At 34.5% G+C, this 140,978-nt stretch overlaps 4 protein-coding genes and 2 long non-coding RNA genes across 11 annotated transcripts; 4 read left to right on the top strand and 2 right to left on the bottom strand.

The window, feature by feature from the left end:
* The first annotated feature begins 7,435 nt into the window (after positions 1-7,435).
* LOC135153160 (uncharacterized) lies at positions 7,436-13,800 on the top strand. The gene is made up of 5 exons (XR_010292667.1): positions 7,436-7,754; positions 8,258-8,296; positions 9,119-9,195; positions 10,660-10,676; positions 12,526-13,800. It is a non-coding gene; the product is annotated as an uncharacterized LOC135153160 (long non-coding RNA).
* An 8,391-nt stretch (positions 13,801-22,191) lies between these two features.
* On the top strand, positions 22,192-56,164 carry LOC129253925 (kinesin-like protein KIF28). Of its 5 annotated transcripts, none has more exons than XM_064095228.1 (21): positions 22,192-23,883; positions 25,031-25,109; positions 26,145-26,208; positions 27,290-27,476; positions 29,727-29,879; positions 30,573-30,670; positions 31,294-31,391; positions 31,948-32,177; positions 32,894-32,988; positions 34,238-34,443; positions 35,104-35,246; positions 35,919-36,210; positions 37,489-37,576; positions 38,031-38,204; positions 39,533-39,655; positions 39,867-40,136; positions 40,654-40,812; positions 41,512-41,640; positions 45,767-45,964; positions 47,425-47,494; positions 52,465-56,164. In XM_064095228.1, exons 2-20 carry the CDS (start codon positions 25,087-25,089, stop codon positions 47,488-47,490), a joined length of 2,796 nt encoding a protein of 931 aa, XP_063951298.1. In that variant the 5' UTR covers positions 22,192-23,883; positions 25,031-25,086; the 3' UTR covers positions 47,491-47,494; positions 52,465-56,164. The 5 variants fall into 5 exon arrangements, with proteins under 5 accessions (XP_063951298.1, XP_054748336.2, XP_054748338.2 ...); XM_054892361.2 differs by lacking the exon at positions 45,767-45,964 and adding an exon at positions 44,073-44,132; XM_054892363.2 differs by lacking the exon at positions 45,767-45,964.
* A 1,610-nt stretch (positions 56,165-57,774) lies between these two features.
* LOC129277295 (transcription factor E2F4-like) lies at positions 57,775-84,867 on the top strand. The gene is made up of 9 exons (XM_064095701.1): positions 57,775-57,891; positions 68,086-68,195; positions 69,674-69,835; positions 72,917-73,025; positions 73,573-73,765; positions 74,098-74,274; positions 74,541-74,627; positions 78,263-78,346; positions 82,620-84,867. Exons 1-9 carry the CDS (start codon positions 57,775-57,777, stop codon positions 82,727-82,729), a joined length of 1,149 nt encoding a protein of 382 aa, XP_063951771.1. The 3' UTR covers positions 82,730-84,867.
* Positions 84,868-89,730: 4,863 nt separating this feature from the next.
* On the top strand, positions 89,731-110,910 carry LOC129253926 (polyadenylate-binding protein 2-like). The gene is made up of 7 exons (XM_064095227.1): positions 89,731-89,857; positions 97,643-97,805; positions 98,185-98,367; positions 98,808-98,914; positions 99,587-99,674; positions 100,062-100,240; positions 108,366-110,910. The coding sequence occupies exons 2-7, from the start codon at positions 97,662-97,664 to the stop codon at positions 108,397-108,399; spliced, it is 735 nt and encodes a 244-aa protein (XP_063951297.1). The 5' UTR covers positions 89,731-89,857; positions 97,643-97,661; the 3' UTR covers positions 108,400-110,910.
* A 2,470-nt stretch (positions 110,911-113,380) lies between these two features.
* LOC129277314 (trafficking protein particle complex subunit 2-like protein) lies at positions 113,381-126,645 on the bottom strand. 2 transcript variants are annotated; one of them, XR_010292665.1, is made up of 5 exons: positions 126,443-126,566; positions 118,314-118,574; positions 117,657-117,736; positions 114,871-116,777; positions 113,381-114,783 (listed from the first exon to the last, which is right to left on the bottom strand). XR_010292665.1 is itself a non-coding variant. In XM_054913514.2 (4 exons), the coding sequence occupies exons 1-4, from the start codon at positions 126,521-126,523 to the stop codon at positions 116,735-116,737; spliced, it is 465 nt and encodes a 154-aa protein (XP_054769489.2). In that variant the 5' UTR covers positions 126,524-126,645; the 3' UTR covers positions 113,381-116,734. The 2 variants fall into 2 exon arrangements, 1 of the variants encoding a protein (XP_054769489.2); XM_054913514.2 differs by having other exon boundaries at positions 113,381-116,777; positions 126,443-126,645.
* Positions 126,646-128,419: 1,774 nt separating this feature from the next.
* On the bottom strand, positions 128,420-136,183 carry LOC135153159 (uncharacterized). The gene is made up of 4 exons (XR_010292666.1): positions 136,055-136,183; positions 134,521-134,696; positions 132,580-132,676; positions 128,420-131,948 (listed from the first exon to the last, which is right to left on the bottom strand). It is a non-coding gene; the product is annotated as an uncharacterized LOC135153159 (long non-coding RNA).
* Positions 136,184-140,978: the final 4,795 nt, after the last annotated feature.

Here is a 140,978-nt window from a genome sequence, read left to right as displayed (position 1 = left end):
ACTATAATATACGAACCTTAAAATTGTTGTTTAAACGTTTGAAACAAGTGTTTAAATCTTAAACAGTTAAGTTGGATTTTTTTTTATTTAATTCTCAATCAGTTATTCTTGTAAATCAACTATTGTAACAGGTTCATATAGTAAACATCGTTTTTACTGTGTCGGGCATGTTGGCGAAGACAAATATAAACCTTACCCCTTTCGTTAGTCAGCCTCCTACGCCGCTGTGATATGCTCTTTGTTTTGATGTTTTTAATGTTCGCTTCTGCGCTATGCATTCGAATGCGAATGAAAATGTCAGCATCAACTTAATTCCCCCCATCACCAAAACTAACAGTAGGCTATACACAGAAAACATCACACAGGAACTTCTCCCAGGTACGTGATTGGGTTTCAGTGTGTTTGACCCCTTTGATCTTCACCATGTCAACGTCAAGCAGGGAGATTAAACCCCTGCCAAGTTCACGATCGTCTTCAATGTAAAACACGTTTGATGTTATGTTATTGATCCTCTTCTCCATGTTAACGCGTTTTCGTGTACTGTCAATCTTCCTATATCTCTCATCGAACAGCAACAAATCAATCCATGCCTTTTCACGACTTGTGCATTATAGATTCTAATCCTTTTATCTTTGCAAACGAATCAATATTTGATGAGGGACATGATTCGACGAGAGAACCGGGTCAAGCTCACGGTGGTATTTTGCAGTGGAGATGGAAGGGAGAAGGTTATGTCGACATGGATCGGAACGCTTATGTTCATGATGATGGGGGCAAATCACTCTGATTTATCATGGATATTTCTCTGAAATAACTTTACCTCTGAATCTGTGCAATATTTATAACGACATGTCAAACAAAGGGGAAGGGTAAGTAAACGTCAAAATCTATAGATTTCTTCTTGTATCTTGTATATTTTCTTGTATCCCCCAAATCCCAATTCTCCTCACAATCCACTTCTGTTTCCATCTTTGCTTATCAAACTGATGAAATTAACTTCTTTACACTACTGTCAACAAGTCTTTTCAACAGGGACAGTTGCGGAATATCTAAAATGCTTAACCGATTACAGAAAATCATAATGACTTGTATTCTTCTTTTGGGGTGAACGCGCATGATGCTCTTTATTTCCAAATTATCAAGTTATATCATTTTGCAAGTGGATTTCTTACTCGTTTTTTTTCTGACACCCAATATTGATACGGGCAGTGGCGGATGTACGGGGGGGGGGGGTTAGGAAGTGTACCCCACCCCCTTGGGTTGCTAAGTAAAAAGAAAGAAATGACCTCCTTTTTGGAGCCAGCCCCAAATTACCTTCATTTTATAGTGAACCCCCTTTTCAACGGGCTTGTAAAAAAAATTATCGGTACCAAAATGACCTTCACTTGAGTGAACCCCCTTTTTTAGCTTGTCAAATGTTCTCGGTCAAACCCCTCTATGGAACAAAAAAAGCTAGATCCGCCCCTGATGGGAAAGTTAATCACGTTAATGCAAATGTATTCGGGCTTTATATACTTATCTACTCGAATTTAGTGGTGAAGATGCATATATGTACATGTACTTTTGCCCAATACTCTCTAAATTTCATTAAATTTCATTCATTTAGAATTATTCCGAACTGTTATATCATTAGGATGATTAAAATTTAGAGCGTATCCTCGTGACCCATCGAATGTTACGCTGAAAATGGCCTCCGTATTTTTGTTGTATTTAAATGATGTTTTATTGATCACTTCAAGGTACATTCAGTTCAATACAGTTGAACAAATACAAATGATGCATTATAAGAAATTACATAACAGTTACATAACATAAGTGGATAACCACTGTTACATTGTAACATCATAATACAGAAGCTTTCAATGATCAAGTTGATGTTTTATAAAATTTTTGATTAATTATGGATAAAAATATTCGAAGCCAATTTTACAATAATACATCTATGTTTACGAAATTTGTAAAGAAAACAATTCTGTCATGACAATCATGTACTTGTACAAAATTGTGATAAAAACGTTTAAGTATAAGAGAGATAGAAATCATTAGAAAAAGTCTGTCAAAGACTGTCCAATATTCACCAACATGCCTACTTTCTATATACATGTAGCTATTTTTTTATAACTAATATGATGCCTCTGCTCGAGTTGACTTTTAATTTATGTAGTTTAGAAATCACCCATAATTTGGTTAAATTTGAGTGTTGACGGTATGTTGCCCATTTTTATTACAGTGTAGTTGTTACAAGCGCTAGGTGACGATCTACACAAGACTCGAGTTTAGTTATTTTGTCGAGCCCGATTTATACATAATTATTTTCATTCACCGTATTGTGTAATTCAGAATTAAAAAAACTACATAATATGCAAAACCAATTTGGCAGATATCCATTTATAACAGTGTAACATAACATAACATAACATGGGGTAACCATTTGGCCCATAAGAGTGCAACAGGCCGCACTGTAAAAACGCTGTGACAAAATGTTAAGCAACGCTGTGTAAGCCAGTCACTCTAACAAAATATTGCTTAAACAAGTGATTGTTAAAACTTTTTAAAACAACTTTTTTAAAAGTTTAAACAATAGTTGTTAGAGTGACGGGCTTAAACAGAGTTGCTTAACATTTTTAACAGCATTTCTACAGTGTAACCATTAAGTTAATTTGGTGATATACAATTCATACTTCATTTATAATAAGGGCTAAAATCATGTATGATTCCCAAAATAATATGAAACCATTTGTGTTTTTGAACAAATCACTATCACATGGGTGAACACCCCCCCCCCCTTTGCTCGCTTACCAGAATATATAGCTCAAGCCACTGGCGGATCCAGGGGGCGAACCCCTTTTGAGAGGCATAATTAAAGTTTGTAATGTAAAAATGCTGTTTGCTTTTCACATTTTTTTTCGTGGACGAAATACCCTTAGTTTTGGGTTAAAAACTTTTTTTTGGCTTGTCAAATTTTTCCTCGGGAAAATGTGCCCCCCCCCCCTTTGGGAAATCTTGGATCCGCCCCTGGCTCAAGCCTTCATCCAGTCCCTTTTCACGGAACTGCTAAAAACCCAATTTTAAGCGTAAAAATAAGCAACAGGTCAGTTGTCTAAACACACATTCCACGTTTTAATGTAAACTATTATGCACGGCAAACATCCTTATTTAGTGATTGAGAACAATGGTTAAAATGATTTTATTTGGAATCGCTAAATAATGTTAACAGACATCGACGAAAAGAAGAGCTTTGGAGATTAATTGTTTATCTTTATCTTGTATAAATACAATGACCAAGGACTTAATCAAGCAATTGATATTTCTGCCTCGCCAAAAGTTTATATAGTAAATGACGTGGTCATAGTTAGCTCTTCTATGGGGGATGGGACAGAGACAGGTTTTACCGGCGACACTTTGAGAGGGGGAAAAATAATAAATGTAGATAGTTTTGTGCATTGGAGGCATTAAAGTGCAATATTAGCAGAATTAATAAAGATTGATCAATAAAGGTCAAGTCTCCCTCAACGAAAAAGTTGATTTGAATATAAAAAGAGAAAAACCAAAAAAGCATAACCGTAATGTCATCAAAATTGGGTGTAAAATAAGAAAGTTATGACATTTTAAACCATCTTTTATTTTTCACAAAACAGTAAGGCCTAGATCTATATTATGTACAACTCAGTGATATGTAAATGAGGGAGTCGATGATGTCCCCACTCACTATCTCTTTTGTTTTTTATTGTTTGAATTATAGTAAATTTCAATTTTTGCACATTTGATAAGAAGGACTTTCTTGTTTAAACCACAACATTTTAAAACAACGGATAAACATAATAATTCACGGAGGAAAAATTTCGTTTCATATTTGACAATGAGGAGAAAATTAGAATATTTCATATTCCATGTAATGTAATACAAAAGAAATAGTGAGTTGATGTTGTTGTTGGTCTCCTCATTTGCATACCGACCAGGATGTGAATATAACTATTTGTTTTAATTAAGCGAAACTTTAAAATGTCATAACTTTCTTATTTTACATCCGATTTTGATAAAATTTTCACAATTATGTTTGTCTGACTTTTGTCTTTTTATTCAAACCAACTTTATGTTGGGGTGGACTTGTCTTTATGTATGCCAGAGCAGAACTTTGAATGACGCAGAAACGCAAAAAAAAAAAGAGGTAAAGGCGGAAATGAAGATATACCCCAATCTTTACAATACGTATTGCACCAGAAAAGAAGCTTCCGATGTTTAAAATACGATAATTTTCTGGAGCTCGCTTTGCTTTTTTGCAATTATATTTTGTTTGAGGTTAAGTTTTGGGGCATGAACGCATGAATGCAATTAAGCCCCCCACTTTTTTCCAAAACCATGTACATTTAATTGTACAAAAACGTAAAAATGACCATATGATTGTGATTTTTTGCATGGTCAGTCCCCCCCCCACTTTTGGCTCAGCCCCCCCACTTTGAAAACCGTTCCGCGGCCCCTGGATGGGAACAGGGATCCTTATTGGTTGATAAATTAAACCATAATAACGTACAACAAAATTCGCAGCCCAGAGAAGAGAGAGGTGATCTCTGTGTAGGCAACAGTCAGACCGCAGGTCCCTATGCTAATGAGCAAAAAGGCCAGATTCATCCAAATCATCTCATGGCTGAATCCTCCTCCTTGCAAAATCTCGTGATTCGTGAGATTTTCTTTCTCTAAGAATTTACCTGTTTTAACCTCAAGTTAAATGAAATATTATTACACGATCAGATAGAGTAAAAGTTACTCTTTCATATTGGTCATTTACTTTGTATACAATATTTTGTTAAATAAGTAAATTTTTGGCCTGAAAATGTGCCTAAAAACTGAATCTTCTTCCTCTGTTTTCTTTTGCAAATTGTGCAAAACTTTTTATTTTGAGCCTCAATGATATCTATATCACCATAAAGCTGAACATCTGTACTTTCTCACAATGCCACTCTTGATATGCGGCACCTTTTAATCGGGTCAAGATCACACTTTTCCCACCAAGGTACAAGACGAGATTTCTGAAATTTTGTACTTGCATGAAATCCAGAGTGCTGATTGGCTGGATAAGGTTCACAGAACAACAGGCGCGGGGTATTTGAGGAGATTACCACATGGGAAGTGTGACCTTCCCACAAACCCAGGCACTGGAACCGTTGGAATTTGCCATTGTGTGGTCTCTTTGACCAATCAGAGTGCAGTATTCTTGTTTTCAAGCTGCTTTATGTACTTTGCAAATGAAAAGTGTGATCTTGACCCGATTAAACCAATTCTTATTTTGAAACCTATATCATTTCAAAGCATACATATTCAGCTTTATCATGATATAAAAATCATTTGGGCTCAAACAAAAATAAAGTGTGAAAATAGCAGCTTTTGTCAGGTGAAAATATTTATTTTGTAGCATATTTTAGATCAAAATTTTAACCTATATTACAAAATCTTTGAATAAATTCAAACACATGACCTGAAAGAATGATTCTTCTTCTTTAAAATGGTACCAAATTCATGAAATTCGATGCACAATTAGAGCAGCAATGACCGAATAAAAAGAGGTGTTTTGGTCCGCATCAAGCTCATTAAATATATAAAACATCTCAAGTCATGAATATCACTTGGATGAAAGAAGCCACTTTCAGGACCTGCAGTCTGACTGGGCAAAGACTGTAAAGAGCGCCATCTCCGTCTATAGTCAGCATGATTTTGGCTTTGGTTGCATCGAGATGAGAGCCATATCTCTATGATGAGAGCTCTCAAACTTATCACCCGCTTCTCCCTCTCACACCCTCACGCCTGCGCCTCCTCCCCCTCTCTCACTCTATTTGCATATTTAAACCTCATTGTTCGTTTCAACAAATGTCTAGCCATTAAAATTTATTTGGTTGTCTGTCATCAATGATTACAAATGATGGGTCAATGGCACCATCCTCTGACAGCACCTAGCAACAAGCTGGTGGGAAATGTCTGTCAAACGTCAGTTATATGGAAACTATTCGGTAACAATAATTTTTTTCTCGCCTGCATAGCAGAGCGAGACTGTACCTAAGGGTAATCAAGTATAAATTATTGTTTTGCACATGTCTTATGTCACATGATCATGGTCAAAGGTCATGTTGGGTCAGTGGACATAGTATTTTATTATCATACCAAATGAGTATGCAAAGGAAAGAATATCCGGGAGAATGTCAGTAAAAAGAAGGCCATGCATTGAACATGTTGAAGAACTTGAACTACAAAATAATTACAGGCTCTTTATAGTGTTGATTGAAGCGAAGATGTGAAAAGTATATTGGAATAATTTTAGATTTTTGAAGTGGCAAGAAAATAATACAACGGTATACCAGTAATCTTTAGGCAAATATAGTATATATAATTACATGGATATCAATGTCATTCTTTCTATACTGTTCATTATGTTAAAATATTATTATTTTTGACTTAAGACTTTCTCCTCCAATAACTCGTCTTCTTAACATTTTTTCATAACATGATATCCACTCGTCAATGTAAGTGAAAATACCAAAAAATAATGGCCTCCAAACTTCCAAGAATTATTGGTTGCGACCCGTATACTTTCACCGTTGGCTATACCCCTTTTGTTTCATGCTCTGCTACTCCCTGACCCTATATACTCTGGTTAAAAATCAATGCATGTATTGTATTGATTAGCATGGTTAGAAAAGATTGACGTCAAAGAATTATTTTAACACCAATTTGAACTCTGTCGAATAGCTCAAGTCATGTTAATCCAAATTTCCAACTGGTCTCATTCCTTTTTTTCTTTTTCTCTTTTTTTCTCTTTTATGGTCATTAACACAAAAAGTCGAAATCGTTGTGTTTGAATGACCATAATCTTAGTATCACCAATTTTCATCACAATCGACGATGTAATATAGGCATAAAAGATTGAAATGGACGTTGTCAAAGGTTTGCCGGAAACAATCATGTATAGGCCTATAATTTTCCTTTAATTGTCTTATTTAGTTTGGAGATATATGTATTCGCTCGACTGATCAACCATGCGTTATTTTCTCTATTTCCTTCTTCCATTATTTTTCATCCCGATGACAAGAAGCCAACACTTGCCGTTTGCCTACAACATATTACGTAATCCATTTATCTCACAAACGTGGAAAAAATAATCACCTGTTGTCCCATTGTACGGTTGATCCGTAATTTATTGGGCGAGTTCACTATCTAAATAGGGTACCAGTAAAATGAGTCTGGAAATCATGTAATAAAGTTAACCATATAAAACCATATTCTATATTTTCACATTTCAATACATAATTAATATTATAGAAATATTAATAATATACGGGGGAAACAAAAACAAAAGAATCTAGTATTCAGAATGATTTTACAAACACCCCTTTGGTATTTGAATGGAGCCAAAAAGTTACGTCAATTCTTATCCAGTTGCCTTGGTGCACACACGCTCATGCCTGGCGAAGCCGGAGCGCAGTGCTTGCTCTCGAGATTTTCATTCACATGCACAGGGAAAATCCGTGTACCGTTCTAAACATTGATTGGGCATAGCAATTAGTATACATGTGTGACGTGATGTCCAGTGGAAAGAGGATGGCAAAAATTACATAATATATTGGATTCTTGAATTATTGGTCATATCTCGTGAAATTGGTTGGACTTTCATTGGAATATACACCCTAACATCAGTAACTGAAATAAAAAGCATCAACTGGCCGACTGTGAGCTCAAAGGGCCAAAATGTCGGGAGGAGGAGAATCGTGAGTATTATATTAACCCATTGCCCGCGTGTGATGAGAGAAATCCGCTAGGGCAGACGGGAAGCAGACCAGGGAGCTCGGAGAAAGGGCCAGGCGCAGGCGGTGCTGGAGATGGAGATGATCATGATGATGATCAGATAGAGAACAGTTGGTCATAAAGGGAGAAGTTCCTTTTGCGACATGCGACAGCCACCCACCCAAAGCGATAAAAACAAATTTGAAAATATGCTCAATACATGCAGACACAATACTATAGTGCGTGATCTTTAAAAGATTTGAAATGAGACAAAAAAAAAACAGTGGTGCATGCTAAATTATGCAGTTTTATGTTTTATTAACATGAAAGTAGACTTACTATGTGAAGGTATAGTTCATACACTTATGAAAAATCTTCACACAATGTCGCATTTTAAATGATATTCTTCAGTGAATAAGCCCTTATGTATTTTATCATGAAGAAGTTTGTAAGTAATGTTATAATATTATTCTTCTCCCTTTTCCAGAGTAAAAGTAGCCGTGCGGGTGCGGCCTTTCAACTCGAGGTAAGTGATCTTGCATATCATTTAAATTAATGGAATGTACTGTAGTCTTGAACATAAAGCGAATGGTATACTCTACTTGTTTTTAATTATTTTTTTTCTAATAATTTATTTATTTATTATTCTTATTGTCATTGTTACTGTTATTATTATCATTATTATTATTACTATTGTTTATTTATTCAATGTTCATATTAATATATATATATATATATATATTTTTTTTGGGGGGGTGTCAATTCTCAGAAGTTTCTTTATCAAGAATTGTGCTAGCTTTGTTGAACATCCTATTTCCTCATATAATTAAGATGGGTTATCAGTCTATGGTTTGTGGGCATCAGGCCAGATTCCCAGGCCAAATTCTATTCTTGCTACATTTATGTTGCTTAATTTGTGTCTATATAATTTATAATATAAATCCCTTGTGCCTCATATTGCCATCGGCTTCAGATATGTAGGCCTATAGTATTGAAATACAGGGATGTCGATAGAGGTGTACACAGTGCACACCCCCTAAGAGAAAAATAATTTAACTAGGGTGTGTTTCAACATTAAGGTCCTTGATAAATGGTGAGCATTGAGTTTTGAATTTCAAGAAAGCATCCATAAAGATATTTCAGTATAGAACTCTAGATAATTTAAATTATTGAAGAATTAGTCAGGTGAAAATGAATAAATTCATGCAGGACAAGAATTTGTTGAAGTAAATCATGTTTATTTATCTTAATGTTGTATCAATCTGTGGTTGAATGTTTTATCTCATCAATTATTTCAATTAAACTTATTTAATGATTGCATCTTGCTTCCTCCTGTTTTATTTTTCAGAGAAAAGGATAGGGGGGCAAAATGTGTGGTGGAGATGTCGGGAGCCACAACGAAGATGCACAATCCTGAAGCCCCAAGTAAGTCTGGTTTCTTGAGATTTCATTCAAGCAATTTGTCTGATTTTTCACTGACGTTGATTCTGTAACCTACTTAAATCCTAGCATTTGGTAGATAGTGAGAAAATTTGTCAGGATTATTATTTTTACCAACACCAAAATAGATTCTTCTGATTTTTTCAACCAATTGTACAGGGTATAGTGAGCGGCCAGTGGTAAATGAAAACTTAAAAATTAAAAAGATGTTTTTGACATCTATTCAGAAATTAACTTAGAAATTGTGAGCTAGGTTCTATTGCACCAAAAAAAAAAAAAAAACTCAGCAAAAGCAGTAAGCATAAATGTGTCTCACTCAACATCATTTGAAATTGGCACCATAGTCAAGGACGAAAGAATGGCAATTTTTTAACTTCTAAGTAAAGAAATGTTGATATATATTTAAGCCAGTACTTGAGCTTTATTTGTTCAATTTGATAACTAATATGATTTTTATTTAAGAGCATGAAGTCAAAAGTCCATATTTTGCTGCAAAAATTCTTATTTATACCAGTAGAGAAAAGGTTGCATGGGGGTGGCCGCTCACTGGAGCCATTTTTCTAGCTTGTCCAGTGGGCGGCCACCCTATGTAAAACGTGTACAAAATGCAGGTATTTGTAGGAGGTTGTACTCTTCCTTCATTTTTTGACATGGCATTTGATAAAGATAATTTACTTTTGACAGAATTTATGGATTTCTACAGAATATTATTTTTCATGAAGTATGTAGTGTGAATTGTGAATTATGAAATTCGATATTGATTTGGTCTACTTTAGTCACGTATATAGTGCTAAATGATCGCCAAGTGATAGGCGGCTGCCCACAGGGATAGGGGCGGCAGCACACTGGACCCCTAACACCGTTATGATAAATGGACCCTACTGACCACATAATTGGTCAAAAATTTAAAGTTTGCCTTCTGTTTAATAAGTTCATATTTGGATACTGCATTGATGGTATTGAAGTTTGTGTGAATCTTTCATTGATAAATATAATCAGCAAATTTCCTTTAAAAGCAGCCGCACACTGGAGCCTATACTCAAGCTATATTTTCTGATGCAGTTTTATTTGAAGCACCCAAAATAATGGTAATTAATGCATGTTTCTGTTACAGTGCTAAACATAGGCCTTACTCTATGACATTATGCACATATTATGAGAAGAGTAAAAGGCAAATAAGATTCATTTTAGAAGCATTAAGATGCATAACATGTTTCTCTGCTTTTGTTTATTATTAAAAAGTGTTCTATAGCAGTAAACCAATTTGAATGAGCAGGGTTTTTTTACGTGTATAGTATAAAAGATTTTATAAAATAGCAGCTTTAAAACTTCAAAGCAATCTTAAATTATTTCCAAGGACTGGAATTAATGTGAGTACCATTCAGAGGAATACTTACACATTAAGTAATATAACATTTTGTATCTACTTTCTTTTATCTCCTATTACAGAGGATGAACCTAGATCTGTAAGTAGTTATTTATTTTTTAAATATTTATTGATCTGAGCATTGGTGCTGTTGATGTATGAGGCATTTAGAGCTAGTTTCTTTCAAGATGATGAAGACAATATAATTTGTAGTTTTTATATTACATACATACATGTAACTTGGAATTGACAAGTCTTAGGGCTGTCTCATGAAGATTACGTGTGACTAAATTTTGAACTTATATTCCCTGTTCCGTTTGGTAAATGATGCATTTTTAATAACATTGGTCAAATAATGCTCATGGTCAGGGGACAGGCTCTCCATCATATTATTCATAAGATTGCCTCTTAAATATAATATGCGTAGTGGCAATGTGAGTTTTAGTCAGAACTTAAAGGGGAATGAAACCTTTGGAACAAGTTGGCTTTTGTGGAAACAGAAACATAAAAAAATGAGATCAAAGCAAGTTTTAGAAAAATTGGACAAACATTGAGAAAGTTATGATCATTTGAATATTGTGATATGGAAATCCTCCCATTGGCATATGAACAACTTTCCCTTTAATGGACCCTGAAAATGTCTGTTTTTGCTCTTTCTTAGGGTGATACAAACTCTTTATCCATAATGTATTCTTTGAAAATCTGCATTACATGTTCTCCTATATATCTAAAAGAATACATGATCTACTGATGGATATGTGAAAAAATTTTGAGTGAAATATGTAGAAAAGTAATATTGTTCACATGTGACATCACACATCTTTGTCGCATCAATTGGCAATAGGAGATCTACATTACAATAATGATCTAAACTTCAAATGTTCATACACGTAACTGTCTTATTATTCATTAAATTTTTCTCAATCTTTCGTTTATCTGTTTCTTTGATTTTTCTGTTTTTGCACAAGCTGTCCTGTTTCAAGGGTTTCATTTTCCTTTAAATCTTGCTGAAACACCCATTTCTGATTTAAATTATTGTAATGTTCACATATATAAATAGAGGCAGAGTAAAGAGAAAATGCCCATTTTCTATCCTTATGCAAATGAAAACTTTTATGTCATTTGTAGAAGGTAGTTAGCAAGGGAAAATTAATTTAGTTATATTCTTGGAATAGAAATAAACCAAGTGTTACGAGTCATCCTATCTTCTCCCTCCTTCAGGATGTGTGCATAAGATTGCCGACCTGATAATATTTGGACTTTGTTTAGTGGTTTTTGACAATTTGTGCAAAGAGTACTGTCAGAAAGCGCACCAATGGCTGCCAAATGTTGATACTGAATCTATAAAATTGTAGAATCTTCGGTCAGTTTCATTTGATAGTTTGTCTTTTTGTTCTCGACATTGATATTGACACAACGAATATCTCTGACATCGGAGTCTGTCTTTACTTTTATGATGCATTGTGCTCTTAATTGTGGATAGCTTGTGTTGTCATCTATATTGATGTACACTGACTTTCTTTCACAAATGTCCCTTATTTCTACAAACCCTAAATACCAGACAAACAATGGTCTGGATGTAAATTTTCTTATTTACCCCCCCCCCTCCTCCCCAAATCAGAGTATTGTCTCGGAAATATAGCCCTAAGTCATATTTGTCGCATTTGGTTGCTATGATAGTGATATAACTTTGATATTTGGACATCCAAGCCTATAATTTTGAAAGATTTTGAACTTTGTTCAAGTAATAAACTAAAACAAATATAGTTCAATAAATTTGTTCCTAGTTACAGAGTAAACATTTGACTGAATTTAGAAGCGGTCACTTTGATATGAAGTGACAGTCATAGACCAGACTAATTAAAAATTTTAGGAGATGATTTAAGATAAAATTTATTCTGTTTGAAATATTTTATAATTTTGTTTATTTTTTCTTTCCTTTTTTGCAGTTCACATTTGATTACTCATATTGGTAAGTCATAATTAATTAATTTTTAAGGAACTTAGGGACATGGAGGACTTTATCAATTGGAATCTGTACAGTAGCCTTAACATTGATACCTTTTGTTAAAACAGTTGAAAATACATTTTTTTTCACTGTGTTATGAATGATGGTGATTTTATTCATTTCTATCGGTAAACAGTAATATTCAGAAAAGTGAAGTAATGTAATTCATTTGTTAATCTTGGCAATATACTTATATGAAATTTGTGTGAAAATAAGGTAATTTTTTTCTTGCTTGGAACATGAGAGACTACATTATTCACAGACATGGACTGACTGGTATAGGTAACCCTAACTGGCAAGCAAAAAGCAGGGAAATGGGGCAGATAGAGCCTACTTTCCATTGCTGAAAATAATGCTGTCAGTTATGAAAACAACGAAAACACACATTCACTTGAATGCCTTATTACCATGTTTTAAGTTCAAAATGCTACTCATAGTGAAAAGAAAAGCAGAAATTGTCTTGCTTGGTTGTTGTATGTTTGCGCCCTTACACAATCTCTACTTCACTGGAATGTCTTTCAAAGGACAAGTCCACGCCAACAAAATGTTGATATGAATAAAAAGAGAAAAATCAAACAAGCATAACACTGAAAATTTCATCAAAATCGGATGTAAAATAAGAAAGTTATTACATTTTAAAATTTCGCCTAATTTCACCAAATAGTTAGATTCACATCCTGGTTGGTATGCAAATGAGAAGACTGATGACATCATCAACTCACTATTTCTTCTGTATTTCATTCCATGGAATATGAAATATTATATTTTTGTTTCTCCTTGTCATATGAAACAAAGATTTATTCCTCCGTGAACATATGTATAATCATCATTGTTTTAACATTTTGTGGTCTAAACAAGCCCTTATTGTAAAATCTCTAAAATTACAAGGTGGATACCACACTTAATCATACACAATCTTAAGCACAATAAAAAGGGTTGTTTTTTATGACAGTCAATCTGTATAATTATATGCTTTTATAGTGAAAAGTATATCAATATTGCTATGAATATCAATATTTAATGAATAAAGTCTAATTTGATTTCAGTCTTCTCCTTGTAAAAGGTTTTAATGTCATCCTATCATGAAAATTGAATATTTGAGGCATTTGTTGAGGTGGGGAATAGATAACCAAGTACTTGTCAAGAGTATTCTGAGATTGAATAGGCCCACATGGAGTTTTTAAGCACTTTACGTACATTAATAAATTGAACATTTAACAAACAAGAAAGGAAATGAACTGCGTAAAGCAGGTATTGTCATACTACAAATTTTGACACACTAAACAATTCACATGTGCATTCACCAAATATTGTCTGACATACAGCACTTCTATCAGGACTTCTGATGATACCAGTACTAAAAACTAATAATATTAATAATCAGATGTATTAATTGGGACATAAAAGTGGAACATTATCGAAATTATCCTTGCTAGGTGCCCAACTTCCACCCTTATCCCACAATCAATATTTGCACTTACAAACATATTTATAAATTATGTGTATTATGTCATTTATGATATTATAATTGTTATAAGATGATGATGATGATTATTATTATTAGTATGTATATTATTATTATTATTATTGTTATTGTTGTTATTGTTTGTATATCATCATCATCATCATTATATTATTATTATTATTATTATTATTATTATTATTATTATTATTATTTACTATTATTATTTTTATTATCATGGTTATGTATTGTGTGAGTTGTATTACAAACCCAAAATTTTGCGCTGTATTAGCGTTCGTCTTTCAGTGGGGTTTGTCTGGTTACTGTATATCATTTCCCTGTTGCTGGGACAATTAATGATTGTATTCATAATCAATTGATCATTCTTCCCTGACAATCCATCCTAATCACCCATGAAATTAGGAACTGAATAAAAGCCTATTCACACTCAGGGCAAAATGTATATAAATGATTAAAACCATTCAGTGCAAACTCATGATGATATTGGATTTGACTGCATAGAGAAAAGGGATGGTAATAAAATAATTTTAAAAGAAAAAAAAATCAAGGAGTTAATGAGAATAATGATTTTTTAAATAATTATTTGTGTGACCATTCAGACTATGATCAGTGTTTTTATCTGTGTTAAGTTATTTAAGATTATATTTGAACTGTATTCATTGTATGTGTAGGAACAATATGTTCCATTAATAGATAATTATATTATTTAACTAATAGAAATAAAAATTAGTAATAATATTGCAGAATAGGAGACACAGTGAATTGTTAATAATAAAAACCCAAAAGTTCAGAGTGGAATTCATTCTAATTCTTTAAAACTGTTCATGGTATTTGTGCTGTTGTATGATGAATAGTTATTTACATTTGAAAATAATTATGTAAAAGACTTTCAGACTGGAAAATAATATGAGGTTGGCTTGCTAGGTGTTCTGGTAATCTGGGAGTAGGATATTGAGGAGCACTATTATTGGTATCATTCAGTATTATAGGGAAATGTGATTATTTGTTCTTATAATTATTATTATTCATCTGATAAATTTGAAAATATAGTAGGCCTGATAACACTGCATCATTCAATCTAGATGAGCCCCATCAGTAGCCTTTCTTTCCTTCAGTACCTGTTGGAAGTTTAAATCTATGTCATGATTCATTGCTTGAGATATTAAAGAAAATGATTTTACCTTCTTGATCCCATTTTGTTTTAGTCCAAAAACTGTCCAATATCCTGTTACATGATAATGGAAACCCCAATTAAAAGTCAAACGTTTATTTTCATGTAGGCCGATTACTATGCGTATTACTCCTTTTTTCTTTGTACCCCTCTAATTTCTGAATTTATTAGAGTAAATGAATAAAGCATACATAAAATCAAATCAGGTTAGCCCAACAAGCTACAATTCTGCAACCTTCACTGAAATTAAAATTATTCAACAACGTGTAATTAGCTTGATTAGATAATAATAAGATTGTTTTGATGCTATCTTTGATATTAAAAGGATGACTTTATCAAATCATCTCTCAAATGATGCATTGAGCCGGTCTGATTTTAGAAGATGCCCATATTTTGAGCTACCATCTTTAATAATAAAGATAGTGCACAATAGATGACACATTGCTGACACACTCAGTCAAATAGATGATAATTAATGAGCTTCTTCACTGTCTTCAGCATTTTCTATAGCTCTATGTATGTTTATATCTGAATAAACTCAGATAGCAGTATCATACAGTATCTATATAGCCTTGAGAGGACTATCAAAATAACTTCTACTGGGACAATGCTATCTTTAAACAGCAATTGCAAAGACTTTAAAATCAAATTTTAAAGTATTAACCTTCAGTTGTCAGTCAAAGAAGAACATTGATTGGTTGATCTGTATAGTTCACACTAACTAAATTATTAGACAGCTGACCATATTCCCATACTGAAGGCTAAAGACAACTAGAAGATGAAAAAATGTCATGCCCGCCCATTGTAACCATTTAAACAGCATAGGCCTACATGTTTAACCTGTTACCTGTAAGACCTTGTTTGCTATTTTTGTAATATATTTTCTATTGTATCATAGATTTAGATATGCTGAATAGTAACTGCGTAAATGTTGATTCATGCTTCATATATCTGGCACATGCAGAAGGCATACAGTGTACACCATTGTTTAGAGTATCCGTAGCAACTACCCACATTGTGCCTCAACCCAATAGCTGTGCAAACAATAGCGGTCTGTAGAAGAGACCCAATCATGCGTACATTCTTTATGGTAGGGGAGAGATTCTCATTAGCACCGAGATGTTCCTTCATTCCTTTTCTTCAGATCAAAAGCAACTTTGTCCAGACTATAAATAAACCGTGATTATTTGCCTCCAGTTCAATAGTTTACAGAGTTGCCATGCTATAAATGTATATTTGTTTGAGAGATTGATAATTGGTTCCCATGGTGGGTTAACTTCTGAGGAAAATTTGAGATAGGCCTAATCTACGCTTTATCATGATGATCTTTTCATTTTGATTCTGTTTATTTGTTGTACATTGTGGTTATATTATCATTATGTTTTGAGTGATAACTACACCTTGATTGGGAAACAATCCTTGGATTTGTCTCATGTCACTCTGCAACCGATCATATGAATAGATTGGGATGTAGGCATAAATGTAGGCCTACAGTCAACCCAGCATCGTGTTATAATACACTAATTCTAAACTGATACATTGTATTGTCTTTGACAAAAATTTGCCTTGGGTTAGTCAGTTTAGTCAATATCAATTCCATAAATATAATAAAATGTGTGAATTTTCATGTCATTGTGGAATTGATCAGTATTCGGCTATTTTCCTGTCCAATTGCTGTAAAATATGGAAATTATTATTGTTCACAATATAAAGGGTAGGGGGAATGATAAAAAAGTTGAATATGGCCTTATATTTCTCAGTCTATAACAGACAAAAAGAGAAATGGATAAAGTTTTGTCTGAATGACATAAATTTGAAGTGTAATTATGCACTAAAATTTGTAGGGGCATCGTTGTCTAGTGGTTACGACTCTCGTCTTTCAGTCAGAGGGTCGTAAGTTTGAATCCCAACCATGGCATGTATCTTTCAGCAAGAAATTTACCCACATTGTGCTACACTCAACCCAGGTGAGGAGAATGGGTACTCGGCAGGATTAATTCCTTGAATGCACAAAGCGCCTTTAGCAGCTGGAGCTACAGCAGGGGTAATATATAGTGCGCCATTGAATAGGCAACTAGATCATCGGTGCCTCATAAATGCTATCTATTATTATTAAAAGTTAGCTATCCATCATCTTGTGAGTTATTATACGATATCCTTCAATTATTGATAAAGGACATAGATCTCTATTTCAGTACATTTATCACTTGATATGATGCAGGTGTATTTGACAGTGCATTCACAGCAATGAAGAGGCACGTTAAAGCTTTTTGCCTGATATCGATGTTTTCTATAAAGGGAAACCTATCTTAATCAAAAGCCAGAGAAAAAAACATTAACTGAAGCTGAGAATTGAAAATTAATTCTGGAACATTCATGATATGTCAGATTGCTCAATGAAATTGTGTGATGGGCAATAATGTGGCTAAATTAAAAAACCTTTAATTTCCCCCAAAAGTAACAATTTTATGAGACTGCTGCAGAATTATTTGCTATACTTCTTAATTTCTGAAATTTCAATTTGATCGGTAAAGACCCTACTTCCACGAAGATACCATAATATTACAAGTTAATTAGAATTCCTCCGTGATTTCCAGTGCAAGGACGTACCAGTATCAATTATAAATCGATCTACAGCGCTTAGTTGTTGATATTCCATCAGTGTTATGGAGACCATTGTCTGCTGTTGCACTATGTAGGCCAGTGCACTTTATTTTCATCCATGGATGTATCCTGTATGGTGAAATATTGCTGTCTCTCCATCTTGACGGGAGATGCATTAGGGAGTTATGGTATGATGATTTACTAGGATGCTTTCAATAATGTCCATCTGAAAGATAGTATGGCATCGTAATTTTCATTTTATTTTGTCGTTATTTGTATTTTTATGTTTATATGTGACCAAAGAGAGTGCATCATAATTTGCAATGTTATTTATGCAATGTACATCATTTTTGTATGTCAAGGAGGGTTGATCTTTAGATATTTGTTACCTAGATTGCTCATACAAAGGGGGTCATCATTTACAAGTCAAACCTATTGTATATTAATTATATATAAATATATATGTATATTTGTTCCAGCACACAATGTGATATTTGTTATGGATTTTAACAAAGAAATTCAAAATTTTATCCCGACTCTTTAAAAAAAAAAACAATAGGGGCAGTCTACTTTTTATAAGTTCAGATAACCTTATACAGCTGCGGGCCATATTATTTGCCTCTCAGTTTTTTGGTTTAGGTGTTTGTTAAGAGCTGGAATACATAGCTGGATAATTTCTTAAATTTTTTTTCCTTCTAAATTTGACCTCCTGTAAACAAATGTGATGAAACTGCAGAAATAATTTGTGATACATTGCTCTTTATGTAAACACTAGATATTGCATAACCAAGGGTAATATGATAACATTACATGTCTATCATAATGTTCTGCATACCCAGACATGATCTAAATTGTTATGGAATCGTCTATGATGAGCTGAATTGCGTAGACATACTTGTAATACTCTGATATCTTTGGCTAAGCTGGATTACACAGAAAGCCCTCTTGCCAAAAAGCAAGAAACTTCCCTTGACAGAACAACCTTTGAATAAACAGTTACCATGTGCCCAGAGACACAATACATACATAACAAGACCCCCTCCGACTGGTTACCTCTATTCACAAAAACATGGATTTGCATTCGGTGAATAGAACGATAGGCTTCACTAAAAACTGTGATTCGATCTGCCTGCCCTACATTCCTGTAAACCACAGTCATGTGCCTCCCCTCTTTGCCAAACGCAATGCCCATCCAAATACCAATGACAGGTCATCATAAAAATGTCATAATTTGGCAGCCAGGGTTGATGAAAATTCTATAATCAATAATCTAATACATGCAGGAACTTGGCAGTAATAATCAAATTAAAAAAAAATTTGACTTGGTAAACTTTGAAGATGAATGTAGAAAAGGTATTGTGCCAGATAAATTACCATATAATGCCAGGTATATATCCAAGTTTGACATATTGTCAAAAAAGTGAAAGCTTGTGATACATGTATGTTCTTATTAAAGGAGAATGAAACCCTTGAAACCAGCTGAATCCATATCGAAGAGAAAAATCAAAGAAACATATTGTTGAAAGTTTGAGGAAGATTGAATGAATAATAAGAAAGTTATGAGCATTTGAATATTGAGATCACTATAATGCCATGTAGATCCTCCCATTGGCAATGCGACCAAGATCTGTGATGTCACACACGTACAACTCCCTCATTACTTTAGTACTTATTTCACTTATATTCTCATTTTTATAGAGTCTATCACAAGGTGAGGTGTTCTCTTTATGAGAGGACAAGTACAGAGGTTTCACAACATTATATCATTGATGAATCGTTTGTCATATGATTATAGAATGAGCAAAAAGAGATGTTTTGGGGTATATTTTCAGTGTCCAAAAGGGGAGAGTTGTTCATCTGTGACATCATAGATCTTGGTTGCATTGCCAATGGGAGGATCTCCATAGCATTAGTGATCTCGACATTCAAATGCTCATAACTCTTCTATTGCTAGTCCTATTTTACTCAAACTTTTGTTGATCTTATTCTTTGATTTTTCTGCTTTCACAAAAGCTAACTTGCTCCAAGAGTTTCATTCTCCTTTAATGTCTTCAAATCCCACAAACAAATCATAATGTGTGGTTGGCAAGTTTATTTTATTTTGATTCAGTCACAATAACATTATCAATCAGTCAGACTGCAGGTCCGAAGAAAGTGGCTTCTTTCATCCAAGTGATATTCATGACTTGAGATGTTTTGCATATATAATGAGCTTGATGCGGACCAAACCACCTCTTTTCATTCGGTCATTGCTGCTCTAATTGTGCATCGAATTTCATGAATTTGGTACCATTGTAAAGAAAAAGAATCATTCTTTCAGGTCATGTGTTTGGATTTATTCAAAGATTTTGTAATATAGGTTAAAATTTTGATCTAAAATATGCTACAAAATAAATATTTTCACCTGACAAAAGCTGCTATTTTCACACTTTATTTTTGATTGAGCCCAAATGATTTTTATATCATGATAAAGCTGAATATGTATGCTTTGAAATGATATAGGTTTCAAAATAAGAATTGGTTTAATCGGGTCAAGATCACACTTTTCATTTGCCAAGTACATAAAGCAGTTTGAAAACAAGAATACTGCACTCTGATTGGTGAAAGAGACCACACAATGGCAAATTCCAACGGTCCCAGTGCCTGGGTTCGTGGGAAGGTCGCACTTCCCATGTGTTAATCTCCTCAAATACCCCGCGCCTGTAGTTTTGTGAACCTTATCCAGCCAATCAGAACTCTGGATTTCATGCAAGTACAAAATTTCAGAAATCTCGTCTTGTACCTTGGTGGGAAAAGTGTGATCTTGACCCGATTAAAAGGTGCCGCATATCAAGAGTGGCATTGTGAGAAAGTACAGAAATTCAGCTTTATGGTGATAGAGATATTATTGAGGCTCAAAATAAAAAGTTTTGCACAATTTGCAAAAGAAAACAGGGGAAGAAAATTCAGTTTTGAGGCACATTTTCGGGCCAGAAATTTACTTATTTAACAAAATATTGTATACAAAATAAATGACCAATATGAAAAAGTAACTTTTACTCTATCTGATAGTGCAATAATATTTCATTTAACTTGAGGTTAAAACAGGTAAATTCTTAGAGAAAGAAAATCTCACGAATCACGAGATTTTGCAAGGAGGAGGATTCAGCCACGAGATGATTTGGATGAATCTGGCCTTTTTGCTCATTAGCATAGGGACCTGCGGTCAGACTGCAATACCCTTTTTGACTCTCAAATGGAAAACTCACCTTGACAATAAGTTGGTTTAAAGGAAAATGAAACCCAAATTCTAATACCACATAATATCACTGATAAATGCTGGATAATCAAAATGAATCCACTAATACCCCAATCGGTAATTTGATTTTCTAGTATTGATCATTCCCACAAATTTTGATCGTAATCAAAGTTAGATAGCAGAATAGATGAGGATATTTCTCGAAATATATATAATTTTGTTTCTGAATATAGCAGAATAAAGGATATTTATTACAATATATTTCTTTCTGAAAGCCAGACATTCAATAGGCCTACTATATTTTCTTCCGATCAGAATATAAAGTCTTTTTGTTTGCTCTTTGAATCTTTTGAGAGACACAGTGGTAGTTCTTAATATATTTGCTCTGCAGCACATAATTATCAAGATAATTGCTTGATCAGTCGGCTTATGTGTCGTGTTTATGGTGTTACCATGGCAATGCTTGTCAAATTCCCAAGAGCCCTAATTTATATTTAATTATGGTGCTGGATGTTCAATAAATCTGTATTGATCAAAAAGCTTTGTAATGGAGGTTTATTACACATTTCCTTTGAAAACTTGATGCTGACAATTTCATTAAGATATTCAATAGTTGCTTACAGTGCTTAACATTTCTACTAAACTGTTGATAAGAAAAGTTTTAGTTATTAATGGTAGTTTAATGAGTTTTAATAATTTTTTTTTATTGTCAAATTGTTATTTTTATTTAAATGTGCTTGATATTCTAGAGAACTGTATGTACAGTGGATTTCACCCTATAATTTTTTAATGATCCCTGCAGTCACTATTAAAGGTCAAGTCCACCCCAGGAAAATTCTGACTTTAATAAATAGAGAAAAATCAAACTAGCATAGTGTTTAAAATTTCATCAAAATCGGATGTAAAATAAGAAAGTTATGACATTTTAAAGTTTCGCTTATTTTTCACAAAACAGCTTATGATGTCCATCACTTACTATTTCTTTTATTTTTTTATTGTTTGAATTATACAATATTTCATTTTTTTAAATAGATTTGACAATAAGGACCAACTTGACTGAACCATATAGTATTAAACAATGCTAATTCTACATGTTCAGGGGGAATTAATCGTTGTATCACTTGACAATGAGAAGAAAATTAGAATATTTCATATAATAAAATACAAAAGAAATAGTGAGTGGATGACATAGTCTCCTCATCTGCATACCAGCCAGGATGTGCATATAACTGTTTTGTGAAGTTAAGCGAAACTTTAAAATGTCATAACTTTTTTATTTTACATCCGATTTTGATGAAATTTTCAGTGTTATGCTTGTTGGATTTTTCTGTTTTTATTCAAATCAACTTTTTGTTGGGGTGGACTTGTCCTTTAAGATATTCAGTAGTTGCTTACAGTGCTTAACATTTCCACAAAACTTGATAAGAAATGTTTGAGTTATTAATGGTAGTTTAATTTGTTTGAATAAATTGTTCTTTTTATGGTCAAATTTTTATTTTTATTTAAATGTGCTTTATATTCTAGAGAACTTTATGTACATTGTATTTAACCCTATATTTTTTATTAATGATCCCTGCAGTCACTATTAAAGACATCTAGAGAAATTAAACATTTCACTGTATATTCACTGTAAATCAAATCACCCTTTGGTTCGAATCACTTTTTGATGAGCAAATACAAGTATTTTAAATAGTTTTTCACCTTCTTTTGCTTGGGAGTGGTCTAAGAATGGCACAAGAAAAATACTGGGGCTATTTCATATGTGTTGCTTTAGTAAGATAATCAAACCTATACTGCTTGATAAATCTGCATTTATTAATCAATTCATACAATCCATTCATTCTTCCGTCCGTCTGTCCGTCCATCCATCCATCCATTGGCATCCATCCATCCATCGGCATCCATCCATCCATCGGCATCCACCCATCTATCCCAACAATACATCCATCTATCCATCCATCCACTTATTCATCCACTAATACCCACCAATGAATTTCCAATCTTTAATTAGGGCTGACTCTTAGAGCCTAAGTGGTGATATAGCGTTAATTAATTATGAAATCATATATACTCTCACTCCCTCTGTGATATTAAGATAATCTTTACCGCACTAGTGATTGGTAGCTGGAAAGAAGACTTGTTTAGGGACTGGAGCCTGGCAGTAATGTATGGACCATGACTTATGAAATAAATTAGAAAATGGTCATGTACTCTTACTCCCTCAGTGAATTTAAGATAATCTTTACCCACTAGCAATTAGTAGCTGACAAGAAGACTTTTTAGGGATCTAGAGCCTGGCAGTTGAAAAAAGTAATGGTTTTCCTATATATGCACTCTGGCATTCTGGCTCATATACATGTATGTCGTCATTCGGAATAATATAAAGCCATACACTCAACCATGTTAAGATTCTTAGAGGTCCTACATTTATATCAGATATTGCTGGTATTGCTGCTATACAAGAAAATGCTATGCAAAATACAATGCTGAATTATCAGTTGAGAAAAAAACTATTTGTACCGTTTTCTCTGTACTGCTACCAGAGTAATAATAACAGCTTCTTTTTCTTCTTTCTGTTTAGGGACTTTTCTTCTTTTAACTGTGGAAATAAATTTGAATTTGAATTTGAATTTGAATTTAAAATGTAGCATTCAGTTTGTTGTTGATTTCATCAATAGGTCACATGACGGTTTTGAAGAAGACGCTGATGGTATTCTTCATGGTGTACCTGGTAGCAACTATGCATCACAACAGAACGTATTTGATGACCTGGGACAAGGTGTCTTAGACAACGCTTTCAAAGGTAAGTTACCCATTTTATGATTAAAAAGATGGAAGTGACATAATTTTTTAGGATAGGATTTTCTTCTTACAATAAGTATTACGATTGTCATTTTTTATATATTTTCATGATTACTTGCTTTGTAGATATGGAATAAGATTGAAGATGCTAATGATTGAAAACTTTTATTCCTATTCCTTATTACAGATTTAGCTTCACTATTTCAATAAGTCACTTCTTTTAACCTAACTAGTGTAGATTTTTATACATGTATGTACATGTATATGTGACAGAAATCAAAAATTTTTAATCTATGATAACTGCACTGAGTAAAACATAAATTGTGATGAAAACATGAAATTTTTTAAGATAAACGATTTGTTATCCTTAATGCTGCTGTTGTAGCAAAAGAGGAAATTTTAACAATTAAAAAAAAAAATCAATTTTATGAATCAATTCCGGCTTCATTGATAGCAATCAAATGAGAAGCAATGCCGAAAGTTTTATTTCTCAATAATTTACATGCATGATTGAATGTAAAAAGGTACTAATATGTTTGATCTTTTATGAGAGGTTGTAAATTTGCTAATAACTCTTCCGCTTTTAAAGTGACTAGTACATGTAAGTAAGTAAGCATGGTTCTGGTAATTGTTAAAATCCTCCTCCAACAAACCAAGCCCCTTGGCTCTGTAAGGGTTAAAATGTCTGTTCACTTTCATGTGAATTACTTACAATGAATGAATTCAATACTTGTCATCAGAGCTTGGTGAAATGAATTGATTTATCAGTCAATTTCACTTCACTTCAATTCAATTCGTTTATTCTTTCCATTAAAAACCCCAACATATATACATTCATGATGATATAGACAGCTGAATTATACATGTATATAAAAAAAATGAATCAAATACATAAACATAGCAAATTAACATTATGAGTAAAAACAAATAATGGAAAATGAAACACCTGTAGGAACCTTTTTTAATAAAGCTTGTAAATGACAGGAGTCCAAAAGTTAACAAAATGCAGAATGTGTAATAATAATAGATGGCGCATATATTTGAATTCAACGTCTTGCCCCTCACCCTATCCCGGACTCTCCACCCCCAACCCCCAACCCAGGAGAAGGTATAATCTCATGAATTTGTGTCACCTTTTCATTTTCAAGGCTTCAACTGTTCATTATTTGCCTATGGGCAGACAGGGGCTGGTAAATCATATTCCATGGTTGGATATGGTCAAAACAAGTGAGTTTATAATTTCTACCATTACCCTCCTTTTCCACTGTTTGAATTCATTATTCATGTATCTGTAAAAAAATATCCAGACATTTTCTTCTTTTTACTATGATGTATTTGTAAGCTAATCATCGCTTAAGTCTGATGTAGATTCCATAAAAGCTTTAGTATATAATCAGTATTAATGTGACAGAATTTTCTGTTACAGGAACATGACAAATTATTTTGTAATTATAGTCGGTCTAAACCCACTTTATGATCTATATACGTGTATTGCAATTGTGATGATGCCCCGGGGGGGCCACTTCCATTCACGAGTGGATACCATGCGCGACCATGGGGTCTCGAAAAGCACCCTAAACACGTAATTTCCATATTCGGAAAATGCGCCCCTTAACAAGTATTGGCGTGTGAAACCCTACCCTTAACAAGTATTGGTAACAAAACGATACTCTTGGCAAATGTTCCCTGAAATGAACCCCTAAACAAGTACAGGAATGTTTTATTGATACGGGTCCTTCGGTCGTCGGCTTTACCTTATTTGGTTTAGTACGACCCCACCTTCTACACCTCGCGCAAATCGGACTCTAAACACGAAGTGTTGGGGCAAAAAGGACATCCTTTATAAAACATTTTAATCTTGTTTTATCATCCCCGCGAATTTGACCCTAAACACGTAATTTTCCTAGCGAAATAGATACCCTTTTTTCATTATTTTTGTGTTTTTGACACCCTTATCACGTTACGTACGTAACGTGCCCTATCGTGAAAAAGACATCCTTTTTACGTGTTTTTTTGGTCGCGCATGGTATCCACTCGTCAATGTAAGTGGCCCCCCCGGGGATGATGCTCAATAATGCAAAAAATATCAATAGTGCATTTAAGATTTGAAAATTCAATCAATAAAAGACACTCTCTTGCATTTACTACATCAGAAATGTAATTGGTATAATACAGTGACATAAAAGTACAATGTATTTATAGAGGACTTATACTTTACCTAAATCATTGTTTAATTTCTTGTATTTTGTTTCATTATTTCAGAGGTATTGTACCTATCACATGTGATGCTCTCTTCAAGACGATAGAAAGTTCCTCAACAGAAACAGTGAGTACACTTATCAGATCCACGTTGAAGAGGCTTAAAGTGTGTGGGGATGTGTTTTATTCTCTTAAGTATATTCATCCATTCACTTCAAAAATTTTTTTAGCTGGTTTGAAAAAAAAAGAAAATCCATATTTTATTGTTTGAAATAGACATGAATTGAAATTCTCTGAAAATTTGCTTTGCCCAATTGATCGTGGGCCCGGCAGTGCCAGATCGACGAGGCTCTATCCCTTTAATTGATTGACGCCAAACATGGTAGCAGCAACACCCATCTTTTAATGTCTTTTGGTCTGATGCGGCCGGGGTTTGAACTCCCGACCTCCAGGTTGTGAGACGGATGCTCTACAAACTGAGCCAACACACCGGTGTGCTTGGAAGATCCCCTTTTGGGCATACTGGAAAAGTTTTCTGGATATGATATGGGGTTCGAAAGTAGTTAGCAATGTTGGGAAAAATTCATGAAATGATATGTCCGTTATTGTCAACGATAATTTATAAAAGCTACTGGAATCCTTGCATTTGATTGGCTGAGTACACTTTGGCAGCAACGAATGACAGAGAAGTCCTTCAGTGAAACACTACCCAAGTTTTTACCTGGTATGTTTTTCCAACCCCAACCCTATGCACAAATGAGGATAAATTTTTTCTAGCAGCCATTGTCATAGAATGGCCAGTCTCAGGGATTTTTTTACACCCATTTTGAAAAGTTAAAGCCCCGAGGAATGAACTTATCATAGGAGAATCAGTTGAAAGCAGTTAGAGTGACTTAAAACAAGGAATTCACCAATGATATTGAAATTCATTTAATAACTTTACATTATGCTATATTTTGTCAAGGTTTTTGGTTGTTCATATTTAAAAACTTTTAGCTGGCAACTGACAATGATTTGCTCTATTCTGTTATCCCTCATGGCACTTTGCTGCTGTTGCTGTCATAAATTTTAATCTTTAATGTTTGTCTTGCCAGGAACTGTAAAGTGGGTAGTTGCTTTCTGTTTAGAGAGATGAGTAGATTGAAAAAGATTTTTTTATATAGAATTATGTAATAAATAATGAGGATCCATTTCCCCTTTTTTTTCAGAAATATGAAGTCACATTCTCCATGTTGGAGATCTACAATGAACAGGTCCGTGACTTGTTACAGAAGAACAACCCAAAGGGAGGTCTGGCTGTTAGACAGAACCCTAAGGAAGGTCTCTTCTATGTTCAGAATCTTAAGAAGGCTGCCGTAGGGAGCTACAAGGAGATTGAGAGGAAGGTCGATGAAGGTAATATATCAGAGATGGTCTCAGCAGAATGCTAGAAAAACTTTTTTCTGTATATTTTGCAAAGATAGATTTTCGATAATTTCATTACCTTTGTACTTCTTTCAAAGTGCATTTTGGTATGTTATGGCTTTACTCAATCATCCAAATTCATTCTGATTTGTTGAAAATTCTGTTGCACTGTAAACAATAAAATGCAAATCTTTGTGCAATGCAGCACATGGCTTGAAATTTTGGGCAGAGATCTGCAGTCGATTTAATGTCTTCTCTAACTTCCTTTTTGCCATGTAGAGACAATATCTTTCTTATTTTTACCATGAGCCTTTCATATACTGGATAGTATCCCCCTCTTTTGAGAACTTTGTTTAGATGGTTTCTAAGGACAAATCGCCTTAGAGTAAGCAAAGGGAAAAGCAGGGGAAAATTCCCCTTTCTAATTCTGATCTATTATCAGCATACATGCTCTTAATGCTTAGGGAATTTTTTTTCTTGGAGATTAGATTCAAACAGAAACATTGATCTATGTAATATAATCTCTGTAGGTGGTGTCAGCCCTCCTGCGTTGTAATTTGAAAAGCTTTTTAACAATATTCTCTTCTGAAATGATGATTACCCCCAGCAAAGCCATTGAACTCTCGAAGCAACCCCTTTACAAACCATGAAAATAGGAACAGTTTTGGAAGTTGCTGTGGGTGATAGAATCACCAGTGTTTCTTCATTCTATGGAGACCTTCAAATGCCATTGCAGCTTGTCTTAAATTCTCCGATACCAACATTCACATTACTTAGGATGATGGTGCCAAAATGTGGCTCCTCATCGTATATCCTCTCCCATGATGACATGAACTCCTTACTTTGTGACAGAGCTGGTCGATTCTTTACTTTGTGAACATTTATGATTGACTATCAAATTGATTATTTTTAGATCGACATTGAACCTAAATGAAATGAAACACAAAATTATTGTCGATTGAGAAACAGTTGCTGTCAGTTGAAAGGGTTAGTAGGTAACCATGCGATAGATTAGTAACGAACAAACATCATTAATCATTTACACTTTTTGTCTCGTACCAGATATAATTAGTCTGTCTATTGTTCTCTCTCTGTCTATATCTCTCCCACATTTACCTGTTAATATAAACCCATTCTGAATGTTGTAATGTGATCATGACTCCACTTCTGTTTGACAACAATGGAATGCTCAACTTCAATAATTTCTGCCAATTAGACTTTGGGTTTGTGTATGGGTTACCATAGAGATATCGCTAGTATCAAAGTAGATGGATAAGTTGCTTAGAAAGAAATTGATCTGCACTGTTGAGGTCAAGGGCATTTGGTTATGTAAAATGAGCTTGTGACAGAAATCTAATTAAAGAAGATCATGAAACAAAATGATGGTGGAAATTTCCAAACTAAGCATATTTATTCCAAGATTCTAAGTTGCTTAGGTGATAATGAAAAACTGCCAATTTGAGAGTTATATAGTCTTAGTGATCTCATTATTCCTTTTATAATTTCTTTCAAATGTTTAACTGTTTTAATATGTTTTTCCTTATTGCACTGCTTTTACCTAAATGAATTAATCAACTAAATATTGGATTCATCTTTATAATATTTTGATTCAAAGCACTCTCAGTTCAGTTATCTTATACAGTATAGATGAAAGCTACAATATAACCATTTACACTCCCTTCATATAGAATCATTTATTGGAAAAAAATATGTGAGAATAAGTATCTACTCAACTAAACATTATGATACAAATGAAAATGTAATCTATTGTGTTACTGATTTAAGTAATGAATTTATAAGTGTTCTTTCTTCAGACGAGCAAGATGTTGATGATGCATGTATGATTTTCGCCATTTTTTCCCCAAATTTATTTGCTTCTCCACATAGCTAATTAAATTCTAGCAGTTCCCCGTCTTACAAAGAGTTACGATTGATCCGATCAATCGTAACTCTATGGAAATCCATCAGTGTCATAATTTTTTTCTATGAAAAATTTGCACAATGTTCTTTGTATGCAAAGAGAAGCGCAATGAATTTTCACGAAAACAATGAATGCATGAATATACACGATAGCTAGAAAATATTTTGAACAAACAGGCATAATAGATGTTGACGTTGCTGGCCGCCCATAGTTGCGATTGATCGGATCAATCGTAACTCTTTGTAAGACGGGCCCCTGCCATATACCTATAGGTATTAAAAACTATATATCTATTTTTTGTTCTTTTTTTTAACTAACAGGCACCGCCAACAGAACAGTAGCAGCCACACAGATGAATGCTACGAGTAGTAGAGCACATACTGTTATCACAATCACATTCAATCAGATTAGTAAGAATGATGTTGGGCAGGAGACTAAGAAAACTAGTGTTATCAACCTGGTTGATTTGGCTGGTAAGTTTAGAGGCTGAATTAGATATGATTGATTGAACAATTGTCACCTTGATAACTTTGTAGGACTACTGAGAAATAAAAGGCACTGCATGCTAAATCAAGGGTCAAACTGGAATAAAATCTTGCTCTATGATAAACAGTAATTACTTATAGGTACATCCAGGGTGTTACCTTGGTGTACCCAGGCAACATGCAATGTAAAATGATATTGAAGCTAACATCAGGATGATTTTCTGACCAAATAATGGTGGAAGTCAAGTCGTGACAAGAAATGAGAACTGCTATTCCCACTTTTTGTCTTTCTTGATGTTACCATATAAGATTTTGTGATAATCATCTGAGGATTAGTCAGACAAGAGGAAATCACTTGGACTTCACTCACTAATGTGAAAAGCAGGTAGATGTAACCTGGATCATCACTGTGCATTGGGTATCAGATGCCACCAGAATGACCTGAGCATTCCACCGCTGCCACCAGTAAATAGAAAAAGCACAAGATGACTTAGCTATAGCGTCGTGACATTGTTACTAGTAACTGACTCACATTTATTTCAGAAGAAAAGCAATGAAAACAAATATAACCAATATTTACCTATTTTCCCCATGTATCATAATTTGATATTATTTTCTATTTAATTTTGTTTTCATTTTCAGTCATTTACATCATTGCATTATTTTCCCTTTAATGTACAGGTAGTGAAAGGGCAGACTCCACTGGTGCTACAGGAGACAGGTTAAAAGAAGGTGCAAATATCAACAAATCTCTATCAGCTCTTGGCAATGTCATATCTGTAAGTCTAGTCATCATTCTTATCAATACATACAAAAAAATGTGAAGATGTTCAGCTCAACATTCCTATTATAGGCTAGGGTCCATGGGTTAATGACACTAGTATTTTTTTATGGAGATGACATTTAAAGATAAACTCTTACAAAATGAATCATAAAAACACTGAAATAATCTTCAATGGATTTATGATGTAGGCAATCTAATTTATGATAAATAGGCCAGTTGCCTAATACTAGTATTAAAGATAATTAACAAAATTAATCATAAAAACATGAATTTCATTTTGTTTTCATGCTACAATTATAATTATATACACCTTCATTTTACAAGTAAGTTTGCTGACTTCATAATAGTAGAAGATATTCTAGAACAAAAAATGTAATAGACATGGTTCAATACGGAACAGCCTATGGGCCCTGTGACATAAAAATTTAAAAGTAATTGTAACTATTATCAACAGCATCTACCTTTGCAACATGTGTTAATAGCCAATCAAAATCATGATTTTCATTGTGTTTGCTAACTTTACCATCAATGGTAAATTTAATACAAATGGATGAGTTAAGAAATTGAAGAATTCTTTTGTCTGGATTGTTTTCACACATTTTATAATTCTTTTTACAGGCCTTAGCAGATCTATCTATGGGTAAGAAGAAGACAATGGTTCCGTATCGTGATTCTGTCCTCACGAAGTTGCTTCAGAATGCTTTGGGTGGTAACAGGTAAGAGTACTAGAAACATGATATTCATCTTGCAGTAGGAATGAATAAAGAAATATTCAAATATACTGGTTTTATATTTTCCCTTTTCATGTCATGATACTGTACTGATGAATGCAGCATAATGAATAACTGATTGGAAGCAATATATTAGCCTGATCATTTTGTCAGCAAAAAGTACTGAATTCCTCCTATATTATTTGCTATATAATAAAAAAAAGCATATCTCTAAGAAGTCTTTAAATTCACCTGTGGCAATCCCAATTTCAATTCCATTTTCATTGTAAATTGACTTTTATTTTACTTTTGTCTTTTCTGTAATGTATTTATTTTGTATGGGATTTTGTGATCGCATGGACTTGTAGAAAAATAGCTCTTGGCTGAACGAGTTTGCCAAGTAGGAATGTTGTAAATGAAATTGAATATAGCAGACACCTTTCATGAGAACATATTCTACTACTATTGAACTTTGCCTCTCCATACAATAGCTCGTAACAGAAACCTGTTACTTGAAATGATAATCATGGCCCGATCAACACCCTAATTTCCCTATATACAGCAAAACCATTATGATTGCTGCCCTGTCTCCGGCTGATATCAATTATGATGAGACCCTCGGTACCCTGAGATATGCTGACCGTGCCAAGAAGATCAAGAACAAAGCCGTTGTGAATGAAAACCCAGTGGAGAAGCTCATCAGAGAGCTGAGAGAGGAGAATGAAAGACTCAAGAAGTCTCTTGGTGGAGGGGTGATGCCCATGGAGGGGTCGGCCGGAATGAACCCAGAAGGTAAGTACCCGTACCGGAAAGGAGGGGGGGGCAGTGCTGCCACCAGGGTAATAATGACAGTTACTTCCTTGAGCACTAGGATGGAGTGTTTTATAAGCTACATTATGATCATATCTATCAAGTCTTTGGTAACTATTATTGGCTGTTATTTAGGCTAAAATGTAGTGTTGATTGCTAATATTGGCTATTATTTTCTGCTTCAAAAAATGGATTTGATGGCTGTTATTGGCTATCAATTTGGCTGAAAATATGACTGATGCATGCAGACTGTAATTAAACGACATAGATGTCTCGCTTATCCATGCTATAATTCTTCACAATAAATCAATCGGTATTTTAAAAGAAATTCTGTAAATCATTTTCCAACTTTACTCTGTCCCAATCTGCAATGATTTGATAGCAGAGAGGATTTGAAGTGCCTCAAGTTCAAATCTACTTTATGTATGTAGGCCTGTATACCTTACTTTGGCTTGAATCATGTTGTATTCCCAATTTGACCCATTTTGAATAAGATTAATCTGATAAATGACTCAATAAGACTATGCTTTTTTTTTTTCATTATAAAGAAAATTATGTTGTACATTATTCAGTACATTCACCTCCAACTGGTGGGTTTAGAATTCATTTAGACTCTTTACTAGTTGAGCCACGATCTTGGTATATCTATTTTGTATGTATCACATCTCTATCAACCTGTTTTTGATGGTTTTTATCAGAAATTGAAGCAATGAAGAAGCAGATGGAGGAAGAAATCAGGGCACAGCTGATGGCTAACCAAGAAGCAATGTCAGATATGGATTGGGATACAAGGGTAAGAAGGAATTATGTGGTTGCTATGGTTTCCTCCTAGCAGATGATATGATTCTGCTTTTAAAGGTCAAGTCCACCTCAGAAAAATATTGATTTGAATCATTAGAGAAAAATCAGACAAGCACAATGCTGAAAATTTCATCAAAATCGGATGTAAAATAAGAAATTTATTTACATTTCAAAGTTTCGCTTATTTTTTAACAAAATAGTGATATGAACGAGCCAGTTACATCCAAATGAGAGAGTCGATGATGTCACTCACTCACTATTTCTTTTGTTTTTTATTGTTTGAATTATACAATATTTCAATTTTTACGAATTTGACGATTAGGACCTCCTTGCCTGAAGCACAAAATGTTAAAATAAGGGAATTCCACGTGTTCAGGGAGGAATGAAACTTTATTTCACATGACAATGACGAGAAAATCGAAATATTTCATATTTCATATAATAAAATACAAAAGAAATAGTGAGTGAGTGATGTCATCAGTTCCCTCATTTACATACCGACCGAGATGTGCATATAACTGTTTTGTGAAATGAAGCGAAACTGTAAAATGTCATAACTTTCTTATTTTACATCCGATTTTGATGAAATTTTCAGTGTTATGCTTGTTGAATTTTTCTCTTTTTATTCAAGTCAAGTTTTTGTTTGGGTGGACTTGTCCTTTAAATAGTGCTTATACGTGAGCAATGTCAAAATTTCAAATATATCATTACCTTGGTCAAATCATTTGCCTGCTGACCAGGGTGTGCATATAACCGTTTTGTGAAATTACGGGAGACTCTAAAGTGATACAACTTTCTTATTTTACATCCAATTTTGATTAAGTTTTCGGAAATGATCTTGTTTGGCGTTTCTTTTTTTTTTAATATAAAAAACAACTTTTTGTTAGGATGTAAAAGAATTAACTTAAGGTAAACTCTAGAATGATATACCTTTCTAACTTAACATTCAATTTTGATGAAATTTTCAGCATTAATCTTGTTTGATTTTTTTAAAATTAAAATCAACTTTTTGTTAGGGTGTTAAAGCATTAACTCATGGAAAACTCTAAAATGAAATACTTTTCTTACATTACATCCAATTCTGATGAAATTTTCAGCATTAATCTTGTTTGATGTTTCTTTCTTTGAATTAAAATCAACTTTTTGCCGGGGTGTACAACATTAACAAAAGTTAACAATATGAGATGAAATGAAATATTTTATCATAATATTACTTGTTCTTGCTTTATATCACCATGCAGTTACAACAAGCAAGAACAGAGCAAGCAGATGACGATGGAGATCGTGACATGCAGGAACAAAGAAAGAACAAAGAACCTCACTTTACAAATCTCAATGAGGATAATGTACTTAGTGGTGTCATCCTTCACTTCTTGAGTGCCAGTGAGACAACGATCGGTAGGAAAGATGCCAGCCCGGCGCCAACTATACCGCTCAGCGGTCTCAGGTAACGATTGCATTTGAAATTCAGGAGTAGAAATTTGAACTGGAATAAGCATAAGATTATAAAATTCACAATTTGAAAAAAATATTTGTTCTTTTAAAATTGGGGTCGATTAAGTATGAGGTATTTCTTGAAAGGGTTACAATAATAAGTTATTTTTGTCTGGGAGAAAAGATGCCATGTGAATATAGTATTTCAAATGAAAAAATATATATATGTACCATATTGAGATCCATGTTTTGGTCTGCTAAACAAGGATTCTTTGTGATGCAAGGGAATCAAATTTCTCACTTTTTGCTCATCTTTTCTGATTACCTGTAAAATTTGATCACTTTTTCTTGATTTGTACCATTTTGGAAAGCTAGTGTATGTGCTTTGTGCAGAAAGAGTACCCTTGTAAACCTTATTCAGCTGTGAAGTTGTGATGGTTACTTGGCCCGTCCTAATGTCATGAATCTGCATTAGAAAACCAAAACCCGAATGCCTTTGTCAGTGCTTGCAAAGCACAGTCTTTGTAGTCGGTGTAATGCAAGCTGTTAGAATATGACACATGTAGTTATTTTCTATTATGTATCCATACAATATGAGCATTAAGTCAATAATTGATTTTTTTTGTTTAATCCATCTTTGATTTCTTTGTATTTACTTTTTACTTCAAAATAGTATTCAGAAACAGCATGCGCTGGTGAAGAATGAAAATGGCGATATTTCCATCAAACCAGCCACAGCGGGGGCAAAGGTCAAAATCAATGGTGCTCCTCTTGTCGGGGAAAGGATCTTGTCTCATCTTGACAGAGTCATGTTCGGTAAGTAATCCCTAAACTTTGTTTTGATGTTATGTATTGGATTAATTGTAACTAATTCAGAGCACTGCATTTATGTAAGTCATCTATGATGAAAATATATGTGATAATCTTCATGTGTTAATATTAGAAAAAAATATATTGTTTTCGACCATCATATTCCTATTTCTGCATATAGATAGATATTATTTGGCTAGTACTTAACATGATTTGAATTCCTTGCATTAATACTAATACTAATAATGAATATTTATGAGTGGAGTGGACAGAATACTTCGTGAGGTGAGACATTCATCTTTCACAGAATGAAGTGTATATATATTTAAAAAAAACAAGTCCACACATACTTACAAAGATTGCATATATCATTTCCATTTATTTGAATATAGGAATAAATAGCATTGTTGATAAAATTGCGTTGCTCACAGGCAATAGTGCCATGGCCGGAATCAAACCCGTAGTTTCACGTGTCTAGCAGGCGCCTTAATCCACTCGGCCACGGCACCTCCACGATTGCACGATTGCAAAAACATTCATTATTTGTTTCATATACTTTAGGGTTAGCTTTTTTATATGTTTCATAGCCATCTGAATTAATGTTATATATTGAGGATATACATAAAGCAGGTTTTGTGTGGAATATCTTATCATTGCCTCTATTTTCTGTCTACTTAGGTTCAAATCATCTGTATATCTTCAAGAATCCTTTAAAACCTCAGTCTGCTGAGGGCACTCCAGCGAGCATCGATTGGGAGTTTGCTCAGAAAGAACTTGCTCAGGCTAAGGGATTTAATACCAGTACATCTGGACTAACAAAAGATCAACAGAAGGCCCAGGACCAGATCCTGGAACTGCTTCCCATGGTGAATGAAGTCAATGCCGTTAGTGAAGAACTCAACAAACACAAAAACTTTGAGATAATACTCATCAGCGGGGCTGCACAAGATGGCCCTAACAAAGAAACAAAGTAAGTCCAGTGCCCGGTGTCACAAAGACTCGTGATAATGGTAACTACCCTGGCAACCTTGATATTGATTGGTAGCTGACGATTTTTTAACCATGGTAATTATCGTGAATGGAAAGTTACCATAATCATGATTTTCTTTATAGGGCTAAGAGAATCTCTCTTTACTGTGCATGGTTCCCACTTCCAGGTGAACCGTTGAAGAATGCCAGGACTGGCTACTTGGAGCTCATGAAGACTTTTATTCCTGATGCCATTAGACTGGAATATTCTTCCATTCTGCCATTACAGTTAACTGCACTTCAGTAGCCAGCTTCTGAGGTTGAGGTGCAGAAAATCCAACTGCACTAAGACTGCGTTGATTCTTTTTAACAGCATGTAGAATAGATTTTCCACAGCACTGTACATACTCCTGCACAATTCTACAAGTATGACGATACACCAACCCGGTGGACTGTACTTTCAGGGATGATGATGATGATTATATGTGTTAAAGTTATGTATTCATGGGGTTGCATTTTTTAAACGCACCAGACCTGTGGCTAAAATACTGCTTCCCTCAGCCCATTTTCTTCAGCCTGATCATTGCAAGACCATTGATCATTCCTTCACTCTCCATATGATCAGATATACCCCCCCCCCTTATAATGGTAGATGACCGCAAGCACATTCAATCTTTTATAATGTGGGTAAGGGGATGACCTATATAATAGTGTTTTCATTAAATGAGTGTGATGAGATCACCATGAATAACTTATGATTCAAATGAATCGTGATTGGTGGAACCTAACATTAACGAATCAAGAAGATGGGGTGCTATATTTTGACAGAGATTGATACCAATAGAGATTGCTTTGTATCGTGCATTGTTGGTGGTTACAAGTAGCTTTTTGCATATTTCACAAAAATACAGTCCTTGTTTGTGGCAATCCAGGGGCCTGTTGCAGAAAAGTTTGTTTAAACGTAATTCAAAATATCAAGTGCAAGTCCTGAATACGAGTGCTTCATTGGCTGAAAATCAAGTTGTGCAAGATTTTTTGAGTTGCGTTCGATTGCAACTCTTTCTGCAACGGGCCCCTGATCTACAAATTCACTTCAGTGTATTTGAAATTTGGAATTACTAGATAATTAGGAATTCAGGTATACTAGTATCCTTGATTGTATCATCGATGATACGTCTGGTTCTGATTATTGAAAAGGTTTGACTGATTGTTTGGATCATGACATGATTGTGAAATGAATGTTTTGTATGTTGATGTATTCTGTTTGTTTTGTTTCCAGGGTGACAGTCAAGATGACCAGTCTTCTGAATGGTAATGAATGGCTATGGGAAAGGGGCAAGTTCATCAACAGGAGATACGTTGTCCAGGTAAGTAGTCACGAAGGAAAAATATGAATATGTTTGATATGGAGTGGATTTTGATTCAAATGTCCACTGTCAGGGGCATTATATTTGCATGGTGGATTTAATGAGAATGATTTGAGTTCAGTAAGTTGAAGATCTCATTTGTCAAAGTGGAATGTCTCTTAAAAGTATCTTGAGGTCAGTTGAAACATCATGTATGAATGCACATTTAACCTCAAATGCATGATCAGTTTAAAATATTGAGAATATTTTTGAAAACTTTCCCACCACTACATAAAATGCTATATGATGGTATGATGAGTGGTAGAATTCAGTAATAGGTGTCATTATATATTTGAAAACCTCTTTTTATTTTGCTGATATCTATAAAAATCAAGAGCTTTGTTTTTTACACTCCTTCATCCAATTTCTCTACTGCGGTATATCAACCTTTCACCTCAATTCCTTTTTTTTCTAGGACTTGTATCAGCGATACCTTGATGGTGATGATGATGTCCTCAGCCTTCCAAAAGAAGAAGATCCATTCTGGGAACCTCCTGAGGATGTCCTGATTGGTAGCGCTAATGTCTTCCTCCAGAGTCTCTCTTATGCTTTAGATTTTGATGATAAAGTTACCATCACTGATTTCAAGGTACGTCATAATCAGTCAATAATGATAATGATGACATGTATCTAGAAATGCTAGAAACAAATAGCACCATAGCATGTACATCACATGAATATGAGAACAATGAGTTGTTCCAGTGAAAATAGAGAAAAGAACGATGATCAGATGACGTATGGAAAAGCAAGTTTTAAGGCAGTTTTGAGGCAAGACTACTGGAAGCCATTCTTATTGAAAGAGGGATAGCATTCTAGGTCTTGGAAGCTGCTACAGGAGAACAGTTTCTTGTTGATGAGACTTTTGACAGGGGAATGCAAAGTCTGCCTGTGTCAGTGATTGGATGAAGATTACAAGATGACGTGTATATTTTTGATGGTATTTGTAAGATACTCAGGTGCCAAGTGATTAAGAATATTGGAGACATAAATTTGGAATAGGGGTTACCAGTCATTGGGAGGTTTAAATCAAGATCCATGAATAATTTTGAAGTCATGAATGTTTGCACTTAGTGTGATTTCTCTGATAACAAATGTCATATATCAAAGAATATTTGTCATATATCTCAGATGACCATCTGACAAGAATTATATCATATATAATATTTTGGATCCTCGTTTGACATATTTCTATATTATTATTGCTTCCTTTTTGGGAGACCAGGAAATCTGTATGGGACACTTTTTTTATCACTAAGAATCTTTGTAACCTTTTAGATATTTTGTCAAGCTTGGTCATAATCATATGTACTATAGATACTGAAAATTATAATGTAGTATTTGGTGATACCATATCATTGTGTGATTTTGTATAATTCATGATTTTAGAAAAAGTTAAATTTGGGCTAACATTGCACACTTTGAGGTGAAATGGGACATCAAGAAATCATGAAATTTGAATTGCACAAGTAGAACTTAAACATGCTGAGAAGAAATGTGTACAATTTCTCCCCCTTGACCAAAAAAAATGACTGCCCCTATATTTAACCTGTCCGTTATCAAGCAATTTTGTTGTCAGAAGTTTGCACACTTACTAAGATACCAGCTAGCATAATAGAGGATCTACAACATCTGTGTAGTGTACTTGCAATTTTAAACAACATAGTATAAAAAGGGTTTTTAAATGTTAGTTTTAACTTATCTATAGGGCTTTTAAGTTCTAAGAGTGTCCCATTTCTCCCCGTGTCCTCTCGCCATCTCCTATTTGGTACTGTTATACAGAGCTTGGAAATCTTGTTAGAATATACGTACAATGCTTATAATTGTTATTGTTAGTGTTATTAATTTTCAGATGGTATAAGTGGTGAAAATAACAAACATGTATTGTGAACATTATCATAATTTTATCTCAATTTGCAGGGTGCTGAACAGGGATACCTGATTGTGAATGTTTCCCCTTGTAATCAAACAGGGAAAACCCTCCCTGATGATGAGTTTGTCGATGATCCTTCAGAACTTCTTGGAAAGCCATACCATTTCAAGGTAGGTGTTTTTTATTTCTATTCAGTGGGTTGTCCAGATGCAATGGAATTTTTCCTATGAGGTTTAACTTTGTACTCCAAAGATTTGGTAATGTGCATATATTTCTTCTTAAAAGAGTTTCATTCCAATTGCTTGCTCATGCATTTTGAGAATTCTCAATGACTGTTACTTTCCACATCAGAGTGATTTTCATGTCTTGTTTAATCATCAGGTCACAATCCGATCTGGAGAGATCAACAAATCCCGCTTCTCTCGAGGCCTCCATGTCACCTACCGATTCATGGATGATCCCGACCTCACTGTCACCCCCGTCATCAAGGACACACTGTCACCGGAGTGGAAGCACAGTCGGGTCATCTCTATTGCTTCTGTTGATCAGAAACACTTGGATTTCTTTGATTCTGGTCTCATCTCCTTCCAAGTGTATGGGAAACAGGTGGACTCGGATCCTGACCCCAATCTCACTAAACTTACCACAAAGGTTAGATATTCCCTTTCCGTGTTTGGACAAGAGTTCTGGTTTGTGATATTCTCTCCAGAAAGTTGATTTCAGAGAATATGTTACATTGAGCCAAACATAGAACATAGTCTCAAGCCCAACTTTAAACTTGATTCCTTATTGTCACATTGTGTTGATTAATATCCTTAGACTGTTGCAACTAAGCCCATTTATCTTTAGGGAATTCAGTGTAGGAGCAATGCTACAGAAACAACTGTCATATCATCAACACACTGCAAGATTATCATGTTATGTTCTGTCAGTATATATTTGTTTACCTAATGTAGTTGCTTCATTGCTTTATATTATTTTGTCATGAGGTATTGAAAAAAATTCCTTGTATTTGATTGGCCGAGGGCAGATATTGGGTATTTGTCTATATCTCTTTACATACTAAAATTATCATTTGACTCTATTACGCATCACTCTTTAATACTGTAGTCACAATTATTATGGCATGTTTATAAGAATGGTCATGCTTCCTTCTTCCATTTTACAGGAACTACGTCAAATGAAGAATATGAATGACGGTGGGAGCGCAGGACTTAACCGTTCCATATCAGTGGTAGAGAAAGATGAGCTTGCTCAGATCAAGAGTGAATTAGTACTACTCAAGAAGAAACACGAGAGATTAGAGAAGAAAGAAAGAAGATTACAGGTGAATGCACATATAATAATGATAATAATATTCCACTTTTACATAACACAAAAGATATCAGGGGCCTGTCTTATAAAGAGTTACGATTGATCAGATCAACCACAACTGTATGGAAATCCATCAATGTCATAATTTTTTTCTACAAAAACTTTGCACAATGTCCTTTGTAAAGAAAAAGAAGCACATTGAATTTTCAAGGAAATGATGAATTTATGAATATTCATATCATCTAAAAAATATTTTGCACAAACATGCATTTTAGAAGTTGACGTTGCTGGCTTTCCATAGGTGTTGATTGGATCAATCGCAATTCTTTGTAAGAAGGGGCCCAGAACTACGTCGCTTTACATATATATTTTTACCCTGGTCATCGGATCCTGGCTTGCCTGCACACAATGTTCTCCACTCCCTGGGGAGCATTTCAACAAGGGCTGGATACTGTGCAAATTGGATCAGAATTTCTATGTATTTCATTAATATGAGTCTTGCACAACAACAACAAAAAAGAACTTTCAGCTTAGCATATTTCTAGTTTCATGAATTTGATATTACTTCTACAAAGGGAAATTATGATATATTCCCATTTTCTTCCTACTTTAAAATTGGTCTGGATGATTATATGGAAGCATCATTGGAAGCCCTAATTGGTAAATTTGCAAGTCTATAACCTTTTGAATGTTTATTTATTTGATTTTAAAGGAAATTTGCAAGGAATGGGAGGAAAAAACCCCAGAAGAGCAACAGTTTGCCCCTTTCTTCCGATCTGTCTCAGCAGTAGCTAACTCTACTGGTACAAAACTCAAAACAAGAGTACAGATGCTCAATAAGGTAAGATGCTTAAAGGAAATAAAATATGCTGAAGTATTATTTTGCTGTGATAGGTTTTTAAAAACTGAATGTCAGATATCATAACCCATTGATATTTTTGTGATGTGTAACAAAAATCGACTGCAAATTAAAGAACTGTTTGGTAATCATAATTGCAAATTGGGCATGTTTCAAAAGAGTGAAACCAAGCACAGGTCATAATTAATCAAATTTCCCTTGAATCAGCCAATCAGAAAAGTCCTTTCAAGAAATTGAAATATATCTTGTTTCGGATTGGTTGATGCAGGAAATGCATCATCTTCTGAGCCAACCAGGGTCTGCCTTACTAAATTGTTGAATAATTTTGGTACAAGAAATGTGATTTTGACTTCCTTTTTTGGCAAAACTGAGCATCACTAAAACATATTGACAAGCACTAGTTTGTTGTTTGATATAGTATAGTGCAGTGTGTCTCTAATAGAGCACCACATTAGGTTTAGTATGCGATTTTTAACCTTGATTGCTTTATTTTATAGACATATACATGTTCAATGTTCTTGTTTAAATGAAATCTGATACTCTATGAACTTGTTTTCTCCTTGGAATTAATTTATTTGTCCAGGCAGTGAAAGGGATTGCATGCTGAAATATCTAATCTTCTCTATCAAACATTTAGATGATATTATCTAATAGTTGTAACAGGTAGAATGTGTACCAATTAAGGGATGTGTGTGGATGTATTAAATAAATATATTCCTAAGTTACGCTGTACCTGTTCAAATGAGACAGTACGCAAATTGTGATAAAATTTTATTCCGTGTGAACTATGTCATCTTTTATGCATCAGTCAGCTAAATGTGACTATGTAAATGTGATGAATGATTAACTACCCCTCAAAGTTGTCAAGATATGCATGTCTAGTGCAAGATCAATGATAGGAGGATTAAAAAGTAATTTGTAAGATGGTAAGGTATTAGTATGGAGGAACAAACAATGTGTTAAGATTATACATATTTGTTGTCACTCTCACAGAACAATTTTTAAGAGCTTTAAAAGATACAAGATCAATAATATTGTAAACAGATATCAGAAAAAAATACAATAATAAAAGATGTCTTGATATTTATTATAAAGGAAAAATCTGGGATATGTAGCAAAAACGTAGTTAACTGATTATGATAATGTAGGTTTGATTTTCTGGTAGAAAATAATTTCCATGTCGATTGTATTACCAGTAATTTTATTTGGTGAACTACATCTTTCTAACTCTTTTTCTGTCCATGTATTAAAAACTTGATACCGAGTTAAGCTTTTATCAAGCATATTTTGGACTCTTGTTAGAGATTGCTCAAACAAATGTTCTGTGACAGAAATACTTCTTTTCCTTTTAATATGGGAAATATATACACAAGATTTGTTGAAGGCTTTGCAGCAAGTACTTTTCTGTTGCAAAGGGCTGCATTTTTTGGCATTTATCATGATTTTGATGGCTGAGTTTGAAGAATGCATTTTTTTCTCTGCATAGAAACAGTAGATAATTAGTCTGTCTCGTGTTAAAATTTGAAAATACTCTGGTAGTTAAATTATATATTGGGATGTCTGTTAGATTGTTATTGGAATTCACTCAGAGAATAGTTGTTCTTCTCAGAATAGGTTTTCATTCGTTGACATGTATACTGTGTAAAAGAATATAATTCAAAAGTGATCTGCTGATCCATCATGATGGAATTAATTGCAATTTAAAAAAATTGTCGCAAAATGGGAAGCTACAGTTAAAGTAAAAAATAAAATATCAAAGATGATTCAACACAACAAATTATTTTCACAAGCACACTCTACTTCTAATAGAAATTAATTGTTTTGATTATTACAGCATAAAAAATGATAATTTATAGAAATATTCACAAAATACAACCTGGCATTTCCTTAACAAAATATAATTATTTCACACTGTTTAGTATCACAGTATTTCTTGTGGTTATTGTAAATGTAGGGTAAGTCTTTCAATTTTTTTTTGATGTAAAGTATCCCTTTAAATTATTTGTAAAAATCATTATAATCAATAATCTGTTTTAAAGTGATTGTTTTGACACGTGACAAATAACACATACTTTACAAATTGTTTTATGAGACATGATTTGGAATCTGTCCAACTTCCCTTTAAATAGATACATTTTAATATTCCAAATCAGTCTGACATACAGAACTCTTATAAGAGCTTGCATGCAATGATATTTTTCCCTTTCCTGTTATTAATTTATAATTTCCTGAATAGAGTTTGTCTATAGCTATAAACTTTCCCTAATTATCCTTAAATGACCAGAATTGGAGTATCATTGTATCTTTCTCTATATGATGCTCTCCATGACTTTTCTGTATTCAGCTTCATTTTCTCAACCTGTTTTCAAGTTTTATTCCAAAATCTCTATAATCACGATATTTTCCTCACCTAGATGATGTCGGCACATAATTATGTTCGCAACAAGGCTGCAAACGGAGGCTCTAATAACAATGTAAGCCTACGATGTGGGCCAGTCATCGCAGGGAATTTTGGAAGGGCAGTTCTTGATTCCATTGAGTGTCTAATATATCATATGCTCTTCATTTGTCTGTTTTCATCATGGCCATCTAATATACACCATGATCTGATTGTAATCATAGCTCAGCATCTCCTAACACACATTGATATAATAATTTACAAAGTCGTGTTTACATAGGCCTAGGAAATTGATTTAAAAAAGTAGTATTGACACACTTGATTGAGCATTCAGAGGACCTCTTTTTTGCCCTTCCCATGTTTGTTTTTTTGATGGTTTTCTTCTATTGCTCTCAAATGGATAAGCCCAAGTTTGCTCAGTATGTTTATTTAGTCAGTTTCATTAAATTATGATGTCATAAAACCACACAAGACTAACATGTGCTCTTTTAAGGAAAGGCGCAAAAGATGTTTTTTCAAGACAAAGAAAACGATTTTACATTCTTTACTGCAACAACTTCACCAATTAAATTCAAATGAAGTGTCTGACATTGATTTAAAGTGTCCATGTAAATTTCACATCACATTCATGTAGTCATAGATGTTAATAATATAATGACTATGAAAGCAAAGCTATGTAAAACTTCATCATGTTCACATGTAAATGATGGAATCTCATTGCAAATGTATAGGGCTCGAATCTAATAAAATATTACACTTAAGTGAGATTATTCATCCGTTTTATACCCAGAATAGTATGCTTCTTTACCTCTTAAGATATAAGTTTGTATTTAAAGAAGATTGTACTCTAGTAATTTTCAACTCTTTGCTTCATACCCCCTCTTATCTTTCTTCTCTCTCTCTTATTTTCTCTCTCTGTATCTCTCAAATCATTTCTTCGTATCAGTTACAACAATAAGCTTAGATTTAAGTTTCTGAGTTGAAGCATGTATAAATAAATGGTGATTTTGATGCAGATATAGATGTAGACTATAGCATTATTAATTGCTTGCCTGTTCACTATGATTATTCATGTATTCCTTAATATTTTAAGATTACAAATACTGCTCTGTTATAAATTTCTCTCTTAATTGCATTTAGTATATTTAATTTTAGCAATTATCTATAGGTCTGATATTACAGGAATTTTCTTTCCTCATGTAATCCAACTGTTTATATATTTTAATGTTGAAATTCAATTTTTTTTCCTTCTCTAGAATTATATGTATGTAGAGTATAGAAGAAAGATATTTTGGTATTCATCTGTCTCTTATCAATTTCATTTAAATCTCCCCTTCTAGCCAATCCACAATATCTATAAAGAAGTAATATCTTTCTAAATGGTCTTTGTAGTCAAAGACTTGAGACTATTTGTAGTTGACATCAATGTTAGAACTTAGGAGATCATTCTGATGTGGTTTTCAAATTGCTATTTTAGAATGCTTGATCCATGGGTGATGTCATTGGTAAAATGGAGTTTTTATTCACTAGACAGACTTGGACAAACTGGAACGTACAAAACATCCTGGACTATCCTCCTCAAGCTAGGATACATGTAGTTTAGCTTTATCTTTGCATCATAATATCGCTTTAATGAGTGGGATTTACTGTAAAACAAAAACCATTTTGCAGTGTGCACTATGTTTCCAATTTCCATCATTTTGCAAACAGGAGGACAGCGTAAGCATTTACAGTTTTGAGCTAGACCCCGACCAAAAAATGCAGCCTTCATCAAACAATTCTCCACAAGCCGCCAACGGGCCTCCGAGGCCTCCATCGGCCAAAGTCAAGGCTCCTACATCGCCAGCAGGCACGAATGGCACCACCAAATTACCACCACAAAACAATGGAAGCGACAAAAAAGCTGATGTAAGGGATTGCCTTAATCCAGCTGCCAGTGTTGTAGTTCACCCCCTTGTTCTATATTTCGTTATTTCTGTGGATATAATTTTACCTAACCCAATCAAGCAACAAATTGTCTGCATTCCTGCAATATCTTGTCTGTCTATTATCATGCATTGTAATGAGCATCAAGCAGCTGGCGCACTGGGCAAATTGATTTGCAAGAACACTAACCACTACCGCAATAACACAGGATAAATTAACACCACTGCCTGTATTAAAGTTCATCCTGCAAATCGGCAACTAAACACTCTGCTGTTGTAACATCACGCATGTAACTTAATTGTTTCTCATCTTAGCACTCTTTACTAATGATTCCATCTAAATTCTGTCTGTGCGAAGCTCTTTCTATGTCTGATTTGCTTGCTGTTAATGATTTGATAATGTAATTGCTTGTATTGGCTGACACTAAAGCTGTTCATTTTAGACATTATACTTGTGATAGCATTTTCTCCATTTAAACTTAGATTTATTACTGTATTGTCTTTAGGAGGGGTGGAGCATGGCTTTAGAAGATTCCTGTTCATTGAAATATGAATCGTTATTGTTTCATAAATTAATGTTTTGGTTTGATTCTCTTTTTCAAGCAAGTTAGGAGATATTTCATCATACTCATAATTTTTTGTTTAGATACATCTCTTCTCCTTGTATGTTACTTCGGAATATTGCATGTTTTTGTTGATGATTCATGCTTTCCCATCCCTCTCTCATTTCTAGCTCTCGCTGTTCTTTTGTTTTCTTTATAAGTTTTGCTACTTTTTGTTATATCTGGATATGTTTTGTCTGTTTGTCGATAGGTCATATTTTTAATTTGTAGGGTGAGAAGACATTTAAGATTTGTATTCTGAAATGCTAAAATTATTTTATTATGATTATAGGTGAATAGATTATGAAGTAATTAATGTCATATTCTCTCTCATTTTTGTTTTGGGGGGAGGCCATTTCTCTCTTTTTCTTTTAATGTGAAATAGTATTTTGCCGAAAAATGAATTGTACAGAACTTTTCATGTCAATCTACTTTCACAATTCTTCGATATATACACACAGTGTGATTCACATTTTGCATACCAGCTAATTCAAGTGATTATTGAAGCATTTCCATTTTTATAAACAAAATTGATGTTTGAAATATGCAATCTTTAGCACAGAACTCCTGCTGTGTGCACTTCTGTTTAAAACATAGGAAACTTTAAGTTCCTGCATTATTCAGTTTAATTTATTTATTTGATTTACTCACCTCACCGGAATTAAACCCAAAATTATTTTTTCACAATCATGTATGTGTCACAATTGACCCCAAAGATGTCATTTATATTAGTTTCTGTTGAGTGTCGGTCAGTTGCGACCAAGCCCCAATGATTTCACATGGGACCTGTCCACCCACCTTCTTCTCAACCAGAATGTCTGTTTAATTTTGATATTTGTAGATGAATCAAGTCCATGAAGCAGCTACTGGCAAGAAACCACAGTCAGGTGTCTGCGTATGCATGTAGTCATGTGAGAAGACTTGTGATATTGAAGATACTCATTCTATGTTGCCTATAATGTGCTTCCGTTCAAGTGTGCTATCTCTCCTTGTAAAATATGCTTCTGTAACGTTCTTGTTGAACTGCATGAGAATGATAAGAACAAGTGTACAAATTGGATGTCTTGAAAATTATTCTAGATATTTGAAATGAAAATGCACTGACAATTTCCTGTTTTAACAGAATTCAGGATAATAACTTCCATTTTAAAAGTTCTATAAGTACTTCATGATAATTGTCTTATAAAGAAGTAGCTACATTTTAACTGAGAAACTGAGAAAGTCCATTTGTTTACCTCTTATAAAATGCACATTACTTTGTTCCAGAATGCAAAAGATTTCTCAAAATCTTATATTGTCTCTGCATTTGGTGCATTTTGATAATAATACCATTATTAAGTCATGAGATGAAAAAGTGAAACATTGAGTTATTTAGGGTGGAGGCTAGATTTGTTTGTTTACTTTTTTAAAGTATAAATTAAAGTGTGTGAAAGAAAAGTTCATAGACATACATTTTGTACATTCCAAGTTCACATTCATATATTTGTTTCATAATATGATTTTATTGTCTAGTTTCAACATTCTTCCCAGCTTTACAAATATTCTGGTTTCATTTTGGTGAACACCATGCCTCTTTCGGTGATTGTTTCTGTGGCCTATCTCTGTTGAAATCTCTTCACAACATTCCTTGTTCATCGACTATATCAATTACGTCTTTTCTTCTGTGAGATTAGGAATAGTTTGTATTTTCTCTCCATTCATTATCTGCAGATGACACTGATATTATTAGCTTTTTCTTTTGCATGTTGCATGATTACACCATAACTTTTTAATTTTGATTTTTTAAATTAATTCAGTGATAAAGATTGCTTCATATTCTTTTCTTGTCAATATTATTTGTTGATGCCCTTGTGGTGTCAGATTGTCTTCTACAATGTTGCATAATCTCTTCCCCTAATTACTCTTTTACTATCTTTCTAATTTGTAGAGCTTGGTTCAACAAGTGAGCTCCTTGACTTCAAAATAAACTAGTTTACATTATTTTGTACATGTAGGCATTTGTGGAAAAGTTATTATTCAAGAGTTGCTCCTGTTTGGTTAAAACTTTTGTTCAAAGACAGGAATCAACCTTAATCTCAATTTTTACCAAAAGTTGAAGTAATACCCTTTTGAATCAAGCTCCTCATTTATGTCATTGATATAGTGAGATAAAGATCTCTGTTACATTCTCCTTTTGTTCATAATATCTACTGGCATTTACCCATCTTTAAAATTGTATTCATTTTATATATATTGGTATGTAATCATCTGACCATTTTATGGGAAAACATATCTACATTTTGTCCCCTGATGGATCCTTTGATGCTATTGATGCAAAAGAATAAATTCACCTTGTTTTTAATTTATTTTCCAAATCTACATTCATGTATTTTCTTTGTATACTTTATTCAAAACTTACAAGACATAGAGATGATCAAATCCTGTAAACCCAATTACTCCAAAGATAACCGTGTATTGGCCCAGAATTTAAAGGCTTATGAATATTCCTGATCCAATTGCAGAGCATGGAAAAATAAAGGAATTTAACCTGATATTAGATTTTGCTCCCCATTCTTAATCTTCTTCCATTTTGGTGTGGTACACTCAATTGATAACTGACTGCACGTATTATCAGCAAGTTCACTTTTGAATATTATACAGTGCGTCCCACAAAAAAGGAAACCCATTTTCAGAGATAGACTTCACAATTATTAAATATGTTTTTTACTAAAAATTTGATACTCATGGCAAGAGTGGAATCCCTCTTGAAATTGAAATCAACAGCTAAGCAAATCGTTCATGCATGGCAGATTACAAACAATAAATATTGAGGCATATCAGGAACAATTTTTGCAGAAACTCACATGTGAATCTGAATCCTTTCTCACTTCAGGGATCAGTGAGTGAAACTCAACAAAGAATTAAAAAAGAAATGCTAATGAGCCTATCGTCAAATAAGCAAGGTCGTCATATCTCGAACTAATCAAGTCCCCCTTTATCCGACAGTTACCATAGTAACAGTACCTCTCAGCCAATCAACATCAGAGAAAGATGTCAGATCTGACAACTTGTCGGATGAAAATGTTAATGAAACACTCCCCTGGTTTTGACATTGAAATTTCAAATTTGTCTCGCTTATTATATAATGCATGTGTTTGTCTCATGTTAGGTATCAAAGTTAAGAGGAATAATTGAATTATATGACTATGTAAATGAAATATCATAATTTATTTCCCTTTGGAACGCACTGTATATAATAGAAAGGACTGTGTCCTAGATACCACCTTAATTACTACCACATAGGCTTGGCACTCCCTCATTGACACACCCTCACCCCCTCCCCCCCTCCTACACACTCACCCTCCCTGTTGCTTCTATTTATCTAATATCCATCTAAATTCTGGCAGGCTGGCAGCTGGATATGATTTATACTTGCATCAGCAGAAGCTCTATTATCTTAATGCAAAGTTTAAAAAAAAGTGTAATTATTTTGCTTTGTAAAGTTTATATATGTGTCTGTATCCCTTGCTGAATTTCAGTATTTCTTTTCATTGCTTGTGGATTCCTTTTCCTTGTATTTTTTTTCTTTTTTCTAAGTTATTGATCTATGTGAAGTGAGCTGATCTAAAGAAATAGGCTCTTGATTTAGAATAGTATTTTAATTTTGTTTTAGAGTTAACTGGAGCAATTATGTCTTTAGATATTAGAGTTTGTGTCAGACATTCCTGCTAGCTCTCTTAAGATTAAGTTTACTTAATACATATTTCACATAAAGTATCTAATGTCATGACTACACTCAATAAAAATTTAGTGTAAGATCACTGTATATTTTGATATACTGTACAGGTTTATATCTATATTTTTAAATGAACATTTGAAATCATATTTACTTGCTCACATCATTCATGTTCCATGTAATTTTCAATTGATCATTGCATTCTGATAGTTTCATTTCACCTCAAATTTATTTCTTATGTATTGATTTCATTAAATTTACATTTCGTTTCAATATTTGTTTTTACATTGCTTTATATCTAGAGAAATGGCCTTCCGTTAATTGTTAACAATTTGCTTTAAATCATATTTCTTTCAGCAGAGTAAATTAATTGCATTAATCATTATTAAATACAGTCAGACTTTTGATTAAATGTCAGTTTAACTTTAAGTTAAAAAAGGTACTAAATTGGGTGCCCCCAAATGCTGAACGATGGATTTAATGTACTTTCTCTTCAAACATATTCTATTACACCAATTACAAAAGCAACCTCTATTGAAAAGCAATAATGTGAGATCATTGAATTTGATGGGGTTTTTAAAAAAAAATCAAATTATTTTTCAAATGGGCATGTTTTTCAACCAAATTTTGTCAAAATTATATTTCATATGACATGTACAATGTTATAAGAGAAGCCTTTCATCCATTCTAACTGAAAAGTTGACACACATCAATATGCTTCTCCCGAACAATGTACACTTCCATATGAATTTTAAATAATAGGCATATAATTGAAATTACTTCACCAAAGTCAATGATCTTGATATCGTTTTCTTTATATTGGATGATAACCTACAATCCAAACAGAAACAAAGCATTTTGTAAGCAAAAATACTGACAAATAACTATTCTGCTTTTTAGCATGTCTGATTGTATAAAGACTTTATTTTGATAGCATCTCATTGGCCCAAATTCACAAAGGTGGTTTTTAAAAACATCAGTTGAACCCATGGTTTGTGCAGAATTCCTGTATAAATTACACTTATTTACCTCGTATATTAAATAATTTCCAATGCTGATGCATGCTTTTGTCACAGTGCGCCAAGTTGGCATCTGTTGCCGTGGTTATCCATGCTATTGTATTCATGAGTGCACTCTTCAAACAGTGTACTCATGAATAAAATAGCATACTTAACCATGGCAACAAGCATTAATTTGGCGCACTGTGACAAAAGCGCGTATCAGCATTGGACACTTTTTAATATACGCGGTACATAAAGCATAATTTATACAGGAAATCTTCATAAACCATGGGTTCAACGTTTAATCGATGGTTTTCAAAACCACCTTTGTGAATTCGGGCCATTGAGTGTGTAAAGGCAACCAAATAATTTAGGTAGCTTTATTTGGAGGCTCTTCCCACAAGTTTGACTGTATTCAAGTTCATTGATATTGCATTGAATAACCCATCATTGACAATGCATGTAATCGCACAGTCATGCAAGCTATTTGTAACACATTGTTGTCGTTCCATTTTGTATATGTATGGGGGTATTTGTTGCTATTGATGTTTGTTAATGGAAGGTGATCGGTATTACTAATGCTAGTTCTTAAATTGTATGATTCAGGTAGAACGAAATGATAAGTAGCTTTAATAAAAATGTATTGTTAGTTGATTTATTCATTCATTGAAATGTCTGTCATCCAAAGGATGGAAATAAAGTCAATTTTTAAAAGAAAGTTCCGGAGAAAAGTTTAAAGATCTATTATGAGATATGAAAATATACATTATACAAGACATTAATTTTTTCCGGTAAATTTTGTGATTTTTATAAATAGCGCACTCTCTTTCATGGATGATTATTCTTTGAAGCATATTTATATACGATTAAAAGTTTATTTCCGCATGTTGCATGAAGACTTTGAAAGGAAATGTGGGTTTGATCATGGTATAATATCAGCTATGCAAGCAATATTCATGATGATAACGATAATAAAGCTCATATAATGAACCATCAATCTAATATGATTGTTCTGAGAAGCAGGAGGGTAAAGAAGTTAAAGGAGTACCGGGGGGGGGGGGGGGCTAATTACAAATAATGGAAATAGCTGATTTAAGATTTGTGAAATTTGTTCTTATCACGAGATTTCATTTTTCATCATGTTTATTAAATGTCATTTCCACAGCTTATGAAACTGCAGAATGGAGCAGGATCAGGACAAGGGAATTCTGGGACAGTCGTCAGAACGAACAAACAGGGAGAGAAGGTAGAGGGAGGTAGTAAGGCGTGCATCGTTATGTGACCTCTGTCGGCTCACAGGAGATATCATGGGATAGTATCATTCTGGAGGCAATAGCTGTGCCGTCATTCATATGTCATTGAAGTTGACATTGCCTATATTTTTAAGAGACATTCTAAGTACTATATGATGAAGGTTGGTAACATGGAAATTATCACTCCTGTTGCTTTGTAATTGTGAAATGTTGTCAACAGTTCTCGGCCGTGAGAGATGAAGATTAGAATTAGATTAAATTGTTGATACAGTCAATTAAAGTTCTTATTGATTAGGAAGTATTTACATGCATGGCAAGCCACCTTGAAACCCACATAAAGTTGCCAAATTGGTCATTTTAGCTTCAGAAATCAAAATTGAGAAAAATCGGTGATCTGAAAGAGTAAACCACCCTCGGCCTACAACCGAAATATGAAATGTTCTCAAGCAAGGTACAAGTGTTTCTAAATGAACATTTCTCACAGGTGGACTGCTCATAATTCTGACAGATCTTTCACAAAATTTATGTCACGTTTCAGTGAACCTAAAAACTTTCAAGTTCATATTGGTTTGGCAGAATATTGGTGGGTTTACATGTAAACTGGGTGGTCACTTATTTCTTAAACTTTTTCATTACATAAGAGTCAATTGCTGAGGCATTCAATGATTAGGTTATCATTATTGTAGTTGTGTCTTTTACAGAGTTAACAAATATGATATATGAGTCTTTTCTTTCAAGAAAGACTGCATTCATAGTATCAAAACTTATCTATACGTTGATAACATTTTGTATAAATTCATGGTATTTTTTATATAAAATGACTTAATTTGATGTTCATTTCCAGTACTGTAGCTTAGTGGTATTTTGTCATCATTTTTGTTTTCTATTACAATCTTGCATTGGTCCTATTTAGACACAGCTAAATTGCTGCATTTCAAGTGGTGATATTAAAAATAAGAATCCAAAAGTCTGGTATTTTTTTAGAAATCCACATGGACGTGATCCTCATTTCCAATATTTGTGTGTGCTATGAACTAAATCCATATCATTAAAACATTATGATGATGACAATTATTGTTACCATTATCAGTAGAAGTAGTCTTAGTATTGTCATCATCATCATGATTAGGATATTTTTGTATTTGTTTCAGGTGAATTCATAGTTTAACATGCTACAATGACAACCCATAGAAATTTGGTTATGTAATGTTGCTTCTTTTAAAATCTAGTAAATATTTCATTTGAAAAAAAAAAAATTACTCAAAGTTATGTGTAGTTTGAAGGAAATTATGCTGTAAATAAATATGATTTTTGTTCTTCTTGTGCTAAATATTTTGGGAAATGTTGCTAACTATGTTGGTAGAGCAATTCGTTTTGCATTGTAATGAGAATATTGTATGTATATTTGGTTGTTACAGCATTATTATTTATGACATTTGTATTTCATTGGAAGCGAAATCAATATACGCAAATCACATACCAGTTGATGATTAATTGACTTCTCAAATGTGCTATTAGGGGAATCGAAGATGGAGCCTAGGTTATATTCTACAAAATTAAAGCCATGTATATTTATTAGAACTTGTGATATTTGGTGGGTAGTTTAATTTTGAGCAGAGCTTTGCGCTTTTCTAATCTCGGTTCTTCTTGAGTGTGAAATGCAACCTATCATGTGGGAAAAGATATTATTATGATCAAATGATATTAATTATATCAATCGTTTGATATTTGATTTCATAAGTCGATTTCAGCTATGCAAATATGCAATATGAGATATATTACCAGGAAATGTACAATATTTCTCTGTGCTACAGAATATAGAAAGTAGAACCTATGCTGTAAATTTTTATATAAATATATTTGATATGACAAAATTATGGCACACAATTCTGTACTACATGGATATGTTACACCATTTTTTAATTGAAAAACATAAATGTTGCTGTAAATAACTCAAAGTTCATGGCGTTTTAGTCGAGAACTGCCATGCATGGTTTGCTGGAATGGTAGAAGCACATTTTTCACTGGTGAACATAAAAAAGCATATGACGCAACCATAAATGTTCTTACCATATGTGTATCATGTATGTGAAATAAAAATGAGAAAATGTTATTATAGCATATAGGTCTCAGTTTGTATGTGAAAGAAAATGATATCGTGAAAGATGAAACACATGAATAATCCAAAATGTAGATGCCACAACTCCTTTGTCATTCAGAATCATTGTTATTGGTTCATTTCACAGGCTAGTCTATTAAGAATGAAGAATGAATTATTTGTAATGATTATCAGATCATTTTGTGAGTGTTCAGGTATGCTATACCGTCTTTCAATTGATTACATTTTTAGTATATACTCAGCTCCTCAGGTGATAATGGCTTGATGCTAGATAAACCGTTGAATAAATTGATGATTAAGAGGGGTTGCTGGTGAAATTAAACATTTTGATCCTGTGAAAAATGCCAACAAAATTATGGGGAAACAGATTCAGGGGGGAAAATGGTTTCCTACAGGTTATTCCTAATATAGGCTTAACTGTAAATTGCTCAAATTATTTATAGTTTCTGATTTGTTTTCTTTCAAATTCAAATCTAAAGAACTTTAGAAGTATGTTATTTCAGATGTTCTGATCCCTTTTTCACAAGACAAAGAACATTCTTCTAGATTATGAGATGCGAGTTAATCCAGTAGAGTCATCAAGTGCCTCCGATATTTAAAATATAAATTTGACTTTTCTGTAAAAAATAAATTCATAATGTTTGCATATGAATATAATATATTGATTTACTTATTATAAAAAAAAGATGTTGAGCTATAGTATTTTGTGTTCTTGATGATCATTTGTTTATATTTTTGTATTTTTTTCTCACATCAACATACGTAATTTCTACCGTACATACATGTGTGTATTACTATGTAGTCCTGCGGAATATTCATGTGGAATGAATAGACCCTTGTTTACATGACCCCTTAGGAAACTGCCGTCCTCTTAGATATGTAATTCTGTGTGATCAACAGACACCAGATTACCTGACCCCTTAAAAAGAACTGCCGTCCTCATGTAGATGATATTATTTTACCATTATCTTTACGTTTCTTTTTCAAAATCTTAAAATGTTTTAACAAATTTTGTAGGTCGTGATGAATTTCAGATCAATTTATACTACATCAGATATATCCGTCCATTTAATATTTGTAATACATTTTGTATATACATGTATATCATGGTTGAAAGGACAATATTGTAAATAGAATGGTCCAATCATTAAAAAGAGAAAAAAATCAGATATTTAGAAGGATAATGATCTTGATGTCTATGAATTATATGTAAAAAGTGAGAGGGGATGAGCTGTCTTTCAAATACATGTATAAAAAGAGTAAATATCTCCATACTATTTGAATGAAAAATGAGTGATTGGTAGATAATTTACGGATAACCTATTTATCAATGTAGTCTTTCATCTGTACATAATTGTGTGGTTATTACTGATTTCTTTGAGACATCTCCGTACTTCCATTTCCTCTCACAGATTTCTTGTGACTGAACAACCTTGAATTCATGTTGATTAATCATGTGGCACATTTAATAAATAATATCATGTACACAGAAAGTGATTGTTCTCCTGGTTGCTGCTGCATTCTTTGCTTTGTTGTCTGCAGGGGTTTCTTATTATTCCTGGCAAATTTTCATAAATGCATTCACATCACAGATGTTTTATTAAACTTTATCAAACTCCAAACTTAAGCAAAATTTTTGTGACTTGAAAGTTGAATACTGATGTGTGTTTTCTATGGGAAAAATTAGATAATTAACACAATCAATGATCAGTTATTTGATGGTGTTTTGTTATATCTGAGAAGATAAAGTCACTACAAATGTGGTTTTGGCACTTTTTGTCATTTTTCTTTTGAAACTCCTTTTTGAAAAAGGTTTCATAATTTGAAAGTTTCTTCAATTATTCTGATGCACTAATGTGCATGTTCTGTAATGCACTACCTATATGTGGCAAGTTATTTGAAAATGTGAATGGGGGGGGGGGGGTGTGGTACAAATTGGCTTTCAGAATCTTGATATTGTATTCAATATGATACAAAGTCAAATGAATTATATATTCTCATAGTATTGCATTTAATACATCAATTTCAAGGAAGACCTACCAGGAAACCTAGACAAAATGTAAGAAGCCCTTTTCAGCCATGGTTTAAAATATTTTTTCAAGGGATAAAACACCCTTGGCCAATGACAGTTTGTCATTAAAACTCGCTTAAACATATGCGAAGTGAGAATAGGTTGCATAGAAGAAAAAATAGTAGAGATTGGGAGGATGGGACAGGGAAATGAGGAGAAGAAGAATAAGAAGAAAAGAGGAGAAAGAAGTGGAAGGGAAAAAAAAGAGAAGTGATGAAGATAAAAGGAGAGGAAGAAAAGAAAAGATGAAGAGGAAAAATAAGGAGGGGAGTAAAGAGAAGTGGATATAAAGGGGGTGATAATGCTATGAATGATTCCTAAGTGTAATCATGTTGATATTATTAGCTAGGTCTTGTATACATGTGCTGACAATAGAAAATATTCCTTTAATTGGCAATATTTAACAAATGGTGTGAAGTAGCAATTCAAAGTATTGATTGGCAGCTTTCCAATTGTGAATCAAATGAAGGCAAAATTAGTTGACACTTCTGGCACACTTAGTATTTCCATCGAGAAACCCTTGAAATGCTATATATAAAAACTCAAATATATTAAAGTGTAGATCCATCACTTTATCCCTGGAATATGTTATACCACTTTTTCCATGTTACTTGTGAAATATAACCAAATTAGAATGCATTGAAACATATTTGGCATTAAAAAGGCATATACCTTAACAGATTTGCTGTGGCACTTTGTTAAAACATGGTGAAATTAAACATATATCATATTAAGAGGAACTAGTCTGAAAACAAGATAAGTAATTGATAGGATACTTAGAAGATAAGCTACCACTTTATCGGGATGTGACTCCCTCAGAGCACCTCGGAAAGCAAGAAAACAGGGAAAGAAATGTAAGATGAGAACTTCTAGTTCGTCACCTCGTCACCCTGCTCCGCCGTCACCCTGACGACACATGACGCTCCCGTGGCCGAATTTATTTTCTATATTGCCCTCTACTGTTCCGTAATGAGACAACGTCGTACAATAGCCACGATCTTCGAATAATAATAACGGTCCTCGCGAGAAAGCATGGCTACCCTTGTTGAAACGCCACTAAGTAGACATGAAAAAAGCCTTGGTTTGCTCACTACGAAATTCGTTGGCCTACTTCAAGAAGCACCAGATGGAGTATTAGATCTTAAACAAGTAAGAAAATGACTGTCAGTGTTACTAGTGTTTGTGAAGGGTTCCATTTTAGCTCCGTTTCAGACCATAATAATTCGGGAGGGGAGTCGAAATAGTTCGCGATCGTGCTGTAGCTGTCCATTTCCCGTGATTGAGTGAATGAGAGTGTGGATAGATAGACACGCAGCTCAGCGCACACTGCATGCTGCATGCATTGACACTGTCAATCAATGGCGTGAAAATGTTGAATTAATGAATAGGGATAATGAGTCAGGAATTATTGACATTGATCAATGAAAGCAGAATGAAAAATATAGATACTCTAGTCAATGCAATGGAAGGTTAAGCAAAATTCGTTTCCGGGTCCTGGAATTTGGAAAGTGGAATTCACGGCCTGGACAGTAACGCCAACGACACGTTAGATGCGCTGGTCAGAAAATTGGGATTAACGTTAGACTATCCCAGTTTGCAGGGACTGTCTCACTCTCAGTCTCAGTTTACAAAGATTTCTCCACACAAGAAATCTAGGAAAGTTTATTCACCTGTCAAGTGCGCTAGTCAATGTCAGGTTTCATAACAAGAATACAACTTAATACAAGATTATTCGAAGACGGCAAGTCATGCAAAATGGAGGTGAATTGAGGTCACTGAATCTATTTTTTTAGCATGCTGTATCCCCATAATTGTTGTCTATGTCCCGCAGGGGTAAGTGAAAAATAAACTGTCCCCATATAAAAATACTTTCAGTGCCAGAGTTGTAAATGACTGGAACTCCTTGCCGGCAGAGATAGTTACTACATCAACGTTGAACAGATTCAAGTCACAGTTAGACAAGTTTTGGTCTGCAGTGCAATATACTCACCCTTGGGAATAGTAACTCTGGCACAGCACACAGGCACACGTTATTTTAATAGTTAGATGGAGATAGCAACAGTGATAGACCTGGAAACACGACTGCATAAGTAATTGCATTTTTCCAGTAGATCCGGTAATAAAAGGTAATAAAGGTAATAAAGGACAATCTCAATTTATCAAGACATGATTTGTCTTGGTTTATTCTCGAGGTCGGACATCCGGGGATTTTCACTCGCTAAAGTAATTTCCGCATAGCAACCAATCGCGAAGGTGCAAACAAAGCTGGAACAATCCGGGCGCGCACACAAAAGTCCATTGACTCAGCTAGCTTGAGATATACGTTGAAACACCACCCCTCTTATTTTGATAACAATTGTCACCCCCACTTTAAAAATGAAACGATCGTGAGCATTTTTTATAATCTATATTTTGATACCAAATATTGGTAACTTGAGGGGGCAGCTTTGGAAACATCGATTGCTTAGTGTGGGCGTCTCAAATCGTCGCCCAAGAAAAATGGCAGCTAAAATTTGCACCGTACGGACCAAGTTTGCAAGTCCGATTTTGACTGCGCTAAACTCCTTTTCCTTTAGCTGGATCTTTTAACCAAACGTTGCGGCATTTCAGGGAATTACTGAGGATTAATGTCAGATGCCACAAGACACTTTTCAACATTGCAAATGATTTCTAGAACCATTTTGGTCATGCAGTGACAGGTGAGTGGCGCAACAGTAAAAAAATTGCACATGGCGACTCATTGCGCATGGACGTTAAAACTTAGATTAAGCTGGCCATCTTGCCTTGTTCTTGGAACACCCGTACAGACAACATATTTTCACCATTGTCCAGCAATTAAAATCAAAATGCAGTACAAAACGTGATGAAAATATAATGGAGAAACAGCTCAAATCAACGAGTTCCAAAAAACGTCAAGGAAACTGCACAGCCAACACGCTCTCACCCTTTGTTTGCACCTTTGCGATAGCGTTGTTAGGGAAATCACGTGACTGTGACGTCATGCCGACCTCGAGAATGACTTCAATATGAGGATATCCTTGTTTTCTGGGACAATCCCAATTTTTGGACCAGCGTCTCTACTAATGGAACTTGGACTTGGAGCTTGGGTCTGTTGTGTTGGGAGCCAGCGCACATTGTCAGTGAGTCACTGCCACTGACTTTAGCGCCTGGCAAAGCTTTGAATCTATTTAGCATGCTGTATCCAAGTAATTGCTATCTATGTCCTGCAGGGGTGAGTGAAAAAAAATGTCCCCATAATAGGCATAAACAAGGATCATCTCAATTTATCAAGACATGATTTGTCTTGGATGAGGATATCCTTTTTTTCTGGGACAATCCCAATTTTTGGACCAGCGCCTCTACTGCCGGTACTCGGACTTGGAGCTTTGGTCTGTTGTATTGGGAGCCACCGCACAGTGTCAGTGAGTCACTGCCACTGTATTTAGCGCCTGGCAAAGCTTAACCTCATTTGGTTCATGCTAGCGCTAGTGTGGGAAAGTCCAAGATATCGTGCACCTCATATATGGGACATTTTCTGTGGTAATATAGGCAAGGCTCCACATTAACTTGTTTGGGTGGTGGCCCGTTCGGGCAACCAAACCTTCATATAATATTTTTTGGCGGCCCGATATTAAAATTTGGTGGCCCGAAAAATATAAAGAAAAACATTAAAAATAGATAAAACAACTTCTAAAATATTAATTCTGCAGCCACAACCACTAAGTTACTTGTACTTTCATTTTGTGTATCTTGTATGTAGATCTAAACCTTGTTTGCTGTTATTATATTTTGCAAATTGTGGTAAAATATAATTTGTTTTATCATCTTAAATATGAAATGATTGAAAGAGAATAAATGAATTGTATTGTTCCCAGGTTGTGTGGACTTTTTTCTTGATCTACACATAATATAGACACACACTCATATTGGTAAAGTAAATAAATTATTAGGGACAGTGATTTTCCGTTTAAAAAAATTGCCTTTTCCGTTTCAGAAAATCTCAAATTCCGTTTCAGCATGACAGAAAACGGAAATTCCGTTTCCCCATAGACTTTGTACACACGGAAAAGTGACAATTCCGTTTACACATTGAATAGCAAAATCACAACACGTACACTCGCACTGGTCAAAATTTGTATCTGCTACTGTACCAACAACAATAGAATCCGTTCTAATCGGATCTATGCGGGTGCATAAAATATTTTTACAAACCCATTTAGCATGCATACATCCACACCTTTCACATTATTAGCATTATTTCACGGTGAAATGATATTTCATCGATAATTTTGGGTTTTTTTGGACATCGTTATCATCAGTCAACGGCTTTTGCCAATCCGCCATCTTGGATTTTAAGACCACGATATCGTGCTGTTACATCTTCAAACGTAGAGGGCAGCAACACACGACCGTGTAGTTGAACGATATGTGTGCATGTGAAGCCCAACCTGGCCGGCCGGGTATGGGTGCGGGGTACAATCGAGTGTGCTGATGTCGAGTGCAGTCACGATGTGTGAATTGTCATGATAGTAGCGAAGTGAGATCGTGTTTTCTGGGGTTTTGTGGCCATTTAATATTCTCATTTTGTTGTGATTTTAGAGTAATTTCTGTTGCTATTCTGTGTATTTTGAGGGAAAATACGTTTTCCGTGATTTTCCGTTTGAAATGCCACTTTCCGTTTCAAAAGGCCCTTTCCGTGAATTCCGTCCGTTTTCCGCGATCGCGGAAAATCACTGTCCCTAAATTATGCATAACAAACTTTAATACAAAACAATAATTTTCCCTTTCTTCCTCTTTGAATCCCAAAACTAACTTACCCAAAACTAGAGTACAGTGCGTCCCACAAAAAACGAAACCAAGATTTATCGATGATTTATCATAAATTAATCACAAATACAATAAACAAATGACCTACCATTGTAAAGCTTAGAATCTCCTCTTTCATCTGAAATTACTTAGATTATTTCTCATTTCACAAGCTAGCGTTCAAACTCACTCGACACTCCGTGTTGTTGACGATCAGGCATGCATGTTAACCGTGCGATAGCTTCTGTGGGGAAACTGGTGAAAACACGTTTATTTAATGAAATTATGGAAATACAAGCATTGTTTCGAGGGAACATAACTTTTCTACTTCTTGACCATTTTTTGTGATTAAGGTATCAAATAAAAGAGCAGATATTGAACTTTTTAGGCATGTGATTTTCTTTTTGAAATGAGTTTTTGGTATCCTTTCTTCAAATTGTTTTTGCTCACTCATGCGTGAATGAGGAATAATCTAAGTAATATCAGATGAAAGAGGTGATTCTTAGCTTTACATTGGTAGGTCATTTGTCTATTGAATTTGTGATCAAGTTATGATAAATCATCGCTTAATCTCGGTTTCGTTTTTTCTGGGACGCACTGTATAAGGCCCAAATCCAGTTTATTTTTGTTTTCTCTGTCTTGCAGCATAATAGCAGGAGAAAATCACAGAAAAATATGCTGCAAAATTAGAAAAGTGCATAAAAGTGGGAGACAGACAAAAATAATTTTCAAAAAAATATAATACAAAAAGAAAACAAAAATAATTAAGGAAAGAAATGAAATAAAACGAAAGAAAAAAGAAATGAAGAAAGATAAAAACGAAGAACAGGGAAAAAGAAAGAAAAAAAAAAAAAAAAAAAAAAAGAAACAAAAACATGAAAGAAAAATAACAAAACAGAATGAAAACAAAAATGGGAGAAACGGGAAAAATTAAGAAGCCACTACAAATATTTATTATCAGCTTAAAAGTCTATTCTGACTGGAATACAATTAAAAGCAAAGCAAATAATTTTCACTTGCCTTTTGGGAATGGGGCATTTATATTTTCATATTCTTAAGTTTGTATTATTTTTTGTCAGTAGCAACATATTCTTTAATCAGGCAAAGTCAATGGGAAGGGGTATAAAAAACAGCTTAAAAACTGTTAAAAATTTGGAAAAACAATAATGATAAGGGAATGGCAAAAGTAAAAATCAGGAAAAAAAAGTGTGAGAAAATTCCTTCCCTATATTTGCCAAAATGTCGGAAAATCACATTTCATGTCAACGAAATGCCTTCCCAAAGTATTTACTTTCTCAAGAGTGGTTTAAGAAGTCATTTATAAACAATAAAGAAAGAAATTATCTGTTAAATTTTTGCTAGAAAAGAGACAGCTTCGAAAGAAACTAAGTATCAACACACATACAAGTGCACACATGGGACTGTAATGTACTCACCTATGGGTTTTTGTGTGTATTAATTCTTTTAAAATTCAGTCTTTTTAAATCAAAGAGAGGTCATAATTCCTCTTTTTAATGCTTGCAAATAATCAGTTTACACCAGATTTTAGCAATATGGACTGTTGGAGGGCATTTCATTGGTGTTAAATGTGACTTTAACTTAGATTTCAAAGTTCTGTGGAAGATGTCTTAGCAGCAACATTTCGTACTGCAGCTCCCCTAGTCTGTAAGCTGCTATATAGTTGCAAAAAAAACTTGCAATGGCTTCATTCAGCTAGTGATATGCCGTGTCGAACACCGATTTTTAAATTGATTCGACTCAGGCTTACACAGAACACATAGATGAGTACATTACAGTCCCACATGTGCATTTGTGTGTGTGTGTTGATACTTGGTTTCTTTTAAAGCTCTGTCTTTTCTAGCCAAAAATAAATAGATAATTTCTTTCTTTATTGTTTGTTTCACTTCTTAAACCACTTTTGAGAAAGTTGATACATTGGGAGGGCATTTCATTGGTATGAAACGTTGATTTTTGTCAGATTTGGGGAAGGAATTTTCTTACAATATTTTTTTACAAATCTAACTTTTACACTGTTTCCTACTTTTTTAAAGGGGGTGGACAGTGGTTAAACCATATATACCCCTTCCCTTTGACTTTGCCTGATTAAAAATATGTTTCTACTGAAAAAAATAATTATTAATAAAGACCAAAGATCAAAGAATATTAAACAAATATATCAGGCTTTGAGAAAGTATAGTGGAATTATTTATCCGAGGTTGGTCTGGCAATTTCTATTTTTCCCGAGGGGCGAAGCCCGAGGAAAAATATAGTAGTTTTGCCAGTCCAACCGAGGATTAATAATTTCCACTATGCTTTCGAATGAAACGCCTGATATATTTGTTTTATATCCTACTTTTGATAATTTATAACCAAAATCTATGCGCTGAGCTTGGAAAGTCCGGTTACTTGCGTTGAATTACGTACTTTTCATCGAGCCACCGCACTCAGCGCAGATTAGTGCCTGCGCCGGCGCATCACGGGACTTGCCAGGGAGAGAGGGCTCGTTGGCTGGTGCGCCCGTGAGTTTAGCTTAATATCCAGTTTTCCGAAATAATGACGTCAGAATATTGATATAGCGAAAAATATATCGAGGTCTGACGTCATGCAACATCATAGTTGAAATATATTTGGTCACATGATGATATTTGAACCAATCACTATACAGGATTCAATCTATGTAGGATATAATAAAAAATAGAAACACCCTGCATTCCCAAAAGGCAAGTGAAAAGTTCTTTGCTTGGATTTTAAGTATATTCCAGTCAGAATAGACTACTTTTGCCACAGCTGTAAAAAAATATATATATGAAATAACATCATGAGAGTTTTTTTCTTTTCTCCCCCCCTAATTCTATTTTTCTTTGTTTCTTCTGTTTCATCTCTTTTTTTTTTCTTTTCTTCCTTTTTTCTATCCTTTAAATTTTTTTTTCTTGTTCTTTGTATTTTTTCCCCTTTTCCTTTTCTTTTTTTCTTTTAATATTTCCTTCCTTTATTATTTTTTTCTTTTTGTATCATATTTTCAAATTTCATTATTTGTTCCCCCCTTTCATGCATTGTTCTAATTTTTCTGTCATTTTATCCTGCTGCAGTATGTTGTAATGTTCAACAATGTTCAGAGAGAGAAAAAAACAACTAGATTTGAGGCCTGCATACTCTAGGTTTCGGGATTCAAGGGGGAAAAAGGGAGAATAGTTGTTTTGTGTCCGAGTTTGTTACAACTTACAAGCATAATTTGTTTCCTGTACAATTATTTATGTAGGTCAGTATGTAGATCACAGAAAAATGTCGACACAGCATGTGAACAATGCAATTCATTTATTCTATTTCAATCATTTCATGTTTGCAATGATAGAACACTTTATATTTTACCACATACATGTACATGTACAGCATATAAATCAGTTTGCAAAATATAACAGCAACAAGGTCTATACAAGTTGTACAAACTTAGTGGTATTGCGCTTTTGTGAATTCAGTAGCTGTTTTCAAAGTCAGCACCGCTGCTATATTGAATCACGTAATGCAGACGAGACTGCCAGGGGCGTTCCACTTGTTTTCAGGCCCAGTCAGAAAAAACTAACTGGCATCCCTGTAATTTTATTGCAGGGTGAGTTTTGCAGTCAGTGACATAATGTAAAGGCAGTTTGAACTTTGGGTATCTTGTGAAATATGAGTAGAAGAAATAAAATCACAATGAGTTAGCTTAGGCCGACATGTATGTGCCACTAGTTATTGTGTACAATGTAGAGTACATTCATTAAGCAGTGGCACTGTATTTGTATACATAGCTGACATGATTGTATGTCTCCATTCAAACAAAGATCAGCAAATATGCTAGCCAAATACAAGCTTGACAGTAGCATTGCCTTCATTAAAGTTTGTCCAATGATCAATTGATGAATTGATCCATGGACAGTTTATGCACAATCCAAGTTTAGTATCCGGTTTCACTTATGACCGAAACTAAATACGTAAGTGCCTAGAGGTTAAAAAAGTGCACAGGCTTAGATTTTCCGTGTTTCTTTTTTTAGCCCAATTTTTTTTTCATTTTTATTAAATTGTTAAAAAATGATTTTATTTGTTTATTTTTGTAATTTGTTATTAAATATTATGATCATTTATTTATTCAAATATTTATTTCCTATTTTGTTTGTGTATTTATTTTTCTTGGGGGTGAAATCCTGCTTTACAAAGAAAAATGGTGTAATTCATGAGCAGGGTGGAATGAAAGACCTGGACACAATGCCATGGCACAAGACGATTTGTTTTACATTTTTTACTGGATCAATTTCTTTTCAACCTTGTACTCTATGTGTAAAAGCTCATTCAGACAATAGTACATTGAAGCTGAGCTAAATATTGTGTTACAGAGTCAAAGGGGTATGAGGCGTCAATGCATATTTTTTATTGCAATTTGTCAGTAAGCTATTATCCAATCAGATTCTTTAAAAAATGGTGCAATGTAAACTCAAAATTTGCACAGGTTTCACTAACACACTTATTACATCTTATACTGTAGCAAGGCTCATGACATTATTAAATCATTGTGATGTCATTAGTTTTCTGGGCAACTTCAGACAATTTTAAAGACTTGAAGCATGTCACATACTATGTGCATTGATTAAAATTGTAATTGGGGATGATTTGTGTCACCATTTCTGAACAAGGCTAACATCTTGTCTCATAGATCTCCAAATTCTACCGGGTATGAGAGTAGTGCTTCACAAATGTGTTCTACATAGTCATTTATCTACCTTAATTGTTGAAATAATTTCTGAATTGTCGCAATAAAGCAAAATTAAATCACAAAAAGGGGTGCATGTAATATGTGACAATTCACCCTTCACCGAATATTATCTGACCTGTACGGCATTCTTTTTCGTACATGGACAAATCTTTTGTCCATCAAGCTGTGCTATATTGTCACCAAAGAGTGGCCATGGTGTTTGTATATTAAGTACAGAAAAGGTCCTGTATGTTTTCACTGAGCTGTGTGATAATAAGATTTATAAAGAACTTTGAATTGTTTCATTTCACATTCACACATAATTCAGTAATCTCTTTATTTTTGTGAAAATGAAAAATACCCGTAGAAATGTATGTCTTTCAACTTACATTACCTCCAGCCCTCATTTTTGTGCAACATTTTATATGACGGTGAAACGTTTTAGAATTTCACTAAGTTTTTTTTTTTAATTCTAATTTTATCAGATGCCCTATCAAAATATGTTTTCCTTATGTATAAAACCACTTTTAAGCATGGAGTGGAATTTAATTTTCAGTATATACACAAATATGTTATCTTTATAGCTTTTCAATTTCCAAATCCAATTACCGAATTTATCAATTTGGGGGGGGGGGGTTACTTGCAAAAATGGATTGGCAAAAAGAATGATGCCAGTCAATTTGTATCAAGAATTAATTTTAGGAATAAAGTTGAAGAGGTTAACACTTTAATGCAAACTGCATCTGAAGTATAAGTTTACCCAATGGCTGTATTGCACTCAAGTACATAAATAATTTACACAGCTTTCAAACTTTGCTCCGGTATGCATGTATCAACAAATGGCAATGTTTTGCCCTTAATCTTTGTTTTATTGGTAATTCATATGTTGCAAAAATACTTGGATTTGATTCCATACACTGTTCAAAACATATTTCATGCTTGACTGAATACTGACTTTTTTTGTCCAGGATATGCTTTGAAAAATGACTTGCACCAAAATGGAAATGAATACTCTTTCATCTGTTCATGATTGTTTGAATCCTACATTATGTAGGCCTACAATATAAATGCTTAAATTGCTCAGCAGAAGGTTAGTATTGTGTAATTACCCTTGAGAGGGTTGAGGTCTTGCTGGGCATACGTGAAATAGAAAACAGACTGAAAATATCCATGGATTTGTGACCACAGTATCAGCCTTTTCATTGGTAGTCTTTTTTAATTGTGTATGACTCTGAATAATAGTAAAGAAGAATGAGGAAATATGAATATTCAGGAAAAAAAAAGCTCTTTGGGCAGCTACATTGTATTATTAAAATGATAAAGTGTCCAATGCAAACTCCTTTTGGTTACATGGCTGGCATGTTTATTTGATTATTTCTTCTTTTTTTGTACTTCAAGTAAAACACCTCTTCAAGTTTTCACTTAGAATTTTTTTTTACATATTCCCTTAATTCAATCATAATCACAGAATTTAAATATTTAACTTTTGTACATGTTTGCAAAGAGCAATTCATGTTGATAGGGAGTACTCAATTCAGACTGCTACTTATATGTCGATTTCTTTCATTTTTGGCACAACCCACATTTACACCCTGGAGAAGAAAGATCGATGAACAAAACTGTGGCCTTTAGGTGTCATCTGGCAGAACTTTATAGAGCATTATCTCCTTGACTCCTTCATAACTGAAACATAATTTTGACAGATTAAAAAAAATCAATATGCATTTTAAAAACATTGTTTTCTCAGAGTTTAACTATTCCCTTTTCAGCATTCAGTAATGCTTCCATTGATTTTGTTTTCATACACTCAGGCGGCTGACACATTAGCAGTTCGACAGAAGAGGAGAATATATGACATCACAAATGTGCTTGAAGGAATTGGATTAATAGAGAAGAAATCAAAGAACAGTATTCAATGGAAGTAAGTCAGTTATATTTGTTTTTATTTTGGTTGAGATGGATATCTTTTTTTTTCATGTACACAACCTGAAATGAAAAGCTATTATTTCCTAATGGCAATAATCCTGTTTGTTTTAAATTCAAATTATTATTTTTTTATTCTGGTTGGCCTCCGACATTTAGTTGAGATGTTTACAAATTAACACAGTGCATATCATATGATTTTTTTTAAATGTGTGACTCTGTGATTTAATTGGAAACAAATCACATCATTTTATATGATGATTTTTTTAAAATGAGAAGTAGTGAGAAATAGGCTCCTGGGGTGGCAGTATGGAAAACTGTAGTAAATATTGTCATAAATTTGTAATTTCTCTCCGAGATGTGACACCGCTATGATTGTTACAAATCGGTATTCAAACCAATCAAAATCACCCTTAGTTCTGAGTTGGAGCCCTCCTAACCCAAAACGAAGACTCGGGTAAACATGGGGCGTATCCTCAATGCAACAACTGTGTGCATATTAATGCTTTTATTTTACAGAGAGACAGAAATCTGAGAAGGATTTTTAGGAGAGAGAGAGAGAGATGAAAAATGAAAAACAGAAAAAATGGAAGTACAATGTCAGGCCTAACTACATGTAGCATGAAAAAAAATATTTTGCAAATAGTCATGAATGATAAATGAAACTTAACAATCTACATGTAATCTAATCAGTATCATTGTATGCATGATATGATACAGTCGGCATGGTATTGGGATATTATGGTACTAAAAGAAATGACAAAATTTATGACTGCTAGACCCTGTCATAAGTTTTATCATAATTTTGCTTGGAATGGGATTATGCACGTTTATGAAATTATGTATTATTGTGTTTGCGCTATAGAGAAGAGACAAAAATGACAACTTTAATGACAAAAATTTTGACATCCACCAGGATACCAATTCTGTCATATCTCTAAGAAGAGATAAAATATAGAGAAAAGACAATGTTCAGAATAACCGCCCCAGAATAAACCTTGTGATTTTGCTCAATTATGGTAATAATGATAATTCAAATTTCTTATTTATCCCCTCAATATCAGTCCACCCCTCTTTTTATTGATATACTTCAAAAGGAAAATTGTTCTAAGTTACATTATTAAAATAAGTACTGCAGGAAGTCTAGTACCGTCTTTTTGAGAAGATTGATAATACTCAACCGGTGTGTTGGCTCAGTTGGAAGAGCGTCCGTCTCACAACTGGGAGGTCGGGAGTTCAAACCCCGGCCGCGTAAGACCAAAAGACATTAAAAGATGGGAGTTGCTGCTACCCTGTTTGGCATTCAACGATTAAAGGGATAGAGCCTCATCGATCTGGCGCTGCACAGCGGCTGCCGGGCCCATGATTAATTGGGCAAAGAAAATTTTCAGATTATTTCATTTCATGTCTATTTCGAACAATAAAATATGGATTTTCTTTTCTTTCATCTTTCAATGTTTTCATTTCTTTGTGCAGGGGAGGTGGACCAGGTAGCAATACAAAGGAAGCCACAGAAAGGGTAGAAGAATTGAAATCAGAACTTGTTCAGTTAGACCAAATTGAGCAGGAGCTGGACCAGCAGAGGTCGAGGGTCCAACAGAGTATCAGGAATGTGACGGATGATGTAGAAAATAGCAGATATCCTTTGCTGGTTTGATGACTTGTGTGTTCAATGGGGGCTTGGTGTGATCCAACGAAAGTGGCTATGTACGGGCCATGTCCATTTCAAATGTATGAAATTAAAAGTTATTTGAAAAGTATGGAAAAAAATTAAGTATACAGTTCTGACAAGAAGATCAGGTAGCTCTGACTGAGTACAGTGTCTTTAAAACTATCTCAGAAGTTTATTGACTTGAATTATAAGAAGCTTCTATAGTACTGGTCACATGAAGAGTATTGCCAGTCCTTGTACAAATATTATTGGGGAAAAATAGGCAACAACAAAAAATCAGGGTATTAGAAAAAGAAACCATTAAAAATACTATGAGCATGTTTCTATTTCTACAGCAGTCATTTTCATGTGTGGACCATGAGACCATCACTACATGAAAGTTCTCCGAGTTTAGACTCTTCAACCAATATTGCCTTTATCAGAAAAATCATGCATTGAATCTAATTCACAGTTGTGTAAGGGATGTAATGTACTATGTCTTTTCTATGGGGGCATTTTCACCACAGATGGACACAGAGGCAAAAAAATCAAGTTGATATTCATGTCAAATGCTTTATGTTTTTTAATAAAACAAGACCTGAAGTTTCTGAGACACAAATTTTTCCGACTCTGGCAGTCATTTTTTATTTCAAAATGGCTGCCAAAGTGTGGATACAAATTAGTGTTGAAAATAGCATATTGATACATATTTTGTTTTGACAGATTTTTAAAGAACAGGTTTGATCATGATGTTTTCGCCTGTGATTTAGCTTGCTATTATAACACTTTTTAAAATCCCACAGAAAGAAACACCAGTAATTCATTCATCTGATAAAAAAACATTGATGAAGTATGTGATATGGTATGTAATGTCAGTTACTGAAAACATGAACTTTTTTTTCTCATTTCCTGGAAAAGAGGATATATTATATGAAACTTGGTAGATTTCCTCTCTAGGTAACACCCCTCCCTTCTACACCAAAATTAAAGATTACCAATTAACAATGAAGCCATAGGGTACCATTAAATATATGTAATGTCAGTTACCGAGATGTAATGTCAGTTACCATGATAAAACGTTGGTTACCAATATTGAAATGCAAATATGTGGTCAATTTTGTGAAGAAATATTGTACACTTGTTATTTAAGTCTTTCACTTTAAAAGTCACACCAGAAGGAGCTTGCTATTGACTTTTAAAAGGTATAGTTCACAAGGAATACTATATAAAATTATGAAGGAAGTTGCATTCCCATCGTGCAAAAAAATTACTATGAAATTGTTTTGTACATGCACTTACCAAGTACTTAATTGTTTGTATCAGACAATTTTTTGTTTGGTTTTCGGGGGGGGGGGGGGGGGTAAGGGGTACTTTTCCCAACCTATTGCCTAAATCTGCAACATTTTTAAGCTTAACATTGTGATGAAGGGGATTTCCAGGGTCCCTTTTTTAGTTTCTAGGATTCTTTTGAGCATTGCCTCGCTAAAAGTAAATTCCTGGTTTTTATACCTGTTAGTAGTGTGGATGTGTGATACAATTTTGTTTTGGTTTACAAGTATAGATGAAAAGTGAAATTTGACAGTTCTGATCAATGTTGCATGGATCTACTAAAACTGTTTTTTTTTTCTAATTTACAAATAGTTCAGTTTCAGTTTAGAAGCTGGAGTTTATTTTTTGTTGACAGCTAAAAAAAGAAATTAGCAAAGAAAATGATTAAACAAATTATGAAGAGAATTGAAATCGGACAGATATGAACAAGCATTGCTTGCACTGACCAGAATAGAAATCAATAAAACTACATGGCTGCATGAGATTCGGGGGAGGGGTACGTGTAGTCTATGGGAGGAGACCCTTATTCATTTTGCCTTTTTTGAGGGGAGGGGGAGGTTGGAGAAGGAAAAGGTTTAAAAAGTCAATATAAAACTGATGAATATATTATGGGTGTATAGTCAGAAAAATCCATGTGTACAGCCAATGCAATATTAGATTACTATAGGAAAACATGTAGCTGCTATGACCCCACCCCCCCCCCCCCGAGTAAGTAAAACATACATTTCTTATCTTTTGATAATTAAAAATGTGAAGTATTATGAAACTTTTATGATTTTAAAAAGCCTTACATTTAAGTACCAAGAAAATTATGCCTTTGAAAATCATATAGCACTGGTAAATGTTAATGTGTATTGTCAGTTACCGACAAGTAATGATAAAAATGTTCAAATCAAAGAAAGGAATTAAGAAAAAGATTTTTTTTTTTCATTGAAATGTTCCTAGAAACTCTGGTATACTTCCACATCAAGCTCACTTTCATGTGAAGCCTTGCACAGAAGATGCAATGCAATGATTCCACACATTTGACTTCCATGTGTTATCTCTATGGCAAATTAAGTGTAATGTCAGTTACCGTAATGTCAGTTACCAGCATGGTTGTGGAAAAATTATCATAGCCCCCAAAAGACAAAAACGAATTGTTTAATTTTTTGACACATCTTTAACCTAGTAACGGAGGTATATTTACATATTCAAATTATTACTCTATCTACTCAGGGACATGAGATATTTCAATTTTAATGAACACCCTGAAATTGCATGTCCTTTTGCGTAATGTCAGTTACCGACACATTTTTGCTTGCTGATGCGTAAAAAAATTTGGTTACATAGGAAAACTTAGTATCAGAGTATACAGCAAGGTTCACTTTATTAACTCTATCAAAAGCAAACTCCTATCATTTGTTGTTTTAGAGATACACACAATGAAAGGTGTGAAAACATTGTGCCGTGTAATGTCAGTTACCGTGAAAATGCCCATGGGTTTATTTGTAGTCCTGCAGTTAATCTCTATGTTAATGTAAGCAAAAAAAAAATGCTTTCAAGTATTGGTGTTAATGACAAGGATACGTGTAGCACAATATAATCAGTCAGTAATTTTGAAGTGAATTATTCCAAATCTGTTACTTTTGCTTTTATTATATTCATAAACCTTGATGAATCAGTGTAAACTAAATAGTGGTGATACTTGCGACAGAAGTCTGTTCTATTTTCAGTGATTCTCTTTAACTCCGTCTTACATTAGCGTATGTAACACATGAAGATTTATGCAGATGTTTCAAAGGCGACACATTACTAGCAGTACAAGCCCCTTCAGGAACACAGTTGGAAGTACCTGTACCAGAAAGGGTAAATAAATTACATTTTTCATTTCTTTGAATGCATGTTAAATGGGTCATGACCATGTTTTGTAAAAACTTCAGGTATTCAGATCATTCTTTTAATTTTGTCTTGACACTAATTATTTGAGGCATTTGGCCTTATCCTGAAATAAGTCATCTCTCTTCTCGCGTGTGCGCTAGTTGTGTACAAAGTCAATGGGAGAGGAAAGAAGTCACCGCCGCTGACGAAATGAACGGCAGTGAATGGAGTGGTGACTTAAACCAGAATAATGCCAGGCATTTCTTGTAAGATATGTGGTTCTGAAGGAGAGGTTGCAATTTCCTGAGTGGAGTGAAAGTCTGAACGTCTAAATTTCAAATATTATCTGCCCTGAAAAAGTAAAGAAATGGTGATGATGATGACGATGACGACGACGACGACAATGATGACGATGATGATGGTAAATTGATAAATGTAAATAAATGAATGAATGAACAAACAAAGTTTAGAAAAAGAAGAGGAATTAAAGATAACTTACAAAGAATTCATTTCATTTCATTTTTTTTAATCCCAGGGTCCAGACAATCAGAAGAGATACATGGTTCATCTGAAGAGTTTTAATGGTCCTATATATGTTCTTCTAGTCAATAAGGACGAGACCAGCAATAGTCCTGTGGTGGTTCCAGTACCACCCCATAACCTTCAGCCACCCTTACCTGCCCAAAGAACCACTAGAGCAAGTCGCCTTGTACCTGCAGAAACAATAGGTAAAACACTTGTACAGGTGATGTACTCAACTGTAGCAGGATCTTTCAAATTGTGATGTGTTTTTCATTATTATTTACTTACATCTTCAAGGTCCTTTCCTATGTCAGGGATTTTACCGATTGGAACATTTTGCATGGAAGTTCATTTATTGAATTTTTCACTCGACACCTACTGAAGATTGCTGCAGGAGACATTGATCTGGGAATGTCCATCTGTTAATATATTTGTCAATTTGACCCCCTCCCCCTGTTAACTAAAGGTTAAATGAGGGCAATGCACTGGTCTACAATGATTATACAGTCAAATAATGAATTTCATGGTATTCTTTCAGAACAACCAATTGCTGCTCCAGCGGTAGTACTTCAGCAGCAGCAGCAACCCAAACCACCCAAAGTAGTGGCTGCTGCACCTACCCCAGTCTCTATCATTCCTGCTGCGGAACCTATGCTTACTGATACGAAGGTGAAGGAAGAGGTGGCAGAAGAGAGCTTAAATGGTGCTAGCCCAGGTAGGATGAACTCATAACCCCTCTCTGCATATCACCTCTGATTCCTTCTTTCTCTCTATCTGTTCATTGCTTGTTTCTCCTATTATCACATCTTATTGTTCAATCTTTTGAATTCAGATGAAGTCATTAAAAGATATGTTACTGAAAGTGTTTCCAATCCTTCCCCTTCTCTCTCTCTCTCTTTCTTGCTCTTTCTCTTCTCTCCCTATCCCTCTCTTTCTCTCTCTGTCTTGTCCTCTCTCCCCCTCTCTCTTCCACTCCTGCAGTAGTTGCCATGCCGACCCCAGTTTCTATAATTCCTATAGTAGAATCTATACTCCCTGAAACAAATGTCAACAGTGGTATTAATTCAGGTAAGATAATGCAGTGGCTTTGTTACTCGTTCTAATCATACTAAAAGACTAGTTCACTGCCATGTATTTTTACTTTATGTTGGTCTCTCTATCCCTCCATGCCTTTTAAAGACCTTCCACTATTGTTTCTTCTCCTTCCCTCTCCTTCCTTCCTTTCTTTCTTTCTTTCTTCTCTTGCCCCTTTTTCTTGAGCTCTCCCACTCTCCCTTTGCTCTCCTGCCCCCTCTTTCTTTCTCTTATCATTTGCCCCCTTATTGCATCCTTAATTCAGTTCAGTTATTAGAAGGAAGATAACATATAAGTGTAATCATTACTCTTCTCTCTTTCCTTTTCTTTCCCCCTCCAATAACACATTCATTTGATATTGTGTTGTCTCAGAGTTATATAATTTAACTTTTGTCCTTGTTTCTCCAGATTTCTGCCCTATCTCTTTGAAATAATTTTCTTTTAACACCCTTCCCCTCCATCCTATGCATTTTGTCTTGTGAGTCTGGTGATCATTTGACTGACTATAGGTAAAGGAAATAATATCCTACAATACGGAGTTCCATTTCTGCACATGATCAGAAGGAGGTCATTGGTTTAATATCACTAGAGACCTTCAAATCTAAACTGAAGTCTTATCTTTTTTAACAGTATTAGTTATTGACACTCATCCAAACTTTATTATTCTTTCTTTTCTTGTGCGCCTCGGAATAGAATATTTCTAGATAGATGGTGCTATATAAATGCCTATTATTATTATTATTATATTCAATGAGATAAGCACCAAATTTGATGTCTTGATTGTTTGTATATTTTTTCAATTGTGTTTTTATGAGGTCCACAAAAACAATGCGCCCACTAGTGACTGGTATTTAAAAGTTGGCAAACTACATTGTTATAACAACCTGCTAATGCATTAAATGAATGAATGAATGAAGTACATTTATTTTCCAATAATGAAAACATCAATACATTTTATAAACTTGAACAAAACAATGGAGGTAGCAACTCAGAAAGCACAGCTTGTGATGAGTGCACCGTGACATAAACGATAAATATACATAGTACATGAAAGAAACTTACCTAAACAGAGTACAATACAAAACAAGGGGGAAAAGGGGGAGGGCAACTTTATATAAAATACTAGTATGTCATTTGAAACAGAAAATAAATCGTCAAACCAATCATCCCACAACTAAATATATAAGGCAAATCACAAAATTTAGGGACCAGACGTAAGTTTTTTCTTAAGTTTTGTCTTAAAGTTATTTAAAGTTGATGCATTTATGATGTCTGTAGTTAAATTGTTCCACTTTTTTTTACCTATAAAACGAATATTATGTTGATAAGAACAGGTCCTGTGTCTTGGCAAATGAATTAAAGAAGAGGAGCGTGTATTGTATTCATATGAATTGTGATCTGTATCAAACAATTCAGAAAAATTAACAGGCATAAGCCGATTGATACACTGATAAATAAAAATACATTGCTGGTAGGTTGTAATTTCTTCTAAAGTAAGCAGTTTAAACTCAGAGTATAATGTGCTAACTTTAGATCTTATGCTTGCTCCAGCTATGATTCTAACTATTCAAAGTAGAAATGCAACAATTACCTTCATAGAGTGTTGTATCTAGACACCAAAATAAAATCTCTCAGGGGAAGTAACAGCAGCCATATTAGACTCTATTTTTAGAAGCTGTATTAGATTTTTGGACATACTTGACCACTGACTGTCCGTTGAACTTGTCCTAATTATTATTGGACCATTTAAATCATGGTGTAGACACCAAAATCATATTTCTTATATGTATATTAAACAAACTTGGTTTTCAAGTATGAGCAGCCATTTATGTAGACTTCATTTCTGGAAGCCATCTTGGATTTTTGGATATAATTGACCACTGACTGTCCTTTCTAACTTGACCCAATGTACTACTTGACCCTTAAAACCATTGATTACAAACCAAATTAAAGACACTAAAGAAAGAAATAGATGAATTGTGGATTTTTTTAAAGACTTTGGCAGCCATTTTGGATGGCATCTTGGGTTTCCAGGTACTCTGTAGTGCTTGTGTTCAGTCTTACCTGTATCAGTAGATCCTATTACCCCCTAAACCATGGGATATGCACCAATATTGGATTTCTTGGTTGGATAATGAGTGAGTTATATCCATTTTCCTTGAATGGCGGCCATTTTGGACGCCATCTTGGATATTCAGTATGTTATTCTAGACTTATTACTGGACCTATCCTGAAAAAAAAAATCAGCTTGTTACCAGAAATTTCCATGTTCAAACTAACTATTTAATGCTCTTGGCCTACCATGAGGTAACTGCGAACTGGTCTATATGCCACTTTCAAAGTAATTTCATTTGCTGTCGTTCTCTAAAACCGAAGGTCCACCACAAACACAACATTATTTATACTAAATCATTTTGAATCTTTTTGATTCATGATCTAATATTTCTTGGTGCATTCACATTATCATGTCACCAGTACATCTATTTGGCATGTGATATATTTCTTGTAGCATTATATTACATGGGGATATGAAGAGTATCTTCACAGAGGAGGTGTCAAAAATCCTGCTGGCAGTATCTTGTTTCAAAGCTGCCTTAATCACAGGGTTGATTCCTTTAACCTGCAACATGAAGGTCAAATCAGTTGTTGGTGTAGATAATAATTTTCATACTTGTACGATATGACCCTTCATGTAACGATACAAACACTGACTTTATTTTGTTTCATTTAGTTGATTTTAGGCAAAATAGGTAGATAACATGCAAATGCATGGGTAATTAAGTTGTACTGGACAGTCAGATGCCTATTTTTATTTATCAAGCATCTTTAGCCAACAAACACACAAGTATGTTTACAACAGGTTAATTGAATCACCATTCATTTGGATTAAGTCAAGGTCAATGTGATTTTGGTTCACTAATATAACACACCTTGTTTATTATCAATGTCCTTTTCTTTCATTTGTTTTGTTCATGTTGAATAAAATGTGATTTTTTTTTTAAATTCAGACTGTACTTTACAATCTGTAAATTTACATTTTGTTATTTTATCAAAATTCAGCTTTGCTGGTAAGATGTTTTTATCTTAAAAAAAAAAACCCATCTATGTATCTATCTATTGGAAATACCTACAAGCTTTAGCCAGATATCGTCAAATGATTATCAGTTCTTGTAATACGTTTTCTCACACTAATCGTTGGCTCATATACTTAAAAGTCACTGCAATACACAAAAGTTAAGTGGATGATATTTCCGGAGCATATCGGTTACTTGATTGTGTATAGGATGGAAAGTTTTTGCCTCAGGATAATAGTGCTTGGCTGTGATTAAATTCATATGTCATGTAAAGATAAATAGCCTTGACAATTTGGCACCCTCCAATTTGTTATTTCTTATTCAAGATTAGGGTCCCTGTATTGAAATAGGGCTGGGACAGTTTGATTGATTTGTCATTTTAGTTGCAGAATTTAAAAGCTCCCAGTATATCCTATTTGTTTAGATAAAATCTGCATTTTATGTATGATCTTGTCTGTGCTTCCTGATATAGTTTTGCGATTTTGTGATTGGCATCCGGCAATACAATGATTTGTAATTAACACTCATAATCCTCTTTCACATTTCTATTTATAGAGAGTCTGAAAGATCTACAAACAGAAATGCTATTTGATCCGTATAAGGATTCACCATATATGGATGACTTTGCAGATCCTGAAAGTGAGTATACTTCTTAACCCTAATTCTCCCGGGGGGGGGCCATAATGGCCCCCCCCTCGACAATTTTCGCGATATATCTGCTGCGCGAAATTTTTTGACCTTGCCGCTCACTGACTTTTTGCTTTCAAGTCTCGCGCAAATTTTGAGACCAAATTTGTGACGCCCGGGTACGCGGTTACGACATTACGCAACATTATGTAAGTGCATGTCGGACCCAAAACTGCTCATAAACGTGATTTCATGTACAAATCCAATGCAAATTGTGTATTTAGCCAAAATTCATAAATGTATCATTATTTCTACTTTTACTGATTAAACTTAATCAATTTTGCATTGTTTATGATCAGAATTAAGTCTGGAACGATTCCCATTGAAAAAACAAAAAACAAAAAGTAAAAAAACAAAGAAATACATAAGAAATTCATAAAACAATAAAATACATAAGAAATTTATTTCCAAACCGAAGTTTTTTTTAATTGTGATTGTTAAGAATGCTACAAAGAATATTTTTACCAAAAAGTAGCATTCTAGGAGCTTTATTTAGTGAATTAGAGCAAAAAGTATGATTTATGCATAAATCAGCATAATTAATTCATATAAAATAAAATTTCATTATTTTGGAAAATTTTACCATACAGCCTTGTAGATTACATCGCACACTACCAGCGTGCAAATTTTTGCGTCGCTCGCGCGATTGGCGGCCGAGATCTTAAGGGGGGGCCATAATGGCCCCCCCCCCCGGGAATGACAAGAATCAAAATACCCCGGGAGATTTAGGGTTAACATATGACAGTGGACAAGTGTCTCTCGTGAAAATATTGTAGTATACTGCCAAGTAGATTATCTTCCCCCAATCGGCATGATCATGAACATTGATAGTATTTAAGTGCTTGTAATTAGTTTTAGGCCTGGGGTTTGGGTGTATCGGAAATGCTGTGTGTATTTTTATTTTTCTGCTATGTAACATTTTTAATAATGCTTGAAAACTTCTACAAGTTGCCTGAGCAAATGTCCACTTAGCCCTCACCCTTCTCCCCTCTCCTTTTCCCCTAGTAGCATGAAAACAAAAATGTGAAATACTGATATGTTTATTATTCCTGGAGTGTTCTTCCAGTTTAATTTAAACGTGATCATCCTGCAAAGAATTGTATGATAAGTAAGGCAAAGCATATACCTGTGCTGATGTAAACATGAATCACTTGTTTTGTGTATATGACAAATATGTAGAGGAAAGCTATTTTTGTCACTTTGGTCATACCGTCGGTATACTATCACAAGGGAGGTCTATGTGTCTGTTGAGATCCTTTATGCTCAGCTTATTGTATTTCTGGAATGTTTTAGCAAGCATTGACACTCACAGCCCTGTATTGATTAGATAATCCTAGTCTTTGTTGAAGATGATCAAGATCTCTATCATGAACTTCACAAGTCTATAATCAATATATCCTTCCTCTCCAGGAGGTCTGTGGCAGGGGAACTTAAAGGGGGTAGTTAACTGAAACAATGTTCCTTCACTTCGAAAAATATATATATATATTCTTATTAAATAGCTGATAACCATCTGCCTGATGTTCCAAAATGGTCATGTTGCCAAGCAATCTCTATGATATAGGGGAGAGTGGGGTTAATAAGGCCACCTTTTTCATAATTCCAATTTTTCTTCTGAATGCAGTAGAAACATGATCAGGGTCCCATCTCATAAAGCTTGTAGCTTGTTATAATAACAAAATTGCAATAACAGTTTAAAGCTACTGAAATCCTGCAATTTGATTGGTTGATTCAAAATTTGTCATAGAAATTTTGCACTTGTTACTGTAACAAGTCTTTATGAAACGGGACCCAGATGTCTAATACTAGGGCTACAGTAGATCTACATTATCCAAAATAAATATGAGAACTAATAAATTTCATTGAATTAATGGGCATTAAACATTGTTATCAAGGGGCCTTATTTGCCCCATCGAAAGTGGCAATGCTACTTTCAAATTTTTTTTTAGGTTCTGCTAGGTTTGTGCTCCTGGCCATGTGCATTCGGCTATGAGACAATGTTTATGCTCAAAATGTGCTGGATCTGTATTTACCTGGGACCTCAATTACCCCACTCTCCCTATTTTTTAAATATTTTTTTTAGCCTTTCGGGGCAGCTTTTTCTTTTTAAAAACCAGATTCCAAATTATTCTATATTGATGTAACCTACTTAATTCCAATTTAAAATTTTGCACATTTATTATAAAGAAAATTATCTTTGATTACATTTTCATTTATTTTTTAACATTCTAGGAGGTACAAATTTTCCCATGTTTTTCTCTGGATAAAGAATTTCATGAATTCTTGATTTTTATTTTATTTTTGTTGTTACATTTCCCCCCTCTATGCAGAAGTTTATACATTACATGTAACTCTGTACATAATGTAGTGAAGAAGAATTACCCTATTTCTCAAATATTCTGAATATGACTGAAAGGTTATAATTTTTCAACAAATTTCATTTTCGTCGTATTTTGTGCCTGGTTTCTTCCTTTGCTTTCCATTCTCCGACTTTGCTTTAATCAAGATTAATTCTCGAAACGATTCACAATCACTATCAAGTTTAGAATTTTTTCACCATTAATACATGTGCTGAGGAACATACTGTACACTATTCTCAATCAGTAGTAGAGTCTGCTCATTTGTACCCTCACAATGCAGTTCTTGGCATGACTTGCATTCAACTTGGGTATCAAATCTCTTAACAGGGAACCCCAGGGTGGGTTGGGAACAATAGCAAATGACTACAAAGACCTGATTGTAATATAATAGTACTTGTTAAATGGAGAAGCGACATGTATAGAGAGGTGAAGTCAAGTACTTTTTGTTCCTTTAGGTTAGGACCGTCTTGGGGAAAACTTCTGCAGTTCGTTAAATCAGTCGGAAAATAATTTGTATATTACAGGACCAGTCCATCCCAATAAAAAGTTGATTTGAATAAAAGGAGAAAATCCAACGAGTATAACACTGGAAATTCATCAAAATCAGATGTAAAATAAGAAAGTTATGAATTTTTAAGGAATTTGTTGAGTTATTGCTTAATTTCACAAAACAGTTACTTACACATCCTGGTCAGTTTGCAAATGAGTGGACTGATCACTGATGACATCACCCACTCACTATATCTTTTGTATTTCATTGTATGAAATATTTTATTTCTCTCATTGTCATGTGAGACACTCCCGAACATGTGGAATTGCCATAGCTTAAAGTTTAAACATTTTGCGGGTCAGTCAAGTTTGTTATTATTGTCAAATCTCAAAATATTGAAATAATTCCAACAATAAAAAAAAGAGAAATACTGAGTGAGGGACATCATTGACTCTCTCATTTGCAAATGACTGTTTTGTGAGAAATGAAAAAAAATTTAAAATGTCGTTCTTTCTTATTGTACATCCAATATTGATGAAGTTTTGAGGTTTTTGCCGATTCGATTTTTCCCTATTGATTCAAATCAACATTTTTCTTGGCTGGACTGGACTTTTTTAGAATAAATTTTGTATTACATGTACATCTTTTTGTTACTGATGAAATAAATGAATTCAATGGAGTACCAATATTTGAATTAATTTTCAAGAAGAATCTACCTGATTCTAATGCAATTTTTAGAATGAAAATAGTCTATCTTTGATGGTTAGATGATACCCATTCACCTCACCTGGTGGGTGTTTCATAAAGCAGTTCGTAAGTTAAGAGCGACTTTAAGAACGACTGGTGATCCTTTCTTATAGCGAATGGTATATTCATTGGCGATGGTTTTGCGCGTAAGAAAGGATCACCAGTCGTTCTTAAAGTCGCTCTTAACTTACGAACAGCTTTATGAAACACCCACCTGGGTTGAGTGCAGCACATTGTGGATCAATTTCTTGCTGAAGGAAATTATGCCATGGCTGGGATTTTAACCCACGACCCTCTGTTTCAAATGATAGACAACCTCAGTACTTAAACATTCACCTGAAGAAATTGTGGCCTTTGAAAAAGGACATGATGTGTGCTCCTTATGCATGATCCGATAAACCAATTTTTAATTGTACACAAATGTTACTCAGCCCTTGTCATATTATGCAAAATGTCTTAGAGAAAAAAAAAACTACACTCATTTGTATTAGAGGTATCTTGCTTTTGTGTTAAATGTTTAGATTCTCATAAATAATAGAGATTGTTAGATTTATATATTTTCCATCTAACCTATATTTTTTTCTTATCTCTCTCTCTCTCTCTCTCCTTTAAAAAAAAATCTTTGCAGCATACCCATTATTGCGATTATCACCTGCACCTAACGATCAAGACTATTACTTCAATCTCGATGACAGTGAAGGAGCAGCGGACCTCTTTGATCTATTTTCCCAATTATAGGGAAGACTCCAGCAGAGAATTCATTCCTTGTAAATTTATTTCAATACCTTTTTACATACTGGTAGTGGCCTTGTTGAATTATGAATTCAATGAAATGAATGAATTTGAAATTTGATTTATGCATTTTTTTATGTTTTCCCTTTTTATATGTTTTATTGATAATGTGTCATGATTATTTTGGGTTCCGTTATCACAGGCAACATACTGTTCTGCAAATCTTTGTTCTGAAATCTTTTGAAGTAGATTTATTTTATCCCTGATTATCCGTCAATGGATTATAGAGCTCCAGACAATATTTATGTTTCCATTGTATTATTAGAATTTGCCACCTGTTTTCATTTTATATTTGTCTTATTGCTCTGTTTAGTTCAACAAAGAGCTGTATGACATTCTTTTTTTAATATATTTTTATTTTCATTATATGAAGAATCATTGCCATAATATATATTTTTTTCTTCAGAATATTGCAAATCAATGATTTTGCATACATCCTTTATGTTTATGTGATAAAAATATGTTCACATTTAGAGTCCCTTTGTTCCTAAATTTGTATGAAGTTTTGAAGTCCATCATTTAAGTATTATCATGAACCTGAACAATTCAGTCTTTGCATGCTATGGCATTTCTGCATAAAGCTATACCTCGGAATTCCAGTACTCCCTCTAAAGTTAGACCCTGAAATTAGGCTGGATTGTGACTACTGGATTTCAGTCATTTTATGAGTTATAAGCAAATAAGTGAAATTATCCCTGATGCAGTAATCTCATTTGTTAATGCTAAATTGGTGAAAACATCTTGTTAGGTTTTTGTCATCACAAACGGAAAAGATTCAACCAAGACTCTATTGTCTTTCTGATTGTTAGCTCTTATACAGTGATCAGAGCTACTCAGTAAAGCTCAAATACAAAACATTCTCAAAATTCACAAAATTTGCATTATATCTGCACGTTACTTCTAAGCTATGCAAGAATATGTATACAGGTGCAGGAAACCAAAGCAGTAAATTTCTTTGAATTAATCTTCAAAGCTCTTGATGACATGTATCACTATCAGCCCATGTATTTATGATGTACTTGTACCGGTACCTTGACATTTGCTCCGGCGATAATTCCTCAACTCTAAATTCCACACACTAAATCAAATTACCAACTTCAACCCTGGGTTTAAGACTATACCCTACCCTAAACCTAACCCTAAACGTAACATAAACCCCTATTGCAACACTATCCCTAACCCTACATCTTAGACGAAATAAAGCCCGGAGCAAATGTCATGTACAGTCAGACTGCAGGTCCCAAGAAAGTGGCTTCTTTCATCCAAGTGATATTCATGACTTGAGATGTTTTGCATATTTAATGAGCTTGATGCGGACCAAAACACCTCTTTTCATTCGGTCATTGCTGCTCTAATTGTGCATCAAATTTCATGAATTTGGTACCATTGTAAAGAAGAAGAATCATTCTTTCAGGTCATGTGTTTGGATTTATTTAAAGATTTTGTAATATAGGTTAAAATTTTGATCTAAAATATGCTACAAAATAAATATTTTCACCTGACAAAAGCTGCTATTTTCACACTTTATTTTTGTTTGAGCCCAAATGATTTTTATATCATGATAAAGCTGAATATGTATGCTTTGAAATGATATAGGTTTCAAAATAAGAATTGGTTTAATCGGGTCAAGATCACACTTTTCATTTGCCAAGTACATAAAGCAGCTTGAAAACAAGAATACTGCACTCTGATTGGTCAAAGAGACCGCACACTGGCAAATTCCAACGGTTCCAGTGCCTGGGTTCGTGGGAAGGTCACACTTCCCATGTGGTAATCTCCTCAAATACCCCGCGCCTGTTGTTCTGTGAATCTTATCCAGCCAATCAGAACTCTGGATTTCATGCAAGTACAAAATTTCAGAAATCTCGTCTTGTACCTTGGTGGGAAAAGTGTGATCTTGACCCGATTAAAAGGTGCTGCATATCAAGAGTGGCATTGTGAGAAAGTACAGAAGTTCAGCTTTATGTTGATATAAATATCATTGTGGCTCAAAATAAAAAGTTTTGCACAATTTGCAAAAGAAAACAGAGGAATAAAATTCAGTTTTAGGCACATTTTCAGGCCAGAAATTTACTTATTTAACAAAATATTGTATACAAAATAAATGACCAATATGAAAGAGTAACTTTTACTCTATCTGATGGTGCAATAATATTTAATTTAACTTCAGGTTAAAACAGGTAAATTCTTAGAGAAAGAAAATCTCACGAATCACGAGATTTTGCAAGGAGGAGGATTCAGCCACGAGATGATTTGGATGAATCTGGCCTTTTTGCTCATTAGCATAGGGACCTGCGGTCTGACTGATGTAACACCACTTGTAACATGTGGTTGAATCAATGACAGATGAACAGAAACCAAACCAATTTTGGTTATTTTTCATTGTCATATCAATCAGTAGTTTATTTTCTGTGAAAGTAGCCATAAATGTACACGGCTGAAGATGGTGCAGTTTGAATGTGTTAGGTCCTTGCCTCCCCTGTTATCTGTCATTATGTCTTTGTATTCATTGATAATATAAGGAGATAATGGAGCAGTAGCTCACATCTCTCTAGAATTTGCTAATGGAATTGCTACTTGAGTTTGGCCTTATTCTATTCTCAATTTGCACTTATGAATATGAAATGGTTGTATTGTAAAGAACATCATTATTTAGTGGAGAAATCACATTATGATAAATATGTTGGGGGCCAATTTCCACTAGTTTAGCAGGATTTAATAAAGCCTTCAGTACTTGAACCCATGCACTACAATGATTTGAAATTGTAAATAGGAATTGTGAAATGTAAAGTGCATAAGAGTTGCCCGTGGTAAGGTTGCTTAACCTGCTTTCTCAGTGTCTTTCCGTTCTCTATATCTCTCCCTGTCTCTCTGTCTCTCTCTCTCTCCCTCTTTCATTGACTTTGATTAAACCTTACTTTACTCCAATAACATTGTTGTAACCTTGTTACTCTCAGTGAGTTTATGTTAAGTGGATTGAAGTTCAGCTATTAAGGATTTTTTTTTTTACATTAATGGTAGTTACTTCCACAGGAATGCTGTCTTGTGTTTGTTTGCAAATTGGATGTATTTGAATTCCTGAATGGCACATCTTCATGTTTTCACCGTCTCCTTGTATTCTACCTGGCCACTTTGATGGTGTCACATTCAAGAGGCTAACTTAATCAATATAGAATGATTGCTGATTTCTGTCCTCCATGAACATGTAGTTCTTAATAAATGTTACATTTCTTGTTGAAATTTAAATTTAATCCCATTTCACATATAAAAGACTTCAGATTCAGATTGATATATTGGTCTATTTGTAAAGGAAATTTTAAGTGTTAGCATTATATGGTCATTTGGAAACAGAAACATGTAATAAATGCCATCAATTAAGTAAATGATATGAATATATGAATACATGTAAATAACCTTACAATTTGACAATGTATTGGGTTTAATTTATACATGTATATCAGAAAGCAATGCGCTTGTAATGGATTAAGCCTTGATTTTAAGAAATTTAAAAGAAGATAGAAAAGCCTATGAATGGAAGTTCTTGGATGTCCCTGAAAAATGTGTGATTTTATAATTCTGTAGAAGATCTAAGAACATGAGGGTCTCACTGGCATTCCCTGACTCCCTCAAAGTAGTTTTCAATTCATGAAACAGCATGTTTATTCTATGTATATCTTGCTAGTCTCCAGTTGAGGATGCACTGAATTTTTTGTTGTTGTATCATAAAGTGAAGACTAACTTGTGAACCAGTATCCCCTTTGGACTTATTATATCTATAGTTCAATGGCCTTCGGTCTTCAATTTTGGTTTTGAAAAATATGTTCATCACCACAATTACATTTAAACATTGTAAAATTGAAATACATGTATATATGAAATTTATCGGTTATCACAATTCAATTTTTGCATTCTCCCATTGGGTATATTGTATTTATTTGATGTAAGAGCATTTCTTGTACATGTATTTACATTTTGTGCATACATCCACTTTCATGTTGAAAAGCTGTGGTCAGTTAATGAAACGTGTCTTAGAATGAAATATTGTTGGTTGTTTCCTTTCTCCCCAAGACAATTATTTCAAATTCTACTGATTATGCTTTGATTGCTTTCTGCCGTTCTAATAAGTTGTTGTCCTTCATTGATATCCCAGTATGATTTTCATTACTGCTGACAAAGTATAGCAGAATATCCCAAAGTACTTGATATATATGGACACCTTTGGACAGTTTCATACTGTGTAAAAGTAATATTGATATTAGCATTACACTTCAAAAGGGAACAGTTTATATGTTGTCTGCTGCTGTTTTAAAATTATTTCAACATAAAGAGAAATTCAACAACTTCCAAATGAATTTATCCAAACTCTTTACACATATCTACATCTGCATGTCACTTTGGAACTACCTCATTGATACATATTGAGAACCAATTTAAACCAAATCGTTTAAAGGAGAGAAGAGTGCATAATATCTTTCCTTTAAGAAATACAATATCCAAAAAATTTCATTTGATTTTCGGACGAAGATTTAACTCAATGAACGAACAAAAATGATAGTTTCATTTCTGAAGATTCATACCTCAGAATCAAAGATTTGTTTGTCTCTGTCTGCTGCTGCAGGAATTATATTTTATGTTTGATGTGTCCTGTCTTGCACCTGTCATTTTTCTATCAGTTGTTTTGATGGAGAATTTGGTTGTATATTTTCTTTTTCCTTTGTCAATCCAACATTTGCTCTCTTCATGTATCCTTCATGCTACAGTCACACCCAACGCAACCGACACCAACCGACCGATGGTACACTGCAAGAACTCTGGTGTTGACTTAACACCGGCCCGGAATCTATATATGTCCACACCAGAGAAGTGTTAAACAAAACCAGTTTCGTTTTGGTCTAACACCATATAGGTGTTTATACAACACCAATTAGTATTAAAACAGCATCGGTTTGATTCCAAACTGGTGTTTCAATACTTCTCTGGTGTGGACATATATAGATTCCGGGCTGGTGTTAAATCAACACCGGAGTTTTTGCAGTGTATGTCATTAGAAATAAAGTAATAGCCTTGGTCGGTCTGTGGTCTGCTTCACCGTTGTGACTGTGGCATAACTTTGTAAACAGTTCTTCCATTGGATTAAGAATTTGAGTGAATGAACACAATGTTGTGTCAATAATGATCATTAAAAATGCTTGAAAAAAAACACCAAATGTCAAAGGTTGTGTTTTTGTTTAGATATTCATATAACCAGGACCATCAGTCTGTATTGCATTCTCTTTTGCATTGAAATTATAATTTTGTTTAGGAGAAAGTGGTACACATCCTGGACTATTTTATTAGCTGATGTTCCATTGATGATACAGATCGTCTATACCATTAATGGAGACTCTTCCAATTTTTTTAAAAATAAATCTTCAATCTCTGGGATATGGTCATACTCTTTGACCTACTAATAAGGAAGCGCTCGGATATAGACCTCATCTGAAAACTTTGGACCTATTCATTTTTATCTCAGACCATATTCCTGTTAGGTGTTACCATGTAGCTTGACATTACATTTTTTACTATACATCTGAAACGTGAAAGGCTTACAACATGGTCTTCCTGACTTCCTGTACTATTTTCTTTTGGGTCTTGTAATTTTTTAGACCAAATTAATGATCCATGAGTTCGTAATTTGCCCAGTATTTTGTAAGTTCATGCCAGTTCCAAAATTGCTCAAAACCATGATATATTTCAATCTATACAAATACTTTTTCTATAATAAAACTCTTTATAGTTTATACTTTTATAGATTAAGAATAGTTTTATGTTTGTTTTTAATGGAATATATTGGATGACAATTTCCATGAAAAAAATTACAAAGTAAAAAAGAATACAAAATAAATTTGTTAAACAATTACTATTATTCATAAGTAAGAAAATTATTCTGCGAATCTTTGATGTCTATTTGATAAAAAAAAAAAAAATATTCAGCCAAAGTTCAGCATTTTTAAACTTAACTCAATAGATTTCCAAGCGAAATTCTAATTTCTTATATAAAATCAAACTTAGATTTGAGTATAGGCCCACAGTAGTATACCGGTAAATTACATTGTGGGTGACATGGATGCTCATTTCCTTTGCAGTTGCATGATCAACCACTGAGATTTAGGGGGGGGGGGTCAAATTTCACCTGTTCCATTTTATTTGAAAAAAAGTTGGTCATTTTTTTCAATGATTCAGTTATTCTTTGAAACTATTGAAGGGCATGTTCACCTGAACAGAATGTAGAGCTGAATAAAATAAAACAAGCATTAAAATCGGTGTTTAGCATGGTGTGTCAGAGCCTAACATTTTGCTGACTCAATGATACAGATATAAATAAGTTATGAAATTTGTAGGAGTCACTTATTTTTCATATAAAAGTTAAAAGCACTTCCAAAAGCAGTCACTGTGATCGTGCAAATTATCAAGCACTTACAAAGAGTTGCTATTTATCAGATCAATCACAACTATGGACGGCCAGCAACGTATCTGTTTAAAATATTTTTTAACTATGATGTATATTTAGTCATTGTTTTCTTAAAAATTGACTGTGCTTCTCTTTGTTTACAAAGGACATTGTGCAAATTTCCTGTAGAAAAAATATGACACTGATGGATTTCCATAGTTACTATTGATTGGATCAATCGTAATTCTTTGTGAGACGGGGGCCCTGGGGGGTACGCCACTGCCTGGAGTGCTTGATGATTTGCATGATCCCAGTGAATGTTTTTGGAAGAAAAACCAGAGAGATGTAACATTAATAATTTGGTGATAGATGGATTGGAGCTAAATATGTAGTTTAATTGATAAATGGATAGATCACACACAAGAATACTTGATGGCATTGTATATATATTAAAAAAAATTGCAATTGATCATCCTCTCATTCATTACTTTGTCTGCTGCCAGCTGCGGTTTTATTTAGACAGTTCGAAGTGTTTTCTCACGCGTGGCTTTTAATTTTATGCATCCAAGCTGGTACGTAGAATATCAAGAACTGACAGATGTATTTCGGTTTATAGACGATAACGTATTGCTGTAGAATATAAGGTAGGTAAAAAATATAGTTTCTGTTGTTTCAATAAATGAAAAGTACTCTGGTGTGGATGATATTTTGTCTTCAAATAATGGTTTTGATTAGTTTGTTACCGTGACAGCTGTAGAGTGATAGTTTTGTCATTTTTAGTCCCACCTCATTGTGCAAGTTGTTGGCACTATGTCATGACTCATGGGGTGACCATAATTTACGCACATTTTACAAATCATCATGAAGTTCATTTTCAATCAAAAATTTCTCACAGTTTACACAAAATTAATCAAAATCATTAATACCAGACGGAAGGCAAGATCCCAAAGTCAAATTCGCTTGACGGAATTATAAAGTAGGTCAAGGGTTTCGCTCGTAAAGAGTCGTATCACGATCTCTAAATTCCATGGCGATCGACTAGTGCGCGCTCGGCCTCGGCTGAAAAAGCCTAATAGTCATAAAAGAGTGAGACCTTAATTTTCGCACAATCGTTTTGCAAAGCTTTAGAAAAGAAATCAAGTAGACAAAGGTACTAAGAACTAAGATAATTATCAGATGGAGGTTAAATTAATGCCATCATAAATTCGGTTGGTATCACATTTTACTCATTTGGAGACGTAGACCTCTGCTTGCGCTTGCAAGCTGGCGATTTCTTGATGCTTGTTGAGAAGATCGGATTTTCTCGTAGCGGACACAAAAGGTAACAAAATTCGTCAATGTTTTGCCAATATTTTCACAATTTGAGACATTACCTTCAAGAAAATTACCATACTGAGACTGAGTAATTTTGGGTCGCTTTTTCTGTTGGTGGTATCAGTTTTTCAAGATATTAATTAGATAAAGAGATATTCGACCGTGTGCAAAATTGACTGACTCCTTTATTTCAGTGCTTAAAAAATGACAACTCGAGAAATTACAATCAAGAAAAATTCGCATTCGCTATTCCAAATTATGAAAATTATGAATATGATAAAATTATTTATATTTATTACCAACAGTTTTCTTTGCTGTGCACTTGCCTCATACCCCTCTGAATCTGACACAAAAAACAATTTTAACGTGCTTGACAAAAATTACATCATGATTCCAGACGCGCCCTGGACGGGTAAGGATATTCTTGATTATATAATGATGTAAGAAAGAATTGATATGATTTTTTCTTCATATATCACATGAGTTAATTCTAAGTTTCTGTTTCCTTTTTTATATCGAATCTGAGCAGATGTTTTTGGTAATAAATTTGTGTTTGCTAACTTAACTAGAGTTTCTATTTATTTTTATTTTATTTTTTTTAAACTGCAAAGTCTGCATGTTCCATCCATGCCCTTTTTCCACTATAAAATGTTCATTCATATCGTGACGCTCAAAAGTACTGTCGATGCGCTGTCGATTGTCCACGGCTAGCTCTAATCCAGGTACGGCTGTATGGGTACCTGTAGTTGAGAACTAGCCGTTGACGATCACCCACAATACACACACCTCAAGCTCACCATTCGATCAAACAAGATTGAAATTCTGCAAATCAGGCCCATATGTCGGTCAGGAAACATTGATTGTTTAATGCAAATCTATGTTATCTGATACTTTAATCATTTTCTGTTATTTTAGAGATAAATAAGGTAAAAGTTGGATTTTTTTGCCTTGTTTTTGCAATCTTGTTCTATGTATTGCTCTGTGAAATTGAACTGCGGAAGTCTTACGGTACGAAACTGTTTTGGTACGCAGTAATATGTGCGTCCGGAATCATGAAAGTGTCCGGTAATACAATACGTGACTATACTTTTTTGATAATTCCAATACCCCCCCCCCCCAATCAAAATAAAATAAATAAAAAATCACTGTGTTCCAATACTGCAATGTTTATCAGAATCTTGGGGCCCGTTTCTCAACACCTGGACAAGTAAGTCATATCTTTATCCACCAACCACGGAGTTAGTTCCAATCTTATTAAACCTGTTTTACGAAAGGCTTCCTAACTAGTATACTTTGATATGATCGATACTATCGGTTAAAAGAGCAGGCAAGACGTAGCCTTGGTCACAAAATAGCATAATTTTCAAAAAGAAAAATTATGACAAAATTGCAAATATTGTGATGAATTTGGAAATCCATCTTTTCAAAATAATAGCACAGGTAAATTATGCATCATACATACTTAGACTATGAAGACTGGAGCTTTCAATTGCTGAGAACATGAAATTATGAATATTTTATTTCATGACTGAAAAATCACATGGGGAATTTGAGATGGGTAGCCCCGGGGTATCTAATTTTAATAGTTTACGAAAGTAAACCATAACGGTTTCTTTGTAAAATGATGATAATTATACTGTCTTTTATGATTAAAAAAACATGATTATCAAAATATAGTTTAACATAAACTTTTTAACTCTTTGATACCGAAACATACGATTTGACAAATTCTATGCATAAATTAGAGATAGAATTTATTCAAATGTTAATAGGGGTCTGTAAACGGCAAATACGAGTCTAGTTATGGATGGCCTAACGTGGTAGAATCTTCATCAATTAAATTATTTTACTATTAAAAAATGAATGGTTTTGTGGCATTTTACCAACAGTTTTATAGTTTCTTTGTATTACAAATTTATAATTGAATGTATTATCCCACTTGTTTTGTGATGGAATTTAAACTCTATGATTGATTACTTAAGATTATAATTTTCAAATTTCTGGGCACTTTTGCATGTCATAGTGTACCCACGTGATGCCACTACGTCATTAAGGTAGAAGTTATGATAGGTTTGGAGGTGTCATAAATATTTAGTGAGGTTGTTGTACCCGATCTTGGCAAAGAGGGCTTCGTGAAACGGTTAGCGGACAAGTAGCTCACTATCTCTGATTTAGTCAAGAAATTAGACTTATGACGGTGTTGAGAAACGGGCCCCTGATTGATCTGTCTGTATATCAGTACCTTAATAGATCTAATATTAAATGCAATTCAGATTTCAGTTCAGGGACCCCTTTCATAAAGGACTTGCAACTGTTGTAACTTTGCCATTATGGCAACTACCATGGTAACCTTGATTTTGAATGGCTGCTGAGCCCTGTTGCCATGGTAGTTGCCATAATGGCAAAGTTACAACAGTTGTAAGTCCTTAATGAAACGGCCCCCAGGACTTCATTCCTGACACATAGGGTAAAGTGCCCAAATATCGGACACTTATTTAAGCATAATTAATTGGACCAAAACAAAAATACAATCATTGAATTAAATAAAAATCATGTTTATTTCTGTAGTACAAATGTTGAATATTAATACCATAAAAAATTGAATCGAAAAAATTATGGTAAATGGAAATCGGACACTTCTTTAAGTATAATTAATTGGACCAAAACAAAAATACAATTATTGAATCAAATAAAAATCATGTTTATTTCTGTAGTACAAATGTTGAATATTAATACCATAAGAAATTGAATCGAAAAAATTATGGTAAGCGGAAATTATTTAATTACTACTGGAAGCTTTTTTTTGCCAAAAATCGGACGCGATTTCCAAATATCGGACGCGTAGAGTTGTGTGCTGCGATCAATTTTGGTGATTCAAATTGCACTCTGGACACCAAAATAATTGCTTAATTGTTGATAAAATAATTTATTTTTGGTGCGAAAATGCCGATTTTAATAATTTCAATCAATAATTTTGATAAAGATAATGATAATTTACTTTCGAAACAGACCTTTTTTGGCTCTGAACATTAGACGTCTTCTCTCAGCTGCGCGCAACTTCGTTCGGAAAACGAGCGTGAGTGCGCGTCAACAACACGCATTTCCAATTAAATTGGCCGATATGTCCAATGTTTGGGATAGTGCCATATTTGGAAGGATGTCAAATTTTCCGCCATGGGGAACCCCCGTGGTGGCCATTACAGATTTTCTTGCGATAGATTGAACATGTGCGATCTCATCAGCGATATTTCCGGCGGAAATCACTTCCCCCTAACAAGATTTTGGGGGGTCATCAATCTTTTGTAGTCCATAATTAATGAGGGTCATAAGAATCTTTGGAAGTCAAAATCATGGATTTTACCCCTGGAATATTTTTTTTGAGCAGCAACCTGGATCTACATGTACTGTGTGTGCAGTTCAATAACAGTTATAGGGACAGTGATTTTCCGCGATCGCGGAAAACGGACGGAATTCACGGAAAGGGCCTTTTGAAACGGAAAGTGGCATTTCAAACGGAAAATCACGGAAAACGTATTTTCCCTCAAAATACACAGAATAGCAACAGAAATTACTCCAAAATCACAACAAAATGAGAATATTAAATTGCCACAAAACCCCAGAAAACACGATCTCACTTCGCTATTATCATGACAATTCACACATGGTGACTGCACTCAACATCAGCACACTCGATTGTACCCCGCACCCGTCGCCGGCCGGGTTGGGCTTCACATATGCACACATATCGTTCAACTACACGGTCATGTGTTGCTGCCCTCTACGTTTGAAGATGTAACAGCACGATATCGTGGTCTTAAAATCCAAGATGGCGGATCGGCAAAAGCCGTTGACTGATGATAACGATGTCCAAAAAACCCCAAAATTATTGATGAAATATAATTTCACCGTGAAATAATGCTAATAATGTGAAGGTGAGGATGTATGCATGCTAAATGGGTTTGTAAATATATTTTATGCACCCGCATAGATCCGATTAGAACGGATTCTATTGTGTTGTTGGTACAGTAGCAGATACGGGTCATTCCATCTGGATTCACCCAGTGGTTGCACCCGACCGTCTCAGAATTCGTTGTAAATTGGAACACATAAAATTCACCATGGCCCACGTACAAAACAAAAAAAATAAGTCCAATTGGTCCGTCGGTTCTCGCACTACGGCCCGCCCTTTCTCCTTCTCCTTGACCTTCAACTTTCAATGGCCACTGCGTCGTAACGTGTTGACCAATTTTCATGAAACTGGTACCATTTATTAGGAAATTCAGAGAGGAATCCAAAACATGCATCAAATAATGTATTGGAGCGATTTATAAGGTCGTGACCTTTGACCTTTACTTTGACCTTGAGTATGACCCCCGGACAAATAATTTTTTAACTTGATTTTCGTGTATGTTAATTATTTGTATGATATTGACAAAATATGTTAAAACCAATGATGATATTTTATTTCTTCACCTTTTAAAACTCTTCCAAAGATACCATGAAATTTCACTCTAGTCCCACATACTAATATTCATGTTAGTAAAAGTGTTTAACAGTTACATGATTTCTTCCAATCTTAAGTTACAGTATGCATGCACATGAAAAGAAATTAAGCTCATAAGTTCACAAATGAAACATTAAACATTTATGCTCATGAATAGGTATCTGTTTAGGCATTTTGATGTTCAGCAATATATATCATATATATATATATATATTCTTGTTTAATGGTAAAGTCTTTATTTTTATCATCAAATTGTTGAGTATATGCCTATTTACTAACAAGAATATATATATATATATATATATATGTGTACTGTATCAAAGCAATAGCTTTGATCCAGCTGAGGCATGGCGGCTTGTCATTGTTCAAAACCCACCTTCACCCGACAAAGGAAATTATAATTGGTATGGTGTCGAAAATCTGTCTATCTGATGGTCAATTGGATCGGGGTCGCCCTAGCCACTAACCCGTCTCTGTGGTCTAGTGGTTAAGGCACCGGCGTTCAAAGCTGGGGGCCCGGGTTCGATTCCCGGCAGAGACATTTTTTCGGCATCACCAATTTTTCCAAAAAGGGTAGATAGCTCTGGGGAACCTTTATTTAAGCTACGCCTACCATTGTTCTCTTCATCCATTTCTTTCACACTATATATATATATATATATATATATATATATATTAATGAGGCAAAGTGGTAATGCATTGTACTTAGTTCCAACAGTTTATTTATGGTAATGCATTGTACTTAGTTCCAACAGTTTATGGAACTAAGTACAATGCATTACCACTTTGCCTCATTAATATCTTCAATGTCCAACACGCGGAACGTAATATCGTTATATATATATATATATATATATATATATATATATATATATATATATATATATATATATATATATGATATATATATATATATGATATATATATATATATATATATATATATATATATATATATGATATATATATATATATGATATATATATATATATATATATGATATATATTGCTGAACATCAAAATGCCTAAACAGATACCTATTCATGAGCATAAATGTTTAATGTTTCATTTGTGAACTGATGAGCTTAATTTCTTTTCATCTGCATGCATACTGTAACTTAAGATTGGAAGAAATCATGTAACTGGTAAACACTTTACTAACATGAATATCAGTATGTGGGACTAGAGTGAAATTTCATGGTATCTTTGGAAGAGTTTTAAAAGGTGAAGAAATAAAATATCATCATTGATTTTAACATATTTTGTCAATATCATACTAATAATTAACATACATGAAAATCAAGTTAAAAAATTATTTGTCCGGGGGGTCAAACTCAAGGTCAAAGTAAAGGTCAAAGGTCACGACCTTATAAATCGCTCGAATACATTATTTGATGCATGTTTTGGATTCCTCTCTGAATTTCCTAATAAATGGTACCTGTTTCATGAAAATTGATCAACACGTTACGACGCAGTGGCCATTGAAAGTTGAAGGTCACGCCCATTTTTGTCAAAACAAGGAGAAAAGGGTGGGCCGTAGCGCGAGAACCGACGGACCAATTGGACTTATTTTTTTTGTTTTGTGCGTGGGCCATGGTGAATTTTATGTGTACCAATTTACAACGAATTCCGAGAGGGTCGGGTGCAAAATTGCACATTCATTGGGTGAATTGGCATGGAATGACCCATACAAATTTTGACCAGTGCGAGTGTACGTGTTGTGATTTTGCTATTCAATGTGTAAACGGAATTGTCACTTTTCCCTGTGTACAAAGTCTATGGGGAAACGGAATTTCCGTTTTCTGACATGCTGAAACGGAATTTGAGATTTTCTGAAACGGAAAAGGCAATTTTTTTAAACGGAAAATCACTGTCCCTACAGTTAAGTTCATGTACATGTATCTTATCCATGCAAGTCCCCTGCCAATGTGGGTCCCTGTGGTTGTGGGTAGGGAGTTGAAGTCATTTTCGTCTGATATTTAGAACCGTCCAATGTTTGGGGACTTTACTCTACAGCTGCATACAGTCTTAAGCACACATTAACATAAAATAAATAAAAAAAAAAAAAGCTTGCAAAGATGTCATTAGAATAAACAAAGTAGATGATTGTAATAATGTACTAAGAAAGCAAGAAACCAAGGGCTGCATACTATTCTATCCTTGAATAGTAATCTAAAGAAAGAGTACCTGCTGGAAAAAACATGTAGTGTCATACAGTTATGATTCATATTGCTATTATTCAGGGTCGTAACACATTTTTGGATCATCGCAACGCAGAGGTACCACATATGTACCTCAATACCCCCCCCCCAAAAAAAAAAAGGAAATCCACCTCGAGTCCTTTTCCTGGTCCATAGAATAGAAATGTGTTGAATAGATCGGCGTTCAGTCTCTTCTTTGCATAAAATGGCCAAACTGGTACCGATGTGCATGCACAGGAATTGCAATTGCCAATGCACGTAGGTCTAGACCTCTATCCTTTTTTTTTGTGGCTTTTTAAGAGGGGGGGGGGGGTTATCAAAATTGTGAGAAAGTTCATACCTGACATCCAACTTTTGATATGCCCCTCTACTTGCATGGCATGACTTATTTTTAGTTTATCTTCTTTGCAGAGTTTGAAGGTACAGAGGCATGGCAGAATTAGAGACAATGGCAGAATATGGGACTTACCTCCCTGATGTGAGTGGAGGGGAGGATTCACTTCTTTCACCAACAGAGACTGTTCCCTCACTGAATTTAGAACAAACAGAAGAGAATGCTGGAATCGAAGATGAGGTAGGTCTCTTCTTTCCAAGCCAATACTGTTATTTGTATTTATGTTCAAGCTGTTGTGTAATAAATTCATTGTGGATTGATATCAAAGTGATTTCCAAGAAATGGTTTGGTAGGGTTGTCAATGTTTTTTTTGTTCATTTTCTAAGTTGTCTTCGTTGAGGTCCTATATGTATATCGTCACATTCTTGGATAGAAATATTCTATTCATATCTTTAATGTGCTCTAGACAATTATAGCAACATTGGCTTAAAAAAAAGTTTTATGTTTGTAGTAGGTTTCATTTTGATATTTGGAGGGGGTGGGTGTGATGTTTCAGTTTCTCAATTGCAATATGAGTTAGGAGCAAAAGAAGAGCTGGTCTTTTTGATTTGGCAATCAGGAGCTAGAAGCCATCAAAGCCCGTGTCCGTGAGATGGAGGAGGAGGCCGAGAAGCTAAAAGAGATGCAGAATGAAGTGGATAAACAGATGAATCTGAGTTCACCTCCTCCTGCTCAAGCAGTAGCACATCTATCAATGGAGGAGAAGGGAGAGGTTGATGCCAGATCAGTCTATGTTGGAAATGTAAGAACAATCCAGACTTGTAAATGGCATGTTTTTATTGCATTTTCTTTTCTTTTAGCCGCTCTCGCATTTGTTTTTTTAAATCAAGAATGAAATGTCTGACTATTTGAATTAAGAGTATTTATAATTTGTAATGGCTTCAAAACAAGGTGATTCATATTCTGCAAAATTTAGCAAATCATTGCTGTAATAAATAGATTTTAGCCTCGTAATATCAGTTGAAGACTTACATAGATTTGATGATTCATTTAAAATGAATTTAGTACAATGTATTTCACAATAAAGTTTTTGATAGACGTTGAACAATTGTACAACCTCAATTGATAAGACTGTTCTGTGGTATGATATGTGCTTTTTCATATGGCATGCATAGAGAACAGTCTATTGTATTGCCACTTGTGATAATCATTAATTTTTCACTTTCGTTGTCACTCTTGCAGGTGGATTATTCAGCTACTGCAGAGGAATTAGAAAGTCACTTTCATGGATGTGGATCAATAAACAGAGTCACCATCCTTTGTGATAAGTTTACCGGACATCCTAAAGGGTAGGTGTATTTGAGGTTTTCATCCAGAAAATAATTTCAGCTTTATTTTTAATCCCACTGTAGTAAGCCTACCTAGCGACTGTTGCATAAAAGTATTATGGTAACTTTGCCATCCAATGGTAACTCCCATGGTTACAATGCTAAGTAGCCAATCAGAATCAAGGATTTCAGAGAAGTTACCATAGGATGGCAAAGCTACCATAATAACAAAATCTATGCGATGGACCCCAGCAACGTTAGATACCTCTGCCATCAACAGTAAGTTGGTAACTAGCATGGAAGATCTTGCTTGAGCAAAGTAATTGTGACGTCACAATGGAGATTTTCTGTCACTGTATGTGATGTAAAAAAAATTTGGGGAAAAATGAGGGGCTTTGTAAATTTTATTTTGTGAATTCGTATTCAAAATTGTTAATAATGCATTATGACTCAATAGGCAGAAATGGTCAGCAAAACACAAAAGTTTCATCACAGCAAGTGATGATTGTTTGGGTAATTGCACTTAATTACATGATTGACATCCTATCAGACAAAAGCAATATTCTTAATGTGGAATATGATCTAAAATATTTGTGAATATATTTCTGTGTTGAGTACTTTACCATGAACAAAGAATCATATTTTGTGGTTTATTACTTATTCACTTTCGTGTTTCTTATAATTTTTTTCTAGGTATGCCTATGTAGAATTTGTAGAAAAGGACTCGGTAGATACAGCCTGTACATTGAATTTATCTCTCTTTAAGGGTAGGCAGATTAAAGTAAGTACATTTCATTATGATTCATATTACTTTACTTTGAGCTTTTAAAGATTTCTTCTTCAGTAATTCAGTAATAAAAATAATGATGTCTGAATCATACCCATTAGACTTTTGCAGTGCGAGTTGGTTGAACTCGTATCCTGGAAGTTTGATTGTGATCCATAGCATGTTTTGTATCAACTTGCAATACTACACTGTTCATCATTCGTCTGCAAATGTTGATGTATTTTCTTTTCAGATTCTGTTCGATCTCTGCTATTAGGATATTGATTGTTTTATGTGCTTTGAAAATGCTTATCTTGTGTTTTTATACTGCTTTTCAAAATCATTGTATCCTTCGCACCTGTCAGACCATGATTACACGCATCAATGATTTTGTATTTTCAGGTTAATGCAAAGAGAACGAACCGCCCCGGAATCAGTACCACGGATCGTCCTCCACGTGGGGGGTTTTCCGGCCAGCGTGGCAGAGGTAGAGGGCGCTATGGTCAGTCAGCATTTGGAGGAGGAGGAGGATACGGAGGAGGTGGAGGTGGATTCTACAGGGCGCAGAGGCCCAGATTTAGGTGGGTCGCTAAACCAGCCACTTCATGACCTCACATGCATTTGTGTGGTATGTGGCAGTACTGGGTGGGACAGTGAGAGATGCATTTATTTTTGTGTCATGTCAAATCTACAATGTAACCATTTTACATTTTTAAGTAGTGAGTATGAAAGGTATCAAGTTCCATTTTATAGGACAATTCAAATTTGATACTTAAATAATACATGTCTTGATGATAAAATATAATTATCTTCCCCAAACAATTATTATTTTATTTTTCACAGTTCCCCCAAAATTAGCTTCACAGCTTCCTCATGATTTGAAAGAATGTAAAAACTGCTTAATGTTCATGTACATGTATGTAAGGTGCATATGTGCATGGCAGTATCGGGGATGGGATGGGGGACTTGCTACTGTAAAGAAACTTGGAGGTCACAGGTTCATATCAATTCCATGGTGATGTTAGATAATACCTTTTAGGTATAAAGGTATGATTCCTCCCTCAATTACACAACCCCTTCCCTCCCTGATTAAACTTGAATAAAAAACCCCACTTGTTTCTTATCTTAAAGAATTATCTTAATAGTAGTCAATGCATGAAGAGCTCAATATGTTGATGCTTAGTTTGTGTTTGGTCCATGATACAAGTACTTTCTCTGTTTCAACATTCATCACTGATTATCACAGAAATGCATTCTATTCTTGGATGTTCAATGTGAGCAACTTGTGTATAGATGTATTCATTGCTACTTAATGTACAGATTGTATGTTTTCAATTTCTACTTTGCTAAATACCGCAATAATCTGTGATAAAATTGTAAGGGCATTATTAGTGCTTTATTTTGGGCAAGGCCAGGTCCTAGAAACGTTCCTGCTTGGGCTTCAAGGGCCCGTTTCAAGATTGAAGTCACAAATGCAGGCTTCTGATTGGTTGAAAGTCAAGTTGCGTTTGATTTTTGGAACTGCGATGGATCACAGCTCTTTTTGCAACAGGACGCTGGTAATGTTCTAAGAGATTTCCTCAAATTACAGATGTGCTTCATTTGGCGTGATTTTGGTGATAATTTCATCAGATGAAGATTGTACTAATCCTGTGCCTTGAGCCATGTTAGTATTTCAATGAACATTCGTTCTTCAATTTTAACAATGATTCTACTTAGATGAGGTTGTTTTGAATAAGAACAAAGTGTACTTGTATACTGAATATGCCCTCACAAACAATTATTAATACAGATATATGGACTCAATTCCTGTTTGAAGGCTTTAACTTTTTAATTATTTTATTAGACTTCCAGGTTTATCACTTTAGTCTCCACCACTTGGTTATTTACAAAGATCTGTATTGACATTGAAATGAATTTAGTCAAATATTATTAATCATATTATATTGAAACAAAATAGAACAGTTGTTGGTGGATAAATATATCCACTGTTGTCATAAAAAACAATTTCATGCATTGTAGTTTAGTCACAATTCATAAGACAAGAGTTGGCAAACAGACTCTAATCCAGGATTTTAAGACAAGTGATTGATAATATTTTTAGATCTATTTTGCTTAATATGTAACTTGAAATTGAATTGATGAATTGAGCTAATATGGCTTTTTGGTTTTGAGAATGTATACTGATTATTTTATTGGGTTTATTTCCAATTTGTCTAATGCCAATTCGTCCAATAACCAACTCATTTACTATCATTTGGTCTACCATCAGTTCGTCTACTATTCACATGGTCTAATTGCCATTTAGTCCATATACCATTTGGTCTAATTTGACTTGGATGTTGATTGGGTGAAAAGAATGAAATTAAAATTGTTATTAGACCAACTGGTTGTTAGATGAAATGGTCGTAGACGAACTGGTGTTTGACGAAATGATTATCGGACAACATGTAAATGGTTATTAAACCAATGATTGTTAGACGAAATGTTGATGGACGGTATGGCATTAGAGTAAATGAAGGTAGACCATGTGGTGAGTGGACGAGTTGGCAATAGACGAATCGGCACTTTACCATTTTATTGCCCAAATCTTAGAATGGCCAAAAAATGACTAAATGTCCTTCCGTACACCCTTGAGTATTACATAATTTTGTGAAATGGTTGTGGAGTTAGCAGAAAATTGTGTGTATAAGTGTTGCATGAATGAACTTTAGAAGTTCTAAACTGCTATTAATTTTCACTGCCAATGATGAGTCATGAGCAGAAAGGATTGTAAATACAATGAGGATTGTATTTCTGAATTTTTGAGGCATTAATGATTGTGAGTATTATGTAATTTATGATAATTCTTTTTTTTTTTCAGACTGGAAAAAGTTAACAGGATGTGTTGTGCATGGATAGTATACATTATACTAATCGTCCGTGTTTAACAAACTGGCAGAAACTTAAAAATCATTATAAATTTTTTTATTTTCTTATTTTTTTTTATTTCTTTACATTTGGACATCTTTGACTACCTTCTTTAAACTCACTGAGTTCCAGACCATGCAAATGCTTTATCGTTTTACTATGCTTTGATGGATTGTGAAATTGAGAATGCCTGAAAAATTTGATTTTCTGTTTCATGAAGTTACAGATTTCAGCTGCCTCCTTGATTTGATTTTTTTTTGGTTAAATGTGCATTTGCAGTTGTGGTGCATGCTCATCATGTCCCATATATTTTATACAAGCATGAGCAAAATCTAACAATTTGTGAAAATGTTTTTGGACATTTCTTGAATCTAATGAAAATAGACATATTAGACTTACATGGCAGTAAACGTCAAAAATGCATGTACTTTAAAGAGGAACATTTTACTTAGGCATAAGATTCTACTTACATAAGGTTTGCTTGACTTGTGCAGGGTTTTCCATTTCTGTTCATTGGTACTATTCATTTGAAGTTATTTTGATACTTACAGAAATGTTCTTTATTGATGTATTCAGGATTGTGAAATATATCAAGAACACGTATGTTGTACTGTTTTTTACTTCCAAATCACGGCATTGAGAAATGAATTGAGAACAGAACTGCAATTTAAATTGAATAGTAATTGATTGTTCTCATATTGTTGGAGTTTGCAATCTGATTAAAAAAAAAAAGAACTTCATGATATTCTTGGGCATTAAAATTGCTGCGTAGAAATCAAATCTTCTTCTGTATTTAAATAGATATTGAATTTAATCTTTAATTGTCTATATTAAGATGTCCATGTAGACTAATATGCTTTTCACTCTGCACTTTTTTCCCTTAACCCCAGGAAATTGGTGGGGCTAAGGGGGGGTCTTAGCCCCACCAGTTTCCCGGGGTTAAGCTTAGCCCACTTCGTTTTCACACTTTGTTTTAGCAAAGTGGGCTAGCACGGTAAATAGTACGGTACTATCTGGCCCTGCAAAAAAGCAGGGTTAGCCGGCAATTGCGGTGCTAAGAGATGCAGTGTGAAACGAAACAGGGCTAAGCAAAAGTGGGGCTGAGCATTAGCCAATCACAGAAGTCGAAATTGCATGTTAATTGCGCTCTGTATGGTAAAATCATCAATATTTATGAGCTGTGTGATTGCCCGGGGTTAAGGCGTTAACCCCGGCTAAGCATATAGTACGGGGTTAAGAAAGACAGCGTGAATCGAAAAAAAGATAGTCCGGGGTTAAGGATAGTCCGGGGTTAAGGATAGTATGGTGTTAAGAAAATGCAGTGTGAAAAGCATATGAAGGTATTGAGCATTAGATTGGCAGTAGAAAAGTTACGTAATCTGAATATATGAAATGAAAATTTCTCCCAATGTGATCTGAGCCAATTTAAAAGTATTTGCTGAGCTCAGTGGCAGGAACATGTGCATACTCCCTACCTCAAGTGCATTCTCATATTTATTATTTTGTTTACATTGTTATTCGTTACACCCTATTGTGATGTATGCTTCAAAAGGGACTGAAAATGTAAGTGCATCAAGAGCTTGTTTCACAGGAAACATACATTTCTCCTTGGTTCGCTTGTTTAAGAGTAATTAAAATTTTTCTGAGGTTTTAACTTTAAGCTTTATTTAAATGCTCCCTCTTTATCAAACTCCTGCATGGGAAAGTGCAAATAAGAATCATTGTTTTATCATTTATTCTAAGCATAGTTTAAAAAGGAAATATATTTAATGTTGTATATAGCTTTTGTCTATTTCTTTTTCGGATAATCTTTTCATTTACTTTTACTCCAAAATAATTTTCCACAATAAAACTTTCAAATGTGCTGAAAGCTGGATTGTAAGAAGTGAATTATGATATAATTATTAATGATTTTGTTTAATTCATGAAGGTCTTTTTGGTAGTATTAGATTTATTATTCTGAAGTAGTTTTCATTGATATTTTTATATATATTTTAATTCATTCAGTTTCTCACTTATACTGTAGCTTTTAGTCATTAGTATGATTTTACATATATCTTATACACCCTCCTTTTTAATGTTATTAGAGTGGTAATTAAACAAATGTACAGAATACAGATAGAGACATGAAGCCAAGTTATGTCTATCATCCATGTTATATTTTATTCTAGCCCACGTTGAAGGGAACATCGGGATGCTCATCCTGATTTTCCATTTTTTAGTTCATACATATATTGGGACAGTGGTGTCAGAAAGCTTTGAGAAAGAAAAGAGTGAAGGGGCAAATATATTGTGTTTAGTTTTGAAGAGATTGTGCCTCTCCAATATTTTTCCTCACAGCTTCCCATCGCCATTGCTGTGAGGGTACGAATATTCCACCTTGGCTTTAGAAAGTCGAACATATCTCCGGGTTGATCAAATTATTTTGTAATCCCTGCAACTGGCATTGAAATTTCATTTATGCAATAATATCACTTGTCAAAATCTATTGATAAGTCTGTTAAATTATCATGAGTATATAAGGAATTGTAAATACTATAGTATACATATCATTAGCCTTTTTGTGGTCTTCCTATCACAAAATTTGAGAAGAGTAGAATGCATGACATATTGCTGTGAAAAAAAAAATCATTTATGGAAGATATGTGATGTCATCTGAGATGTCTCAATAAAAAATCCCTTACTATAATACAGTGTGTCCCAGAAAATAAATCCTAGAATAATTAATTTGAGATTTATCAATGAGTTATCATAACTAAATACAATAGACAAATGAAATGGCCTATCATTGTAAAGCTTAGAATCTCCATTTTCACTTGGTATGGCTCAGATTTTTCATTCATGCATGAGTGAGTAAAAACAATTTGAAGAAAGGATACCAAAAGGTCACTTGTCAGGGGTGTATGTGAATTCCAGAAAAGTTCAATATCTGCTCATTAATTTGAGAGCTTAATCACAGAAATTTGTTTTTAAAAAAAAGTTCAGTGTCTTTGAAATAATGCTTGTATTTCCATAATTTCATTAAAACCAGTTGATGTGTTTTCACAGTTTCCCTACCGTAGCTATCACAGGATTAACAAAAGCATTTGCTGATTGTCAACAATGGAATGTTGATTAAGGGTGTGTTCATTGTCGGTTTCCAAATTTAAATGGTAATATGAATCATGATTGAAAACATGATTACAAAACGCTGATATAGTGAGAAACAAAGAATGTATTCAATGTCCACTATTCCCAGTCATAAAAGTAAACGTCTTTCAAATCACATAAAAAAGATGCGTTTTTAAATGCGATCACCTTAGATTTTACGACCTTCAGCATCGTAAATATGCGACATTGAACACAATTGAGTTTTGAAACGTCTTTAAATTTGCTCTCGCAGTGGAAGCCTACACAAGCAGATGCCAAATTGATGTTTCTTGTGATGGGTCAAACTGCACAGTAAGGCTGCGCTAACGAAAGTGGGGAATTCAAAGACGATCAACATATAAACAGCTTTATAATTTTGACACTGAACAGTGCACCACTGATCGTGTTCTGTGTTTTGTAATTGAGTTTTCAATCATGATTCATGTTCATTGTTGCTGTTTAGATTTGAAACTCAACATTGAACACACCCTAAGTCCAACAGCTAGCCTGTAAAATGTCTTCATTTGATAAATTTCATATTCCAACTTTATTGTTTGAAATTCTTGAATATTTTCTGTGATTTTTTAGGTATCAATTGAAGAGCGAATAATGAACTTTTAGACATGTGATTTTCTTTTTGAAATTCAGATCCCCCCCCCCCCCCCGACAAGTGGCTTTTCTGTTTGGTATCCTTTCTTCAAGTTATTTTTACTCACTCATGCTTGAATGGGGAATCTTCTGAGTTATACCGGGTGAAAGAGGAGATTCTATCATGCTTTAAAATGTATTTATGAATGCATTATGATAAATCATTGATAGTTTGTGAGTTTATTTTTTTTGGGATGCACTATATAGTTGCATATACAGTATAATGTATCAGGGGAAATAAGAAATAAAGTTAAAGGAAATTCAGAGAATTGTAAAGAGAAAGTGTAATGTAGTAATGTATGTTTATTGGTGCAGGAGCAGTGTCAAGTGCTGTAAAAAAGAAAGAATATTTGTTATTGGAAGACTTGAGAAAACCATGAGATTATCGACCATCAAATAAAACACTCAAATCAATGGCTCAATACAACTTAGATTTTAGAGATGGTTCTTTTGTTCGCTACTTAAAAAAAATCACTGTATTGCCATGCTTATGCAGCTGTGTAATGGTTAAGAATTTAAGATTCACTCTTTTGTTTATTGCTATAGAGTAAACTGAAATTATCAAATTATTTTGTTCTCGCAAGTCACTTCAGAGGTGGATGAAGGACATCTCTCCCTTTATAATCAGTTTTCATTGGAATATAGTTGGTACCATTCTTTGTTATTTGCATTCTTGATCTAAGTTGCTTGATAAAATTAAAATCGGAGAGTGGTTCATAACGTCAGATATATCCTCCTCACATTTTAAAATACACACAAAAAAGAGTTATACTCCACCTGTTTGAAGCATGATTGATCATGATGAATTAATGGATGCATTGTCTTTGATTTGCAGAATTAAGATTGGGATATTCTGAATACAGATATGTGTTATATGTATGTATCTTACAATGTTAAGTGAAGGCCAGTGCCGGCGGCACAGAAACGTTGTTAGCCTAACAGAGTGCTAACAGTAAGCTCAGTCACATCTTTCGGATTGTTAAGTCAAAACATTTATTTCAATGTGTAAGCAATGCATTGTAACATTAGACATCGCCGCCACATTACCGGTTGTATCAGGGCCACTGTTGGCGCTAACAACGTTTCTGTGCGGTCAGTACAGGCGGATAGAAGCTCATGATGTTACTACCCTTCTCACTCTGGGTACTGTTTCATAAGAAGTCATATATCAGGCAAGCGACATTCTAGTGATAAAACTACTGAAATCCCGTTATGTGATTGGGAGAAATATGGCATTTGTTATTGATAACTAATATACTGTGAAATGAAAGCAAAATTAAGAAATAATGCTGATTTAATCAGAATCGTTATGTTTTGAAGGAGTATCAATTTGGCATTATTGAATGTATTCATGGTGCGGTCATGCGGTCAGTGGCTCTCTCGTCTTGGTGAGATTCACAGGTTGAATGAAAGTGATCACTTACAACTTTACAAGCCGTTGTCATTGATTGGAATGTTATGAGGTTTCAATTCACTATATTGAAGAATGCTACGGCACTGCCGAGAATCATGATATGTATTGGTCAGTGTTATTGCAAGCCTATGCAAGGCATGTAGAAGTCATATGTGGCTGTATGATGTACATGTATTACTGAAATACAATATGATGTTGTATGGTAATGTTAAATGAATATGAAGGAAGCATACAATTGAAGTTTACTAATGAGAATTCACATTCAAATACATGTATTACTTGTTACCATGTAGTCTTTCTTTTCAGTTGGTTTTTTCATTTTGAGAGTAAAGAGCATTTTGACTGATAACTGTTTAAAGTCGGAGATGAAATAAAGTGTCAACAGAGAGCCGTTGGTACGACTACCAAATGACCTCGAGGATAGCCCCACAAAAGAAACCAGCTTGAATACGTGTGTGCGAGATGGCCGAATATTTGAAATACTCGTTTTGAAGCACCAGAACAATTTTCTGAAAGGAACCTGTTTTAATAGACATGAAAAAGTGTGAGTATAAAATTGCAATATGTTGTTAGTAATGCAAATTTTGTTCATTGGTTTTTTGCAGGAATCGTCGTTTCGTTCGATATTCTCCATACTGAGGACCCGGGAGCAAAAAAGAAGAGCAAGAGAAAAAAAAGGGGCATGCAAATTTTTCTTTTATAGTGAAGGTAGTAGTAGATGTAAGGTAATGGTATAAAGTCACAAGGGCACCTACTCATAATTCACAAACAAGTGAAATATTAGGCTTTTGTTCTTGGAAAATTTTCTGTTCTGACCTGCTGGGTGTCTTAGCAATATTTCTTTTCCAGTTTTTAGAAAGCAGCAATGCTTGTACTGCTGCTACATGTATATATGTAAGGTAATCATTTTCTTATCTCATTTTCTGTAGTCCACTCTTAATATCTTAACACTTTATTAAGCTTCCCTATGTTTCATTTCTTTTTCAGGTTCCAGTAATGTGAGGGGTTTTAAAAAATATTTAAAAGAAGAAATAAAAAAAGAAAAATAATAAAAAAGAAATGAAAAAAAGTATTAAAAAAGTAAAAAGAAACGAAAAAAAAAGTATTAAGAAAGTAAAAAGAAAAAAGAAAAAAAAAAAGAAGCTACATGCAATAGAGATAAGAAAAAAAAAGAGAGAAAAGAAAAGAATAAAAGAACGAGGTAATTAAGAAAAAAAATGGGACTCCTGGCGAGACTTCTCCACTGGTGTGCAACTCGGACCGTTCCATCTCTAGCCGAGGGGTGCTGGAATCAAGATTAGGTGTAAGTACCTCATATAAAACACAAAGATGGTCATAAGGTGAAAAGTAAAGGCGAAGGTGTCGACTCTCAAAAATTGTGTTGATATTTGTTTGACAGAATTCATCAAAGAAATAACAAAATGTTCTGAAATAATCTAAGTGAACCAATATTGTTATTTCAGATATTTATTATTGGTAAAGTAAAGTATTTTGGGGGACATCAGATTCTTAAGCATGGAAGAAGTTATTTATCTGGAACCATTTCCATATTGAATTTAGATCATGTATTTAAGATCATTTGAGCTTTGTGAAGTGCATGTACTCTAGATCGAATTTTCATTTGTGGCATGTTCCACTTGCGATGCATGCAAGCAAAATATATAATTTCTTCATAAATCATATTGAAATTGTATTTCTGCTTTTAGCAATTTTTGGCAAATTAAAAGACCTCATATTAAAAAACTTTGATGGCTTTCCTCCATGAGGGGACTTTCAGCCAAGCCCTGGACCCGGCGCTGTGACATTCTGCTCATTATGTTGGCTAGTGGCGCATAGAACACAGGGCCGGTATTCAATTTTATACTTAAGCCTGAATTTTAAGTATTTTTCTCAAGTAAATAATCCATCTTTGGTATTCAATTGCATTTTTTGGCTTAAATCTAAGTCAGCCACCTACCATGCCTTGCATGCAGCTTACAAATGTGACACGCGTTTCATACATTTCATTTCATACATTTTGTGGCAGATATTTGGCTTGGTAAAGTAAAATACTTTGATGTGATCTGAATATGAATTAAAGCATTTGCTTAGGCAAGTAAAATGCTAAGTAATATACTTACAGAATCAATACTTTCTGAAATTGAATACCAGCCCAGATTTCCAATAACAATGTGGCACTTCTACAAAACTAAATGAGAATCCAAGTTTTTGATCCATAGTTTCTTTGCTAGTATTATTACTGGTAGAATTTGCCATTCACCTCTTTGAATTGAACCAGTTTTGAGAATTTCCCCGGGTGACTGCACAAATCCCTCTCATATGTCTCTTTCCATCTGAAGTTATTATTGTTACGTGTGTTGGGGGAGCACCTTTTTAGCATGGAAGATTCAAATTTGTAGGAAGAGTACCTGTGGCATGTCCGGACTAGGGACTATGGGACATATTGCCTTTTTGTGATTTGTGAAAACAGGAACTAGCACATTTTGTCAAATTCTGATCTGTGGAATTTATACAAGTCTTACAAAAGAAACAGACCAAAATAAATCATCTTGGTAATGTATTTAATGTACATTGAGAATTTTTGGACAATTACACGTCTTGTAATTCTTATGCATGTTAAATTTATGCTTCTTACATAATGAAAATCCTTCATACCAGTGCATTCAATAACACAAGATTTAACTTGAGATATTGTCATTTGATTTTGACATTTTATGATTTATAAAGACCTATGTCTTTTAATATTTATTTAGTAAAAGATGACAGTGTAGTTTGATTTGACATACATAGAGTGGTGCCATTTGATAAATTAAGTTGTTTTATAACTAGGATGCAAGAAATACGATTTGTTTTATTTTCTTGAATTGAGTCTCGCAATGACTCATTGATTCTGGAATCAATTTTTACCACTGATAAGGAACTAGTACAATAATAAATAATTATATTTGACTGTGTATACTTTGACCCATCAATGGAGCTTATGTTATTGCTTCAAAAAATATTCATATTTTGATTGTTAAATATGTACATATTATGTGTAAGCTTCATCTCTATTTACACTCTTTTTTTGTAACTTCTCTTTCAGAGATGTTCCAACAGTTTCTTCCTGCTGCGTAATGATAAATTAATAAAATTGTTTCTCCCTGGAAATAGCCTGAAAATATGCAAGCCTCCTTTTTATGGTGTCTGATAACAACAAAGATATATCTTTTAAAGGGGGAGTGAACTGTGTGTTATAAATACATAGTCTTAAATTATACGTTTTCAGATGTCTACTAATACTACAGAGAATGAATTGACCTATAATTGTATTTGTATAGAGAAACTAAAATGTTTTGAGAGGAAATGTAATTGTTTTCCTACTGGGTAACATAATTATTGCGGTATAAATGTATTGAGTAGTTAATTAACATATCATTCAAGTGGGTCGATATTACTAGACTACACTAGCATTATGGTTTAGGAAACTGGCCAGGTATGAGTAGTTGAGGACTCGAGATGGTGTTAGTGGTTCGTATCTGCTTTAAAGGAAAGGTAAACAATGTAGAAGAGTTCACAGTGTGATTTGTCCTGAAAAGGATTGTATGGGTGAGAAGAGAAATTGATGAGAAATGAAAATGAAAGAGATCGAGTAGAAACAGGCTGCACATATTTTTGTTTGGTGGGGGGGAGGGGCCAAAACAGCACTAAGAGGTCAAAATGGTAATTTTGGTGCAAACGGACATTTTTGCCATGAGATTATCATCTGTGTGAAGTAGATGTGTGTTTTACTTCAAAAAGGGAATTTTTTCTACTGGGAATTTTTTTGGGGGCAAGTGCCCCCTGCCCGCCGGTTTCACCGCCCCCAAGTATAAATTGAAAGGCGAGAAAGAGATATGAGGAGAATAAAAATGTTTTGAGGTGATAAAACGATGAGATGTAATGAAATTGAGGGGAACAGTACTAGACAAATTGAGGAGTTCCAATCAGCCTGCCTGCCTGTCATCTCTCCATTATTCATTGGGTGATTCGTGATGGTGTTGGGTCGATTTTTATTTTGATCATTTATGTAAAACTCTGGATTAAATTTTGGAGCTAGAAAAGGCAATCTCAATTTTGCTTTCAGTGCCAACGCCAGGACACTAAAACAGTGTACATGAAATACCAATGTGATGGTAGCCACCGGCACCCTTTTAACTCTGTGTAGTGGCCCTTTTTTCCTAAGGGATGCTCCAGGCTGAAAAGGATATGATTCTAACAGATAAAGAAAAATCAGACAAAACAATAAAAATTTGATCAAAATTGGGCAAGGAATAAGCTATGGCATTTTAAAGATTTGCATTATTCTGGTCAGTTCTAGGCTTGTCTTCATGAATATTCAATGAGCAAACTGATGTCATATCCCCACTTGTTCTTTTGTATTATTTTGTATGAAATTAGGTTTATTCAAATTTTTTCTACCAACTGAAAAAAATTGGATTGACAACTGATATAGGGCATTAGATATTCATTGCTGCAACTTACTTCATTATAAAGGAGACACATTATTCACACATGTATGAAAAAATTGAAACAATTATGATTTCATGTAATAACATAAGAAAAAAGAAAGGGGGGATGTGACATCAGCCCACCTTAATGAATATTCATGGTGACGTGCATATAAGCATTTTCACAAAATAATGCTAAACTTAAAAATTCAATAACTTTATTTGTTATCTGATTTTGATGAAATTTTTAGCATTTTGCTCTGTGAATTTCACTCTATTTTTAAAGATATAAATATTTTCAGCCCGGAGTACCCTTTAAGCTGGAATTTGGAAAGGAAATAATTTTATATATTAAGTCAAAACAAAGCAGAAGATGAAAAAATGTTTTCCAAGGTTCACAGATAACCATAGGAAGCTACTCAATTCTGCAAGTACAATATACTAGTAATTCATATATTGAGATTTATTTCTTTATATTTTTTTCATAATTATAACAATTTACACATGATATAAATCCATGTCTGTACATAATTACTTTTAAAGGTCAAGTCCACCCCAGAAAAATGTTGATTTGAATAAATAGAGAAAAATCAAACTAGCATCAAAATCGGATGTAAAATTAGAAAGTTATGACATTTTAAAGTTTTTCTTATTTTTCACAAAAGTGATATGCACAGCTCAAATGAGGCAGTCGATGATGTCCTTCACTCACTATTTCTTTTCTTTTTTATTGTTTGAATTATACAATATTTAATTTTTTATAGATTTGACAGTAAGGACCACCTCAACTGAATCATAGTATAATACAATGCTCATTCCACATGTTCAGGGAGGAATTAATCGTTGTTTCACTTGACAATAAGGAGAAAAATAGAATATTCCCTATTTTATATAATAAAATACAAACGAAATAGTTAGTGGATGACGTCATCAGTCTCCTCATTTGCATACCCACCAGGATGTGCATGTAACTGTTTTGTGAAATTAAGCAAAACTTTAAAATTTACATCCAATTTTGATGAAATTTTGTGTTATGCTTGTTGGATTTTTCTCTTTTCATTCAAATCAACTTTTTGTTGGGGTGGACTTGTACTTTAAATGGAAAGTTAACCAATTATAAAGCAACAAAAAGAAGAAAAATTTGGAAATGGTTATACATTTGGGACTGTAAATTCCATAATTTATTAATTCCCACTTTCTAAGGGTTTACAGTGACTAATATTTTCTTTAAAAGTGAAAACGAAATGAACTGTCTGTTGATGTAATGAATGCACTTGTAGTACAATCATTCTCAATTTTCTGGAATTCAAATGATAATCACATAACAGAGGGTTCTGCTCACGTGTGACATCAAAACAAAATCTTAAAAATCCATAATTCTATCTATCTTTGATGGATTTCCGCTAAATCTTTACCAATTTCTTCCATTTTTCATTTTTTTAATCGACTTCATGCCAAGATGAATTTTTTAAAGCTTACAACAGTATACTAATGTCAATGTGTAGGGAATAGCAATTGGCCTTGGAACTTTCTTTTCAAAAGTATCTTGATTTTCAGATTTCTTGAACAGTTTAAATTACATTTTAACTTGATGAGTGTCTACAACAGAATATGTGAAACATGGACAAAAGAGTTTCAGACACTTCATTTACTTTAAAAAAAGTAGCAATGTGACTCCAATATGTGCTTGATTTACATACGCATTTTATGTATGCATAAGGTTTTAAATACAACTAAATGATTCTTTTCATATCTCAGACACGGGTTCCAACCAAAGTACAATTCAATATTGAAATTATTTGAATAGGTAACTTTCAACTGGAAATATATGTAGAGTATGTCTTGCCATTATTCTAATATTTGTCTCGGTGGATAGTGTTATTTAAATGGTCCAAAGCACAATTGATAAAACATTAAAATTATTGAATTATTTTAATAGTATTAGTGCACTTTTCAAGTTTCAACACTTTCGAAATAGAGCATCACTCTTTCCACTATTTTCCACTGTATTTTGTCTTAAAATGAATAGTGACTTTGTCAGTTGGAATAGGTAAACAACCAAACTAAAATTGATATAAAACTAAAATGATAAAATACTTTATTCGGGCAATTCCATAAATATGTACGTCCGACCCGATGTTTGTAGGTCATTCATGAAACATTCTGTCTCTGATTTCTGGTTCTTTTGACAGTCCTTAATGCTCTCAAATGATCATGACTTGGTCAGTTTATGAGGTGAATTAAAACTTGAGAAAAATGGGGGTTCAGTTGGATGTACAAAAAGGTTGATTATTTTATTGAATTGCCCATGATGTAGAAAATATATCAGACAAGTGCCACTTTTCCCCCCATATTCCTTGTTGAGACTGGTTTGTAGCCTGGGCATATAATAAATCACTGCCTATCTTTAGCAAATACAATGCAACATGATTTATTTAGTCTAGATGTATTCAGACACATATAGCACAGTTTGGGAGAAGGACTTACAAACACTGAACTTGAAGATATCTGATATAAAGGAGAAAAATTGGTTGAGAGGTATACAATCACTCCCCTAGGAGAACAGGAAGATCTCACATAGAAATGAAAAGAACTCAGAATGGACAGTAACATAAAAAAAAATCATAACTCTTTTGTACACATAAGTTACACTAAAATCATTCAATGTATTCGTTCTGGTACCCAAGATAATTTGTTGTGAATATATACAATAATAATTAATAACATGCACCAGACAGGGCCAGTATTACCAGAGGCCCATTTCATAAAGCTGTTAAGTTAGGCATGAATTTATGATTTATCAAAATATGACAAGTCAAATGGATTCCTTGATCACATTTGTGAATGTTTTCATATATGCTGAAGTTTTAAATTAAGGACGTTCCACAGTTAAAATGAAATCCATGTCATTTTCACCAAATTTTTCACAGAGTTACTTTAGAACCCGAATATTTCAAATATGCAAGAACGACCATGAGTTCAAGTGCTTGATATTTTGCTATTGCGCTTTGAAGTTCATCCAATTGGAAGTTCTTGAGAATTGTGCATTCATTAGAATTTGATATCTTTAAACCCCACGAGATCACTACGTTGAAGTTAACCTTTATTAGGCAAGTCAAAATTCATTTAAGTTTCATCAAATTTTACAGTATAGTTCAGAATTGTACACTAATGATGGAGAATTCATTCATATTGCTATTCGTCTGCACTTTTATGGCTAGTATTACCTTCATTTCTTTCAAATGATGTGAAAGATGACAAAAACATAATCTCAAACAGTTGAAATTTCTATTACAAATCTGAGAAGTACAATAAATGCTGCACTTTATTCAAGATCCATGTCATTTTCACAAAAATTTGCAAGCTTGTAGTGGAAGGTGTACTCAAGCGGTGTAAACATAAAAAAATAGGGGTTCATGTGCTTGTTTTCACACTATCAGCACTTTTGTTGGAGCAAGTGTGCTATTTAAAACACCAAAAAACGTGCCATTTAGGCTTTGTTTCTATGTGAGGAAAAATTCCAAAGCAATCTACCATTTATTTGAACTCGAGGTCATTTCCGTCATACTTTGCAGCGCTTCAGAGTAAAGTATTCAGAAATTGTAGTGGTATTAAAAAAACATTGGTCCATGGATTATATTCCGCTAATTAGCTTTACAAATATCACATCGGATGTGCAGATAGAATGTAGATCATGTGAAAAATCAGTTGATACCTAGTTGTACCTATAGCTGATTAATCACCTGTTCATCCATTACGATGTCAATGCGCATAGCGTAAAATATGCACAGATCATGATGCGCACAAACATACACTGTAACTGTGGAATGTCCTTAAGTGATATTGCCATTGTATACTACTTGCCATAAATTTATTCAAATTGAAAGAGATTAGAAAAAGCTGTCATTAGTTTATCAAGATGGCAAGAAAATTGTTCAGTCATTCATGAGGTCCTGCAAAACTTCATAGACATGTTCATGTAATGCCTTTTCATTATATAACTAAGCATTGCACAACTTGTATCATCACATTTGAATATTACGAAACACACAAACGGGGATGGGGTCGAGGCCAGGATTTCATGAGTCATAAGGCCACTGAAGACCTTTCTTCCATAGAATTTGTACACTTGACTCGGCAAAATGTGGCCTTGAGGCAGGCTTCAACTCTATCCCTGCATACAAAGTCCACAAACCCAGCTTTTGAGTGTAGTTTGGTTCAGTCAACTTCATTCCTGTCCTGAAGTGCCATGTTGTTCGCATTTCTGTATGGGTCACTGATGTGGCTGAAGCACTCCAGTCATGGAAAGGGAAGAAGTAGAACCAGTAGATAACTTCCGAGTATAAATATGCAGGTGCTTCCAGAATATTCCTTGAGTCTTTGATGTTTCTATGGATCTCTTCTGATTTCTCAGGTAACGAGAGGATATCGTTTGCATCATCAATGTTCAAGCTCCTTGCTGGACAAGATGTAGTCACCATGGGTGTTTCTGATCAACACACACTTCAGTCCTGTTTCATCATCTGGTTGACAGTGCTGTCAAATGCCCTGATAATGAAAAAAAAATAAAGAGGAACCTCCAAAATCAACAATCGCTATACTATAGCAATGACTCAATCATCTTTTATTCTGACCAATCATACATAGTTTATGCAAAGCTGTCATGTACATGTAAGGGAATCAACTCAATTAAGGTAATATCAGAGACATTAACCCTAATAGTCCTATAGCCCTGGGGTATTTTTATTCTTGTCATCATCGGGGGGGGGGGGGGGGGGGTCTGACATGCAGTTACATAACCACATACCCGGTCGTCGCAAATTTGTTATCAGATTGTATGCAAGGCATGATAGTAAACAAAGTTAGCGAGCGGCGTGGTCAACAAATTTTGTGCGGTGGATTTATCATGAAAATGATGCCCCCCCCTGGAGTATTAGGGTAAACAAATTTCCTCCAGCATCATTTTTTTTATTGTGAGGTTATAAATGGTAACTGTAATAATGGAACATATCATTTTATTTGAGGTTAAAATTAATTGAAAGAATACTAATATAACCATTTTGAAAGATTACAAGCCTTTATTTTGGAGTAAAGGCCAAATTAGTTTCAAATCGTAGCCAATTGTACGACTGCTATGACGTCATTACGACTAACAATTAAATTAGCTTTTATTCTAAGAAGGATGATAGCATAGTCGAGATTTGAACATAGGTATTCGTACGATGATTTAGAACATTACACAGTAAGATATTCTAAGTCTCAATATTATCATCAAATTCTACTACATTTATTCTGAAATCGGGTCGCAGACCAATCGTAAGGTGTGCGGTCGCCTTTAGGCAGGGTCACCAGTCACCGTCCTATAACACCATCATTACGACTACTACCACTACTGACTAATGCTTATACTACATTTTTCTACTGTACCTTGATTTGACATTTTCTCCTGGAGTGTAAAATGGATTGCAAAGCATGTCTACGTAAGCATTGTGTAACGTCTTGAACATCTGCAGGCAGAAGATATCATGGAAATAAATTGTGTATTAAAAGGGATCGTTCAACATCAAAATTAAATACCCAATTTGTTTTAAGAATGTTGTCAAAAAAAAATAACAAAACATGTGTTTACTGAATATGACCAAAGCAAAGCATGAAAGACTAGAGTCACAATTTGGAAGGAAAAAATGGCCTGCCATGCGATTGCACTGAGATGCGATTAGCACCTTGTACCAATCAGATCTTACTGCGATTGCATTGCATGGTGGACTTCAGAATATTGACCATAGCATTTTCCTAGCAACTACTCCTTAGCATGAAAGTTTAACAAAATCTAAATTAAATAAAAGTTACATACAGGTAAACTTGCAAAAGTTTACCTTCCAAGAGTCAAATATTCACCTTAAGTAGTCAAAGCATTTTTAGGACCAGAACATTTTTTTTTATAAAGGCAAAATAAGTTATACCTCTTTTAAATCAAAACAGATTTTATGGTCTGAAAAAGATTTGTTTTAGGCAACGCGACTATACAATATCTCGAACATTACGAATACGAGATGAGATCATGATTCATATCTTCCAACTTACATTCCTGATTTCATTATCCCTCATCTGCGTGTTCGAGGATTCCACCACAATGACAAACTTGACTTTTGTGTTGGTGACATAGCCATAAACCTTGTAGTCTTCTGTGGGATAAAGAAGCCCAAGGTAGAGCTCTCTCAAGTCAGTGCTGCTCTTTCCCACTGATGATACCTTTTCTTCTATCACATCTAGACATGTATGGACAGTATAATGAAATTTCAGCTCATTCTCTGTTGGAATCGTACGTATGTAGAGTGGATAATTCTACGGAAAAGGAAAAAAAAAAGTCATAAAACTCTTAACTATTGAATAGATTCCAACTGAAGGAAAGTTGATTGCACTTGCATTACATGCACATAAAACTTCTGTAATTGACCACAAAGGTACAGAAAGACAATTGATTGGAGACCAGGGCCCCGTCTTACAAAGGGTTACGATTGATCTGATCAACCTCAACTGTATGGAAATCCATCAACGTCATAATTTTTTCTTCAGGAAATTTTTGTAATATCCTTTGTAAAGAAAGAGAAGCACACTCAATTTTCAAGAAAACAATGAATGTTTGAGTATACATCATATCTAGAAAATATTTTGAACAAATATTTTAGATGTTGATGTTGCGGGCTTTCCAAAGTTGTGGTTGGTCGGATCAATCATAACTCTTTGTAAAACAGGGCCCAGGGTCTCGTCTTACAAACAGTTACAATTGATCCGATCAACCTCAATTCTATGGAAATATATCATTGTCATAATATTTTCTACAAGAAATGTGTCCTTTATAAAGAAAGAGAAGCTTAATGAATTTTTAAGAAAACAAATAATGTATGAATATACATCATAGAAAATATTTTTTTTATACGCCCGTCCCGTATTATGGTATCAAGCTCGGTGTTTATCTGTCTGTCCGTCCTTTCATTAACTTTTCCTTGTAAACGCAAAAACTTCAGTGTAACTTAACCTGGGCTCATATAATTTGGTGTTTATGATACTGGCATGAATCCCAGGTAGCCTATTTATTTTTAGGTCAAAAGGTCAAAGCTCAAGGTCACAGCGACACATTTTCATCAAACCCTTCTGCAGTCCTTGTAAACGTGATAACTTCAGTTTAACTTAACATAGGCTCATATCATTTGGTGAGTATGATACTAGCATGGATCCCAGGAAGCCTATTGAATTTGAGGTCAAGGTCACAGTGACATGTTTTCATCTTACCATTCTGAAGTCCTTGCAAACACGATAACTTTAATTTCCTTGTTTAAACTTTATCTAGGCTCATATAATTTGGTGTGTATGATACTAGCATGGATCCCAGGAAGCCTATTGATTTTAAGGTCAAAGATCAAGGTCACATTGACATGCTTTTATCTTACCCTTCTAAAGTCCTTGCAAACCGATAACTTTAGTTTCCTGGTTTAACTTAACCTAGGCTCATATAATTTGGTGTGTATGATGCTAGCATGGATCCCAGGAAGCCTATTGATTTTGAGGTCAAAGGTCAAGGACACAGTGACATGCTTTCATCTTACCCTTCTAAATTCCTTGTAAACCCGATATCTTCAGTTTAAAGGTCAAGACCACCCCAGAAAATGTTGATTTCAATATATAGGAAAAAAATCAAACTAGCATAACACTGAAAATTTCATCAAAATTGGATGTAAAATAAGAAAGTTATGACAGTTTAAAGTTAAGCTTAATATTTTTAACAAAACAGGGATATGCACAACTCAGTGACATGCAAATGAGACAATCGATGATTTCCCTCACTAACCAGATCTATTTCTTTTGTTTTTTTGTTCGAATTATACAATATTTCATTTTTTACAGATTTGACAATAAGGACCAACTCAACTGAACCATATAGTATTAAACAATGCTAATTCCACATGTTCAGGGAGGAATTAATTGTTGTTTCACTTGACAATGAGAAAAGTAGAATATTTCATATTTGATATAATAAAATACAAAAGAAATAGTGAGTGGATAACGTCATCAGTCTCCTCATTTGCATACCGACCAGGATGTGCATGTACTGTTCTGTAAAATTAGGTCTAAGCGAAAAATGTTTAAAATGTCATATTCATAACTTTCTTATTTTACATCTGATTTTGATGTAATTTTCAGTGTTACCCTTGTTGGATTTTTTCTCTTTTTATTCAAATCAACTTTTTGTTGGGGTGGACTTGTCCTTTAAAGGTCAAGTCCACCCCAGAAAAATGTTGATTTGAATAAATAGAGAAAAATCAAACTAGCATAACGCTGAACATTTCATCAAAATCGGATGTAAAATAGAAAGTTATGGAATTCTAAAGTTTCAATTATTTTTCACAAATCAGTGATGTGCACAACTCAGTGACATGCAAATGAGCCAGTCGATGATGTCCATGACTCACTATTTCTTTTGTTTTTTAATGTTTGAATAATACAATTTTTTATCTTTTACAGATTTGACAATAAGGACCAACTTGACTGAACCATATAGTATTAAACAATTCTAGCTACACATGTTCAGGAAGGACAATGAGGAGAAAATAAAAATATTTCATATAATAAAATACAAAAGAAATAGTGAGTGGATGACATCATCAGTCTCCAGGGTGACCAGATTTCACAAAATGAAATACGGGACAATCGACAAAATAAGATCAACAAAGAAGGCTACACAGTGTTAGACTTGTGAAAAAAATATAAAGAATTGATAGGGTGAACGAAAGAATGAAGGAGAGAAAGAAAAGACGAAAGAAAAGAGATGAATTGAGAAGAAATAAAGAAAAAAATGAAGGGGGAAAATGAAGGAAAAAAAAGAAAAAAGAATAAAAGAAAGTTAGAATAAAAGAAGGATGAAAGAAAGAATAAAAGAGAGAAAAAAGGTTTCCTTCATTCTTTGAATTGAATATAGAAAGAAAGGAAAAGAAAGGAAGGGAAGATAAACAAATGTGTGAATTCAAAGACAAAATAAAGGAGAGAAAAAAAGTAAGAAAAAAGGAGGAAAGAAAAAATGAAGGAAAGTCATGTTTCCTTCATTCTTTGAGAAAGTAAGAACCAAAGAAAGAAGAAAACAGGAAGGGAGGAAGGAGGGAAGGAAGGGAGGGAAAGAAAGAGAGAATAAGGGAAAAGAATAAACGAAAAATAAAATAAAGAATGAAAGAAAGAAGGAAAGAGAGGGAGGAAAGAATGAAGGGAGGAGAGAATTATAAAATAATGGAAGGAGAGAAAGAACGAAAAGAAAGAGGAGAGGAAGGGCGAAGGAAGCAAAGAAAAGTTTAAGGAAAAAAAATGAAGGAAATAAAAAAAGGAAATTAAATAGAGAAGGCAGGTAAGAGAAAGAAGGAAAGAAAGAAATATGAACACAGAGAAAGGATCAGGAAAGAAAGATAGGAAATAAAAATAGATGGAACAAAAAAGGGCAAGCAGGTAAGATAGAAGGATAGAAATAAATAGAGAAAACATATTGCATCTTACCTTCTACGGCGCGTTCTCGAACAATTGACCTAGCAAAATGGCGGCGGTCACGTGACTTATCGAGTTCGCCGGCGATGTTTTGCTTGGGTGTACACGACTTCCACGTATTTATAGTTCAGTGGTTGAAGCGGGACATTTTAGCACTTTTTAATCTAGCACCGCTCATGATTTTGCCGCCCTCTATACGCGTCACGTAACTAGGTTGCATTAACAAAGGATCAAAGATGGCGATGTCAACAAGTGTAAGTAAACTCTCTTCTACTTTTATTACTTCATATAATTTATTCGTCATTTTGTAACCATAACTATCCATTTTTTTGCCAAACGTTGCCAACCAATATTTTCACCCAGGCCATGTAGTATGTACAGCAGTCGTGACCTCAGATTCTAAACATAACTAGCAGTTTGGCGCAATTTTAATTTTATAGTTGCCTTTTCCCTCGGTACGTAGTCGTAGGAGCCTATACCTCACAATGCCAGGCGTTAGGGTAGTGACCATACGTACAGTAGTCAGTACTAATAGTCATGATAGTATGGCAGTGTATCCTATTGCCGGACACCTTTATTTCAGTGCTTTAAAAATGACAACTAGAGGAAATACAATCAAGAAAAATTCACACTTGCTATTCCAAATATTATGAAAATTATGAATATGATAAAATTATTTTATATTTACCAACCATTTTCTTTGCATCGCACTTGCCGCATACCCCTCCACGAAAAACAATTATTTTCGTGCGCGACAATTTATATCATGATTCCGGACGCGCGCCGGACGGGTAAAGATATCCTTGATTATAATGATCAGATGTAAGAACAAATTGTGTGATTTTTTTCTGCTTATATCATGAGTAAATTCTAAGTTTTTATTTGCTTTTGTATATCGAATCTGAGCAGATGTTGGTAATAAATTCGTGTTTGATAACTTATTTTATTTTTTCTTGTTAGCTGCATGTTCCATGGCACTTTCCAATAATAATATGCTCGCGTTCGTATCGTGACGCTCTTCAAGTTCTATCGATGCGCTACCGATCGACGGCTCTACTCACGGTAAACCTCGCGCACGGGTACCTTGAGAACTAGCCGTCGACGATCACCCACAATACACCACACCTCATCATTCGATCGAAGGAGTGGACGAGATTGAGACTGAAATTCGGAAAATCAGGCCCATATTTCCGTTAGAAAGTAAATTATATCAATCGTCAATGCAAAACTATATGTTATATGATATTTTAAGCATTTTCTGTCATATAAGAGATAAATAAGGTTAAAGTTGGATTTTTTTGCCTTGTTTTTGCAATCTTGTTCTATGTATTGCTCTGTGAAATTGAATTGCGAAAGTCTTACGGTACGAAATTGTTTTCGAACGCAGTAATATGCGCGTCCGGAATCATAATAGTGTCCGGTAATACAATACGTGACTATATATTACTTTCACTCCCCAGACGCCTCCAGGCTAGGCACGTACGTGCAGTCGCCGCTGGCTAACGTCAGCTTAATGGACGACGCCATATTGCCAGATTTGGCCCGCGCCCTCTCCGGCTAACGCTCGGCTAAAGCTCGAACGCCATTCACCCATACACTAATTCCCCTTGATTACCGTTGTTAAAAACCTCTGTCAAATCTTTTCCAGCATTTTTATGAATTAGCGATTGATGTTTTTCCGTTTATCAGATATCCTTCATTATACACATATTTTTTTCATATTTATAACATTTTTATTTTAATCACAATTTTAGTCCAAACGCGGGTCAGTTTTTGTTAACCCACATTGTTTGTGCATGCCCACGTATAGCCTTACGCGTATTGAAAGGAATGATGTTGGGTCGAAAAACAGAATTGTTATTGTTTGTTCCTTGTTTGTTGGGGATGAAACTATGATGGCGACCAGTCACGTTTGACTGTACCGCCAAATAGTTAAGATTAATTAATTAAGGTCAAGGTGAGATAAGAGAAATGAGCAAGGGGCATTGTGGTGGGGGAGGGGGAGAGGGAGAGAGAGGGGGGGGGGTTACGAGGGCCGAGTGGGGATACAGTTTCATCATGCAGTACAGGGCGTCGATGAACACTTTTATTTTTTCTCCAAAATATGGAAAGTGACAGAATAATCAGAAAAAGGTTGATTGGTTCTGATTTTGAAAAAAAACCAGAATTTATCAAGATTGCTGTTATTCTTCATGGTTGTATAATTTAATTTAGTTTCTCTGATAAGTATAATTCTTTCAAACAACTCAAATTTTTATTAATCGTATTTCATTTATTTCACTCTTTTCTTTCGCCTCGTTTTTTTTTTCTTCCAAAAAACCAGGGAGCTGAAAAATATGAGAGCTAGAACCTAAAGATATGGGGTAGCTATGACGTTGGAGGGGGCGCAGCCTCATGCACTTGCAGATCCAAATCAATTTTCACAGGGGACACTTAGAGTAGCCCCTATTTCTTTAATATTATTTTTACAAGCAAAAAGAAGTCAATGAAGACATCAGGCCACCGACAGCTGCCTCGTCAAAGGGGGGGGGGCGGTCGATTATTTTGAGTATTTTTTTTTCATTTTGTCCTCAATAAGGGGGGGGGGTTCAATTAATTCTATATACACTTCTATTGTCTTTATATATGGGTGGGGGGGGGGGTCTGCTACTGAGCATGTTTTTAAAAGGGCTTAATAAGGGGCTTAATACAACAGAAATTGTACGATTTAATACAATAAAATGTATCATCGAGGTTAATACTAAATTAATACATAATTAATAATTGTTTTAATTGAAAATGAAAATAATAAAGGCACCCATAGATCTTAACATCTCATAAATACAGGCCTAAACCTGTATTGGAAGTTGAACAGGCATAAAGTATAAATGTTTAGCTATATAGCTGATGCTTTGATCCCGCAACCAAATAATGTTATCATAAACTAGTAGATGTTATATCAGTCATGTCAGTGGCGTAACAAGTGAAAATAATTGAGGGTACTACGATATGGCGTATCAGGCAAAATTTATAAAATATATAGTTGCAAGCAAGCGACATATAAGCATAATTTTGACTTTTGGTTACAAAAATCCAATTGAACAATTTCGCAAGATTCTCTTACCTTTTCCTTTTTTTTCTTGTTCGTGAATTGGGGGCATGCAAGACCCCACCCCCCCCCCCCATACAGCACCACTCTTCGTTGTCACTGTCTAAAATTTGATTTAAACTTTGAGAATTTGAATTTCTTATCTAAGTAATCCAAAGGGATAAGACAAAAATATTTGCAGATTACTTATTTCAAAGTATTTTTATACCTAACTCCCCAACTCTGCTCTAGCTGCACTGCACGTTGCCTAACGGCTTTCCACCAAAGGGCCAGGCCGACTCGCCCCGTGAGCAAGTGACCGCGTTCGCGTAAGTTCACCCGAAGCCATGACTAAATTCTGACCATAAACATCACCTAACTAATCACTCTCTGACAATATTTCAAAGTATCTTTTATTACAGTCGATCCTTTGGGCCATTAAATGATAATATTTCCAATGTTATCATGACAAACAATTTTAATGAGATAGTGGCATTGTAGAAAAAACAAATTTATAAGCACGAAATGGCACCAGATAAATCATCAAACATACAGCGCAGCGTTCGGGACTGGTGAGTGGTACGGCTCTCTTGGAGTTTTCGCCCCGACGAATTCGGTGAAAACGCTACCATTGCGCCGTGCGAATGTTCAATCTGCGGCTCTCAATCAGAGACTTGAATGTCTCTTTTTGCATTATCGAAAATGTATCATAGACTTTGTTTGATTTGTTTACAAGTAAGTTGCATATCCGTCGTGATAATTAGGAAAATCCATGATGTCTTCTTCTAATTCTGTAAAAATTACCTCTTCAAAGTGCCTGTGTCAGAAAATTGCCGGAAATCGTAAAAACTTGCCTAAAATGTCTCTTTTTGAAAGTTCATCCATGGTCTGGAAAAAAATGTTATAATTTATGTAGACGTATACCGTAAACAAATACATCCTCGATCACTGAAATGAAGTGTTTGCTAAGCTTTTATATCTCAGACCGCGTTACCATGGCAACTTGGGAAAACCTTTATTTTTTACTAATAAAATTCTGGTTTTAAGGGTCATTTTAGAGACATAAAACTAACCATATTTTGAAGTATTGGGTTTAAATTTCACATAAAACTGAATTATCTATGTTTATACTTTCGTATATGAATATTCATATTTCTTGTAGAATCTTAGTTTTTGATTGGTCAATGTTTCAGTCATGGATAATAACTGAGCGTTAAAAAATCTGAAAATGCGCATTTTATCGGCAACCAACAAGCAAGATGGCGGAACACATTAAGTTGGCGCTATGCACGTACGTGTAGGGGGGGGGGGGGGGTCGGGGCGCCCTACCAACCAACAATCGTACAGTTACCTGTAGACCGAGTATCGGTAGTTGGTGATTTCACCCATGTGCAATTCGAATTGATATCATCAAGGAATCGTGATACCAGCTATTCAATTGCGTGCATTGGAAATTGCACACGCTGGAATTCGGGAGGTGGGTATCGCCCTTGCTATGTCTCGATCGTCAACGTTCATTCTAACGTTAGACCTTGACTTTTTATACCGTAAATACACATTTATAGTATTTACTCTATCAAAACTGCGCATATTCAACTAATTAACGGCATCGACTAACCTCTTTAGCTATGACAGCAACACAGACAGCCATTTTCGAGTTTCTCCGCGGAACTGGGCTAATTCCTCTTGATCTTTGCATGAAAGGATAAACGGTACGGTACTTATCACTCACACAACATGCGAGGTTAGTGTATACCAACGAACGTAGAGGGCAGCAACACACGACAGTGTTGCTTTTAGGAAGGTCCACTCCGCTCAGATTTTGTGACCACTTAAGCCCCGCCCATCACTCAGCGCACTTTTTTGGTAGATTGTAGAGTTGATTTTTTTTCGTTTGTTCAATTTTACTATTTTTTATGGATACTGAAAACTCCAAGAAATAATGTAAATATTCTTTAATAACTGTTCATTTATTTTTTGAAAAAAGTAAGACAAAACGTAATCATGATTCTTGTAGTTTGCACATCAATAAACATACATAGTCTGATGACATTGAATTACCTCTTTTCTGCTTAATTTCGCTGCCCCTACAAAGCTACACCAGCCAACACGAGAGCCAATACCTTGATCTTCTGGCATAGCCGCGCCGAAACTTCCGGGACACATCGGTGCGCGTACTGCGCAAATGCAATACTGGCCGCACTAGCTGGACTGGCAGGATATCTAGACGCTACTCGACTTAGCCAGATATGGACTTGAACGATATGGACTTAATCTGTCATTGATGTGGCACTAACTGCCAGTTGCAACGATAAATGATCAAGGTTAGGATCCGAATTTTCCCCTACAGTGTAGATCGGAGTCTGAAAGTATAAAAGAATTAATCGATATCCACGAATCCGACCCAACTTTTTTGCAAGACATCAGGCAGAGCTCGAATACGGCCACCAGTCAAGCTCAAGCCCAGGTAAGTCCTAGTCTAAAGTTAGACCTAATTAACAGACCAAAATTATCTGGTCCAGTATCGAGCCATATATGTTTTGACGGGCCTTGACTTGTGAACTATCAAGAGACGAAGGTATATGTCACAGCTACTTTTTTCATTCCATAATTTCATCCTAATTTGTGCAATTAGCATGCACAAATACCAGCCAACCGTATCCTACCTCCGCATCGACCGTACCGGCCGGCCGGGGCGCTGGCGCGGTCAGCCATCCCTTACAAAAATGTCCTGTGGTAATACCATATAATTACCATAGGACTTTACCACACGATTACCACATATATTGTTGTGTGGTAATGCTATGTCTTAATGTCCTGTGGTATTGTGTGGTAATGTGTGGTAATGTCGTGTGGTATTGTCCTGTGGTAAATTGGAACATTTACCACACAACATTACCACAGGAATACCACATGAATGGATTAATATACGGTAACATTTACCACACAAGGGATTAATTTATGGTAACAATTTTTACCACATACCGGTTACCACACACCAGTCACCACATGCATTACCACACACCATTTACCACATAGATTACCACACGACAGTTACCACACATCATTTACCACACGAATTACCTCACATTTTACCACACAAATTACGTCACATTTTACCACACACCGGTTACCACATGCATTACTACACACGTTACCACATACACTACCACACACCAGTTACGTAACTGGTGTGTGGTAATGCATGCGGTAACTGGTGTGTGGTAAAATATGAGGTAATTTGTGTGGTAAATCGTGTGTGGTAAACACTCACCAGTTACCACATGCATTACAATTACCACACACGTTACCACACATATTGTACATACTACACATAATACCATGCATCAGAGTCATTACCCAAAATGTGTGTGGTAACTAGTGTTATGGTATGTGTGATAACTGATGCATGATAATGTATATAGCAACTGGTGTGTTGCAATGTGTGTGGTAACTGGTTAGATACATGTACATCACAGATCATGGGTATGATTTTGGTAGCAGTAGAATGTGTTCATGACCCTATGGACTTTTATAAGATTAAGAAAATACAACACCTTCAATGAACAAACAACAAATGATTTTACAAGTGATATAGAAAGTACTGGTATTTAGCTCATAGAGTCATCAATTTACAATACTGGTTTACATTTGCTACATGTATTGACAAAAAATGTATAACAGCTACTTTACTGTACAAACAGTGTAACATACAGTAACTATAAAAAAATTACAGTGCATATAAATACTTTTAAAAGAAACCAAATTAACGACCATTGTAGTTTTTTTGCAGGTCACACATACAGAATGAACTGATTACTCTTTGTTTTTATGCTTAAAGACAAAAATGATTAAACTCTTAATCGTTTTTAAGAAAATGAACAAAACATAAGGATGTGTCTACAATAGGTAATATCATATAAGTAGCTGCGGCAAAGTGCACTGTACTCAAAATTGCGTATAACAAAATGCATAATTATCCCAAGTTTACTTCAAGGCCGAAGGGCAAGTAGAAATAGACGAGAGACCAAAAATGAAAACTAGGACAATACCCTGGCATGTAATATCTGAATTAAAGGAAAATAACAACCAAAACATAATACCACATGATCCCATTGATAAATACAGGACAATCAAAATGAATCCACTCATACCCTAATCCAATTACGGAGTACCACCTTTTCAAAGTTGGCCTCTTACAGAATGGTTCGAAGTTTCTGGATGGAGGTCGCCATTTTCGCGGAGTTAGTTAGAAAATTATTACATCGATGAACTACATCTCTGAACGTTTAGGCATTATATATTCTATTTTATCAATAACAAATCAAATGTACAGATAAAACTCGTAAAAATATTAGTTAAAATTTGTTAAATATATGGTAGGTTCAAAATACAATTTGATGAGTTTTAATGATAAGATTTACACCCCAATTTCCGCTGCCAATCTGTAAATCGTAGATTAGGGTGTAAATTTTATCATTAAAATCAATTTGAACCTATCATATAATATTAAACAAATTTTAATTAATATTTTATGAGTTTAATCTGTACATTTGATTTATTATCGATGAAATAGAATATATAATGCCCATACGTTTAGAGATGTAGTGCGTCGCTGACGGAATAATCTCCATCCATAGACTTCGAACCAGAAGATGCCAACTTTGAAAAGGTGGTACTCCATACAGGGAAATCGGATTGGGGGTATACAATGTATGAGTGGATTCATTTTCATTGTCCTGTATTTATCAATGGTATCATGTGGTATTATATTTTGGGTTTTATTTTCCTTTAAGATATTGTACTGGTTTATATCATGGCATTACAAAGTTCATCTGTAGTGCACACTGTGTCAAGTGCACAAACCTATTCAGGGTTCCCACAGAAATTTGAAAACAGAATTCCATGACCTCTCCATGACTAAATTGCTGCTTTCCATGACTTAATTCCTTTCTGGCACAGTTTACAAAGTCAGACATGTTATGATCATGAACACCAATTATAATAGTAGAGTACAATCACAGAGTATGAGAGTTGTGAGACATAAAAAACTAGAAAGCTGTCATAGCCAAGAGGTAAATGCAATTCTATGACTTTTCACATATCCCTGACTTTCCATGACCAATTTTTTCCAGGATTTTCCATGACTGTGGGAACCCTGTAATAATACTGCATTGACAGCTATCATTTTTAAAGTTAATTTCAATTTCCTTCAAACATTTTATTCATCTCTTTTTGGTTGGTCCTTGAATATATATACAATACAATGTTTTGGCAGGTCGTCTATAAAAGCATGTACATCGTTAAAAAAGGCTTTTGGCAGGAACTTTTGGCAAGTAGTCAACAGTATCAATGCATGTAAATTTGGGTGAAAGAATCATACATGTACATTAATTCTTAAGAAAAGTTTGTGGTTGTATTTCACTATCACTTAGAGGTATTAAAAAGACAGCAGTTGCAGCAAACAATTATTTCATGAGAAATTGTCAAAATATTGTACATAATCTCTAGATCTGGTACATTAATGTAAACTTGTATCTTTGTAAAATCACTAATTTTGAACTTAAAATCAATCATTCTGATGATCACTAACACAGAAAAGCATATGTGGGACAGGACAGTGTATTATGATTGATTTGAAAAATACCTGACATTTGATAGAATTACATGCCTATTTTGCTCATTTCTCAGCAATTACACATTTTCTTCCTGAGCTATAATTATGGCACATATCTTTTATATTTTGCTGGTAATTCTATTGGATTCTGTTCAAACTCATTTTAAGATTGTTACTACAACTGGTAATTTATTTTTAAAGTTGTACTTGTATATGATACGGGCTCAACATAATCTAAAATAAAGTAATTTTTACCATGCAAATTAGTGAAAATTTTTATCAAAATCAGAAGAAAAAAAAATAATAATTACAAAAATATTGGTCATCAACACATGCAAGTAGATACATGTAAGTTTATGATATCATGCCCACATTTTTATTGTTCTCATGTTACCAGATAAAATAATAATTTACTTCATGTGTGTAATAAGTATGTCTTCCAATCCCATGTAGCAAAAGAACTTCCAGCAATAATCAATACAGGCAAGTCACATCAATACAGTTTACAATCCGATTTGTTTCATTCTTGGTAAACAAAATTAAATGCACAATTTTATATACAAAATAATAAGTTGGGGATACGTGTACATGTACAATGTACATCAGTATGACATCATCAGCTTGCTACTTGCATATGCTTAGAGCTCTTTCACCAAAATATTGCAGAGGTTAGAATGCCATACATTACTTTATTATCCCTTGTCTAATTTGGATGAATTTTTCAGTTTTGTTAAAAAGTAATAAAAGGCAATATCCATGGTGACCCTTATGCTTGACCTCAATGCGTGTTCGCTTTTACACAACACATTATTTTGCGAGATACAAAGCGCTTTGAGATGCCATCCTAGTCAGCACATGAGATTTAAAAAAATTCAAATTACCAGGCAGTGACAGTATTGTTGTAAGTACAGAGCAAAGATCAGGAATATGGCAGGTCTTCTCAAATTGTATTTGGATTGATCCAAGGTTGTTGACAACTGGAGGAGAGGAAGGAGCTAATTCCATGGCCTTGGAGCAGTAGTGGAGAAAGTTGCATCACCAGTAGCTAATTTGTAGGTGCGTAATGATATCAAAAATAAAAAGGCAAGTGCGCCTAGAATGGAAATGATGCACAAGGGATTCCTTATAATACATGTAATCTGGATCTCTGTCATTGACTTTGAAAATCAGGAGACGGACACTGATGTTCATGTATATCCTTTCCTTGACTTGCAGCCAGCAAAGTTGGCGTATGGCAAATGGCACAATAGATGCAGCATTCTGTACTATCTGCAGTCAGTCCAGATCGCCCTAATTCAAGTACGAAGAGCATTACAATAGTCCAGTTTAGATTGCGCTAAACCATGGACTGCTTTGTGGCAAGTAGAAAAATAAAAGTCACTTCCCATTGGCCTTTATTCTTCCAATCTGTTTGATGTTATACTGGTAGGGAGCAGGTTCCAATAGCACTATGAAACCAGATGAATGGGTGCAGATTCAGGGCACCTTCCATTTCAACTTAAGGCATCTGCAAAAATAACAGAAGAAGATAAACATAAAAGCCTGTTCTGCATTAACTATTTAATATTCATTAAAAACTACATGGTTTCAATATCAATTTCCAAACTTTTTAAAAAATGATTAAAACACAATGTGGGGTTTGTTACATATTTATACTTCAAATATTAACATGTAAAGTCAAGTCGGGGGAGGGGGGCTTGATGCCCTCAATATCTGCTGCACCTCCAAACCATCTCTGTGTAGGGAAGGACATTTTAAAATAATTTTTTTTTAAATATTTATTTTAATTAAACATGATTTTAATTCATGCTTTTTTAAAATGTGTTTTAAATGGTTATGGGATAATTCCATCAGTTTGAATAAGAAATGACAAGTTGCCAATTTCACATAACGAAGATCAATTCTGATGTGATAATAAATGCATGTTAGGTGTTGATGTTTCACTTATGCCTATCTATTACGTTTGAATTAACAGCATGAACCTTGTAAGAGCATTAATTATTAGACAAGCTTTGTATCAGAGTGGTTACAAAATCAAAATTATTTAACTGCATCTCATGTTCATGCACATGTAAATAATCAAAATAACACAATAATTATAAAAAAATACCTTCCAAAAAGGATAAATTTGTACTCACCATTATATCTGCATGAATATTGTTCTTTTAGTCCACCTATAATGATACAGCTGATGAGAGTTTGAATGATGGTATCAAGATGGTGCTTCTACCAGGGCTGCAAAAGAGAGAAAAAATAATAAAATGTTAACCTCAATCATGCCAAGAAATTGCAAAATCTACAAGTACATGTCCCAGCCATGGCACATGCACAGTAGGTAAGACGTAAAATATATGGTGAAGTAAGCCTAAGGGTCCTACAAGTAATTCTTTGCATGTGCCACTCATTGATGTGCATGCAATTTCAATGTTCACTTTTTACATGGAACTGTGACAGCAGTGTCAGTGTGAGGAACATATTAATGCAAAGAGTATCCAGCAACTGTCTGCAGCTTCCTTTATGTCACTTCAATCTTTTAAAGTGCATAGCTTTCGTAATGGGCAGGAACCCTTTCAAATATGGCTGGCAAAATGAGGCATTTAGAAAACTCTGTAGGATTTTTCAGGTAAGTTATGGTCTAACTTTCAGATCTGAGAATTCTATATCTAATCATCATCTTGATTTTTAATTTCCACAAATTAAAGACAATCTGTATAAAAGCTTTAAATATACAATAGTAATAGGCCCTAAATGTGGTTAAGTTTAGGCCTTACATTATTTTTATTTTATTTTATTTTACTAGATCCCGGGGGGGGGGGGGGGGGGGGCCACTTACACTGACGAGTGGATACCATGCGCGACCAAAAAAACACGTAAAAAGGATGTCTTTTTCACGATAGGGCACGTTACGTACGTAACGTGATAAGGGTGTCAAAAACACAAAAATAATGAAAAAAGGGTATCTATTTCGCTAAGACAATTACGTGTTTAGGGTCGAATTTGCGGGGATGATAAAACAAAATTAAAATGTTTTATAAAGGATGTCCTTTTTGCCCCAACACTTCGTGTTAAGTGTCCAATTTGCAAGAGGTGTAGAAGGTGGGGTCGTACTAAACCAAATAAGGTAAACAGATCGAAGGACACGTAACAATAAAACATTCCTGTACTTGTTTAGGGGTTCATTTCAGGGAATATTTGCCAAGAGTATCGTTTTGTTTCCAATACTTGTTAAGGGGTGCATTTTCAGAATATTGAAATTACGTGTTTAGGGTGCTTTTCGAGACCCCATGGTCGCGCATGGTATCCACTTGTGAATGGAAGTGGCCCCCCGGGACTAGATCGGTAGGCCTATGAATATATTATTATTCTTATACTTTATCTTTAGCAGTTTTAGAACACATTAAATTGAAAAGATATTTGACAAAAAAATCTAACAAATTTTGAGGTAAAATTAGTTTTCTGGAATCGCCAGATCAACCGTTGTGAAACTCTATTAGCGCCAAATTACACTCTAAACTTGTCATTAGAACGTCCAAACCGATACACGTCAGCCTGGAATCTAGTACTAGCACAATCAGCTATGCATTTGCACCAATTCCCTCTGTATTTTCTTGCATATGGACGTCTCTCGACTTAAAGGTCATGTCATTGTGTTATATAGCTTGGGAATTGCAAGCAAGTGATCCTTCGAAATGTTTACCTGCTTAAAATTAACATTTCTTAAGCCTTAATTTTGTATATTTAGATTACAAAGGCTTACAAATTGGAAAAATTAAATGTTTGCCCAAAAATTATTGTGGGAAAGGTGGATTTTTTTAAGGGAAATCCATCTTTGTGTACCAAGTTCTACAGGCAACAGAGACTTGTCTAGGCTCCGTGAATGAAAATACCCCTTGTACAATGTAAAAATGATAAAAATATCATCACAGAGTCCTCTAAGTACAGTTAGGACCATTGACAGATAAGGTGCCCCAAGATTGCGCACATCCGAATCTGCGCGATTCTGATAATGGAAGATACATGTACGCAGCGACTCCAAACAAAAAATAAACTTTACACCTGAAAGAGCCTACTGTACTTACCTACTGCCCGATGCCTCCTGACATGTAGAGCAACAACAAAGGACCTCCACTCCTGGCAGCCAGTGGTTTTGGGCCGTCTTCTAGAAACTCCCCCGGGCTAGGTCATATTCACCGACTTCATCTCCTCCTCAAATGTGATGCCAGGACAGGTAGTTTTGGGTCTCCCTCTCTTTCTCCTGAAATGTCATAAACAGATCTATTCATCAAAAATCTGACTTAAAATGGTGGAAAAATAATGAATTTAGGGCATTGGCAAGAGTTCCATATGCACCCCCACTAAAATTGAAAATAAAAACATGAAGAAGGTTCAGAATAATATATCTAGCACAATATAGGACATATATGATGGGGGAGTGGATAGTACTAGGAGTGGAAATACATACTAAAATATGGCTTTATTCCGTCAAATTTTGAGCATGTATGGATGTATCTAGTGTGTGTAATTGTCCATAGACATCGGATTATTTACTAGAGGGTCTGTGAGTCAAGTCTAGGTGAACTATTGGCCGATAATCGTTAAAATACCCCTTCCGGCATCAGCACTTCTCGCTAGCATAGCAGGAGGTCTTGACTGCAAATAAAACGAGGTGATCTCAAGTCCCAACTAAAGGGTAAAAAAATTATAGAAAAATCTGAAGTGAACGAACTGGAATGGAATTAAGTCTCAACAATCTTATTTTTTATCATGTTGGTGGGGGGTACCGTACATTGGAATTGCATATGGAGCTCTTTCCAGGGCATTTCATGTGACGTCCTCAAAATGCAGCCTCTGTGACTGTGCTTTCTTATCGAAATCTTCGCGTCATGTGTAATAGGTCTGTGTAAAGTAAATAGGTGCGCAGACATCGGCCACTATTAGTATTACCCAGTTGTTGTGTGTCTGGACAGGTTGTGTGTCCGGACGATCAATTTTAGAAAGTCATTTGGAAAAAAATTACAAGCAAAGTTCCATCAATTTTTACTAGGCCTAGGGCCTAGTAGTACAAAATATTAGGAAATATTATAAAGAACAAAATAGAAGATGATAACAAGTATTGAATTCATATTTTTAGTGTAATAAAAAGAAGGCTTCAAAAAGATAAACTGTCCGGACACCCGACCCCTAGGCCCTACCAGTACCACTAACTTAATAATTTTGTTCAATCAAAATGTTAGTAAATGACCATGACTGGCCGAGATATTTTCCCAAGAAAATCAATTATTTCTCTTAATTTTTTATGAGACTTTTTGCACACTTGCTCATAAGAATACAAGGAACATCATCAATTGAAAGATTTTGTAAAGTAACAGGAAATTCACGTTAAATCTAAACTCAAATCGTTTAGGTACGTGCTGTGTGCAGACTTGAGACCACCAGCCAGTGGTCCACATCACAGCAGCGGGCAGGCGCTCGGGGCCGGGCGAGCGCCCGGTTAGACAGGATGGGATTGCCAGTGTCATGTCATTTTCATTGACGAAATCTTTAGCTAGTTGCAAGCCGGGGCATTTAACAAACTACGAAAAGAAAATCATAAAAAATGGTTATCTAACTTACTGTTTAGCCTACTGCAAATGTCTTCGAAGTCGTTGTCCATATCTAACCCGTATTCTTTAAGTAGTTGAATTATTAACGACCTTCTTCGTCACACTTCTCGATCGAGCTCAATAAACTGCAACGCAACGCAAACGGATTTCTTTTCAAACGTTGGCGGTAAGTGCGCATGCGCAAGCCTGTCGCCGTCCACCCCCCCCCCGGCGAATCAATTTTTAATTTTGATAGGGGGTGAGCTGAGGGGGGTCTAAGTTATGGGTGTGATAACTTTTTTTGTGTGGTATTTCCGATTTTCAACAGAAGGGCAATAACACACAAATACCACATATTTGAATTGATGCACAATGGGCTAATGTGGTAACATGCTTTCATGTTGTAATTTTGATTACCACAGCAGTATAATTAACAATATTTAATACCACACAAATACCACATATTTGAATTGACATTACCACACAATGGGCTAATGTGGTAACATGCTTTCATGTGATGGTAATTTTGATTTACCACAGCAGTATCAGTGGCGTAACAGGCGGGGGGCAAGCTGCCCCCCTGGCGGATTTCACCGGGAAAATAAAAAAAAACGGGAAAAAGAAAAAAAGGAGGGAGAAGGAAAGCTATGAAAGGGGAGGAAAGGGAAAAGGGAAAGGAGGAAAAGGAAAGGGAAAAGTGAAAAGAAAAAGATTCTTTTTACTGGAAAAGAAAAAAAAGCGGGAAAAGGAAAGAAAGAAGAACATTTGAGAAAGAAAAATAATTCCAAAATAGGCCCATGTAATGCAATAGCATGATGGGAAATAAATCAAAAGATGACGAAATGGCAAACAATAGCGGGAAAAGAAGGTAGAATGGAATAAGTCAAAAGCTGAATTAGAAAACAAAGAAAAGGGACAAGAAAAAAAAAAGGATTGAAAATAAAGAGCGGGAAGAAAAATGGAGTGCATACAACATTGTGCTATTAAGCTTGCTAAATTTTATGCAAATAAGCTAAAGGGGCTTTGCCCCGGACCCCACGCAGTAGGGGCTCTTCATCTATAACCATCACCGCCCCCGTTTAATCACGTTCAATCACTAGCGCACAGGCGCGGGGGGTCTTGGTTCCACACCCAAGAGGAAATAGAAGAAATTATATGCCGGCCCTCTCAAATATATTTGGTTCATTACGTAACTGGGTTGAATAAATGTGTTGTGTAAAAGCTATATATTCTGTAGGCCTATATACCCGCGATTTGATTGAAATAGCGGCAATCTGCGAGGTTTAAATGGCTTTGATATCAAAGAAGTTCCGGGGGCTCCGCCCCGAACCCCAAACACACAGCCCTGCCGTATATGAGAATGGAAGGACTGGGCCATGGGCCCCTAAAAGTTCTACAAACAAGAACAAAAAAAAGGAGGAAAGAAAAGCAAAGGAAAAGTGTAGGATATCATTTTATTTAGTGAATATAATTTCAAAAATATCTCAAAATTAGATTCTCATGAAAAGATGATTTTTTTTCTCGCTCGCTTTGCTCGCTCGGGGCTTATATTAAGCAACTTTCTAGCACATGCGTCATACTACGCCCCTCATTTTTTTACTCTTCATGCTACTGCCACAAAGAATCCTGTTCACAGTGTGGCGTACAGACCACAAAAAAGGAATGGAAAGAGAAAAAAATGAAATATATTATTTTCTGGATATCATGTCAAAATCTATCACAAAATTTGATTTTTGTATCAAAAAGGTCAAAAATTTTTCTCGCTCGCAACTTTTTTTTCCAAGATAAATTCTGCCCGATACACAATATCTGGCCCTCTCAAAATAGTCGCCTCATTACACTATTACGCCTCAGGCTCTTCATACCATGATAAGTGACATTTTTGGCTCTTGCCCCCCCTGGCCACCGACCCCTGTTACGCCGCTGAGCAGTATAACAATACCACACAAATACCACATATTTGAATTGACATTACCACACAATAGCATCATTATGTATTGCATTCATGCGGTAAGTTTGATTTACCGCAGAGCATAACACCACAAAAATACCTTTGAATTTACATTACCACACAATGGCATCGTGAGGTAAATGCATTCATGTGGTAATTTTTATTTACCACAGAAGTATACAATACCACACAAATACCACATATTTGAATTTTAGATTACCACACAATGGCATCATGAGGTAACATGCATTCCTGTGGTAATTTTGATTTACCACAGAAATATAACAATACCACACAAATACCACATATTTGAATTTACATTACCACACAATGGCATCATGAGGTAACATTCATTCATGTGGTAATTTTGATTTACCACAGAAGTACCACATAAACAAAAAATTACCACAGCTACCAGCTGACGTTACCACACAAGGATATGGAAAATTACCACAGATATTCATGTGGTAACCTACATTCATGTGGTAGTTCGTGTGGTAAAGCCGGGTACCACACAGATATACCACACGACATTTTCGTAAGGGATGGCGCTTGCACTCAAGCGATGGCACTGTTGCTGGATTGTGTAGGCGCATTAATGTGGTGCAGCGAAACATAGATGAAGAATGTTCAACCTCACGTATATTTGTTATCATGTTGATATGCGAAAGTCATGAAATTGTTTTCACCACCACGTAATATTTTAGGAAAAATACAGAAATGAATATTGAATATTTTTATGCGTGATATTTGCTGTAAAAGTCTATCAAGTAAAAATGTTGAAAATGAGGAAATAAAAAAAAATCAACTCTACAATTTACTAAAAAAGTGCGCTGAGTGAGGGGCGGATCTTAATAGCGGTCACAAAATGAGCTTGACTAAATCGGGGTGAAATTAGCAGATTGGTTTATTTGATGGCATAATCAATCCTGTTTACTGAAGAATTAAAAAAACAAAAGACAATAATCTGGTAATATTTTTAATTTTGAAATGTGGTACATTTTTTGTCAATTGTTTTTATATTTTTCTATTTCTATTATTGGGATTTAGTCTTGTCATAATCTGTTATTTTACCTCTATTTTGTTATTAATCTCTGAATGTATCGCGTCGGTTCATGGTTTCGTTGGCATGCCTACCAAATTGTGCGCGCACTTCATTTGTAAGCGCGTATCGAGTGGACCTTCCTAAAAGCAACACTGTCGTGTGTTGCTGCCCTCTACGTTCGTTGGTGTATACTAACTGGGTACTAATCGCGTCCGGTATGTACTGTGGTACGGTACGGTATACGGTACCACTGATCTTTCCCTTTACGGTGGTACATCCGATCGATCGGGCATGCAATGTGTGTTCCGAGCAGGTTGGTTTCCGAGCGCGAGCTACATGTAGCTATATATTAGGCCCTATATATATATGCAAATTATGTTTCATCAAATTATGATTTTTTTTTAAATATAGGCCTATCTCCCCCTTTCCACTATGATCCCCCCTCTTTCTATCCCTCCCCCCGTTTTTTTTTTTTAATTTAAAAAAAAATGTATTTCCCACTGCCGTGGGGGCATGAACCATCATTTCAAGAGAAAGTGAGAGTGCAAAGGATAAAGGAAGGAAAATGCTGAAAATTTATATTATTTTCTCAATTTTATATCATTGAATCTATCAAAATTGCGTACATTCCTGTATTTTAAGGTCAGTACTTTTGCTCGCTCGCTGTAATCCCTCGCATAGTTTGGTCCATATATAAGCTTTGTTTACTTTCCAACTGGGATCGAGTGACCTCTCGAGATACGAGGAATATTCCACAATGAATATTAGCATTAAAATCAGCATTTTTCGTGTACTTGTTGCATGCCAAATGTATTGTGCAACTTTCAGTGGTGTACTATTATTAATATTAAAAAACTTTTCGAAATTGAATAAAAATCATTTTCCAATTTTAGAGCGTTGAAATTAGTAGCGTATACGCGGGGGGGGGGGGGTGTCATTTGGGTTGTCAAGATTTCTTTCAGCTTGAACCCCCCTTTAAAAAAAAACGCCACTGAATGAAATACATGAACTTGATGCGTATATATTGAGATGAGGGTCAACCAGGCTAGAAATCCGGGGGGGGGGGGCAGTCCGATTGCTGTATACACTCGCTTGGCCATGATTATTTCCAACACCCCCTAAACAAGTTTTTCTCTGTGTACAAAATAACCCCTAAACAACTTTTTGCGGGCTTTATTTACACATTTTGGCCCCTAAACAAGTTGTCGCCAGAATATGACCCCGGGGGCAAAGCTAGGGACAAAAAACTGTAAATACGTTGACCCTGCGATTGACCATTGACCAGTCTTTCAAAACTTCCCCTTAAAGTTTTTGAAAATCAGTGATTTTGATACCCTTAACGTGTGCACGCGCGGCCCGCGTCCAAAACTGAAAAAAAAAACACCCCTTAAACTCAACTTGAAGGATGACGCTGGAAACCAATGTTAGCTTATAAGCTTTCGTCTTTATTGACTTCTTAAAGGTCAAGTCCACCCCGGAAAATGCTGAGTTGAATAAATAAAGAAAAATCAAACTAGCATAGTGCTGAAAATTTCATCAAAATCAGATGTAAAATAAGAAAGTTATAACATTTTAAAGTTTCACTTATTTTTCACAAAACAGTGATATGCACAACTATATAGGCGAGTCAGAAGATGATGTCCATCACTCACTATAATTTATTTTGTGTTTTTTTGTTTGAATTATACAATATTTCAATTTTTTTAGATTTGACAATAAGGACCAGCTTGACTAAACCATATAGTATCAAACAATGCTAATTCCACATGTTCAGGGAGGAATTAATCCTTGTATAACTTGGCAATGAGGAGAAAATTAGAATATTTCATATTTCATGTAATAAAATACAAAAGAAATAGTGAGTGGATGACATCATAGTCTCCTCATTTGCATACCAGCCAGGATATGCATATAACTGTTTTGTGAAATTAAGCAAAATTTTAAAATGTCATAACTTTC

This window comes from Lytechinus pictus, chromosome 2 (assembly GCF_037042905.1).
Source record: "Lytechinus pictus isolate F3 Inbred chromosome 2, Lp3.0, whole genome shotgun sequence".
NCBI lineage: Eukaryota > Metazoa > Echinodermata > Echinoidea > Temnopleuroida > Toxopneustidae > Lytechinus > Lytechinus pictus.
Note: the sequence above shows the minus strand (reverse complement) of the source record. Positions and strands in the feature narration are given on the sequence as shown.

Excerpts from the sequence above, each read along its gene's own strand:
- LOC129277295 (XM_064095701.1), top strand. The coding sequence starts at position 57,775 with ATGGCTACCCTTGTTGAAACGCCACTAAGTAGACATGAAAAAAGCCTT. Across the intron at positions 73,026-73,572 it reads AAGTACCTGTACCAGAAAGG|GGTCCAGACAATCAGAAGAG; the intron begins GTAAATAAATTA and ends TTTTAATCCCAG. Across the intron at positions 73,766-74,097 it reads TGTACCTGCAGAAACAATAG|AACAACCAATTGCTGCTCCA; the intron begins GTAAAACACTTG and ends GTATTCTTTCAG.
- LOC129277314 (XM_054913514.2), bottom strand. The coding sequence starts at position 126,523 with ATGCAAAGATCAAGAGGAATTAGCCCAGTTCCGCGGAGAAACTCGAAA. Across the intron at positions 117,737-118,313 it reads GGGATAATGAAATCAGGAAT|ATGTTCAAGACGTTACACAA; the intron begins GTAAGTTGGAAG and ends TTCTGCCTGCAG. Across the intron at positions 116,778-117,656 it reads GGAGAAAATGTCAAATCAAG|GGCATTTGACAGCACTGTCA; the intron begins GTACAGTAGAAA and ends TTTCATTATCAG.
- LOC129253925 (XM_054892359.2), top strand. The coding sequence starts at position 25,087 with ATGGTTGGATATGGTCAAAACAA. Across the intron at positions 31,392-31,947 it reads AATGCTTTGGGTGGTAACAG|CAAAACCATTATGATTGCTG; the intron begins GTAAGAGTACTA and ends CCCTATATACAG. Across the intron at positions 40,137-40,653 it reads TCACTAAACTTACCACAAAG|GAACTACGTCAAATGAAGAA; the intron begins GTTAGATATTCC and ends TCCATTTTACAG.
- LOC129253926 (XM_064095227.1), top strand. The coding sequence starts at position 97,662 with ATGGCAGAATTAGAGACAATGGCAGAATATGGGACTTACCTCCCTGAT. Across the intron at positions 98,915-99,586 it reads TTTACCGGACATCCTAAAGG|GTATGCCTATGTAGAATTTG; the intron begins GTAGGTGTATTT and ends ATTTTTTTCTAG. Across the intron at positions 99,675-100,061 it reads TTAAGGGTAGGCAGATTAAA|GTTAATGCAAAGAGAACGAA; the intron begins GTAAGTACATTT and ends TTGTATTTTCAG.